The sequence below is a fragment of the Platalea leucorodia genome, assembly GCF_965183815.1.
Source record: "Platalea leucorodia genome assembly, chromosome: 1".
NCBI lineage: Eukaryota > Metazoa > Chordata > Aves > Pelecaniformes > Threskiornithidae > Platalea > Platalea leucorodia.
The window spans coordinates 56,390,609-56,534,787 of NC_138823.1; the positions used below are offsets into that span (position 1 = coordinate 56,390,609).

A 144,179-nucleotide genomic window follows, 5' to 3' on the forward strand; every position below is an offset into this window, starting at 1 on the left:
GAGCGTGGGACCTTGAACATACCACTAATACTATTTTTGGTGACTTATATTGTGATTAGATTGTACTTATATTGTGCCTCCATCTTCCCCTGCAATCAATGGTCCATCTTCTAAACATCCCTCTGATGTATGGAAATCAATCTTACTTGCTTACTTACTTCTTTTATGTCAGGATAACGCATTCCTGCTCATTGGCTTCTCCTTCTTCCAGGCCTTTACTTTTTGGTACTTAAACACTGATGGGCGAGACTTTGCATGTTCCTTAAAAATCATTGATTTCTCAATGGATCGTGGGGCCTTCTCAGATGAGTCTAAACTGCAGGAGGTAACTATGGGCTTGCCTCAAAGGTGCTGCATAATCGAGAGCTTGGCTGTCCCACAGTGATGCAATGACACGCCCCAGATTCGGATGGGAGAGTTGGAGAGGAAATTCCATGTGAAAGCACAGGCCGGGAAGCAGACTTCAGTAATCAGCTTTCCTGAGCCCTAAAAGAACAGCAGATGCACTGAGGACAAAGCAGGTCCTAAACCATCACAGTCAGAGGATTTGTAAGCAGCAATTGTTTGGGATTTTCAGAGGCAGAAAAAAAATTAGGGAGCAGCTGTCTTAAAAACCAGACTTAAATCAAAAAGAGGTACAGCTTTGAAGGGAACTGGCACTAACGCCAGAGGTCCTAAAGGTTTAGCATCAATTGGAGGTAGATTAATTGAAATTACTGAAAAGAGGCGAAATAAAGAATACAGCATGTCTGCCCACAGCATCTGAGGAGGAATTGAAGTGGGAATGAAAAAAAAATTGGGGATTTAGTTTCTGCTGGGAACAATCTCCTTAATCATGGTCAGAAGAGAAATAGTTGAAAAGGTGCTAGGGGTAGGAGGAAATAATACAGTGGGAATGAAGCACTGTGGAAAAATACTGACTTTTTAATTGCTAAATTTGGCACAGATATATCTAGGAAGTTAATCCTATTGAATGTTTGCTATATTGGGATATTGGTTAGTTATCAGAGGTATGTGTGTGTGCAGAATATGATATTTTCTGCAGCTTTCTTCAGTCAACTGTACCATTAGAAATAGATAATTTATAATGTTCTAAGACTGATGCTTTGCTCAGTGCAAGGTGACACTTTCCTTTGCAGAATATCCAAACTAATAACACTGCCAACCAAAAGTCATCTTATTAGACTGCCTCCTCAGCTTTTAAAATATGTTTCATATTGTGAAATATTTCTGGTGTTGTGTAACTTACATATATCCAGTAATACGTATCAGTTTCAACAACCAGAACCTGTGAAAAGCATCTCTCTTCAGTAAGTAACAAGTATACGACCTGTCTTTCTTTTTCCTCATTGAATGTCTGACAAATTAATGCTACCTTTCTGCAACAGCTCCCTACTGTCTATGAAGGAAGACCCAAAATGCACTGTTCCTCTCTTGGTGCCTCTGATCAGAGCCAGCCTTTGATTCTCAAGGATTCTTGACATACTTGGTCTCTCCCTTTTGAATGTCACCAAACATCCAGTTGTTCAAAACAAGCAAATGTTTCATGGCTTTGAAAGTCTTGATTTAGTACAGTCACCCCTTCAAAAAAAAAACCAACAAAACAAACAGTAATGGTCAACTGAGTTGAGCTGTAGCATGCAAGTGTTAACCAGAAACAGAAGAAGCTGTATCAATTCTGCTTTAAAAGAGACTTGTTGAAATGCAATAAATGTTCCCTTGAAAGTTAAGGAGCTGGAAAATGAGTGGTATGCAATGCTTTGTTACAGACAATACCAGATTCTAGGTACTTGTGCCTACAGTGGGGAGCAGATGATAAATTTTAAAGTGTGTGTGTGGGTGTTTATTGAGGTCACAGGTGGTTTGTGAGGAGGAAAAGTACAAATTCATTAATATTGAAAACTGCATGTTTGACTTGTTTAGTTCTGAAATAGGCAGTAACTCTAATAGCATGGTATGCGCTCCTTGGTGTTTGAGGTTCACAGATGCCCCTTGGTATGATAGCACGATATATTAATTTTGGAGTTTTTTTCCCGTTGGATGTTACAGCTGGCTGTACTATGCAGAGATGGGACAGTGGGTAACAGACAAAAAGTCAGGCCTCAGCATGAACTTTTGTGACTCTCAAGCAGACACCAGACTGGAAAAACCTGCCTTGTAATGCTGGACATGTAGGACTTTACATTCTGGCTCTTTGGCATTTCCTCGGACATTGAAAGAGGCATCGTGCACACTTGGGAACGCCTGCCTGTAACAGAGTTGCAGATTTCAGCCCAAGCACACACACATGCACACGCACACACACACACAAAGGCTCAGCACCAGCAGGAATGACTGATAGTAGTCAGCGAGCCTTACCAGCCCCTTCGTACTTGGGGGTTTGGTCTTTAATCTCTGCAGGCTGGGGAAGGCTTCAAAGCCCAACATCCCACTTGCTGCCCCACCACATGGCCACCAGGCCCTTTGCGAGAGGTGGGGTAGTGCTGTTTTCTCAGCAGAGCTGATTGCCGCTGTGTTTTGCCAGGACCCCAATCCCTACCAGAAAGCATTAGTGGTGACCGAGTGATGCCCAGGGGCTCCATTGCTGGCTCTGAGTGAGTAGGCGTGGACACATACAAGGGAACAGCTCTGGTCATCCTTGGAGCTTGATGGCCAAAATTAAGATGGCCAACAGAGCCAGGAGTCTGTGGGGTCGGGTGATGGGCTTTGGAGGATCATAGTTTTGGATGAAGATGCTTGAAGTCTCCCTAAGCCCTTCTTCAAGTACTGAAGTCCTTTAGGACTAGGAGCTAGTTCATGCAATTATTTCCATTCCCTGGTTGAATTATGGCAATTGGTAATATTGTTACTGTAGGACAGAGGCTCTGGTAAAAAACTGAGACCTTTAATAGCAGGGTTTTGTACAAATAAGGAGCAAGCAGTCACAATCTAGATATAACTCCTGGGACCAGGAATAAAGCTTTAAAAAAGGTCTTTGGGGCTTTGAATCCCCCAAGGACAGATAGCAGTTGAGGGAGAGATTGCAAAAAAAAAAGGATTTGTGAACTTGAAAATGTCGCACATTTTTCTGTTGAAGCTATGCCTCGTTACTGTTGTTAATGTGTTACTGTAACACGTGCTGGCCCTGATTAGGATTCCTCCGGGATGGTATAATCACAGAGTACAATGTGGCCCCAAAGAAATTACAACTCATGATCTGCAACATATAAAGGGGGAATAATGATAGACTCAACCAGATATATGCTGTTTTATCCATACGTATGGCCTGTATGGATGCATTTGTGTCTTCATTTACTATTTTGTTTTAGCTCCATAAACATCAGTGCACCTTTATAATTCCAATTCCAGACATTATAAGTTGGCTGGTCTTATGGTGTCATTGAAGTAGATCTCAAATAGGGATTTGAAATAGGAGAAAATAACAGCTTAGGCTTAGGCTACTGTAAGCTGGGCCAGTGGAGGGACAAATTTACATTTAGATTGAGCCTCTTCACATCTTCTCTAAGTAATTGTAAACTCTCTTGTGCCTCAGCCCTAGAAAAGAATTTAGGCAGCCCTGCACTGCCAAAAACTGCGCCTTATGCTTTGTAAGATGTGTGATAGCTAATCTAAGTAGTTAGGCTTAGCGTCTACTTCTCATAATTATTTGTGCAAGTACAACTCAGTTATCAAATGTCTGCATTAATCAGACAAAGGATATCAGTATTGCCAAAATAAATTTGTTGTAAAAGTGTTATGTCTGATTACTTGTATTATTCAACCAACACCCAGACGTCCTATTATGTTAAGAGCTACACAAGCGTATAAGAAACCGTTCCACCACCAGGGAGTGTATGACTAATTTACGGTAAGAGAAAACAATTGAACATTACAAGCAAATAAAAAGAAAGGGAGAGGAGAATTAGGGCAAGCATGATAGTCTGTGCCTGCATGTTCCTATGAGAACCATTAGCGAGTTTTAAGTAAAGGAAAAAATGGTTTGATATAAATAAGTAAGAAATATGATATCAGTAATCCTTACTGGGCATTTGCCTAGCCCAACGGAGATTTCTGTGGTATGTACTTAGCTTTCATATTAGGGTCTTATGCTCATTCACGCCATGCCTATTTACACCACTCTCGTAGGGATCTCCAAATGGCATCGCACAGACAGCAGAGGACAGAGGAACACAGCCAAAATGCTACAGCTGGCCCCATACCATACAAATCTGCCATCTGCACCCAGCCAGGCACGTGCCCAGCAAGGGTTACGGAGACTGCGTTTCTTTGTTATTAAACGCTTTATGTTGCCAGCACAACGTAAAGGGATCTTAGCGTGACTGAGCATTCGTCTCAGTCTAATGTGTTTTGCTGCTACATGATTTCAGTTCCACAGCTATTTTGCTTGAGCGTCAATGTAAATAAATCACTTTATTAAGATGCCTAGTTGAACCGGTACTGCCTCTGAACGCAAGGGATAACGAACCTTACTGTACGTTTCAAAGAGAGGAAGATGCACAGAATACAAGGATGCATGTTTCCAGAGCTATCTGCTCTCCGATCCCCTTTCTGATCTGAGGTCACCCTGCCACGTTGCGGGCCTTTAATTATTCTGAGGCTCTATTTATCAAGGGCACCTCCTCAGAAGTCAGGCTGCGTTTCGCTCCTCTTTGCCTCTAGGAGCTTGTGGTCAGTGATGCACAGCAATGTAACAGGACATCTTAAAAATAAAGCATTTAGCAGTTGAAACAAAGCATTTAGTGGGGAAAAAACAAAAACAAAACCAAAAAAACATAAAATAGCAAAAAATGTATTTATTCATGTATTTGCAATGTAAAATTTACAAGGTAACCACAGGAAACTGGACTGTGTCAGGCACTCAAGTGTCTCAGATTAATTCTCCCAGACAATTCCCAGCCTTTTGTGAATGTGCTCCTTTTGTCACCTCCCTAATTCTTTTCCCCTCCAGTGCAAAGAAGCCTGGCACTGTCTCTCAGCTATTGTTTGTAGAAAAGTGGCTTATCTTGAGCCATACTTTTTCCTTTCATTTTCCTTTTGAATTGAACTATTCTGTTCATGGGGCAAAGTCAAAACAGGGTACTCATAAATTATTACAGAGCAGTTCCCCTTTCATCACAGGAATAGAACACATTGCAAACCTAATAGGCGAAGCTGGAATTCCCATCTATTCTTGAAAGTTATAACCAAAACCAAGTGAGAGTGGCAATACAGTAGACGAAAACAACCTTTCTGATATCTCTCATCTAGGGCAACATCCATAATATGTAGTATTTCCATAATAATTACTATTTCTCAGGATGAAATACAGCAACTGCCATCTCTTTCACTCTCAAGCATTCTTGAAAAGGAGGATTGCTTGAACTGACCAGCAGCATATTGCCAAAAAACAAACAAACAAACAAAAAACCAACCAACTAAGAGCACAGCGGCTTGGTAGGAAACACTGATTATGTGTGATGGCCTGACAAATGCTGTGTCATTAAAATGTAATAATAGTTTATATTTCATAAGTCATTCTTCTAGATCAAACTCTACCTGAGCCATTTCGTATTGCTTCTATAGACTGGTTATCTCACCTAATCAAGTAAATTACTGATGTTATACTCAGAGGGAGGATGAAGGGGCTTACACCCACGAGCTGGTTTGCTGTGTTTTCCTTTCCTCAGAGTATTTTGTATACTTTTTAAAGGACTTGGCCCAGCGAAGTCTTCCCGGTAGCTCTGCTAGATGGACAGACAGGCACCAGCAAGTGCAATCTTTGCCACAAAAGGTACTTTGCTGTGTGACCTGAAAGCCACATCTGGATGCGGGAACGTAGCCGCCCGGCAGCGATGCCAACCGGGGGAAACTGTGAGCAGTAACTGAAGCTGGATTTGCCAAAAGATTGAAAAAAAACAAAACCAAACCATCCAACAACAGCAACAAACCGGCCGGTGGGTGCCCTGGAGCAGGGCTTTCATCTCCCGCCCACTGGCGGAAGGGCCGCACCGCCCTTTCTCCAGGCTGCCGGGGACGGGGACAGGGCGGACCCCGTCCGCCGCCCCCAACCCCGGCTTTCTCCAGGCTGCCGGGGACGGGGGGGGGGGGACGGGGGGGGAACCTCGGCCGCCGCCCCCGACCCCGGCTTTCTCCAGGCTGCCGGAGCCGCCGCCCCGCCCCGGCCGGCCCCGCCGGCTGCCCGCCCATCACCGCGCTCTCCCGGCTGCCGCTGCCCACGCCGGCTGCCCGGGGCGGTGCCGAGGAGCTGCTCCCAGATCCTGGAGACCTGTAAATACAGCTCTGATTTGAATATTATTTTTTTCACCTCTGCAGCCTTTGCGAAATAAAGACTACCTGTTGCATACTCATGCGGCAGCATCCGTGTGGCTAGTCAGCAGGATAAATCGGTTTTCCCCTCGTTCACCGGGACACGAGTCCCGGGATGCCAGCGCGGTCCCGGCTCTTCCCCAGGCAGGCCGGCCCGGCCGACGTCGCCTGGCCCCGGCCCCGGCCCCGGCGCCGGCCCGGGACTGCCAGAGCCGCCTGATCCTACCTTGGCCACCCTGACTGCTGCTGCGGTGGTGCCCGCTGCCCTCAGGCTCCAGCCGTCCCCGGGGCTTTGGCCTTTCGGGGTAATACCTTGCGCCCAGATGAGCGGAGCGGGGGACCCGGAGCGCCCCAGGCTGCTGGGGGCCCAGCCCCCCAAAACCCCCGGGACTGCCCTTCCCCGGGGCGCGCTGCAGTCACCGCCGTTCAGCCGTGGATGACTTGAGCCTCCCAAGGACTCCAGGAGCTAAGCCGGCATTTGCCCCCTCCCCTGACAGATACGGGAGCCTCCGCGGCTTTGTCCGAGGTCCCGCTGTGCCCGGGCGGGGCAGTCACATCCCGGCCGCCGCGGCGCTGCGCTGCCCGTCAGGCTGTGCCTCCTTCCCACGCCGGAGCCTCTCCGCCCTTTCATTTACTCTCCGGGTGCTTTGCAAATGTAAGGGCTGTAATTTCATATCCCCGTGCTCCGAAAGGCTGGGGCCGCGCTTTTTGTAGTTTAGCCACAGCCAGGAACTTGCTGATTCCCTCGGATACTCAGCCCTGCCTCTCGGTGAACCTGTGTCTGCCTTGAGCAAAGGGAGAATGCGGCGGCTGTTGTTTTGTTGCTGCCAGTCTCTGGAGAGAGGGTTTTCACGAAGCTCGGGAGAAAAAAAAAAAACAAACCAAAACACAACTAATATACGGGCAACGCTCTACAGCTCGTGGCTGGGAAATTAAAATTTCTCCCCAAATGCGGCTTCCTGGTAGGAAGCGGCTGGCAGAGGCGCCCCTGTAATAAAGCGTGCGAGGAAAGTAGTTTGGAGGGGGAGCGAGCAGCCTGGCTCGCTGACAGAGGGGGCGGATCCTGCGCACAGGCGGGCAGCGCCGCGCCGGAGCGGCCCCGGCAGCAGCGGGGCTATTTCAGGAGCCGGGCGGAGGCGGCGGCCGGAGCCGGGGGTAGCGGGGAGCCATGGGGCAGGCGGCGCCGGTGGGCTGAGCGGGGGCTCGCCAGCGGGGGCGAAGGCAGGCGGGAAACACGCCTTTGCCATAGATTGAGGGGAAAAGGAGGGCTGGGTTTTTTTCGGGCTGCATCACAACTTGAGCTGCATCAAGCTGAGCCAGGCGGAGAGGGGAGCGGGAGGGGAAGGAGAGGGAGGAGGAGGAGACGGCTGCCACCGGGGGATTTGGGCTCGTTTTATTGAAACAAATCAGTGCTCGGGAGAGAGCGGCGAGGAGGAGGAGAAGGAGGAGGAGGAGGTGGGGGTGGGGGGGCAGGAAGAGGGGGATCGAGAGAGAAAAGTGTGAGGGCTGTGGCTGGGAGAAGCAGAAGTGATGAGAGAGCGAGCGGGGAGGCTGGAGGAGGCTGCCCGTCCTGCTGCTGCGCCCCGCGGGGACCGCCGCTCCTGCCGCCGCCGCCGCCGGGCGCCCCCGCGGCCGCCGCTGCCGCCCCGCCGCCCCCGGCCCGCGCCATGGAGGCGCTGAACGGCCCCGGCCCCGGCCCGGGGCCCGGCGAGGCGCTGCGGCCGCCGCCGCCGCCGCCTTCGCCCGGCCACCACCACCCGCACGCCGAGAAGAAGAGGCTGCACCGCGCCCCGTCGCCCGCCAGACCCTTCCTCAAGGACCTCCACGCCCGCGCCGCCGCCGCCGCCAAGCCGCCGCCCGCCCCCCCCAAGTCCCCCGGCCTCCCCGCCCGGGCGCCCCCGTCGCCGCACCCGGGCGCCCACCCGCCGGCCGCGGGGCTCCTGGCGGCGCCGGGCCGCCTCTCCCGCCGCCCCGCCGCCCCGGGGGGCAAGGCCGCCGCCGTCGCCGCCGCCGCCGGCAGGGCGGGCGCCAAGGCCGCCCCCTGCGCCAAGCGGGCGGCCCGCGGTCCGGAGCCGGGCCCCGGCGGCCGGGGCGGGGGGCGGCAGCCCGGCGGCGAGGCGGCCCCGCCGCCCGGCAAGGGCAGGAAGGGGAAGCGGGCCGCCGCGGCGGGCAGCGGCCATGCGGCGGCGGCGGCGGCGCTGGCCCGCGTCGGCCACACGGACAGCAGCTCCGACCTCTCCGACTGCCCCTCCGAGCCGCTCTCCGACGAGCAGCGCCTGGCCCCGGCCGCCAGCAGCGACGCCGAGTCCGGCACCGGCTCCAGCGACCGCGAGCGGGAGCCGCCCGCCGCCCAGCCCGCCGCCGCCGAGCCGACCCGCACCGGCCCCGGCCCCGGCCCCGGGCGCGGAGCCCCGCCGCCCCCCGGCCCCCGCGGGGATCCGCTGCCCGCGCCGCCGGGCGGGGGGCGAGCCCCGAGCCGCGGGGAGCCGCCGCCGGCCGCCCCGGAGGAGCTGCAGCGGGAGGTGGAGGAGCTGCGCTCGGAGAACGAGTACCTCAAGGTGAGCATCGCCCGCCGCGCCCGGCCTCGGCGGGTCCCCGCCCGGGGAGGGGAAGGGGGAGGCAGCGGCAGAGGCGCAGCCCCCTCCTGCCCGGGAGTGCGGGGTCGGCGCCGGGGGTGGCGAGTGGATTCGCGCAGTCTGAAGTCACCTCCCGCGGGACCCCCCGCCCCCGCCGGACCAAATGCCCGGTTTCACCCGCGGGAGGGAAAGAGGGGCAGGGAGAGCCAGCCGGGCTCCCCGGCGAAGCGCGGCCCTGGCACGGCTTAAGGGCAGATAAGGGACTTAAGCGCAGATAAGGGACTTAAGCGTGTGATCACGGCTCCCTGCAAAAGCCCCATTTGTGGAGGCTGGATGAACTTAAGTCTGGTGCAACATGTACCGTGGCGATGTTACGTTTGGTTGGCGCGGTGGTAGCTCAGCAAACCCCAACTCTTTCTAAAGCACCGCAGACACTCTACTGGTTAGCGCGACCTTGCTTTCCAGGAACTGTTTTCCTCAGTATCACCCTTTAAGAAAAGCCAAAGAAACCGGTTCCCTCATTTGATGTGGAAAGGATGACAGCATTACGTTGTCTGTTTATTGTGTTGCTTTATCACTGGGAAGTGAAGCCACTCGTTGTGAAGTACTAATAGAATAACAAGAGCAGCAATAAAAAGTGTCATTGCATCCTTGTACAGGTAGAAAACTACATCGATGCGCATTCATCCTCGGAGAAACAGAAAGCTAAATTCAGGCGTGCTCTGAGCTGGGTTGACCTGCGGGAACCTTTAGTTGGACTTGCACTTACAATCTGATCTTTTGGCACAGCAAAGAGGCTACATCCATAAAGATCTATAAATAAGATAAACTGAGATAATCATGTAACCGCAGCTACTGTACCATTTGACTCTGCTGCTGCTGAGAACAATCTTTCTTCCCTGATTTTGGAAACACCCTGTTGTCGAGCAAAATGACCATGGAAATCCAAGGGAGTTTTGCTCTGGAGTTGGGTATAACCTTGGGAGAAAAGGGTGGTAAAGATATAGACTGGGCTTGTTAAGGGGTTTTGGCTAAGGGACAAGAAATAATGTTCAGCATAACAAAAGGTTAACAGCAGGGGTGCTGCAAGGTTCTTTGCTGGGTCTGGTGCTGCTTAATGAACTGGAAAAAGGAACGAGCAATGATACAGCAAAATTTTCAGATGACACTAAGTTTTGTTTGTTTTTTTTTTTTTTATCTTAAGTCAAGCCCGGCAAAGACCAGACAGAACTTAATCATAGACTTAACCCCCGAGGAATAAGTGAAAAATGAAGGCAGAGGATGGGAAATAAATCTCAATATTGAAAATTTGAAGCACTTGGAGAGAAGAAGGACTGAGTATGCACTTTCCTGGCTTATAAATGCGTTGTGTTAACTCAGGAACATTATGAGAGAGAGAGCAATGAAAATCTCTGCTGAGTGTGAAACTGCAGGCAAAAATGATGTTAGATTTCTGTGGGAACTGAACAGAGAATAACAAAGAAAATATTATAATGTTTTATAGATCTGTAGCTGTTACACAGATCAGTGGGTGTACCTGAAATACCATGGGCACTGCTGGTCATCTAGAAAAGGATAATGCAGAACTAGACCAATAAAAATTATTGGTGCATAGCAAAGCTTTTATAGCACTCATCGGATGGAAAACTCCGGTGTCTGTTAGGGAAATGTAATAGTCTGTAAAATGATGAGCAGCACAGAGAACCTTTATCAGAAGCTTCTGTTTTACTTGACAGCCCAGAAGCAAGAGGAGATGTAATGAGATCAGAATTGATAATAGGAATTGCTTTAGGAGTGGGTAAACTTGCACTGCCATTAAAAGTCACAGAGGCCAAAAGCCCAGGAGCATCTCTTTGCATTACAGGATTTGCACAATTATAGTACTTAAACTTTAACCTATTATGAAGAATGTGTTAAGCCTCTTGTGTCATAGTGAAAGTAATTTTTAACTACGGGAAACTGAAAAAAAAAAGAGTTTTTCTGAATTGTCTGGGACTGATCACTGTTAGGGTGTCCCACCTGAGGGACTTTCTCATCACGAGACCTAATTGACATTGGCAAGTCCTAGGTAGAGAACTTTATTCTACATCATTTCAAACTTCTCACCCTGTGCAACAGTGTCTTCAGGTCTTTCACCTTGATGACTTCATCATCTACAGCAATTGTGTCCCAACCCTTCTTTGATTTGGACTCTGACTTTTTCAGCCTACAAGTATTTCTGAGACCAGTAGGATAATACAGACTGGTTTCTTGGGGCTCTGTGTCTCAGCTGACTTCCAGTGGGCATGTCCTGGTGCCCGGAAAGCCGCGAGCTCACGCTGTCACCTCTTCTGCGGGGAATGAGTATATGGTCTGTCTGCTCTCCTTGGCCACCTGGGTGCATGAAGCCTTAGCAGTTGTGCTCCTCTCCCGAAATGGTTGGAGAAAACCCAGTGGTGCAGAAGTTATCAGGAGAATTCCCAAACTTCATTTTCCTTTCCTAGGGAAACCTACGAAAACCTTCTGCAAATTAAAACCACAGCATTGCCCGAGTTGTTTACTTGTGGGTTTGTTCCTTGCCTTTTTTGCAACGCGGTTCTCTTGGTTGATATTGGAGCGAGCTGTGTTGCTCCTTTAACTGGAGGGGGCTAAGGGATAACGGGGAAGCTGTCAGCTGTAAATAGACAAATGATTAGATAAATCCCAGAAGAAACTGTTAATTTCCTGAGCGTGGCCATATGCCGAATTTTGTAGTTTTCACTCCTCCTTATCCCTCCCTGCAGCTGGAGTGCAACAGTAAGTGTGCATAATTTTAAAGCCTGTTTCAGGGAAATTTATCATTCGTGCAGGAAGGTCTTTCATGTATCTTTCCTGTGTCTGGAACATAGGTTATGGAACATAGTGTGTGTGCATGTGTATATATATATATATACACATAGACATAGACTTAGCGCTGAAGATTACTGGAGATTAAAGGGCTACCACAAAAAACAAAGCAAACAATCATTTGTTTTTATTTCTACTCAAGAAGTGTTAGAAGTCTCTCAGAATGCTCCATGGAAGCCTTTGCAGAGCAAACTGTTGGTGCTGCAATCGTCTCAGAGTTCATATACTGTGAGCCAGATCTCAACCTGATACCAAGTTACCACCTTATATATGTCCAGGGACTGTGATTTTACCCTAGATGAAACTTCGGCTCCAGCAGTGGCCAGCTATCTGTAAAGTTAAGCCTGTAGATGAAGTGGCTGAGGAGAAGTGTTTGCATTGGGAAGTCTCTCTTCTACTACCTCTGTGAAATTTCATCATTGATTTCAGTTGTGTGTATTTCTTGCGTAACCTTATTTCAGCTGCCTATGGGGGAAGACTGTAATACTACAGCAGCATTTAAAAGGTATCATTTATTTGTTGATGTGTAAGAGAGAAATTATGTCGTGGTGCCTGACTCTGTGGAGCCAGGAGGTCATCGGTAAGTGCTAGCGGCAGGTAAAGTTTTAGTTATTGCTAGCCAGTCCTGTTAGTAATAGCAAAATACTGCCCACACAAGTGGTTGTTTTTCAGGATTACTTTAAAGTGTCCAGCACGTGGAGAAGCGTCATGTACTATGCAAGTCCTTGGGAAACTTTGACAGAAGTTCTTTGTGATGTGGAGCCCTCTAAAGGATGAGGGATCAAGAGGGCTCAAATATTAGCAATTAAAAATGTTCTTGCTTTATTCCTGCCAAAGTTTAACTCAGTCTGTTTTAATTAAATAAACGTGCTAGCAGAAACAGCAGTGGTATTTTAGTCGTGACACATGCCCCTTTTCTCTTTACATCCTTCATGGCCACAGTGTGAAAGCAGCCTCCTATGTGAGGCATAACACTTCGTACAGCCCTTAAAACGAAACTGGTGCTTGCTCTGCTTTGCTTTACCGGGCCTTCTCTTTGTGTGTGTGTTGGTGTAAGTTCAACATGCCAGAAATGCTGCTACAGTGTGGACTAGCACAAAAATATATTCTAAACTATTTTGGATTTATTAGATAATTGTCTCATTTACCTTGCTTTGTCTTTATTCTTTCTATATTAATTTTTATCTGAGACATATGCTGGATATAAATTGAATAAGGGGCCACTCCAAGCCCCTTATTCCACTCTGATACATCTAAAGGATGTCCATTTTTGTTTAAAATCACAGTGTGTGTCATATGAGGTTACATTGTATTCCTCAGCTCCCTCGAAACTGTAGATCTTCGAGTCCATAGGCTTGAGATGAACTCATGAGGAGTAACACCACTGTTGATTAACCTGTAGGGACTTGTGTATGTCAAAGGGTTTTGCAGAGCAAAAATGATGCGAAGCAATGGGACCAATTTTTTTCCATTTAGTGAGGGTTACCGGGGTTAGCAAAACAAAGCTCATCCCCCTTCTCTGCTTGACATGCTGCTTTTCCCACCTGGTGACTGGCGGTCCCAAAGAGAACGGAGGTGATAACCCTGCCTGGGGCACAAAACCTGCGTGGCCAGGCTCGGCCGGGGGAACGGTCAGCTGTCGGAGGGAGATGTCACTTTGGGGAAGAATAGCGAGGCCGTGTGCCTTGTTAGCCCCAGCTGTGTCCCCGTCAACCCCTGCACTGCCTGGAGGGGATTCGCTGCATGATGCAAGGCAATAGTTTCCCTTGGTGGCCCTCAATAGATGATATCAATGTTGTACCAGCCAGATGACTCCTCGAACGGCTTCAGCCACCCCAGTCGAGGAAGTGTGTTGAAACAATACCGGGGCTAATGCTTGAATGAAGCAGAAAAGCTGCCAGACGCTGCTCTCACTCTCAGATCCTGCAAACTTAAACCAGCCCTGAAGCCAACAGGTGCTCACGGTCCTATGATTTTTCAGTTCTCATCTTATTTTGTGCACAAGCTTCAAACAACGTCGGATCGGTGCACGCCTGGTAAAGTAGTTTGGTTTGAGATTTAAACAATAATATCAGGGGCCCAGGGACTTTAGGTTCATTAACATATTTTGCAAGAGGCAAAAATAATGGTTGTTGCTTTCTTCCAACCAAAGCCTTTTCGAGCATATTTATCCCTACTGCAGTTCTGCTGTAAAGTGATATGGGGGATGTGTTTATTCCTTAGCAGCAGCAGCAGCTCCTACATACAGACAGTTTGAGATATTTAAAATACAAAAACAGAGATTACGTAAAATCACAGTTCATGAATCTCAGATTTATCAAGGACTTTCTAGAAGTTCTGGATTCGCCAGTGCAATAGCAGCTACCCACTGTAATTTCCACCCCTCCTCCCTTCCTCACTCTCTCCTCATTTGATTTAATGTATATTAAATAACTTTCTATTTTTAAAATAATACTGGCATAATCTATAAATATGACTTTTGGCTAAATTAATAAATACTTACATTTTTTACATACACAATTTAATTTTATCCTTCATTTGCATTTTCTTAAATACTGTACAGTTTATTGGTTTTGTATGTTTTTGTCTTCCTAGTTTGCAGATGTTTCCAAGTTAGTATATAACTTCTGGACACTGATCCGTTCTAATTCACTGGAGCCTAAAGACTTACAGTTTGCTAATATACATAACTGTAAATGCATAGTAATTAATTCAGTATCTATACATCTTTTATGCTATTTTCTGCATGTAATTTCTCCCTAATTGTAATTTCCAAAATTCCTTTTTTTTTTTTTTTTTTTGACTTGTGGTTGGGTTCCAGTTTTTAGTCTCTACTCACGCTCTGAGTTAAGAGCTTTGTCTATATTAGCCAGTAATTCAGATCAGTGAGGGTAGATCAGCAGGGTGACCTAGGCGCAGCTGGTGCTGATGCCCCTACCTCTGTCTTTATATGCAGTTTAGGGGTATTACTTTGGGCTGTATTTAGCCTGGCCCCTTGAACAAAACATCATCTCCATCGTGCATGTGTTTTACAATTGTCCAGAGGACTCAAGAGTAATCGAGCACATTTGGTGCACCCTTGGAGCACTAGGTCTCTGTTTATTTTGGTTCACAAGGAATCCAGTTCTTGCGTGCTCTGTGGACCGAATGAGTGCTCAGTCATTGGGGAATGTGATCCCCAGATCAGTGGGGATGATTGGAAAATTTACTTTCAAACCTCATTATGGATCTCAACCAGACTGGCCAGGTAGACACAGCCCATCAGTTGTACAAGTATTCCTGGTCATTTCAGTGGGAATGACTCATATGAGTATGGGTTACTTAGTGTAATAGCTGCATGGCCTGACTCTTTCTCTCTCTCTCTCTCTCTCTCTCTCTCTCTCTTTTTTTTTTTTTTTAAGAATCCTAAACAAGGCATATTCCTATAATTTACCCTTAATTATACATCATTATAAATTAAATCAATAATAAACAAGCATGACATCAGTAAAGGTATTAATGAGATAATGGCTTCTCTTCTGACAGGCAAGTCTTCAATTTGCACAGTACAGATGTGAAATGACACCATCAGTATGTGGTTATTTGGGCTATGCAGCGATGTAAACTGCACACAGGCTTTCCCCTTTCAGCCAATTCACCTTGGCTTGGTAGACTGGTAGGGAAACAGTGAATCCTAATTCTCTTGCTTTTGCACTGAAGTCTAGGGGAATCCTGCAAATGGAGCAGCTATTTAAGTGTGGCCCTGTGTTCATACAGCCACCCCGGGAATCTCAGATGAGCGATCCCTGTTAGACCCCAAATAGCTGGCCTTTAGGAAGTTATTTGGACCAAGTACCTGAAACCATAAGTAGTCAGGCTCAGGAGCAGGAGCAGCTTGGATTTCTACTGCAAATTTGGAAAGAGCTGCCAGTTGGAAAGTTATGTTCTTTTCCACACTTGTATTTGTTCTTTCTGATGACCAGGGTGACATCTGGAAAGAAAAGCAGTTTAGCTTTTTCCTAAACAATGTTCTTTCTTCCAGGACTCTCTGCCTGGTGCTGTTCTTACTGAAACTAATAACCTAATTACCATTAAATTAAAGGGGTTCAAGAAGAGGCTCTCGTCCCCTACAGGGATGTACAGCAAAGTGAAGCTTCTTATGCCAGCACTTAACCTTCCAATTTCAATTGCCATTTTGGGATGCTGGAGCAGGTCCTCCCTGTTTAAGGAAGGGAGCAGGCTCTCCATTTTTTAGGTGCACAAAGAAGGATGGCCGCTTTCTTACTTGTTTGTTTTAATTACTTTTAAGTGCCTATTCTGATCTTTCTTCAGTTTTACAATATTAAAGTCCACAGTATGAAGCTCAATTCCTCCTGAGAGAAAGAGCTTTAATTCTCACTCACAATAATAATAGTAATAAGAACAATACATTTTAACGAAGTCAGGGATTGGGTTTATATAGTATTACCAGCTGCCTCGCAGCCAAAGCATCTTTTTTGTGAGCTACTGAGTTTGGGATTTTTAAGGTTCTGGCTTTGCTGCATTTACCATTGATTTCACTAATGGTTGACACGTTTTCCTTCAAAGCGGTAGGTTTGCCGATTTAGTAAGTAGGACCATCATAGTTTCAGTTGTAATTTCCACTTCCCTGGGTCTTTAACTTAGCTTCCTCTGTTTGGTGTGCACACATCACTTCAGCAGAGGAGTTTAAGCTGTCCTGGTTTTGTAGGTGTAATCGTAACAGCTCTGACTTAGGAGATGCTGACACAAGGTCTCAGTGTCTATGGCAGAATCACAAGTACCTACCAAGGCGAATAAGCTGTTATGAACTGGAAGCATCTACACCCTTGCCATTGGTTTTGTGGCCTGTATCAAGAGCAAGATTATGTCTTTACTGTAAGTACTAAAAGATTATCCCAGCATCCATAATTGTGTGCTGTCATACAAAATCTGAACCACATATCATTTTCCTATATTTTGACGTTTCAGAAGTGACATGCTCCTGTATATATATTTTTAATATATAAAAATAGGACTTCACCTTGCTACTCAAAAAGATTTAACCTGTCCCATTTGAGTTTTTCCTCCCTGATCTGGACAGACTACGTAGGTTGAAGCCCCAGGCACTGCAGTAATACAGCAGAAAGCAGGCTGGCGCTGCGTGCGGCCCGTATGGCGAGGTTTCCGTTCCTTATACGGTCAAAATTTGTTGTGCCTTTGTGTTTGCATGTATGTTGCTGTGTTTTAAAGCTCATCCAAAGGATGCTGTATTCCTAAATACAAGGGGTTGGGAAACAGTCTGATTTCTATATGAAAGTTTTGGGAGTAGAAAAAAAATTAAGTGTGGAAAAGAAGCTCAAATCAGTCAAAAAAAATCTGAGAGGAGAACTGTGCAAGGTTTTGAAGTACAGCTTTCTTGAGTTTATCCTAAATTCGAGTTTATCTGCAAAATTACATGAGCGAAAAGCAAACTGTGTATTTGTAACCAAAACCAGAGGCAAGCATAACAAAAAAAATCAAAGACTTGGAAAGTCAGAGTTGTACATTAAGGGAGGTTGAGAAAACTTCAGTTTTGAGGTCAAAGACAGGCCTATCTCCTGAAGTATAGCTCATGCCAACGCTTGCAGCTCTTCGGGGAACTTCTTTGGTGGGAGGAAAGACATTGGATTCAAGTCTCCAACGGAGACAGAGTGACTCGTAAGGCTGGGAGAGCTCCCATGCCCACTGAGAGGATTTGAGAATATTCGGTTTCAATGGGATGACTGTTTCAGGGATTAGGTTGTTTAAAATGATGTGAGTTTCACTTTCCAAATTTGGTTGTAATAAATACGTTGAAGTCAAATATCGTGGATTATTTGTCTTTAGAAACCAACCGGATTTACTAATTCCAAAACCTGATATAGAGAAGAAGGAAGTTTAAGAGATGAGCAATAACATTATAATTGCTCTTTGCAGGCCACAATACATGAAAGCCATTGCTTAGTTCTTAAATATAAACATCAGATTATAAACCAGATCCCATTAATTTGGTAATGACAGATGTTTTCCTTTATTGTGGATTTGTGTTTCAAAATTCTCAATTTACAACCAAATTATTAATCTAACATTAGCATTCTGAAGATGATATTAAAAAGTTAATTGAACTTAAGTCTAGCTGAGGTAGATTCAACTCCTGAGTCTGCAGACAGCCCTAAGCAATAACTCTGGTCGTGTTCATCCCAGAGGGCTGTATTAGCTGTACTTTTGGTATGAGTACCTTAGCCAAAATATCTAGTTAATAAACTGGTAATGCAAAAGTGTACTTCTTGTCCTAGGTTCAGAAGCCACTGCTACTCTCTAACCAGTTTCTAAAACCTTGACATTTTCTTCTGCATCTCTGTCTTTACTGGGTAAACTTTTACTTTACCTCCTGAAAGCGTCTGTAAATGTGAAGCACAGTGAAACAGGTGTACATTGAAAAGAAAAAGAGGTCTCCCCCTCAATTCACTGAAGCATACATTGCTATATTTTTCTTTTTAAAAGTATCAGTCACTTACTAAAACTTCACCAGTGTGTTGGCTGTAAACTGGCCAGAGTATTTGGCTGTAGCCTGAGGAGGAGTAGACAGGGCCCGGACCATAAATTTTTTTGAAAGAGTCCTGCTGGATTTGGTCTGCAGAGCTCATTTGTTTCCTCGCAGTCAGCTGTTTGTGGTTAATTAATGTATTTGCAACTTCTGAGGATGTCATTGCTGCAAGGGTAACTTCTGCTACTGTGCTTACACTATTATTCCTTTTCAGACAGTGTATGGCACGAGCATGATCCAGCTCACTGGGGAGTAACCCTTGAGCTTCTCCATCCATGCAAATATCCTACTCCTGCAGCTGTCCCAGGGAGACTGTGGGACAGGATGTCCCTACAGCAGAAATCTGAATATATTGAGAATGTATAGCGATATAGTGGGCTTGTGAGAAAACCTGTCTGTCCTTTCTGAGCATCTAGGGAGAACTGTATAGAGCCCTGGGAGGGCTGTACTGGTGGAGCAAAGCCTCGCTGCTGAGCTCAAAGTGGTCCTTTTGGAAGTAACAAGCCTTGTGCTTACCCCAAATTTGACTTATGCTGGCTCAACTAACCGAAGTTAAAACATAGCTGTGTAAATACTGGAGTTTTTAATACATGGATGGGATTTTGGTAGGAGTAACACTATAATTCTAACATAACTAAGAAGGCTAAAGAAGTTCGACACGTCTTCCTTTGGTCAGGACTGTGCTCAGAGACAAGATCTGTCCCTCATTTATTACTAAAGCTCCAGTGGAGTAAGATGAATACAGGGAAAAACATGACCATCCATCCAGTTAGGCCATGGGAAGGGGGAATGGTTGAGAGGACTACAAGGGGGCTGTAGGCAGACATGTTCATGGAGGGATGGGGCAGGGATGGTCCAGCCTGGCGGGGGACTTTGTCAAGGGAGGTAACTCCATAGCAGTGTCTTCTCCACCTGAGACAAGTGTGAAATACTCTCCAGCCATCCTTGGTATTTCAAGTGTTATTTACAGATCTGAAGTGAGATGACAGTACAGCTAGCACTGATACATGTTCTCCTTGAATCTTTTTTAAGCTATGTTTTCCACAGAAAATTTGGCCTTTATAGTATCAAATGCAATTTAAAAAAAAAAATATAAAAATTAATAGTTCATTTCAAATATCTTTCTCCTGGCTCTTTTTCTTGACTTTTTCCCCCAACTTTTTTCAAAGTTAGTAGAGTCATAGTTTTCCTGTCACGCAGTAGTTTAATGGCTTTTACCCCTGTGCTTGGAAGACTGAGTTTTAGCTCTGGAGCTTCAGCCATGCACAGATTAAACAAATGGGAATGATAGAGCTTATCCTGTTCAGCCGTAAATCTTTAAATCTGACTTTAGAGAGCATGTGCCACTCATGGTATAATGTGGAACTGGGACAGTTCATGATGCCCAGAAAAGAATGACCAGGTTGTTCGCATGGGTACAGGTTTTATTTTGTCCCTGTGGTCCTGTTATTGAAATGTGTGTGCACACAACAGAAACCCACTTTCTTCTGCACCCAACCCATCTGTCATTAAGCAAGTGCATGGTGCTAGGCTCAGATGGGACAGCATTTTCATATGGAACAATTTGGTATTTGGTGTAAAGATTCATTAAAGTTTTAAAGAGACAATTTCATTTTTAGGAAGTGCTGGTTGTTAAAAAGGCACATCACACAGTGATGCTGAGGTACTCTAGTTAAGTATGTTTACTGTAGTCTAAATAAAGCAAGGAATCAGTTCAGATAGTCGCAGAGTATTATGCACTTTTTATTTTAATTAGAGATGGTAAAATGAAGGTGTTACCAGTTTCAGGAGCCAGATAAGCATCTGGTCTGGTTTTAATTATTAAAGCAATTGTAAGAAATATAGTAAGTATTCATTAATTTAGTTCAGCATAATTAGTCTATGTTGGGATAAAACTTCTGTTCCTATGACTTCTGGAGCTGCGTGTTGCAATCTGTATCACTTCATTACTATGGTATCCTAGTGAGTGTGTTTCCTATTTTGCTCCCATGGGTGAGATTTAGAGGTATGATGGAGCACTGTTTTGACTTCTCACAGGATGAGCTGGATGAACTTCGGGCTGAAATGGAAGAAATGCGTGACAGCTATTTGGAGGAAGATGTTTACCAGCTGCAGGAGCTCCGGCGAGAGCTGGACCGGGCAAACAAAAATTGCCGCATTCTGCAATATCGTCTCAGGAAAGCAGAACAGAAAAGCTTGAAAGTTGCACAAACAGGCCATGTGGATGGAGAGCTCATTAGGAGCCTGGAGCAAGATTTAAAGGTGGGTGAGAGATTCACATTCACAGCGCAAGAGAGCAGACCGGGATTTGGCTCCCTGCAGTGGAAGGGAGGGTGACACATGAAACAGGCAGTAGTTCTCCAAACGTCAGGACCAATTTCCTTCTTCTGCGGTGGAGAACAAATATGCAGCTTATCATCATAAAAAGATGTGTTAGTGAGTAAAAAACCATGTGCTTAGATTCAAAATGAAAGAAATGCAGTCAAGTTACGTTTGTGCATGTGAAAGATTTAAAGGGTTTTGTTTTACTGGTTTTACTGAAAACCTTAGCTTTGCAAAACTGCATAAACAAAACCTGATATGCTTTTCCCAATTCATGCCATTTCCTTCCTTTTCTCTTCTTGCTTATGCCAAATAACTGAAAAAAACCTAGTCAAAGTTGCATTTCTTAGTGCCTAATGAGTTACTCATAACAGGAACAGACTGTTATGATATTTTAGCAAGGCAGATAGAGAAGCAAAATGCTATTCCCATAAAACCACAAATTCCTGTAAAAATTATGTTCATACTGAAACAGTTTTTATATTTTTCAGAAATGTTTCCGTCAAGGCTAAGGTTTGTATAGGTATGATGCTTATCTAGTTTTACTCATCTGTCTTAATATTGCTATCTTGTAGCTGTTTTGAAAATATCTTCTGTGGAGAAGGACTGCTTACCACTAGAATTATTAAGCATTTTGTACTTAAAAATGTGAAACGTAAAACCTTCTGAAACTGGAATGATTGGTTCCCAGTAGTGGAAATGAGAGCGACATATCAAGTCATCAGACTTTTCAAAATGTCAGACCTAATTTTCTCTTTTATGATAGAAAACAAATTATAACCGTATCATAATAGAAATGATACATTACTCAGTAAAAATCTTTTATATAGATTCAAATTAAAGAGATATTGAGGTTTTTTAGTTGTTTGCTTTGGTTTTGCTGACTTGTTGTAATTCAGTAATTCATCATTTTGCGTGATGAATCACCTTTCCAAATGTTTTTGGAATAAATATTTATTCTCATTAGGCTGGACTCAGAAGACCTAAGCTAGCATATATTTCTGTGCTCTCATATCACTCTTGCCTAGTTGTGATTGCTGCTAGAGCAGCAAATTTGGGTGGATGAGACTGCTGCATGGATGCGGCTTTGATCGATGACCTGTTAACTTTACAGCACAATTCCTCATCTTTTGTTTTATCGATGTGATATGCTGGGACTTTGATGTGCAGGTTTGGTATCTGCTTATTTCCTCCTGCTGTTCACGGCATTGCCTTAGCATAATGTGGAGAGGGAGCTGGAGACGGGTAATCAAATATATTTTCATCTTGGATTTCTTTATTAGAAATGAATGTTCATTTTGGTACTTGGAAGGCTTGGAGTCCTTCATCAACAGTCTCATAATTGAATTAAAAATCTCTCGACTGTCTAGGGTTGTAATATGCTTCCTACTGTAGGAGACTGTTGCTCCTCATGGATCCTCTTCATGTGTTTGTGCTCTTCTGACCAGGTAGCCAAAGATGTTTCTGTCAGACTGCACCATGAGCTGGAGAGTGTGGAGGAGAAACGTGTTAAAGCAGAAGATGAAAATGAAATCCTTCGGCAGCAAATTATTGAGGTGGAAGTATCCAAGCAGACACTGCAAAATGAGCTGGACAAGTTAAAAGAGGTAAGCAATAGTCAGGAAAGCCATGCAGAATGGTGTGGCTGGGTTAGATGGGAAATTTGACACGCAAGTATCTTAGACTAACTCTTACATGAAATGCCACTGATATTGCTTGTGCAATTGCCTAAAAGGTCTCCTCGCCTTTGTTGTATGTCCCAAATATGTCGGTAATTTAGAAACAATGGAGAGGTAGAGGAGTGATGCTGGGGCTTTTGTCCGGGGCTTCTCACAGTGCTTCTGTCCCATTTTAAACTGGCTCCTCAAAGCCTCTCTTCCTACTGGAGCAAAACTATCTTTGATTTGACTCCAGCTAGCTCTGACTGTATTTTACGCAGACTGGGACTTCCACCTATTTGAGAGTCAAATGAGGTGTGCGTGACTTGTCTCTGAGAGGATACTTCAGATAGGCAAGCCACCGCTTTGACTGGTGCTCTTCAGTGGTGACAGTGGGAGCCACCAGCATAAGCTAGGCAGCAGGAATGTGGTCTGTAATGTATAAATAACATTGCACTTCAAGCGCAGAAACACTGTCTGTTGAGAAAAGGGATCATTTCAATTGGAGCTGACACGTAGTCATACTGGGTGAAGTGACGATCCTTGGAAGCAAGTGAGCTGAGGAGCAGGGGACAGTAAAGGAAAGCTAAATACTAAGCGTGGCTCTTTGCCGGAGCCCACATGCCAGTCTGTAGCGGTATTTCTGTTCTCTTAACAGTACAGCAGATTGGCAGCTCACAGCCTCTGCTCTGTTTTAAACCAGATTGAGATAGAGCATTTAAACATAATGAGGTAAGGCATTTATCCTCTGAGCCCTGGTCAGATTTAGAGAGCTGGTGTAATTATGTGTTATTTTAATCTTTCAAACAATGCTTGCAAGTCAACTAGCACAAAGCCTGACTCAGTTTTATAAGGACAACCCCTATTTAATTTCTCTGTGCATTTGCATTATGGGGAGTCCAGTGCAAGAGTTTTGGAGTATTTTGTACCTAACAGGACAGATCATTAACAGGTGTAAATAACAGTGTTGCTTAGATTACTTAGGAGCCTGACACAAAAGATAAAGTCTGCATGATGTTTTAGCTATTCTTCTTCTTTCTCAATGTTATTTGTGAATGCTGTGCTTAATGGACATGATACCATGTTACAGGGTCTGCATTCTATACTCCATACAAAATTACCCTGTCATCCACAGTACCAAATGTATTGCTTGTTGTTGATTAACACACAGGTCCAGTAGATACCACTTGATGGTCTTTAGGAATAAGCGGTTTGAGAAACTAAATTGTGGGTGAGCACTGGGAAAGAAACTGGTCCAGCAGTGCTGGAGTCTCAAGCTATCTCTAACCAGGCTAAATTTACCCTGCTTCTTAGATTGCTGCAGCCTAGCAGGGCAGGGAAGCCCAACTCACTCAACTGTCTCTGCTGCATTGCAAGTCAAAGTGAATGTACCCTTACTTCGGAGGCAGACTTTGCCCCGTAAGAGGCAACGGCTGAAGGGGAGATAGGGAAAGGGGGAGATGGCAGGTAGAATGATGGGATGCATTCATGCTGATCCGGAGGCACAGCAGGGCATAAGATGTAGCATAAGATATAGTAGTAGTAGTAGAGATAGTCTGGTTTTTCGTACCATGAGTGGTGGTTTCTCTGGAAGTCAGAATTTCACAAGGTCACAGTAGGCGAGAAGACAGGGGTGGGGGTCCTCAGCAGGTCACACAAGGACAAATGAGCCAAAAGCTGGAGAAACACAGTGATACGTGTGCCAGATAAGTATGTGTTTGCAACATTGTTGACATTGCTGAAAAATAAAAAAAAAAAAAATTCTTGCCTCAAGATGTGTTCAAGTAACTATCAGAAGCAATGCTTCTTTAGGAACATTTAATGCGTACAAAGCTCTAAAGGAATGTATTCTAGACATGCTGGTGGGAAAACTAGTGCTTTATATATCAGGAGAAAAGTCACCCAAAGGCCATGTAGCTTCTTCCCAGTCCACCCTGACTATGCATCTTGTCTATCCAAAGGCTGACACTTAGAAGGAGCATCTTTCCGGTCCTGGAGCATTGCCTGAGACCCAGTTAGACAGTATTCGCTCTCTGATATAGCTCACTCTCACCATATGCTCATTTTCTGTAATATCCTTGACTATTCTCAGTCCTTTTCCTCTATCATCCTCTGATCAACAAAAAGGTTTTCTCACATCTGCGTTCACGTTTATTGCTTAATTCAGTGCTAACTTCTGCTTTGTCCTGCCGTACAATTCCCTCAGGTCCAGTTTCTCACTGCAGTGGATGGCGTATACGTTGATTACCTTTAATGTATTTTGTATGCTGAAATATCTTTAGGGATTGTACACATCTCTGAAAGCACTCTTTCTTTAAAGCCACCTTCATTTTTTATGATAATCTTTTGAAGAATTCCTAACATTTATGTTGTTTAGTGCTGTTATGGATTCTTTCACCCCAGTACCTGTTTCGATCTCCTGTTTCAACAGGATTTTTTTGGTGTGAAATATATAAGGGCTTGCTCTGTCTAAATAAGATTCTTATTTCCTTCAAAAAAGCCTTGCAGTTTTAACTGGGAAATTAATTTTTGCCTCCTCCTGACCGTGTAATTTCAAGTTGTTGTATTAAGTAGATATGAGACAGGCTTTCCTCTTTTGTCACTAACATTTCTCAACGTGTCTCAGCTTTGCAAATAATAGAAGCAAAGTTACAACAAAAAGGAAGGGTGACAAGGACTCACCTGCCATGTCCTTCACAGCGCTCTTATCTCTTCTCCTACTGCTGTGTCATAGCTAATGCACTTCTGGATTCCCATTTCATTACATGTTTTCAGAAGCTTGTGCATAATCTATCAAAACCACATCTAGACTCTTGTTTTGTTCTGGTATCTGCCAGGTACTCCTCATCATCAAAATATTCTGTTTTTCACTGATTGTTCCAATAAGGAGCTCTCAGATCATCAGTGAGTCACTTACAGGTCTTTAGGATAATGCCACCTCTTTCCCTTCTTTTTTTTCTTCTTCCGTAAGTATGCTCCATCCCTCCAGCCTTTTGCAGCATTTCCTATAGATGTATTTTGAGCTAAGATCTGGATAGATAAAGATTTTTAACCAACACCTGTGAATTTTTTCAACTTTTGATGTCTTCCAGTTAGAAACCATTCTTCTCTGAATGTCTTCATCAGCACCCTGGCATTCACTTTGCTTAATCATGCCACTCTATTTGCTTTTTTTCAGTCCTCTTAGCCAAGAGGTATTATGGTGCTTTCCTTTTCCATAATGCTTCCTAATTTTTTTTCAGATTTTGTTTTTTTATCGCAGTGTAGGTTTCTCACTCTGCTACTCTTGCCTGAAACACTTCTACTGATTCTTTTGAAGCTACTTCTTTCACCAGGTAATAATGTTTTCTTTCTGAATATTTTTTAACTTTACTGACTGTACCGAGTTCTTTTGCCTCAGTATTCTCTAACTGCTGCAATACTGTGGTTCATTGAATTTCTTTCCACGATTACATTCACCTACTTTTTCAATTTCCCTTTATCAACTCTTCCCTTTTTTTTTTTTTTTTTTTTTTTACTGTGAACTTTTCAGCTGGTTTTGGGCCTTCCTCTGATGCCTTTTTTGTGGCATTCTCCATCAGAGCTTCAGAGTTTTCCTACCGCTGTGAACACTTCTTTGTAGCATATCCTTGCAAAACTGGGATGTCTCTAAGAACGGTCCCTTCTAGGAATTTGCTAGGACTTTCTGTGACTTACCAAAGCTGCTTCTTTCTTATAACTTTAGAAGCAAAGGCAGTGTACCCTCACAGATTTGATAAGTACATGTATCACTGCCAAGGCTTGCTTGCTTTTTTCTCTTGTTGTCTAGGTTATTAACATCACCATTTGAGTCAATAGACTGCCAGGAGAGAAAAAAATTACTCCGTCACTAACAGATTACTTCAGCAACATGCCTGCAACTGTCATTTTCCCCTTCCTGATATCCTAATTCAGCTCATCAGAAATACTGATGTATATTAAAAATTTAACTTGGTCAACAGCAAGAATGCAGAAAACTGTTTCCAAAGTTTCCTTTCTTTGAACCAATGCAAAACCCTTACCAATTCTCTCCTGAGCATCTAGAAACCAGGTCTTTTCTCAAAGGCTTGACAACAGCAAGTGGATTTTCTCTGAGACCTGAACATCTTCCACTCAACATCTAATGCATCCCAAACATAATTTCCTTGGAGCCACCAGGGCATCTTTAGGGAATGCGTTCCTTATATTTTCTCAGCAAAGATATTTCACAACTAGATGGTCTTTAGTGTAAGTTTAAGCAACCATGAAATCATGCTTGGCAAGTGTTGGGTGCCTTTATGTACAGTGATCATTAAATCTGGGGTTGTTCAGCCTGGAGAAGAGAAGGCTCCGGGGAGACCTTATTGCAGCCTTTCAATACTTAAAGGGGGCTTATAAGAAAGATGGGGACAAACTTTTTAGCAGGGCCAATAACGATAGGATAAGGGGTAATAGTTTTAAACTAAAAGAGGGTAGATTCAGACTAGATATAAGGAACAAATTTTTTACAATGAGGGTAGTGAAACACTGGAACGGGTTGCCCAGAGAGGTGGTAGATGCCCCATCCTTGGAAACATTCAAGGCCAGGCTGGATGGGGCTCTGAGCAACCTGATCCAGTTGTAGATGTCCCTGCCAATTGCAGGGGGGTTGGACTAGATGATCTTTAAAGGTCCCTTCCATCCCAAAGCATTCTATGATTCTATGAATTCCCCTGCAAGTAATACGTCTCAGAGTAATCCTCTCTCTAAAAACTCCATACCTGGGGAAGAATAAACCATTTTTGCTACTTATTGTAGAAATGCACTGAGATGGCACAGGACTCACTCCTGTTCCCCATGGGGAGAACGAGTCAGTCGCTTGTTCACAGCTGCTAAATGTGTATTTTCTCACGTTCTTTGTCTGGGTTTGGCGTTGCGAGCCAGGGAAGAGAAAGAGGAATGGCCATGGCAGTGTCGACGCTGCTGGGGAAGGGTAGCCCTGCTGGACTGGACAAAGAGAGGGGAGGATTAGGGACGGAGGTAGCAGCTGCTGAAAGATTTGACGTGAATGCTATGAAATGGTTTAGCAAGAAATGAAAGAGAATTGTGTAACTGGGAAGAAAGGGGCATTTATTGCTTGTGGGACGGCCGTACCGAGCAGGTGACAGTCTCTCTTTATTGACGCTGAAAGCAGAAGGACGGGAGGGGGAGCAACCAGAGGCGTTGCTTTCTCTTTTGCAAGGACCTCTGGTGTAGCAGCAATCTCCCCCATGAAACTGAGGTTTTCTTGGCCAGCTCCTAACTTCAGTTGAAATCATTTGTGCTTCAAGCCCTCCAGGTTGTTGGGACTGTTAGAGGCACGAGTGCTGTTCTCCGGGCATGTTCACTCGGGAAATCACTTCCAGTTGATGGAGGACCATGGCTGCAGCTTGCATTCACTGATGTTTTTAGAAAGAAAGGCAGAGACAAAATGGGAAGGCAAGAAATACTGTTTCCATTCATTTCTGCATGAGAGGAGAGAAGTGCAAGTCTGCTGGCTGTTAGTAATGTCTCCAACACATCTCTCTAGGACACAGACTGAGATGAAAACTGTAAATGGGCTTTCCCCGGTTACCTGTGGGCTTTTTAGGGCAGTGGCTTCTCTCAAGGCTCTTCCATCCAAGGCTTACTTGCTAATGGGGATGCTGTCATGCCTGAGCTTACCCTCTCCTCCCCTGCAGCACCTGGTTGTTGAGGCACACTTCAAGAACTGGTGCTTGTAACAGTCAAAGTATTTTTTCTGTTAAAATAGCTGTTCCTTTTAACAGAGTGAAAAACTGCATTCAGATGCTTATGAAAATGATAGAAATATACAAGATGAGATGAAATATCTTTCAGGCATATTATTTAGAGACAAATTTTGCTCCAAAGTGCATGTGCACTACTCTGTTTAACATGACTAGAGGGAGAGAATTTTGCTGATAGAAGAATTTAGCTCAATAAACATAATATAGCAAAATGCAATCTGATGGCTACTTCTTAGAGCTGAGCATGACAGTCTGATTTTCATTGCCTTGAACCTTTTAAGTAGGCCATAATACACGCAGCATGTGTGTAAAGCATGATTATTGCAATCTGAAATCACTTTTCCCTCTTTTCTCTCTGATGTAAATACATAGGTACAGTGTGAAGTAATACACAAATGGTCACGAAATTATTCTTGGTGAAAACACACTTGTTTGTAGAAAATATTGCCCATGTTTTCATTAGCTGGGACTTCATACATGTTTATTAAGGTAGCACATAATGTTCTTCAGCATTTCTCAAATGAAGTTTACTCACTGGGGTGAAGCAGGGCTATACTGTGAAAAAATCTTTGATTTTTGTAATATATGACTTTTCTTAGTTATCAGTGAGTTTAATTGATGGGAATTCGCTGAGAAACAGGGCAAAGAGAAGACCTGTAAGCTATAGATTCAAATAGCATTAAAAGGGCTAAGCAAGATCACCGTGTTGACTCAGTAACCCTGCTTAGAAGTTACTGCTTGTGACAGTTATAAGTAATGAAGTCTTGTGCAATAATCATAACTAAAACTATTAACTGTATGAAAGTTTTACCACATCACCATTTTGTCTCCAGTATCTTTTTTTCACTGTGATAAATAATGAATTTGTACCTAAACCACACTGAATGATTTATACTCGTTATGGCATTTCAGGAGCTGTACAGATAGTGAAAGGGTCTGTTCAGTGTTGGTACCAGCAAACAGGTTGGAGGGAAGGCATGGGAATGGATCTGGCTTCACTCAAAATGTATAGCAGTTAAGAAGCAAACTCAGTAACATAATTATTTTTTTTCCCAAGGAATTATATTATACATCTTCTAATGCACTGTCCATATTTCTTTTTAGAAATTTTAAAAATAGATTTAAACAAAAAAAAAAACTTGACATTTTTAAAATGTTTTGTTCCAGTCTCATATACTTATAAATGCCCTCCTCCCCAAACAGTACCTGCATCTGAACTTTTGATTTACCAAGTAAATTGCCACCAAGCTCCAGCTAGTCTTTATTTTCTAGGTATTTGCTATTTGTCTACACTTGCCAGCAATCATCTGACACTGCTTCCAAATCCTATTATAAAGTTTCAGGTGAGGGCTTTTGAGAGAAAGTAATAGTGACTGCTGATCAGATCCAGAGTTTTATATCATGCAAAAACCCCTGCTCTTCTGTTACTCAGCCTGAGCAGAGCCTCTCATCCTCTAACTCACCCCCTTCATGACCTTGCTCCTAAATATGTTGGTGGACCTCAACTGGGCTTTGCATATGGAGAAATTATGTTTAAGTGGTGGCATTTACAGCAGGACCAATGACCTACCATAGCTGCATGATTGTCCAGGTACTGGTTAGTTATAAGGAAACCTTCTTTATATAGTGACTGAAATTCCTCTATGCCCTCTTTGTCGTATATTTTTCTTACTATATAGCAGAAGTCTTTTTAGTAACTAAAAGACTGTTACTCTTTCAATAACAGAGACTGGCATGGAGATAACCTCCACGAAGCTCAAATTGTGTGTCGGTCTCCCCATCCTCCACCCAGTTACCAAAAATAATCCTGCTGTCTGTCACGTGGGCTTCAGCAGTGACAGTGCAAACAAACTGTAGCCTCTATGACATCTATATAAAACTTTCATGGGAAAAAATATGGGCTTATTTTTCTTTCCTTCCCTTATTCTGTCCACAGCATAATTAAAGTTTTTCTTCAGCAAGCCGTAGTGAAAAACTGGCAGCAAATCCTTCAAGTGCTGTTCTGGGGGGAAAAATCAGGGCATGCTTTCCATATTCTAAATCACATTTCAATTAGGGCATAAGTCCTCGATGAAGACAGTACCCTTTTCCTTCCTTGCCAAGGTGTGGGCAAGACTTTGTTCCAGGGCAAGCAAATTTTCTCAGTATGCTGCTGTTCTGTGAGCAGAAGCTGGGATTTAAAGCTGGAATATCCATAGCCGAGTGTACACTGACGTTAATTAGGAATATCCCTCATCTTTCGGCTCTCTGGTAAAATTCAGATCAGCCACCGTCTGGCAACTGTTCACATGGGAAGTGTCATACAGTGTTTGGGGTGGAGACGGGTACCCAGTACATCGCGGTTTCAGAGATGTCTCATGCCCTGCCCTCCCCGCTTTCCACCCAGGGCTCGGAGGAGCCAGCACAGATCCTAAGTGAATCTGGTCTCGAGCATATCAGGGAGCTCCAGCTGAAGGAGAAAGGTTATATAAACCTGTAAAAAAGCACCCTTCGTTTGGCACTTGGTGCAAGCTGGCATCGCCAACAAACTCTGTGCCGCCGCTCCTGCGAGGCGCAGCTTTCCTGCCGTGCTTTGGCTGGCTTACGGTGAGCGGGAGCCAACTGTTTTCATCTCACGTCACCGGTAATTTCATCCCAGCATCTGGAGCTCTGGGTAGTGGGATGGAAAAGAGGGAGAGACAGTCTGTCAGGGTGAGAAGAGGAGCTTTGTGAGATGCATAGTTTCTTACCAAATTTCCCAGCTTGCCTGTGGTTTTTGTTGTGGTGATTCTGCATGTAGGAATCCGTGTCACATCAGAGTACTGGCAGCCACCGGGATGGCACTGTCCGGAAATGCTTAGGCAGGTGAAAAAAAGTCAGAGCTATTGATTTTTGTCCTTCTTTGAAAGGGTTAATTGATTATTTCTCTTCTCAAATTAATTATTTACATTTGCTTCTCTAGCTCTATTTTTAAAAGGCGAACGTAACTTATTGCACAGATAACTTATGAATTATTAACATCGCACTACTCAAGCTGTCAGAGGATGACCGAGGGGGAAAGATCTGACCATCTTGGCAGGTTTTGCCCTGCCACATGCTACAGCACTGGGCTTTCCCCCTTCCCTACGCCTGGCACCGTGCTGGTAAGCCTGGCTCTGCCGCCCAAAGCCTTGCTGGCTGTCAGGCAGCCCAGCTTGGCGGTGCGTCACGCGTTGTCTGGATCCATCAGGAAGTTCTCTGTTCCCCTGGAATGGAAAAATGGAGTCGCTCGGTGCAAGTAAGTCACAAAAAGGGATTAAGAAGCAGAGAGGTGGAATTTGGCAGTTGGGAGTCTTCAAGCAACCTCTAATCAGCACATTTTGCTGCTTTCTGTAAATAACCTGTTTCCTTTATGCCACAGATGAGGATACTTTCACCCATCTTGCTCTTTTCACAAACCTGATTCATGCCAAAGCGGTGGCATGTGCAGTACTTCAGCCCCTTTCTCCTCCCCATAGGAGTGATCCCCACACCCCACAGATCCCCATGGGTTTTGACGGCAGTTATATCACCAGGGAGCTCGCTGCAAAGCTGGCATGTTTTTTCACCCTGTTCCTACACTCAGCCTGCTGAGAAATGCCTGGGAAGGAGACAGTTTCTGTTCTGTGGGAGGAGGCACGGCGAAGCCTTCGCTTGATTTGGGTTTGGGTTTGTGCCTTGATGTGCGAAAGCCTGAAATTTCTTTTAGTACCCGTAACGGTGGTTCATTCAATCTAGAAAAATGACACTATCTGCCCCAATGGGTACATCATCTCTGATTTCTGTGTTTCCTTTTCTTTTTACTTCATATTTTGTTGCAAGAGGAAAGCTCGATCCCAAATGAATATAAGCATTGCAAGATATTCTTACCCTAATATGAAAATTTCAGGTCTTGCTCCAGTGATAGTAACTGGAGCTGGGGAGGGTAAATTGTGTTGATATTTAGCGACGTCAACATGTCTACGTGGGCAGAAGGAGCACAATGATCCATCTGAGATTGCCAGATGTACGTATTGGTCTATTTAAGGCCTCTTTCTCAGGGATCACTCCAAAATAGTTACAGTCCAATCTCTTCAGTGTGCTCTTGCTGCAGTCAGCTGCGCCAAGAGAAACTGGGTCTTGTGCGAAGATTGGTGAAGGCAGCTCTCCTCACCGTCGCTGCATGTAGAGTTCAGGATAAATTCCCATCCCTGAGTGCAGTAGTGTCAAAACAGCAGATTTAGAACAGCAGTTCTAAAGCAGATTTAAATCTGAAAGCCTTTAAGTTGCTTTTCTCTTTAATGTTTTTTCATCATATATAATATATTTCTCTATCAAAAATAATTGAGGATTGTTTGTTCACCTCCACTTTCAGTTTTCAAGAGTCTGGTCCTTCATGAAAAATGGTTTGGGTTGGACGGGACCTTTAAAGGTCATCTAGTCCAACCCCCCCTGCAATGAGCAAGGACATCTTCAACTAGATCAGGTTGCTCAGAGCCCCATGCAACCCGACCTTGAATGTTTCCAGGGATGGGGCATCTACAGCCTCTCTGGGAAACCTGTTGCAGTGTTTCACCACCCTCATCGCAAAAAATTTCTTCCTTATGTCCAATCTAAATCTACCCTCTTCTGGTTTAAAACCATTGCCCCTTGTCCTGTCACAACAGGCTGTGGTAAAAAGTCTGTCCCCGTCTTTCTTATAAGCCCCCTTTAAGTATTGAAAGGACACCATAAGGTCTCCTCAGAGCCTTCTCTTCTCCAGGCTGAACAACCCCAGCTCTCTTAGCCTTTCCTCATGAGAGGTGCTCCATCCCTCTGATCATTTTGGTGACCCTCTTCTGGACCCACTCCAACAGGTCCATGTCTTTCCTGTACTGAGGACCCCAGAGCTGGATGCAGCACTCCAGGTGGGGTCTCACCAGAGCAGAGTAGAAGGGCAGAATCACCTCCCTCAACCTGCTGGCCACACTTCTTTTGATGCAGCCCAGTATATGGTTGGCTTTCTGGGCCACGAGCACACGTTGCCGGCTCATGTCTAGCTTTTCCTCTGCGAGTACCCTCAAGCTCCTCTCTGCAGGGCTGCTCTCAATCCCCTTATGCCCCAGTCTGTATTGATACCAGGGGTTGCCCTGACCCAGGTGCAGGACATTGCACTTGGCCTTGTTGAACCTTATGAGGTTCACATGGGCCTGCTTCTCGAACTTGTCCAGGTCCCTCTGAATGGTATCCCATCCCTCAGGCATGTCAACTGCAGCTTGGTGTCATCTGCAGACTTGCTGAGGGTGCACTCAGTTCCACTGTCCATGTCATTGATGAAGATATGAAACAGTACTGGTCCCAATACGGACCCTTGAGGGTCACCACTCGTCGCTGATCTTCATCTGGACATTAAGCCATTGACCAGTACTCTCTGGATGCGACCATCCAACAATTCCTTATCCACCAAACAGTCCACCTATCAACTCCATATCTCTCCAATTTAGAGAGAAGGATATCGTGGGGGACCGTGCCGAAGGCCTTACAGAAGTCCAGATAGATGACATCCGTAGCTCTTCCCTTGCCCACTGATGTAGTCACTCCATCATAGAAGGCCACTAGGTTGGTCAGGCAGGACTTGCCCTTGGTGAAGCCATGCTGGCTGTCTTGAATCACCTCCATGTCCTCCATGTGCCTTAGCATAGTTTCTAGGAGGATCCGTTCCATGACCTTCCCAGGCACAGAGGTGAGGCTGACAGGTCAGTATTTCCCAGGGTCCTCCTTTCTCAAGGAGTCCTTCTGGTTTTCCATTGCCATGCTCATGTGTCTTTTATGATGACTTTATTAATCTGTTGATTATTCCCAAACCAGAAGATGTAGTGCATATTGCCACAGGTATCACGAACTGTGCGCGGTTATAGGGGAAGGTTCCCATATTAGTCTGGGGAGGCAGTGAAATGTAGGTCCTACATTACTCATCAGGATGTGAAGTGGTGGAAATCACTTGTGGGAAGGAGGTTACTGTTGTACCTTGACCATTATGCATCAAAATTATAGAAGGATAGCTCTTAAGTTCTCCACTGTTGTGGTCAGCTGTCAGGGCATGTGACTATAGTTTCTGGATTACCTTCACAAGGGAAAGGAGAAAGAAATTAAGGTGTTTCCTAAAAAAAAAAAGAAAAAAAGAGTTGGAATGCATCTTTGAAATGCCCAGCACACCAGTCCTCCCTTTTGGTGTCCTCCATCTCCTCAGATGGCCAAACGTATCAGCTTTCCTCCCTCCCCTTCTACTGGCCCCTCCTTGGTGGGATTTTCACATCTTTTGTTCCCTCCCTCTCTTCTTCACCTTAGGCTTTTCCTCTGCATATTACAGATGCAGATGCTAAGTCGAACCCACAATTCTCCAGTCTATGCAAACCAGCCCTTGAGGTTAGGGGCAGCTGCGATGGGCAGGACTTCAGGCACACCTTGGGACAGCAGTCTCTAGTGCTGGGAGCTGAGCTATACTGTTTGAAAAGTTACTTTACAGCTGCTCCAGAAGTTTTTGCTCCCCTAGGTCAGGGCTTCAGGCAAGCACAAAAATCTTTAAACAGGAATTTTTTTTCTGTGCTATTTCTGGTTCCACCTGCTCTCAGTTTCCCTGGAAATACTGTGAGAACGTTCCCTTGTTGGGATCATTTGTCACTTCCATTCTGGTCCTGACTGTAATAAGTGCAAAGACCAAACAAAATGAAAAACAATATGTCAGTGAATATTAAAGTCGGGATGTTTTTGATCCTGCAGTGTTGATTTCACTCTTGGATAAAGTTTTGTGTCTGTTCAGTTTTGTTTGAGTGGATAGTCCACCAGTCCACACAGCCATACAGGAGACAGTAATTCAGGTAGTACAAATGCAGAGATGTCCCTTGCTTCTCTTGGCCACAACTGTTGTAAGAGTAACCGTATGTAACAATTTGTGTATTCTTTGGGGGAAAAACGTAGAAAATAGAAGGAGTTTCTGCAGTTCTGCACAGGAAGATGAGGCATTGGCTTTCCTGCCAATTTCATTGAACATTTCCTGCCTTTCATTGAACATGATTTTGTGCTACCTATTGGAAGAAACAGGTACATGGCATGAACTGCTGTCCTTCTGAGTCGGTATGAATAAGCACTGTGAAGAACTTCAGCATTGTTGTTTCTTTGCTACAAGATGATCAGGAGAAAATTTGGCAGTAATTTTCTTAGTCAAAGGGAAGGAAGAGGAGCCTTGTGGGGATGAGCATTGCTGGCATGGACATTCCACACGTGCTTCATGTCTTCATGGCTGCAAGAGCAATAGAAAGGCTATGGATGTGATACCCCACAAGTATCCACAAGTGATACTCCACAAACATCCACAATGTAATGCTCCACAAGAAGTACAATACTTCTTCGAAGAATTTGGTGTTAATGCAAAGATCTCTAACATTACTACATGATTTTTCATAGTGAACACAAACCAAGAGAGAGGGAAAAAGAAGGCCCTTCCGTACATTATCTTCAGTTTCCAAAACCAATCAGCATGTAATTCTCAATGTATAAAGACTGACAGTGCTTTCCAGGATTCACTGAGACTAGTTACTAATAAAGGCGTTTTCACAACTGAACCTGACAGTCTGTTAACTGGTTTTAAATGTGGGTGTTGATTGGATCCTGGCACCTTTATTCCAGGTCATCAGCCGACATAATTGAAGGGGACAGGAGCACTAATTGGAATGCAAAGGTTGTCATTCTAATCATATTACAATCTAGTCTTTAAAACTGAAGCTGTCTTTTCATCCCTTTCCTGGACTGCAACTGATTTGATTCCTCACTTGGTCACTCTAGCTCTTGCTCTGAGGTCCTGGAGTTGAGTTTTACTCGGCAGCTCAGGGATGAGAAGAGGGAGAATATGAGATTTCCTCCTGGGCAATCAGGAGAGGAAATAGTTCAGATAAATCGCCCACCACCAAAGGCTCATTTTACTCCTGTCTCAGAAGTGGGAACCGCTGGGCGAGGAGGACGTGGCAGTCACTGCTTGGAGACTTGTGATGGGGGATGACGAGCAGTAAGCCTTGGAATACTTCTGATTTAGCTATAATTTTCTTTTCAGGGGCTTCTTGTTTTGCAACGGCTCATAGCTGATTATCCATAATCAAGACATTTCAAACAAAGCCATTAACAGTAATATTTCTACTCTTCCTCTGAAATTCTTCATAAAGGTTTAAAACCTTAAACCAGATTGGCAGGTTGACATTTGCAAGAAGAATTGTTTTTACCATGTGAAACTGCTAGCATAAAGAGACTAGGCATCATTAAGGATTTATCGAGTTTCTATTTTCTCCATTTAGGTACCGACTATTATTTTCAAATGAAAGATTTACCATAATGAAATCATTAGTGACTGTGCATTTAGGGGTTTTTTTGACAGCACTCCTAGCTATTATAGCCAGGCAGTCAGACTCTGCCTCTATAGCACGCATAGCAGTAACAACTTATCTTTTCCTCTTTGATAGGAGATGGAGAATTTGACCACAAGTGAGCAGATGTCAGAATGATCATAGCTACCTGCAGTTCTTTTTTTTTAAGCTCATGGTGTAATAGCTCTTTGGCTTTTTACTTTCTTATCTTTCTCTAATTGCAGACCTATTTTTTTTTCATGACTGAGCTTGCGTTACAAAGGCAGCCTTGGGGAGCAATGCGATGAAGAAATGCAAAGTGAAATATCACATTACTGTCCAAGGAGGGAAAAATCAGTCCATGTTAAGCTTTTTAGGACTTCAGCATTCAGTTCATGGGAATTTTGAAATATGGGAGAAAGTGATGACAGTACTTATATTTACAGGGGATTGAAGGTAGGGGAATTGGATCCCTGGAGGTGTCAAAGAGCTGATTGCTGTTTGTCTGCAGTTTTTAAAGAGAAGCTGGCTATGCGGCAAGGGCAAGTCAAGCCTTCCCAAGTAACAGTGACAATCTCTGGAGGCAGACTGCCCAACAAAAAGATTTTTTTCTGTCTCAAACCATTGATTATTCTTTGAGACCTAATGAATCCTCCAGACTAATATATATGCATTAAAGCACCCATTATTTTCGTTTGACATTCAACAGCAAACAAGTGCGTGAGGTTTGATAAAGTAATTTGATTACAGCCAAATAAAATATCAAGGTTTCAGTATCTTGCAATTGTGGATACTCTCAATGGTTGGCTTTAAAAACCTCCAATTAACATCTTCTAGTGGAGTACCTATTCCTACCCACACGATGTGGGATCCAGCAACCACACAGTCCATTTTCCCCATCTGTGGTACCGTTTTGTCAACTCCAGACTGTCAATTCAGCATTGCAGCAACAGATAACGAACTAAAATCTGGACTAGGTGAGGTTGAGCATGCTACTTTAAAAAGGTATTTCTGTTCTTGAAAATGGTACATGAAGCAGCGTCTGAGGCTCGCCGTTTGATCAAGCAGACCTTCAAAGTAAATCTGTTTAGTGTACTTTTTGACTACCAGTCCTGAAATCTCAGCATGGGATGAGGTTTGTTCATAAACAAGAGTAAAAAAATGTCCTGCTGAACAGACTGTATTCCTTGGCACGGATCGACTGTTCTCTGCTATGATCAGTGGAGGTAGCCTCTTCTTACAATAACACATCTGAGGGCACTGGCCAACCCACCAGCTTCTGCCTTCGGTAGCGGATGCTAATTCATTTGTCTGCCAGGAGAAATGGAAGAGAATATGTTCCCTTTCCTTTCTTTGCCAAGCATCAGGGGAAACTACAGGTACAAATGTTCCCCTCCCAGGACAGGCAGTCGCACGGCGCTTACCTACTTACAGATATATCAGCTGCAGGTTGCTGCCTCTCTTCTGCTGCCTGCTTCTGCTCTTTGGTGGGTTTGGAGCATTTGCTAAATGAGGGACACTGGAGCCAAAAGCTCAAAGTGAAAATTCACCTGTGACAGTGAAAGTATGTCTTAATTCTCAGAAGATTTGATAGTTATCTGGGATTGTGCATGTCCTCTGTATTTTCTCTCACAATTGTCTGCAGAGTTTTCATGAAAGGGAAGCACGAGGGGGAAGAAGATTATAATGCCCAGATTTTTAGAGAGTGATGGTACAAAGGGTGGGATTGTGGAAACAGAACAGCTCTTTCAGATATAAAACATGATAAATTGCATCAGCATAATGATGCTCAGCAGAAGCAAGTGAGTAGCAGAAAAGGAATGTAATTTCAGTTATGCCATAAATTCACTTTTGGCTGGCACGGACAGCTGTCAGAGGGCAGACAGAATTTCCTTCCTAACCCTAATGAAATACAAGCATTCTGGTTTTAATTTGCAATTGGCATTTCTTTGGTGCAGCAGAGGTTGGAAGACACCTTCCCCCTTTTTTTGGTATGAAGTTTCCAGTTTGCCTGGAAGCATTCATCTGTTTGTATTACTCATTCCCTGCTTTTTTATGACGTGAATTTCCTGTAATGATCTCGTGATGTTTACACCATTCCTTGCAATGGCATAAACAGAGATTGATGCCTTGTTTTCATATTTGGGTGTGGTAGGGAATAGCCACATGCAAACTGCTGCTGAGCCACATCCAGGGAGTCCTATCTAATATCAGCTTGAGACTCGTTTCAGGTGCAAGGTTGATCCTCTGCTAATGCTGTCAAGCTTGAGGACTGTCTGCACTGAGTTCCAGGGGGATTTAAACAGTAGAGGGAAAAAATAAATTAATAAAGAAGAAAGAGTGTGCTGAAAATAAATTTAAACTACTAATGATTAGTATTACAGCTACTACGAAGAAAACAGTCATTGAGAAAAAAATCAGGAATGCGCAGGGCTGTGGTGTATGCAAGAGTTTCTAGTAATCTTAAAAAGATTTTTAGCCAATATAGCTACTTAAAGTATGAGTAGCTCTTTCATACTCACAAAAATGAAAATAAGGTATTTCAGAGTGTTTACTGACATTTAGTAATGTATTTGGGGCTATCAAAATATTTTCAGTCAGAGACCCTAACTGTAATTCTTGAAAGTTAGTAAATTACATCATGGAGTTCTCTGTGTGATTTATCCCAGGCTTACTGATGGGGAAAAGTGAGGCACAGGGTTATTTAAAACATATACTACTTTTTTGTTGTTGTTGTTCCTGATCTCTTGACTGGGGATAGCCATTGGGCTTTGAGGCCCAACTACCATGCAATGAATTCTTATCCTTGAAGTGCAACAGGGGTATGTTTGAAAGTAGCTTTACGTTTTCTTTTATTTTTCAGATTAGAATTGTAATATATGTGTGTGGCTAAAGAGTTGCTGCCCAGCTTGGGTATCCTTTCATTGATAACATTCCAAATCACAACTTTTAACAGCAATCTTTAAACCCCCATCATTTCTCCTTGGTGTTTACTGCAGAAAAATGTTTCTGCTGCTGCTTACTTTGCTCCCCCAGTCCAAGACAAAGTGACTTTTACACTGGCACAGAGGGTTGCCGGAGGCAGAAGCTATTACAGAATAACTTGTTGGGTAGACGGCATAAACAAGTCACCAGTCTGTGAAACTCACTGCTACATGATTATCACCGAAGAGCAAGGATTTAGGGAGACTCAAAGGAGACTAGGCATGCATCTGTATGAAGTGAGCAACCAGACCTGTCATACGAGTGCAAATATTACCACAAGTTTTAGAAATGAAGGCAACACTGGATTTAGGATTTAAGTGCACATCAAATTTTGAGATTTACCTGGGGTCCCTTTAGCTTGAAGGGATTTCCTGCAGAAGCTTCTTCTTTCGAGCACCGTCGGTGATCATCCCCAGCTTGCTTCCCAAAGGGAACGTGCAGGTGTCTCTCAGTCTGATATGCATAACCTTGCTAAAAACATACGCATTGAAGCCAGGAAGCTTCACAGCCCCAAATCGCTAACAGAAGGGATTACATCTGAATCGGCCCAAGATTGAAACTCCAGTTTCATATTCTTCCTTCATCTGAGCTATTAGAAATCCTCATTCAAATGTGAAAAGTCCCTTTCTGTAATGTGTTTTGGCATCTCATTTTTTTTATTCTCAATACAGATTCCAGACATGGCTGGCTTTTCTTACTTGATGCTTATCTTCTCCTCAGGAACTTTAATTAAAAATAGTACATCCTAATAATGTAGTTGCTTGTGTAATTTTTCTCTGGCAAAATAAATTAAATTTAAGTAGGCTGTATCATCTTGCTGCTTACTGATGGAATTTTCTTTTTAAGTGGAAACTGCTAGATGAGCATCTAATCAGTAATTCAACTGAACCAAGGTCTTTGTTTTTAATATTTTCTCCCAATGACGAATGAAGGAAAGATAATGTTACAGAATTTCTAGGAAGTCTGAGAGTCCAGTTTTTAGCTGGTGCATGGCTTTTAATGCTTTTTAGCAAGGTTTAGCTATCATCATGGATGTATAAGCTTAATCCTGACTGTAGTAAAATAGGATTTAGTGCTGCTCTGTACCTTCCCAGCAGAGCTGGAGTAAACAGGATTTGTGTGGGTAGGTATCTGACAGGAACAGCTGCATAACAGATCTACAGTCACTTGTGGAGCCTGTGGGCTGCAGCATCATGGGGGAATTTGGGCTCTGGGTTCATGCAGGGGAAGAGCTGCTGCTCAGTACCAGGCTCAGGCCAGCCTCCTCCAGGACAGGAAGAGATGGACACCATGAGGCAGAGCTGAGCACAGCCTGGTGGGCACCACTTTTTGTGCTGGGATTGAAGAAGCTGAATCTAGCGAGGGGTCAAGCTCCACACAGAGATGTGTAGTCCTTTTCCTTAATCGCTGAAACGTGTTGAGCATCCTCCAGGTTTTTATATCCTTTGGACAGGGGTTATATAAATTCTATTGGTCCCCTCTTTACATTTATCAGATCTAATGTAGGAAAAACAGGAGTAGTAAGTATGACCAAGGCATAGGAGTTGTTCTCACACAGGTGGGAAGTGGAAGGAAGGAATTACACAGCCCAAGTGCTGGGTGCAGAGGTTGGTGGCACTGCTGAGGAAGTGGGAAGAGGACGAGAGCTAATCCCATGCCACCTCAGCACTGCTTGGAAAATTTGACCCAGAGGATTTGGGGATTTTATTACACCTTTATTAATTATTATGCTGAATTTCATAGTGTTTTGAGTCACGTGGGGAAGGGACCAGTAGTGGTTTTCCATATCTTCTGTAGGCTAGAACTGATGGGCAGGTAGGACTAAAAGATTTTTGTCTGAGTTCAGTAAATAAAGCAGTGCTTAACTGCTTCCCACAAACTGCTGATCTCCAGGCAGACCTTCACAGCAAACTCACCTTGCCTGACTTATTCCTCTCCTCACCCCAGAAATAGGTAACTTCATCGGTTGGTCCCTTGGATCACCTGTCATTTTAATGGCCGTGGTTAATTTAAATAATTTAATAATTTAATTTTAATAATTTAAATGTATTTTACTACAGTTTTAAAGAGTGCTGCATCGTCAAAGAAGCTGTGCCTTTGAAACGTGGGCTCCCTTTATGGTCACTTCATTTGTGGGTGTACACTTATATCATCCTGCTAGCATGCAGGAGAGGCGAGTGACCTACTTGCCCACCTCTCCGTGCGTGGACACACACTCCTGCTCCCACTGGGTGCTGGAGTGGCTCTCCCATGCTCACTGGGATGGTGCCTGTGTGAGACCACAGGCCTGGTGAGTTGGTGCTGGCAGGGCCGGGGCTGCAGTGTGATAGATCCCTGGGAACAGGGAGTCACCTTGTGGCTCAAAGCCACCCCTGGAGCTGGAGCCAAACCCAACCCGTGCAGCAGCCCTGGGAAGCAGCCATGCACCCATCCCTGCAAAGGTGGCATCCAACGTGTCCTTCTCCTAATGCTGCCCTCCCTGAAGGATTGCTCCATTAGGAGAAGGCTGCTCAATGGCAGCACCGGGTTCCTTCCCTCGCCCCGCATCTGTCACACAGGAAAATGGAGCAGCGTTGCTGTTTGCATCCAAAATGGCCCCAGGCCCAGGCAGGAACCACTTTTCTCCACACTAGCTGGGAGCTTGGAAACAAGGACAGTCTTGAAATGAGTCTTACAGCCCTCTTTGTAGGTAGGATTGATTTAGAAGTCCTTGCACATGTGAAAGAGTAGGCGATGGCATGGAGGATCTGGGAATTGAAGGCTACCTGAGAAGGAAGTATCACACCCTTCTCTTTGAATCAAGTCAGACAAAGGGGGATTAATCACTGACTTGCAAAGAACGTTATTCATTAGGTTAGCAGTGAGATGTGATTTTGTTCTTCTTCAGGAATTTGGTATGCTTCATATGTCTACTCCTGACTCATGCTCTTTGTGTTCAACAGGAATTCAAGTGGTAGATGGAAAAGGTGATATGGGGAGGTCTGTACCGAAAAGCTGAAAAAGGCAGAAAAACTGAAAGTTTGAACTTCCTTGGAGGCTATTCCTTTGAGCCAGTATTCAAGGACATGGAATAGCAGGGAATTACTGATACCAACCCCAAGGCTCTTTTGACCCACTGCACAGGTTTTAGCTCTGCAGAGAAATTACGTGTGGTCTTCTCTAGGTGAATATCGACATGTGTATTACAGGCACACAAAAACTCCAGTGAGAACTGTCTGGAGCTGTTAACAAACTTTGCTTTCTGGCATGCCCATCCCTTAGACCTTTGCAAACACACAGAGTATTCATCTGACGATGCAGAGATGTGTATTCCAGCAAATCTGTTATAGTATGCAGTGGATGCTAAACAAGATATTCTTGAACAACTGGAGGTGGGAGGTCTTCAACATTTTCCATCGTAAATGTTAATGTATGTAGCAGACAGAAGGAGTATTATATAAAAAGTTAACGCTTTCAGATTTTTCTGGTGCTGACCTATAGCAAGGAGGACAGTATTTGCATTATTTCCATGGTGGTTTTTTTTGTAAGGGAAGGGTGAAAGCAAAGAATAAAGAGAATTCAACTTGAAGCCATTTGTTCCTGTGAAAGTATGATTTAAAGTGAAAACCTGTTTAAAAGTAGAAAGGGATGAAATCAAGATCTGGCAAGGTAGAAATACTTTTTGATTATAAATAAAACTTCCAGTTAGAGATAGGTATGCCCAAATTTTTCTGGAACACTTTTTCTATCAGAGAGACCATTATAAAATGCTAGGTTTCGCTACCTTGATTGTGAGGGTATGATTGTCGCTTTATGTGGCCCCAAAATATCCCACAGATATTATCACAGAATTATCACAGAAAAGGCAGAAGACAGGTCCTCTGTCATAAAGACTCTAGAGTTTAAAAGTGAGGCTTACATTAACTGTTTTAACAGCTAACAAATAATTTTCTAAACCACTGGCTGTAGTATATCTGAAATTTTAGCAATGATAAACCCTCTAATATTTTCCTGAGACATGCAGTGGAACATAAATATAATGTAAAAGAAGATTTATTCCAAGAAGACAAACTTGTTTATGGGTACACACTGAAAGAGATTGTAATAAAGTCTTACTCAAAGCTCCTGCATAGACTAAGACTGTGGGCAGGTCTCCTACATATGCGTAAGTCAAGGGAATACATTGCCAACTGTGAAAAGGCGAGCAAGATTTGCAGTCTCTCTCTTCCAATTTTCTCCTGTAACGTGGCTGCAGCATTGTTCTCCCCAAGAGACTCTCTTTCTTAATTTAGCAATGATGAAGTACCTCTGTAAACCAAGAAGTTTCATGCTGACCTCCTGCACAGTGGCAATGAGATCTAAAAAAACCCTGTTTTCTGTCTTTGATTCAGTTACTTTTTACGTTCTGGTAGGGGTTGTTCCAGCTGTTTTCCAGAAAGTTGTGCGTATATCAAATACGTTAAGATCGGCAGCTGCAGTTTAGATAACTTGTTGTGCTGTTTCCAAAATTCGCGGCTAACTCAGGGAGGCCCTTGTCCCAGAAGAGCAGAAACAAACAAATCCAAGTCGGAAGCATGTACAGCGTTTGTGAAAGCAGAAGGTGTGATTTGCTTCCTCCAGCTGAGTAACATGGTGTGAGGGTCACGGTGCCGCCCTTCCTTACATGCCATGAGACATCACACTCACTTGGATGGAAAGACCTACTATATGCTCCTGATTGGCATAGACTCTCACTTGCCTCCAGAAGTCTCTCAGCTACTTGAGACAGGGGTTCACCAAGGTGTGATCATATCTTGGTACGTCAGCTCTGTTATTTTAAATCTACTTCTCTTGATCATTGATGCTTTGTATTTCTTATGTGGATACCGTGCTTAAAAACGAGGGTGGTCTGAAATTGGAACTGAGTGGTCTGAAGTTGTAGCTGCAGTTCTGCATATGGCCAGTGAATTGTACTCCTGCCATGTTGCTGTTGAGGGGCGTCTGTGCTGCTAATGGCCAGTCTTAGGGCACCTTTTGATAGCAGGGATGCCTCTGAGGAGTAATCGGGGTAACTCACCGTTACTTAGTCGCTGTACAGAGAAGTAGAGAAAGCTCCTTAGGTTATGTCTTCATTCACACTGGTGCTCTGTATTGAAAGCTTAAATTTGGGCCAGAATGGGTAAAGTCCTTGTGATTCCTCATGTTCTGACCATATTGGTGAATTATGTGAAGAGGGATTCAATTAGTCCTTTGAAGTTGCATATCTTCTCAACCCACTGGAACAATTACCGATTCACAGTCCCTCCGTAAGCCGGCGTTCATAACTTGAGGTAATTTTAGGGGATTGTGCTGGGTTCCTGTCCAGAACAACAGAAACTTCAGATTGGGATTTCCAGTTTTGGAAACAGGCATGTGATTCCCATTCGTCGTATGCAGTAGTGGCCTCAGTCCTTTTTCTTTGAGTGAATTTTCATTCCTGGAAACATATGATGAGGTCTTTTGCTCAGTGTGAGCACAGAACAGGTGAGCCTGACTGCAGCCCATTAATGTCAAAATTAGATGCTTAAGTGAAATTGAACACAGCTATTAAAGATTGTAATGGATAAGTAAAAGTATCTATGCTGTCTTATTCAGCCCTATGAATAAAATATGCAGATGTTGGGCATGTAGAACATACAGCCATAGTGCACTTTATGACTTTGTGGGTACACCCATGGAGACACATAACCAATGCCAAGTAGAAAAAGAAAATAAATGTACGGGTTGTCTAGTGGCACCATCTCTCTCCTTAAACTTATTTTTCTGCCCACTTTAAGCAGGTGGATCTGCAATATATGGTATTTCATCTTCTCTAAAGTGATGAACTGCCAACTGGATAAGTTTTACACCATCCCCAAATTTGCTCCCCCCTGCATCCCACAATGAGCCCTATGTCCCTTTAGGCAGTAACCCCCATATTTTGCATGGCAGTCCAGGAAGAAAGTTTCTTCCCCTCAGCTCTTCGTGGGTTTCACTCCAGGGACAACAGCTTAATCTATCTTCTCCATTGATGGAGCACTCGTCGTGCTCTGATTTCACTGATTAGGTTACTTGGCTCCCTCCACCTATCGTCATTCCTCTGATCCTCTCCAGGTCTTTATGCTTATTGTGATAAAGCCTTTAGTCAGATAACCTTACACCCTCATTTTTTGTTCTTTAATTTTTTCCATTTTTTGAGGTGTAGCTTTTTTATAACAATAGCCTTGGTATTCCTGGGTCAGTCACTCTCAGACCAAATAAAATTAGCAATCTGGTGGTGGATGCCAGTGGGTAACTAGGCTATCCTGAGTCCTTCTCCCTCCCAGGTCACATTGCCATCAATACTGCTTGGGCTCATCATTTAATGAAAAAAAATTAAATTGTCACACTGTTTAGTGTTCCCAGAAGGAACAACTTAGAATAGAGCTGCTGAGACATCCTCTGGGTTATTGTGGAGGTTTTAGGCCTTTATTCTCTTCACTAGATTGTAAAACCAGAAACATATGTCCTGTCGTTTGATGAACACATGCCCCTGAGTACTCACTTTTCTTAGAGGAACAGGAAAATCTGCTCTATCAGTTCGCTCTTGAAACTCCTCCGTTTGGAAAAAGTGTAGCACCATGCTCTGGTTATTCCAGCATCGCTACTGCATAAGTAACGTATTTGTAGCTTCCAGTATTGCAGCTGGTCACGCCTTCAGCTGTGTTTTCAGTACTTAGACAGACAATAATGAGGAAAAAATGTCTGTGTAGGAAGTACATTTTTCCAGATCTGTTCAGACTTAGTATTCGGTTGGAGTAATGAGGAACAGATGAATGCTAATGTTTTTTGAGGTCCCCTTTTAGTGAAGCAGCTTTGCTTGGAGCAGTTGTCCACAGTTTCTTTAGAGACACGTGGACATACTCAAGGTGCTTTAGATAAACCACCAGATGAGCAAGAGTCACTTAAGCTTTATTCACCTTCGGAAGAGAAGTTTGTGCCAGTTTGGTTGCTCTTAGCAGTTCCTGTTTGGGTGTCTTCTGTTGCTTAATCAAAGAAAAATTTTGGTTACTGTTGACTTTATGCAGTGCTTTAGCACACTGTTTAGCACACTAGGTAGCACACTATACAAACCAGGGCTGACCAGCTTCTTCCTCTTAATACAGGGATCTGATCCAGCTTTCTGGTATGTGGGACTGTGTTCATTAAACATAGGTTATTAAAGGAGATGTAGCTCTTGTACCACCTTGATTTGTACATTTTGATGCTATTTAGTGCTGCTGTTGATCCCTGACAGCTTGTTTGCATGCCAAATATGTTAGGTTAGTACTAGATCAAGGCTCATTACGCCTCTTTTTGTTGCATGTCACAGACATCTCAAAGGCTGATGGGGAAGGCATCAGGCTGAACAAAGAGGGGCCACATGTAGTTATGAGCTGTATGTTCTTGTGAGACCTTCATGGCAGCAGGATGTCAGCCCTTTCTCCATAAATCTCTCCTTTCACTCCATAAGTCTGGCAGACTGAACATCAGTTTAAGCATCAGAAAATGTCGCTGCTGACAAAGCTCCTTAGCAATGTGTTCATTTGGAGTAAATGCTTGCCTCACCAAAGTCCAAATGTGAGTCCAAATGCAGTGTTCTTCATTTACTACCTGGCATAAAACCATGCACAAAGAAATACAGGCTCAGCTGAGATTAAAATGAATATCAGAAGGTGGTTGGAGAAATACTATCAAGTTCTACCTTCCCATCCAAAGAAACAGCCTTCCCTGACTTCACTTCTTAGGTCTGAGTTGGCCCATGGTTGCTGATGTGAGACAACAAATCAAAGGGAGCGTGGATCCAAAAATAACCACTCACGTGTACTCAGACTTCATCTGTAGTCTTTCAATTCTGTATCCTCTGTTTTTTTACATTTTAGAATATTCTTGCTAGAAGTGCATAGGCATTGCCTAGCTGCTCAGATTTAGGATTGTAATGGCACTGCTTGAAAATAGGCAAAAAAAATTCTGAAGGAAAGTCCTGAAAGGGCCACAAAACTTCATATTTGTGGTCTGAAACTAGTCTATAGCTGGTAAGAATAAGGAGGAAGCTTCTTGGCTGGGCAGACTATCCCTGTTAACTTACCGTCAGGCTTCTTCCGCCTTTCTCTGAAGCAGCTGGTGGTGTCTGCAGCAGATACGTGATACTGGAAGATGGATGAACAACTTGATTAGTCTCTGTACCCTCTTCTTACATTTCTGCTAAAATGGTGTTCGCATTTACAGGCATTCAAGGACAGTCTGCTGTCCTGAAATGGACCCGTTCCTTTGAGAGATGTAAATTGGGTAAGGCAGACCAGGGAGAGTCCATCCCAGTTTATGTGTTTATGATAAGCTTTTGCCGACAGTGAGACTTTCCTTTGTTTTTTCTAATTTGTATTCAGTGTCTTTTTTCATTTGTGATGGAAGAATGATCCCATATGAAGAATTCAGTATTGGTCACTCATTTCACAGCTGTGGCCATGGTTTTCTTTCTTAATAATGAGTGTAATTATCACCAGCTAGGCTTGTTTGTGGTGGGACTTCAGAGCTTGGATAGCTTGCACCTTTTCTATCTCATGGGCATGGTACATTTTTATTTTTCCATTTGCTAAGAAAGCTACAGTTATCTTTATTGCTTTTTAAAAAAAGTTTGACAAGTACTAGCATTAAAATTAGATTACATTACTTTAAAATAATAAGGTCATCAGCAGAAAAACTGTTTGGGGAAAAGGAAATGTCAGAATAAATAGCCAGTTTTCACAAAGAAGACAGACAGATGGTTTGCTCATTAGCGATAGACTCCTGAAATGCCCTCTCCTGCTTTTCCTTTATTCTGTATCTGAGCACCCTACTGTTCGGTAGATCAGTGTCTGAGGAGCCAATTGCTGGTCTTTAGGAACTTTAAATTGAATCCTGTGATTGCACAGTATTCAGGGGAGCACAGAGTGCGCTGGCGTCCTTCTGTTAGATGGGTGGGGATTAATCAGTCATCTCTCGGGCGGAAAACCCCTGGGAATCCAGTGAGAGCTTCCAGGGCCCGGGCTAGCGTGAGACTGATGTCAGACTTTGGTCCACAGATAAGAGGGAAGAGCGTTTTGCTATTCTTGTGATGTGGAGATGTTACAGGCGTTTGCAGAGAGCAGGGACTGAGCATTTCCCTACCAAATGATGTGATTGAATAACATGCTCTCTCACTTTTTCAGAAGTGGCTTGGAAAAACTGGTTGGACATGGAAGAGCAGGTTTAGTTATGGACTAAATCAGCAGCAGCTGGGGCGGACTTTAGAGTAGCCTCATTAATTTTTGGTCAGAGTGTTACTTCCAAGTATAAATCTGATTTAAGTGTTTATTGTCTCTTACTGCCAGATAGCTCTCACTGCTGTCATGCCACTCTTGCTACTTCCACAAGTCTCTGGTTGCTGTTGCTTTTATCACTAGGTTGACCTTACAACTAGTCTCTTCTTGGGATCTTCCCTAATGTAGGTTTCCACACCACAGTCCTTTTCTTTCCTGAGCTAGACCTTCCCTGTGTATCCATTTGCAGATGAAGGGAAGGACCATTTTGGGGGGGGGTGTCCTTACCCTTGCAGCCTGTTCCACTGGGATTCAGGCCCTGCAAGCTCTTGTGAAGCCACTGGTAGCAACTGATAGAAGCAACTTGAAAAAAATTCCTCCCCCAAAACAGCCGTTGTGGTCTCATGTCCAGAAGTGGAGGTCACCAGGGATGCACAGGGTTCCTGAGGGTAACATGCTCCTGTCCCCCCGATGGCATGCCTGTTTCCCTGCATCAGTCTTCATACCAGCAGCAGCCTCTTCTACTGAACTCAACGCATTTCTCTTTTGAAGGTCCTTGTCTTTTGTCAGAGCTTACAACAGGGAGATCTGAACAGCTCTGACTGCAGGACCGCAGCTGAGAAGTAGCTCCTCAGAGCTCTAAACCTGGCCATTGTGTTTTGTGGGGAACTTCTTATCTATACTGCAGTTTTTACTTTTTCTCTTCTTTTTGATTTAATGCTTCATGTTTAAGAAGACAGCAGTATAGAATTACATAGGGGAGCAAAACTGCGCACACTGGCCATAAAGGTATAAAATTGGCACATTCATGGTTTGACAGAGCTTTGAACCAACTTCATCTCTGTTGGCAGCAGCTGTATCGTGGCTGGCTTATACCAGGCTGCACCTATTAACACCAATGCTGAATTTGGCTCATTTCCAGGATAGCTGCCATAATGTGAAATGACATATGTGTTTTCAATGTGGGGGAACATCAAAGGGAATCGAAGAATAAATTATGACTGCTATTTGTGTAACTGTGAAATCATCTGAGGTGTATCTATTTGCAATACCTGTCTGCTTTTTAAGTTATGCCAAATTATGCACAGATTTTATCCCAGGATAATAGAGAGAGTTTTTCTAAATGCAATGTAAGATAATTACACAATAGCTATCAGCTGATCTTTTAATTTCTATTGCCTGGAGAGTAATCAAGTGACCTTAACTATAGCTGTTATTCTACATGTAATATGGAGATCTTTTCAAAACCCAGATTTAAAGATTAATCCTTGCAGAGATTTAATCCTTGCAACAATCCTGTGAGGTACATACGTGAGCAAACTGAAGTCCAGAAATTAGGTGATACAAAAATTGGTATTAAGCTAGAACTCAGCATTCTTCTTTACCACATCCTTGCTTGCATCTGCTGCTTCAGTTGTCTGTGTAGGGTAGAAATAGAGCTGCAGAGAAATCAAAATCGTGACTTCTCTTGCAGAATAATCTGCTTGTTCTGCTCTGAAGTGGGAGTAGTCTCAGGACATTTTTCTTCCTTTTTCTATGTGTCTGCCTGACCTTTGCAGCTGAACTTTCGGACTCTGCTGACTGTGCAGCCTCTTCAAAGCTCTGCAAGAAAGTCTACATATTTTAGGAGTTGTTTGCATCATAAATATCCAATCGTAGGAAAGAAGAGAAAAATCAATATTTCTTTTCTTCATTTAGTAACTTTTTACAACTACGTGCAAAGATCCAGGCACGTATGCACAAACATCCAAGAATAATGAGGTTTAAAACTGATGGTTTGGAGAAATTTGCATCAGCCGTGTGGGCGCAGGGCCACTTTGTTGCCAGTTAACCTTTTTGTTTGGGGTACTGCAATGTGCAGCTAATGCATCATGTGGGAGAGGACAAAGAGAGTCTGAAATTTCAGCTAATCTCTCTGTGGTGACACACTGACAGATAGGGAAGCAACAGTAGGATCATAACGAAACAAAATAGCAAAATTTAAAAATTGCCAGAAGAGCTGAAAATACCAACCTATCTCTAATCTGGGAGCAGCCATCTGACAGCATACTACCAAGCTAGTATCCTAAGAAACACTTCAAAACTGCAGGATTTTCTACATTGAGGTTATTGTGTTTTCATTTTAAAAAGACTGAAATAGCCAAGTAAAAATGTAAGAGCTAGCGATGATGTTAAAAACTGTAACGCCTTAGGTGACATTATTGCACCATTGTACCCAGAATATTGATTCAGAAAAGGACTGGTTGGTTTTTACGTTCTATTTTCATGATCAGTGGTTGAGAAAAAAAGGCTTTTGAATCAAAAGATTTGAATAGAAACATTCAGACTATAAAAGCCTATATGCATTTGCATTCATTGTTAAAATCCAGCCAAAAGGAAAATACTGCTTCTGCAGATTATTACCACATTAGACCCCGTGTAGTTTCTTTCTGTGAAATATATCCAGAAGTGCCGTTCTGCACTGGGAATGTGTTAATGCAACGGCAGCGGTGGGGACATCGCTCCCTCCACGCAGCAGGCAGGGACACCTGGCATTGCTTCAATCTCCAACGCTTTTGGTATTAAAGCATTATTATTCTTAGGAAAATCAGAATTCCCTGGCTTCTATGAAGAATACTATTTCCAGAAAATTTTGTGAAGAAGAGCAGTTGGTTGAGAGGAAATCTTGTCAAAGCTTCTTTTTAAAACATCTAGTAGAAGTACAATCAGCTGGTAGCCTGGAGTATTTTCAGCAGACTATTTGCAGACAGTAATTGCAAAGTTTTAAAAGTCTCTTCCATGTCCTCAGCCCTTACCCTGGGCTCAGCTCTTGAGCGTTGGCCAGCGAGCCTCCGTCCATTGCAAGTTTATTGTGTGACTGAATATTTCAGCCCCGGGTCTTAATGAACATGTCTAGCATTCCTTGTGAGAACTGTACAATCCTACATGTGAGTTTGCAGAGAGGCTTGCTGGTTAAGTTCACATTTATTATGAAAAGCCACATAGAAGTTAGAGGGCAGAGGAGAGAAAGAAGTGCCTAAAGAGAAGAAAAGCAGGGCCAGAGGAGAGCATGTCATTCAGAGGAGCCGTGTGAAATCTTGACAAGTGTGCATAAATATTGGGCCTGCCCATAATAGGGCTGTGATTCTGCAGTTCGTACTGAAGTGAGGTCAGTGGGATGCCTTGCATGACTAATAATGAACCACTCCCATCAGTACGTGCGGCGCAACTTTGGAGCCTAAATAGCTGCGAATACTATAGAGCCACTTTGCTCTGTAGAAATAAAAATGGTTATTGAATTTTGGTTGTGGCTTGGGGGTCTTTTACTTTTTTATTATTATTTTTGTCTTATTTGGGAGTAGAGAATTTTTTTATTTTATGTTTCAGTAGAGCTGAATGGTGTTCAAAAAATCTTATTTGTAAAGAGAATCCCTGCTGAATCATTTGGAAGGAACGTAGAGCCATTTATTTCATCTTGCAGTATCTGCAAGTCACTGCTGGAATCATAGCAACAAGTGATACAGAGCATACATAATGCTGTACAGGAGCCCAGTGGCTTAAAGCAAGGTTAAAAAAAAAGAAGTATCTCTTTAAGCACCAGTCAGAATCAATGATTTGCTGTTCCCAAAGTGTGAGTAGTTTTATTATCTGAAAGTGGGAGGAGATTTCAGATAAGTATATGCCTTCTAATAAAATTGATAATTTATCCCTCTTAGAATTTAAGGTTGCAAGAAGCTTTCAGTTTAGTTTTTGTTATAAGGGTAGACTATTTGGCTAAAACCTGCCATTTTTATGTTGACAGTTAGGGAAATGAATAGGCAAAGTCTGAAGAGGAGTCATCCAAATGAGTTTCGGTTCCAAGTCGTTAAAAATAATTACCTCAATTAGAGTTTTATTTTGCTTAACTCTAGATCTACTTTTGCTTCAAGTTTCTTTGTCTCCTTCTGGGGCACAAACAGCTTTCTCCAGTTTTCCCATGTAAATGAAAACACGTTGGAAATTCATATTTCAGTTATATGCAAAATAAAGAGAAAATAACAAAGCCAGATTAGGAAACTGGGTGTCGTTCGGGGCATTTGGGGTGGCCAGGAAGAGCTTTTCTGGCATTGGCACTGGTGAGCCAAGTAGCACGGGGACACGTGTGTACATGGGAGAGGGATAGCGCTGGCGTGCCTGGCTGCGACGGTGCTGGCTGATGGAGAAATAGTATGCAAAGGTGCGTGCTCGTGTGTATGTGCACATCTGTGTGAGAGAGCACATGAGCACATGGGGTGAAGGTTTCTAAGTTTCACCAAACTCCTTTTTCATTTTAGAGTTTTTATAACTTTATGTCCCTTTAGTGAATTAGCAGATATGCAAGTGTTGAACAGTCAATATGTTTCAGGGTACTTGTGTACGCTGCAAATTTTTTTTGTTCTTTTTTAAAGAGATGCTGGGCATCTCTGAGGGCTTTCACTCCTTGCTCGCCCATCCCAGCATGTGGGGTCCGACCTCCCCGTCATGCGCTGTGTGTAGTAACTTGTGCCAAATGCACACCACAAGGCTCTCTCTCAAAAATACCCTTCAATATACACGTGTGTAAAGGCTCCTTCGGTTGTAAGGACAATTGCAGTGCATCTCCTGCTTTGCATTTAGAGGCAAAACACTGCAAAAGGTGAGGGGGAAACAGTGTCTGGAGAGGGAGACTGGGGCTTTGCCACGCTTTAGAGATTTATTGAGAGAAAAAGCGAGTGCTTCTCTGTTTCTGTTTATCCAGAGCCTGCTTCAGAGCTCCCTTCAGGGCTCCTGGGAGCCTGGCAAGGTAAAGCAGCGAGGAAAGGAAAAGCAAGGGTTGGAAGTGATGTCTTGGTTGAGACCGGCTGCTAATTGCCTGTGGTTTTATTCACTACCTCCCAATGTTTTAGGTGTCAAGACTGCCAGGATCTTAGAAAATAGCTGCCAAAAGGGTCTGGGGACTTCAGGCTTCTCAGACAAACAGAAAAAAAAAACACACTGAGATTTCTAAGAGCAGAGCAGAAATGCATATTTTGTCAAGATCCTCCATAAAACCTGTGATCACATGAATTTTTCATTGCTAATCAGCAGCAGCATTGGAAGATCAGTCCCATAAGCAGTTTGATTCCCCTTCTTTATCGGTCAATGGGCAGAGCGTGTACCCGGGTAGCAACCACAGCACGCCTGCTTTAGGACGACTGGGAATTCGAATTCTGCAGTTATTTTGCTGTGGGAATCCTTAAGGCAGCTATTCATGCCCTTACTTTAAGCATTGACACCGCAGCACCCTTTGAGATAGGGTGGGACCTCAGCTAAGAAGCAGTTTACCTGTGAGGAGCTGCTTTTTGCAGGTGGCTGAGGAGGCAGAAAGAAAGAGCGAGCAATGAATTAAGCGGTAGAGAGAAACAGTTTTCGTGTTTTAATTAGAAAAATGAAAAGTGCATGAATTTCCTCATTGTAATAGTTTCTGTCATCTGAGAAATAATGATCTTAAAAAATTGCGGGTCTCTGGCAGCCCTTCCACTGGGCTGTCATTATTCACTCTAATGCATACGTATTACTCATAGTCATTAATCTTCTGCACCCAGGCTGGAATAAAGCCTATTCTGCTGTTAGTTGCCCTGTTTCAGGTCAAAAGCTCATCCACCAATGTGGCTCAGACATTTCCATTTTGTTATTGCCAGGAGAGTAACAGCCTTTTGGGAACTCTTGTCCTGACCAGTGGTAAAGAAAGAATATTTAGCTAGATAGTTTGAGGTTCTTTCCTTTTCCTTTCCCCTTTTTGTTTTGCTTTGCTAGTCAGAGAGAAGAGGCAAGGCTTTACCAAGTCCCCTAACAAATCTGCACTGGCTGTTTCTTCAGGCTTCGCAAAATAATCCTAGATTTGTATTCTCGCCTGTCAGACTCAGTATGGCTTCAGGATGTGACCTGATCATCCCTGCTGCCTTACTTTTAATCACAGCAGAACAGTAGTCGTGGATTAGTGACCATTAAACACCTCTCTGCACCAATCCCTGTATGCTGTCCAGTCTCCTACGAACTTGCATTTCAGAGAAGACAAAGAAAGCCTTACACTGCCTGAGGCCCTAGTCCAGGCCTCACTGAAGTTAATGAAAATGTGAGGAGATTTTTTTGAAAAAATCATTAAAAAGTGGAGATTGGTGTGATTTTGGCACAGAATTATACTCCACAGTGGTATCTGGTATTTAGCCATTTGTATATGCTTAAATCCCTGTACTTCATACGCTGATTTATAGTAAAAAAAGTACCTCCTTTTCTTTTTGGTCAAGAAGTATAATAAAAAGGTACTTCCCCAGAATATTTTCCCAGCCTGCAGTCCCCAGCAGGAGCATGCTATTGCTGCTTTGCTCTTCCCGAGTGCTTTGCAAAGCTTTCCACATATGAAGAGGTTCTTTGGAGTAGGCAAATCAAATACAAAACATATGAGGATGTTCCTGCTCTGATGTACTTCAGCATGAGAAGTACCCAGAGATTAGAAAGACTTTGGAGTTACTCTCTAAAAATGATTTTTCAGAAGCTGATTCTCAAATCATCTTCAGACACCTCTTTTACTAGGCAGCAACATCAACAATCTGTGCAAATGGGATCAGTAAGATCTTCCCTGTAATTTATGTGTTTTAGTGCTTGGTGACAACCGAGGACACAACAACTGGCATCAGCTTTCAGAGACTTGTCAAGTCGACAGTGCTGCTCGCCTTTTTCGTATTTCATTCTGTATTTGAGATTGAATCTGTGCAGCAGTGCAAGCCAGATAGTCAGAGAGGGATTTTTCCACTTCATTGATGAACAGTATATATTCTCTAGATATATGTTTTACAGCAAGTGTGTAAAAGTACGGAGAAAAAGGGCATCATTTTATAGCCTTTGAGAGAAAGCTGTCAAACCCACGTGCTGTCAGTCTTCATTTGTTATCATAATAACTATCATAATAAAAATACTATGTACAACATGTCTAGGGTTACAAATTCAGTCACTCAGAAGGTCAGGAAATGGTAGAAGAGAAGTTTCCCAAGCAGCCTAATGCAGTGCAGACACAGCCCCTTCCTGCTTGCCTCAGCTCAAGCCTGGTCATGGCTGCAGTGACTGGAGGGTACAAGGTTTCTTATGCAGAAGCAGCTCCTGAAAACCAGCCCCAGCTGTGTGCCTGCAGCTCATCCCACACAGGGGAATGGAAGCAAGGGGTGTTATTGAGCATAATGATTGTATTTTTTTCTAAATATGATCCGTATTGCCATTTTAGGCTTCTACAACTACCTACAACTCCCTGAAAGGAGGTTGTAGCGAGGTGGGTGTTGGTCTCCTTTCCGAAGTACCAAGCGATAGGACAAGAGGAAATGGCCTCAAGTTGCACCAGGAGAGGTTTAGATTGGATATTAGGAAAAACTTCACCGAAAGGGTAGTCAGGCATTGGAAGAGGCTGCCCAGGGAAGTGGTTGGGTCCGCACCCCTGGAGGTATTTAAAAGACGGGTAGACCTGGTGCTTAGGGACATGGTTTATTGGTGGGCTTGGCAGTGTTAGGTTAACGGTTGGACTTGATGATCTTAAAGGTCTTTTCCAATCTAAATGATTCTATGGTTCTATGATTCTTGTGCTTGGTTAGGTATTAGCAAGAGAGGCAGAGAGGAGGACAGCAGGATAAGTTCTCAGATATGAGAGATCCTTCCCTATCAGGAGTACTTAAGCATAGTCTAAATTGTCAAGAGGAGTTGGAAGTTATGAATTAGACTGAACAAAAATGCAGGAATAATATACAGTGAGGAAAAAAGAGTGTGTGTCCAAGCAAAGATGTCCTAATCCATTATTGTAATGTTTAATTCATATAACAACTTAATGTAGGCGGTGATGATCCACGTACCTTAGTCTTGTATCCTAAAATCAATACATTGCTTGAATAAAGATTTTTGCCTTGGGTTATTGCTATTGGAGTGGTCTGGATTGGTGGAACTCATCCTTTTGCTGTTTTAAGGGAATATAAATGTGTCATCCTCTTTCTCTCTTCTATTCTGTTTTGGAAAAACAAATAAAACATTGTGTTTCATAAGCAAATCTGTATCCAAGCGAAGTGCAGCAGTTAGGCCCCGAATAGGATGTGTATAGAGAGGGGTGAATACCAACAAAGTTGAAGCCACAAATTCCTCCTTTGGGCAGGTGCTGAGCACTGTCGGCTCCCAAGAAATCAGCACCCTGAAGCACTGAGCCACTGTAGCGGGGAAGCTCGGGGTGGTCAGCTCCTGTGGTGAGGGATGGAAAAGCCATCTGTCCTTCCCAGGAGCTATAGAGCAGACCAAGATGCGTTATCTCACCCCATGCTTTCACCCATCTCCCTAGGAGCTGCTCTCAGAGGTCTAAGAGCATGAAGACCCTCTTCCAGGTCTCTCTTTCCCACGTAAGACCCAGTAATGCACAATATGCCTTTCATTTTGTGCTTTGGTCTTCGGGGCTGGAGCATCTCTCTGTATCCAGAGGCAGGGACCACAAAACCAGCAAGGATCTGAGGCAGCTCCTTTAGGCTTCAAAGCAATGACAGCACAGGAGAGCGCAGCCCCTGCACACCTACAGAGTCACCCCAGCTCCCCACAAGCAATGGGAACGGGTTCCCAGGCAATCACAGCCCAGCCCCATAAGCAGACAAAATGGCTAAGGATAACCCAAATACCCACCCAGATCAAGGTATTCTCAGAAATATGCTTCACACCAGAATAATTTGCTGTTGATGTCCTTGGCTGCCTTTATAATTTTTCTGTCCATTTTGAATTTTAGTGTTTAAAGCACTGTGTTCCCACTTGGGCTTGTCTTACTCCTTTCCAAGTGCATCTTTGCGGAGCTATATCCATCACGTAGTTTTTCATTTGGTATTTACAGGGTTGCTGCTGACACATCTTTATAGACTGGTTTTACTACGGAAATGTGGCTTTTGCAATTCTACTCTCTCCTAACAATTTCTTTCCCTCCTAGCCATTTCCAGCCGCAATTGGGCTTGTAGGTAGCCTGGCACATTTCTCCCATGAGGGTTACTATTGCCCCACAGATTGTGTTGGGAGAGTGGGTGGACATCACACCGCTGCTCGCGGAGCATCATGTGCTACAGCTCACCAGCGGGCTGGTGTATTCGCAAGAGCTGCGTCCCCTTCTCGTCACCTGTGCCTGACCTGGCCCAGGCTCCACCGTTTCTTAATTACAAGTGCTATGCTCTGGCTTGAATTTCATTCCTATAATTGATGGCCTTGTTCGTTGTAGCAGGACTAACTTCATTTGTGTTTGAACTGTGACTCCCATGGCTTGCTGAATATGGATGTCTTGGGGGTGACCCATTACCTGTTGGTAAATGGTTGTGTGCATTGAATGATGTATGGGAAAGTGTGTCACAGGTAGCAGCTGTATGAGGTTCAAAAATGTCACCAGCTACAGAAGTGTGAATTTGCCATCCTTTTGCTCTTATTTTCATAAACCCCTTTGTCAGAGTGCAGTGTCCTTAAAATTGTGAAATAATAGATGTGCAACTGAGGATTACACAGACTATCTGGGACATGTTTGCTGGGGATCATCGCAGTTGGCCTTTAATCTCTCTGCTTCTTTAGAATTTCATTTAATACTTTATGGAAACAGCAAGTTGCTCTAATCCAGAGGAGATTGAATATGCTTGTACTTGTACTTGTCTGCTCAAGGAAAATTTTTCTTTCCATCCCCAATGCGAAAAACAATTCTGTAGCTGTTGATCTATTAGTGTGGAAAGTGCAGATGTTGTGCAGCTCTGAATATCTTTCTCTGCAAAAAGACTTCCAAAATATATATATATATGTATATATATGTATATAATTTTTTTTACCTTCTATGAGATTTGCGCTTTACACCTATGCCTTGAACACTGCAGAGGTTTCAGAGCCATGTGTTTTTTCCCTTTCCCAGTGCAGTAAGTTGCTGCAGTAGCCTCCTGACCTACTGGGAGCTTGGGGCTTCACCCAGCTCCCCTCCTCTCCTTTAGCAGCGCTGTCCGAATCACGGCTCTCTGCTTCGCCACATCACTGTCGAACTCTCCAGTTTGCTTCTCCAGTGCGCTGAAGGGTGTCCTGATACTGGGACCACCAGCTATGTAGCATTGCTTTCTAAATGCTCTTGGTGGCAGAGAATGAGCAGGCTCTACCTCTGCAATTGGAGAGCAGGTATCTATCCCTCTGCATATACTGCCTGCTTTGTCTTCTTGTGAAAAAAAAACAACAAAAACGTTTCTGTCGATAATAGATCTCCTGTGCTACAGGAAATGCCAGGGTGCATGTGCATTGATCAGCAGTAAATGCTCTCATATTGTCTTCCTTCGGCAACGTAAACTCGTAATCCCCTCTCTGAGCACTACCTGGCCTACGGTCCAATTTTGTAAAGCCAGCGCCGTCAGCAGCCCCCAGATGAAAGGCCTGTGACATGGCAGCTGCAGTCCCTCAGAAAAGATCTGGGGTTTAAAGCACTTTTTTCAGGGAGAAGAGGAGGGGAGGGCCGTTCACCTCCGTTTTCAGGCAGTCCGCATTCAGTGTTGGGTGATGTGGCAATGCCGAGCAGCGCGGCGTGGGTGGCGGATGGGCAAACAGGTATGTCAGGGGCTGTTTCCAAGTGTTTGCTTTCTCTAGCAGTTGTCTAGTTTGCCCAGACTGATGCAGTAAGAGTTGTCACAAGAGCAAAAAAAAGGCTTAAAAAAGTCATACAAGTTATTTCGTCTTCTCTGGGAGTTTTGCCACCCCTTTTTGGTCGAGAGAGGCAGAGAAGAGAGTCCCGGCTGGCACCGTTGGCCGCAGGGCCGGACACCATTTCTCCCTTGGCATGCCTGAAGCGTGTCCTGGGCTACAGGCACCAGACGTATATCATTACGTAGGGTTTTGTGGCCAAGGACAAGTACTACTCCTGCTGGCAAGCCGTTTCAGGACAGGTCTGTTTCTGTGTGTATATAGTGCCCGGCGCATTTTTCACGGGCTGTCTGCTAGGATATAACACTAACGAGGTAATTACAGGACTCAGGCAGTGTCAGAGCAGCACCTACCACTTGGATTAGGCCCGGCTCTTGAACGAGCTCTTTCCAAAAAGGGTGCAAGCTGATGTGGCTCACGGACCATTGTGGGGACCAGGAGCGGGCTGGTGCTCGATGACTGCGGCTCAGCTGGTGTAGGGGAATTTGGGGTGCTGCTCCTGCCTCCTGCGCCAGCGGGGAGGGGAGGGCGGTCGGTCCCAGCTTTACCATTACCATGGGCATTATGGGTTGGGTGTAATATGGTGGGAGATGGAGAAGCAGAGGCCTGGCAGCAACCCCCTGCTGCCGGTCGGTGCTGCTGCCGCTCCTGCGAGGGATGTGGGGCTGTGGTTTCCTCCTCTGGCGCAGGGGCTGGGAGCGAGGTGGTGGCACGGCGGAGGGTCAGCGAGTGTCCCTGCGATGGGGGGGTTAAGGGACGGGCACAGCGTGGGGAACTCGCCCTGCACAAACGGAGGGGTGACAAGGGTTGGAGGGACGTGTGTGCTCCCGGCACGTCAGCATCGCAGCACTGGTGTAGCAGGAGGGGGAGAAGCAGCGCTGTCTGCAGCGATCTGCCTGGCTTCTTCCTGGTTTTCTTCACCTGAAATAGGACAAAAAAAAAAAAAAAAGAAGAAAGTCTGGTCTCGCCATGTTATAATTTTCTTTATATATTGTGACACGTGATGTAATTTGGATATTTTATGTCTTAACAAAATAGGACAGACAGGGACTTTTAAAATACATTTTAATTAATTTAAAAAGTTATTAAGAAAAGTGTTTGGGCAGAAGCACTGCATAAGACAGTGATACACCAGTTAGACCTCAGCTGTCTGTTGCAGGATTTCGTTTATTATATTAATAACAATTATTACATCACTGGGCTATATAGTTATTACTATAATGATTATTAACTAATTATCATATTAGTAAACATGATTATATTGGTTTCAGGTCCTCTTGTCAGCCTCCACTGACCAAATATTAAGTGAAATGGTGTGTTGTGAGCTGAACGCAGAGCTGGCCCAGCTGTCTCCCATCCGCCTGAGAGCTGCCATCTCACCTTCCAGGGCTTCAGGCAGCGGGTGCAACCCTGCTGCTTCCCTCCCCGCAGCACGCTCCCAGACCTATCACACCAAATTATTTGTGAACACCGAGCCAGCTCATATCACGGTAGTATCAGTCTACACACAAAGGGCACTGGGAAGCTGTGAGAGACAACGTGTGTTAGCAGTAAGAGGAGAAAGAAAGAGGCTCCTCCAAAGCCCCTATTCATAAGCTTAGCACAATAGAGTAATGCAGCGTTAGGAAAATTTAAGCCGGTGCTGAAAGCTATTGTGCTTTGCTGCTTTTTTACTCAAGGGATGGCTTTTATCCTGAACTGTAATGCTTATGATATTTCAGACATGGCTTGCTTTGCTAGGTCATGTGAATGATGAATATCGCAGTATTTAGAGGTTTCTAGTAAATGAAACACACATGGGAATGAATGCAGATATAGATCACTTGCGTCAAACCCAGCTTTATCAGGGCTTGGTGAGATATCTTTTTCAAGGGCCTACAGCAATTGAAAAGCAATTAGAATTTCATTGTATTTTCCAGTTGCATTAACCATCCTATAGATAAGTACAAGAGTCCACATGCAAAAAGCTGCCCCTGTACTTTCACTGTGCAGCTGTTGTAATACAGAAGCATGGAACAGCAGCAAAGCAAAACTTCAGTTGGATACTTGGAATTTAAAGACACTTCAGGCCTTAAGAAAGAATGGAAAGCCATCCTGTCCTACCATTAAAAAAAGGGATGTTGCTACAGAAATGGGAAATGCTTCCTTTTCACCAAATGGGCAGGTAACAGTACCGGGAGGGAGATTTCAGAAAGCTGCAGTGTGATAGCTGAAAGCTGCCCCTCCTAAAGAAACAGGTCCTGGTCATGTTCTTTCAGTGCTGCATTTGTTAGAAGAGTTTATTCATTAGTGGTTTGAGAGTGACAGAGCTCTGCACAAAGGGGTTTTTTTTATCTACGAGACTGGGCAAGCGGGGGTAGCTCTGAAGCAGTGAGATGAAGGGGAATCACGCACCCCCTCAATGTCAGGGTCTGGCAAAGCCAAAGCTGCAAAAAGTTGAGAGGGAAACTGCCTGCAGTGACCAGTGGAGCTGGATTTGTGTGGAGGGGGCTTGCCGGAGAAGGACCACGGAGATCCTCTGCTTTTTTCATCCTCTGCTATAATCTTGCCATGCGGTCCTGCACAGTGCCTGGAAAATGCTTGCAGTGAGGCATTCCTGAGCCATGATTAGCAATGCAGTTAACGAATGCTCATTTACATCACTTGGGGATAAATCTACCTTCTAACCATCTGTTACAAGTGGATCTGGTTTTCTTCTGATGCACATTCATGCCAAGCAGAATTACCTTCATTTAAGTCACTGGTGTTTCTTGGAGAGTAACTGCTATGAAAGAGTGGGTCCATTGGCAAGATCTCCCAATGAGTCACGTACTGTGGGGCAGAGATTATGTCTCCCTGGATGTTTTGTTCATTCTTGAACATGAGGGGTCTCAACAGCTAGCAAGAAGTTAGCTGTTATTATGAAATGCCAATGTGCAACTCTGAAACTATTAGACTTCTAGATACCAGTAATCTGAAAGCAGTCTGCTTCACCTAGTGCTGTATTTAGTGCAAGTGGATTTGGTCACTCATGCATATTTTTTTTTTAAAAGTACTGTCAGATCTTTCACAGGCAGTATTTTCTAATGAATGCAAATGAAAATTGTGATTATCCATTTCAAAGCAATCGGAAGGAAGCCATTGTTGTGCACGAAACATTATTTATACAGCTCATAAGCCCCAGTGATGCTTGTGCATAATTCTTCACACATCACAGTGATAGAAATTGCCTTTGGGGCCGGACTTTCCAAGCCAGCCTCTCTGTTTTTAGGTTGCAGACGTTATCACTTCAATGGCTGACTACTTGATTTTGCAGGTTCAGTTTGATGCGCATATGATAGCAAGCCCACGCTTGCCTGCAGATGCCAGACTGCACCCAAAATGACTTGCTCCTCTTAATAGCAGTGAATAAAGTGACAGGCTGGCAGCTCTTCAGGACTCTTGGTTCTCCCTTCTTATTTTCCAAGTCCTTCTCTACTGCCTCCTGTTTGCAGATCTGTTCTCATCCTACTCAGCACTTGCCTCAGTATGAAAACTTGGGACATACTATGTGTTTACATGTATGATTGCTCTTAACTCAAATTTTATTTGCATGTCTTGCTCAGCCTTTAATTCCAGTGCATTGACTGCTGCTTGCTGTTCCCCACGTGGGTAGTCTCACTCTCACTGCTCAGTTTGCAGGACTCTTCTCGGACCTGTTAAAAATGGAATTCACCAAAAGACAAAATTATCTCTTCCTGTCCATGCTAGGCTCCTAGCGAAAATGAAAATAATTGTGTCTCTTCCTGCTGTTAATACTGTAGTCACTACATCCAATAATTTTTGGGGAAGTTTAACTTTTAAAACACTGCGCAATTTATTACCCCCATATATTAGCTCTCCTTGGTAGCCTAGAGGTATGGTGGCAAACTGCAGTGAAGCTGTGAAGGTAGAAAATGTCCAGCAAGTAACCTCTTTCCTAAGAGACTATATTAACCAAAGGACTAATAAAATCTTGTTTAACCACCATTGAAAGACTTCTTGGTAGATGGCCAACCCTGGTTGGTCTCTTGAGTATAAAAAGTAGTATAGAAATGTTCCTTCTAGCATTAATTCATACCAGCTTCTGATACCAATCTCCTGTACATCAAAGAGAAATGCTCCTTTATTGCACCATTTTACATTTTAAAACATTTAAGCTTGTAGCGCCTTCCACCTACTTCTTTTTGCAGCGGCACTCTCTGCCCTTAGTCCTACTGAAATATCAGCTATCTTGGTTGGTGTTTTGTACACATGTGCAGCCTGGTCCCACAGTGGTGAAATGGAGATCTTCCCTTGATCTCCTGTAGGGCTTAGGGGATTTTGGCCAGGCAGTCCCTTGTTGCCATGCCTGTGTTTCTCGTCCTCCACTGACACGTGGGAGGGAGGTTTCTCCCTGTAATCCACTGGTAGCCCCCAGAGGTAAATAACCCATTCTTTTTCTTACACCGAGGACAGACTCAGCCTAAGGTTGAGTCTCAGTGTTATGGAAATACCAAGCACTCTCCCAGCCAAGCACTGATCAGAAGCTTGTTCTTACACAAATCCAAACAGGACAGTGTGAAAGTGCTTGAAGAGAGGCCCCGTCTAGGGCAATACCTTACAAACTTGTTAGTCTGGATCTGTGAAATCCGTTTTTTCAGTGAGGAGTGGAGCTTACAGGTTCCAAAGCCAGATCGCTACCTGTCTGTTTCTCAGTGTGTTATCCGTGTCTCCTACCTAAATTTTAATTTCCTTCCCCTTACTTTCCAAGTATTATCCTGTACAACAGAGCAAAGGCTTTATTACTTTCTCTTGCACAGTGTAGCCCATGTGTTTATATGCCCTAGCTTCTCAAGTTGGATGTGTCTAAGTGTAACCTTTTGCTTAAAGGTAAGACCAAGAGGTTTTATAGGATTTGACACGTTTTGCATTTCTAGCATGCTTGGTAGCTGTTTGCTACAGTCATGCATTGAGGCCTCTACAGAAATTGGTGGATTCATCCCTGACTCTAAGAATTTATGAATTAAATGCAGTAGCCAGAGAACCTCCTCTTGCTCAAGCTACTCTTGCTTGAAGTCACATGGAAAAGCAGTGAGTGTGAGGGCCAGGGCTATGCCCCATATCTCTTCAACCATAGTGACCCATCTTGCATGCTGCAGCATGATGCTGCTGACTGGTGACTGCTTTCAGTTCCATATCTGTTTCCAGAATAACACCACATTTGAAAAAAAAAAAAAAAGAGAAAACAGTAACTGTTTATCCTGGCTAAGCTTGTGTAACAGGTTTTCATATGATGTTTTTAGTGTTTAAAATCTTTTTTCATTAAACTGTTTCAGTATCCAAAAAAAAACTCCATTTCTCTTACTCAGCTTCATTAGTTATAGGAAATCACTGGATTAAAGTAGAGAGCAGATTAGCAAAAAATAAACTGTAGTATGTCTTGGGCATATGGTGCCGCGTATGAATGGGTTTTAACTACTTAACTGTATAACAAAGAGCAGAAGGAGAGATTTGTCTTAGCGTGCAATAATTATAATTTGCAGTAGCTGCATAGCTTAACAGTCAGAAACCACAAAGCCACAGAAAGCTTTTGGTTAGGATGGGGTGTGTGCGCCTGTCCCCAAGCTCACATCGCGTTTTCTGCCAGCTGACGGCTGGGCACGAGACTGGACTTAGCTAATTAACAGGATGCCTCTCCCTCCTTTCCCTTCCTCTTCACTGGGCTCATGGTTTGCAGCGCTGGGTTAGTCTGGATTACAGAGACCAGGATTTAGCGCGTCGGACGTGGGAGCTGGTGCTGGTCCTGGTCCAGGCACACTGCTCCATTGCACAGGCCGGGGCTTTGCCCCATCTGGAAATTGTCCCCTGCAGAGCAAATCTAAACAGAAATAATAAATAAAAGAGGCCACAATGTCAGGATGATTGCTGGGGAGTATTGGCCTTCAGGCTCTGGGCACAGACAAATACGTCCTGCTTTGAATTCAAATGACTCTGCAGTTTCTAGTTCCTGCTTTTTTTGCCTAATATCTATCGTTCCCCTCTGGTACTTCAACCTACAAAAGTCAAATTTATGCCCTTTCTAAATAGACCCAGCTCACACTGGTTTGAACTTGGTCCTGAGACACAAGTCAGTGCAAACACTGGTAACGTCCTGACGGTGTTCCACCCCCTGCTTCTCAGGAAAACTGTCTTTTTCCATTTGGGTGCTAAGAGGCTTCTGAAAACCAAGTGGTGGTGGTGACATCATTTCCATGTCTTGAAAAAACTGCTTATAAAGGGATATAAAGATTTGCAAACCCAATCAAATGTGATTTATAAAGTAAATTCAGAAATACCTGGAGAATACCTGGTCTTTATCTGGGCTCCTCAGTACATTTGCTAGCATAGATTAACTAATAGTGTTACACCATATAACTTAAACATGCATGCCCTTCCCTTTTTTTGGGGGGTTGCTTTCCTCTGAGATTTCCACAATGTGTTTCACATCCACTGTGAGTAACATTCTTGGACTTCTGCCGTGGATTAATCAAACATAAATCATTGCCCCATGCAAAAAGAAAGTTTTGCCAAAAATTGTGGTGGTCCAAAGAAGAAAAGAGGGTGGTTTTTTTCCCTCTGTGAACTTTTAACTAATTTTATTCCCTTTTTTTTTTGGTGGGAAATTTTGTGCATTGAAAAATTCACTGACAAGGCCCTGATCATCTTGGTTTTTTAGTGATTAATATGAAAAATTAAATCCCTATCTGCTCAGGAGAATATACTTGCGTTCTCCTCAATTACTTTTATGGTGCTGAGCCCTGTCAAACTTGCAGGCTTTGTGTTTAGCTTATCAATAACTCAGCATTGCTTCTATTGCAGAGTTCCCTGAAGAGAAGAGGCAGCAGAGAAATGCACAAAGAAAAAAAGGCATTTACCCAGGTATGGTTTTCAAGAACATGCAAATTTGAGCAAAAGCACATGATAAAACTCCACATTTCTTTTTATGGATGTTGACAGGGCCATAAGCCACATTAACTAGAGTGCAATTAGGCCTTAATCTACTGAGACCTCCTGGAGATAATGTAGAAGCAATTTAGGACACAAGTTTGGTCTCTAAACCGTGCAGCTTCTCAGGCTCGTTGTGCTTGTATCCATAGATTCAGGCTGCAGGTTTTCTACAAGAAGAGAAAATCACCTTGCTTCACAAAGTAATTGGATCGCAGCTTAGGGACTAACTAAATTTATACACCGTGCCAAAGATTTTGTGCTAATGAGCAACTTGGCAGGGAATGCGGTTGACACACTGCAACGACACTTCGCGAGCTCTTGTGTCGCAGCCCTGGGTTTGATCTCTCTCTGGTGTCGGGGGGGACAGCGTGTGAACTTGTGCTTCCCCGGGCTGAGATACAACACAGAGCCTAAGCTACCCACTAAGTTTCCCTTTGGACACCAGTTTTATTGAAATCCCATAGGCCGATCCTTCTCAGGGAAGCAGTCTGCCTGGTTTCCTCTGCTTTTTGTGCTAACTCTAGGACTTAAAGCTTTTCCCAGCACCTGTATGGTTACTGTTTATAGCCAGAGAGATGGGGATAGTGTTTCACCTCACTGCGAAAGGAGCCAAGAGTGACATCGTGCCTTCATTAGAGAAAGGTTGCGCCTCCCCTGCTGCCCTCTCGACAGGCTCAGTGTACGCAGCCGAGACCCTAGAGGTCTTCTCTGAGTCCATGGAGTCTTAAAATCCATTGATTTGTAATAATAACGGTAATAATTCATTACAACATGTTGGACTTGAGTGGGTAGGGCAGGCAGCTGAGTGGGTAGGGCAGGCAGCTGAGTGGGTAGGGTGGGCAGACTCGGGGCTCGTGGTGGCTGGGGGCTGCAGCCTGCTTTTCTGGGACACAGCAGACCAAGCGTCCCCGCCGAGCCCATACAAGCACGGCTTAATCAGACCTTAAAATGGGGCACTGGGCTTTCTGCCTGCAGCGCCTGCTACAGAGAATTATTTAAGTCGTCAGGTCAGAGAGTTTGTTTTTCTGCAAGTCTGTAAAATACATGGATGAAATATATATATATATGCCTGCACATATGCAGATTACAGATGAAGCTACATGAAAGCAGGGTTGTGTCCACCGGGGTTTGTGGGCAGCACTGTCCTTTATTTCCTCATTCCTGGAAATACAGAGAGGTGCAGAGGGAATGGATTCCTTGTGCTTGCTTCCTCTACCCAAATCCAGGCATTAATGACAGCTTTAGTTTGCCTTGGAAAGCCTTAAAAAGGACTTCACAAAATTATCTGAGTAACCCTGGGTCAGCTCTTCTCCACTCACAATGTGAGGAGGTGATCCCAGAAACCACCCAGGAGGAAAAAAAAAACCTTTACACTGCACACACACATTGTAATTCATGCAAGGAAAGGATTTGGGCTTGAAAATGAAAACCATTGCAACAGCACTGTGCAAGGTGGCCATTCAGTTTTCTTCAGCAATTCTTTAGGGTAGGAAAGACTGAGAAACAATCTTATATATTGACATGTCCTGGCCTATAGGTGCATGTCCTAGCTATCTCCCAACTCTGCGGTGCTACCCAGAGCTGTCTCCAAACCCAGGCATCCCTTCAGAGGTATGCGCTGGTTGAGACCAGAGCGCACCACAGCAAGTGCCCGACCTGGTCAAACAGCCGCCGGGTCCTGTGGCATAGCCCAAAAGGGTTAGTACAGACAGAGCCCAGGAAGTTCAAAACACTGCTCTTCAGGGACAGCCGCCCTAAATACCTAAAATAAGTTCAAATACCCATTACATGTTTTGTGAAAAGCAACCACAAACTTAGATTCAGTGCATCCTCATGCTTACAGATATCTATAGCATATGGCAAGACCAATGTTTTTACTTACTGGGAGCTCATCATGAAAATTAGCTGGAACACTGCACCCACCGCAGGGCACACCGAGTAAATAATACCTGTGAAATTGATTGTCTTGAAGTCGTGTAAAAGCAGAATTCATAGTAGTGCTTACCCGCCTCCAGCAGTATTGAAGAAAAAAAGTTTTTATTCAGCAGAATTGCAAAACGGAGCTTCTTGGAAAATACCAGGCACCAGGCAAAACACAAAGAAAAGTGGTTCTCCAGCGCAAGGTAGGAGTGCTGGCACTCAGCCAGATGCTTGGGTGCTGGTCGTACTGCCCTGTCGTCAGACTTGCAACCCCAAAACCGCTTACCCATCTTCTGCCTGGCAGTTCCCTTGAGCCGGTGGTGGTGGTAGAGGAGATGGCGTTGGTCTCTATCTATCTTTGTGTCTTCTTGCCCAAAAAGAAATATCGTATTTGGGAATTTTTGATCAGCTCTTCATTCTCATCACATCATTTACATTGCATAATGAATTTAAGTTCATTTCTTTCCTTTAAGTTTTGTTTCTTTATCTCCACGTTCTACATTTGCCTAAATTAGACTGCAGACTCTGTAGGGAGGGATCTGGGTTTTTTCTTTCTGCTTTTTTTTCCATTAACATCCCTCTGAAGTGCCATGCAGAGCTGTGATGCTATTGCATGCAAATAATCACTGTCAGTAATCATTAATTCCCATTTATCCTTAATGATCTCTTAAAGTCCATGACTAGCACCATGGCTGACGGAACATTTTTGCACTGTTGTTCCTTCTTTTCTTTCTATACAGTCTGCCCTACGTACACCTTTTAGGAAAGCATCCACATACTGGATGTCAAATACAGTCAGGCTGTGTCATAGCCCAGCTTTCAGCCCCTGGGATTCAAGCCTCTTGTTCCTCCAAAATGGTGGAAAGACTGTATTCTCCTTCCCCTCCGCCGCCCTCTCCCCCCCCTTTTCATTCATGATTTAACTAATAATCAACTATTCTTAATTTCGGTGATTTGGCCTCTCTGTAGTTTGCCTTATATGTCAAAACTCTACTTGCCTGTGTGGGTGTCTCGCCCTCTTGCTGTTTGTATTTGGTTTCAACTGATCAAGAAATCGCTGATATTTCTGTACACAAAGTTTCTAGAGGGACAGATGCATGAAGGTTGGAGTCCTACCCTTCTGGCATGCTTAGATCTGGCTGATAAATCTCTCCTGACCATTCTTTTCCTTTGGAAAAAAGCTGTCAGGGGAATGGGATTTTCAGTAGTCACATTCCCTGGCAGAGAAGCAGGGAAGATCTAGAGCTTTCTCACCTTTCCAGATGGGATCCATATTTAGTAGGCGAGATTAACATCCATCAGCTCTGTTGTTTTGTATGAGGCTTGTGTTTGTTTCAGCTCTTGCAAAAAACAAAACTTACCAATGTGATCCTTTTTTTTCATAGACAAAACCTAGCAATAAAGTAATGCCATTATAAGAGGTTAATGGTGGGTTTGCCCTGCTATAACAACGCGCTAACTCTGCAGATGCATTGAGTCATGCAGTGATGCCGAGCAAAAACATTGGGGCCCTGACCCCAAACACGGTGAAGCCTTTCCCTTTTCTTCAAAAGCATCAAAATGCTGAGTGCGTTGTCCCGAGTGTGACTTGGTGACTGTTATTTATATTGCTTGAAATGCAATGTCAGTGGGTGTCAGGCTGGAGCCCCCTCTGACCCCCGGGGAGGAGCTGGCCCCTAGTGCTCCCAGCCGGGGGAGAGGGCTGCGGGCAGGCTGGCACTTCCCCACCCGCATCGGTCCAGGTGCCCACAGCCAGGGAGGCGCGAGGCGCCAGCTAGTGCCACTGATGGCTGGGCTTTTGCAGCCAAAGGTAGACAAGAAGCATGGGGGGAAAATGCTGGATTACAAAGACAGAATAAGGAAAATGTCAGATGCGATTATTTCCAAGCTATTAATAGATAAATAAATAAACTGGAGTAATCACCCCACCCAGGAGCTCTGAAGTGCAGCACTGGTCTGGATGTAACCTTCCTTGTGATCTTTGTATTTCCCTAAAAGCAAAGCCTACAGCTGCAGGGATAAACTGATTCTCGATGAGAGGAAAAACAGAGGTAATGTATTGTGCAGCCCTGACCAAAGATGATGCTTTAATCATACAGCCTTATCCAGCCAGAGCTACCAGAATTCAGAGTGACTTCAGTGGAGGCTGCGTGGAGTTTTGCCAGGTTTAAATCTGATACTTAATTTGCAGTCCTGAGTTATAAAGAGAAAAGCAATTTGCAAATATATGTGTGAAAAAGAGGTGTGTGTATGTGAGGAGATGATAGAGAGGAAAGACGACCGATCTTCTAGAGGCTCTGCTTCTAATCAATTATATGCACCTCGATTGTCTTCATAGAAAACTCACATTGCTGGTGCCAGAAACACAACGACCAGAGTTTTAGTCAGTCAGCTGACTGCAGTTGTTTTTGACTCCTGGTTATCACTGAAAACCACATATTAACAGAAACTTTGGCTGTTGTTTGCCTCTATCGTGTTATTAACATTTAAGATAACTTTTTAACTATTTAGTATTTTAAAATTCCAACCTGCACCAAGCACTATCAGTAAGAAAGCTGACTGAGTTCAGAAGTATACAACCAATTACTTTTGTGGTTGTTTAGGTATTAATAGCTGAAATTAAGACATAATTAGTATATATCTAAATAGCATGGGGTGAAATTAATCTAGGTAGCACAAAAGACACCATTACCAATATGCAAGGATGTGTGCTTTAGAAATTAAATCATCTCCTCAGATTGCTGAGCCATAATTAGTTTTGTAAATCTTTTTATTTTTTTAATAGCCTGATCTGGGTGAACAATTAAAGTCAGTCATGTTTTCTTCTGGATTTGGTTGCCATTGTTAGGAATTATAACAAAATGGTGCTTGTGAAAGATAACAGTGCTCCGGAGACTGAAATGAAGTTTCCATAGATAATTGCACATATGTCCACATGGCCTACCAACAATGATGAAATCTGCTGTCTCAAGAGATCATCTTTCAAAGCCTGCCTTCCATTATACTGCTAATGCTGATAAATGTGTCTCTTACAAGGCCAAGTGCCTGTATCTCCATGACAATTCATGAAAGTGATTCATGCAAAGAAATTGTTCACAGGCTTAGAATTTACTTAACCTTGTCTCTTATTTCAGCACAATACACACTGGAGTTTTCATTTGAGTTGAGATGCGGTGCTTTAAAATGCCTAACACACACAAAAAAATCAAACTCTCATTTAATACCCTGGTGCTTCCTGAAAAAAATGCAGGTTTTCACATGGGATGGATTTGGATGTAACTATGGTTTAATGAATTTTTCTTTCCTTTTTCACATGTTTTCACCAATCTCCCTTGTGAACAGTTGTCCATACCAGAAACAGGGATCACAATCTGGACCATCCTAATAATACCAGCAGCAGAGACAACAGTAGTGCTTCCTATCTGGAAAGCCATTAGGCACTCTGGCTGGTTCACAGCATTGTGAGATCCAGTAAATGCAGTCTTCACTTTGCAAAGCAACCACGCATCTTAGCACACTTTTTCTGTGCTTTCTAGCTGAAGAAGCCTGAGATTTGGGATTACAATGAGCAAATTCATCTGCGTAGTCTTTATTTCATGATGCTAAAAGGGAGCAAATGTATCATTAAACATAAATGGAACAGAAAGTGCCAGCAAATCATGGCACCTTTTCATTTGAGTCATTCTTATTTTCCACAAAATTTGCTCAGTATTTGAGAAAAACTAAGCATTGTGCTGGCATTCTTGCATCACTGAACACTTGCACTAGCACACTGATTTTTTTTTTCCCCCTCTTTAACTCTGGTCAAGCTGCTTTGCCAATTTAACCAGGACCAAGCCGTGAAATGTGTCAGCTGTGTGGTTTGCGCAGCTCTGTCTGTGTATTGTTTGCATACCTAACAGATACAGCTCAGAGGGTGGGGAGGTGGAGATTTTGGAAGGTGAGCAACTTATTGTGCTTCTAATATAATCTTTGGGGGGGTGATTATTCTTGGCAGGAGGACAGTGCTGATTTGAAGTGCCAGCTCCAGTTTGCCAAAGAGGAGGCAGCGCTGATGCGTAAGAAGATGGCCAAACTGGGGAGGGAGAAGGATGAACTGGAGCAGGAGCTCCAGAAGTACAAGTCCATCTATGGAGACGTGGACAGTCCCCTGCCTACCGGGGAGGCAGGAGGCCCGCCCAGCACCAGGGAGGCTGAGCTGAAGCTTCGTCTGAAACTGGTGGAGGAGGAAGCCAACATACTGGGTAGAAAAATAGTGGAACTGGAGGTGGAGAATAGGGGGATTAAAGCTGAGATGGAGGATATGAGGTGCCAGTACGAAAAAGAGTGTCTCAGCAGGGACCACATTTCAAGCATTCCTACCTCGCCCTATGGCGACTCCGTGGAGTCGGCCACGGAGCTGCGCCGGCACCTGCAGTTTGTGGAAGAGGAAGCAGAACTGCTGAGGCGGTCGATCTCTGAAATCGAGGATCACAACAAGCAGCTAACAAACGAGCTGAACAAATTCAAGTTTGAGCCAGGCCAGGAGCCGGGCTGGTTGGATGATGCCGCATCCAAGTGTGGTGGCACTTTGCAAGAGGAGCTGAAGTCAGCCAGGTTGCAAATCAACGAGCTGAGCGGGAAAGTGATGAAGCTCCAGTATGAGAACAGGGTCCTGATGTCCAATGTCCAGCGTTACGATCTTGCCTCTCACCTGGGCCTGCGCACATCCAGCCCCAGGGACAGTGACGCGGACAGCGATGCTGGGAAGAAGGAGAGTGACAGCGAAGAGGGTCGCCCACCCCAGCCAAAGAGAGAGGGGCCCATTGGGGGTGAGAGCGACTCTGAAGAAGTTTATGAGAAGACATCAGGTTTTGGGAGCGGGAAGCCATCGGAAGTCAGCGACCTGTGCTCCACCGAGCTCATGAGAGTGAAAGAGGACACTGAGTCTTTAATTAACATCAAACGTGAGGCTGAGCGGCTTGAAAGGACCGTGGACCGCCTTATCACCGATACGGACAGCTTGATTTATGACGCAAAGGTGCACGTAACCAGCAGCCCATCCACCGAGCAGGATTTCAAAAGTGGTGAGGAAAGGGGAGAAGATAGGCACGAACCGGAGCTTCTGGACACCATCAACTCCAGGATGAAAGCTTTCCGGAAGGAGTTGCAGACCTTCCTGGAGAAGGTTGATCACATTGGGGAGGGCCTTAAGGAGCAGATGGAGGACCTCTCCCCTCTTCCCCATCTCACAGAGTCTTCCAGTTTTCTATCCACAATGACGTCCATGTCTCGAGACTCTCCCATTGGTAACCTGGGGAAGGAGTTAATCACCGACTTCCAGGTAGGTCGGCCCCTTGTTTGCCTTCTTTCTGTTTATTGTTTCTCTTTCTTGCTGGCATCGCTACCCTAGAGCTAATTTTCCTCACAGCTGCTTTGTTATGATTTCAGACCCACGATGTATTAAAGTGTGTAATGTTAAACAAACACTTCTTAGGTTTTTTTCTTTTGTTTGTTTGCACAACTCCTTTGATTCAGAGGCGGTTCCTCGTGGCAAAAAGGCTAATCCACTGGTGCTATAGAGATCTGTCTTCTTTTTGTCTGTAACAGCAGTGTTGCCCTGTGAAAGAGGAGATTAATTAAAAAAAATAAAATTCTGATGAATGTAAATTAGCAGCCTTGCTAAGAAATGTGAGGAGGTCTTTATTATGCTCTCTTGTAAAAGGGTCAGGCGTGTTCTCAAAAGCCTTGCCAAAAGAACCCAACCAAACGCAGTTTTCTAAGTGATGTGTTTTGAAAAGCCTGCTTACAGCTCACTCCCCTAACCGAGCAGCGAGTGAGAAGCTCTGTAGCCAGCGAAGGACTGCCTTGCCTAAAGCGTTGCCCATGGGCGCATGTCTAAACTGCCACAACTGCCACACTGGATATGGCTTTTCTGCACAGCACAAGTAAGGAAGGAAGAGCCTTGTGTCCCGTATCCTTCATGACTTGTATGCTTGCTGTTGGTTTGACTCATGCATCCTCATTGCATGCGCCTCATAACCAGTGTTTGCATTCTTTTTTCCTCTCTTTCTCTTTTTTGCTTTTCAGATGTTTCAGCCCATCATTTTGCTCATCCTCATTTTGGTTTTATTCTCTTCACTTTCTTATGCCACTGTATTTAAGTTGTTTTTTCTGTTCACGCTTTTCTTTGTCTTGTAGTTTTTCAGTCGTCTACCTTACCCATTTTTGTTTTCTTTATTCCCTCCTGTCCTTTTGTTTTTTTGTTATAAACCGCCCATGCACCTAACAGTCCAAACTGAGGGATCAGATGGAGTGGCAGCTCAAACAAGATCGTGGAGAGGAGCGAGAGATTCACCACCAGCGAGCCACCACCGACCCACACCGCAGAGCTGATGGAGACATTAAACTCTACAGGCCAGGAGACAAGGGCTGTTTCAGTCTAGAGGTCAGCAAAGCAGCCCGTCTTACTCACTGCCTCCTGCTGCCTTAGCCAGGAGATGAGTAACAGAAGCCAGGGGTTGGGAGAGTAAATTGGACCAAACACAGCATCCCTTTTGTGAAATTTGTGGTTGCCCGCTTTTCCCCCTTGCAGTTTCAGAGAAGCAAATTGGTCCTGACTTTGGACTCTATTCCCAGTAGCTTTGCTAAATGGGAAAATATGGCTCAGGACCCACTACAATTGAGTATAGTAATGAAGGATCTCCGGAAGAGGTTGTAATCCCTGACATGAGATCATGCTTCCTGGTTTCACCATGGTGGATATTTTAAATCTGGAAAGTCTACAGATAGAGACTGCTTTGCATTTTGCCTGGCAGTAGTCTGCGCAGGAGAGGGTTTGATGCTGGTGTGCATGGTGATTCTCAACAGGGAACACAGCACCCTGCAGCTTCCAAAAAAACTTCTTTAAAACAGAATTCTCCATTGTTTGGGTTGTTGAGTACTCTTCCATTCGTCAAAAACATTGATCAGTTTTTATTTAAATCTTCATCCATGCAGAGGCCATATCAGCCTCAGTAAACATCTCCTTACCTGCTTTCTCATGAACATAGATTGTCCAGACACTACAACTGGTCCTGAGGAAAAAAATTTCTAATCTGTCTCTGCAAAGGCAAGCTGGAGCATTGAAAAACTTTTCTGCTGGCCACTGGGAAGCCAAATCTACCTTGAAACTTTGGTGGTTAGAGTAGCTTCTAGTGAGGGACGAGTTTTAATATGTTTTTAATTCTAAAGACACGTGCAGAGGCTTTAGTATATCTGAAACCCCTAAATGATTCTGGGGAAAGGAGAATGCTGGCTGGGACAGCTGGTTTTGTGAGTAAGTGATAACAAGCGCTAGAAAGCCGGGGTAGGAAGAAAAAGCTTCAGGGCAGCCGGTAGCCAAGCTGTACTGAATACCAAAGGGAGAGTGACCCTTCATCTTAACACAGGTAATTCTTTGCTGGTTTTGTTTTGTTTGTTTTAAACTATCCTGACAGTGCAGAGTTTTGGTAGTATTAGAATAATTAATTTGTTCAGCAGCTTCTCTTCCAACTTTTCACTTTTACCAGTGATAACAAACCTCAGGTAGGATATCTGATAAACCCAGGACACCATAAGTCTCTCACTGAAAGGTAAAGTCTTTCTTCTTCAGCTGTGAAATGGGACAATGAGGTAGAGAAACCTTGCTGTACAGCATGGATTCTTTTGCAATTGCATTGGTCAATAGTTATGGTAGATTAAGTCAGAAAACCACCACAGCAAATGTTTACAATATTTCAGTTTAAATTCTGTCATCTTTGTTAATTCCCTCTTACCTTAGATCAGCCTCATTATTATATCAACTCCTGTATATGTGAGCCCTCTATTAAGATTAGGGATTTGGGTAATTTTGGCACATCTTTTTTTCCTCTCCCAGGATGGGATGATGTGTAAACTGTGTACAACAAACTGTGTTTAAACAGAGGATGGATAGTTTTCACACCATAGCCTGACAAGGAACAACCTGTAATTATAATCAAAGGTAGAGAATATCCAGCTGAGGACCTGATATGCTCAAAAGGTGAGCAAGGCTGGGGCTCAAATGGCCCAACCTGAGAAAATGTTGAAGACTAAGGTGTTTGTTTCAGTCAGGTTTAATTAAGCAACAAAGAATATTACACTGCTTTACACTGAAACTTTTCAGTGGGTGGACAGCCAATTGAAATCTTATAATCTGTAATAGTCAAACCCAAGTGAAGCAGAAGATTCCTTCAGATAATTTTGTATGGTATCATTTTTAGTCTTTTTTAGTCTCATACACTGCACTAGCAAAAGCTACCTTTTTTTTGTGTGTGTGTGAGATGAATGAGCAGGAAAAAATATTATTCAAATACCAAAGTTTTTTTTTTTATTACCACAGAAATTTCAGATGGAGACTCAAACTTTTCAATGCCCACAGCCGAGATGGCTACATGTAAGCCGTTATCTGTTTTAACATATAAAGTGAAAATATATGGACTGGCCAGTGGATAACATTGATTGATGATCTTACTGTGTATGGACTTTCAGCATGAGAAGAACACATTTCATTTCAGTGAGGCAAATGTTTTCCTTTTAAGCAAGCAAACCCATTTTTCTAAATTCATTTTTTCCAAGCTGAATTTTAAATGAAAATTTTCTTAAGCAATGCTGAGCACCTTCCATTTAGCCGTTTCTCCTATTTTTAAAAATAAGCATCGTGGGAGCCTAATTGTTTGATTAAATACAATAAATGCAGACTGACTTGTGCTTGAAACTACCCCATAGCCTAACTGTAAACATCTGCCTTTGTTTGGGCTTTGCACTGCCGTTGTTAGTGCAACAGTATTATTAGAATGTATTTGCATGTTAAAGAAGTGGGTTAGAGTCACAGTCCAAGAGAAATTATATCTTGAAATTGCCTTAAGAGCAGGGCTTTGTTTTCTTGCTGAAACAAGCCATTCAGCTGCTGTTGCAGGAGGTTGGAGCCCATTGGGGTGGATGTTTGATCCATTATTCATGATTTTAGCAGAGCCAGGTTATGGTGGGAGGGGGAAATCATTCTTTACCATCCAAAGAAAAAGCAAGTGAACAAGTGAGAATTGCCATGACTAAAAGCCACAGAGGAACTAAAAAAGGTAACGAAATGCTTCATGGAGCAAATGCCCGGCACGAATCAAAGGATTACTATGGCAACAAATGGGAACCAGTGGGAAAAATGGTAAATAATTTTTCAACTGGTGAATTTTACCCTTTTTACCAATGGAATATCCATAAACAAAAGGCAGCTTCCTTAAGCAGTCTCCTCCTGTTTGTTCAGAAACAAGAAGACATTCTAGAGAAGAAAAATTTCACTCTTTGAAATGACCAAATGTAGTTTGTTGCAGTATTTGATACCTGATGCTCTAAAATGGAGCTGTATCTCCTAGCTGTGATTGTTCCTTCAGAGGGTGTCAGTTCTGCCCTTACCTGAGTAAGTATATATCACCAAAGGCAAAAGCAGTCATCTTTGCATTTCAGATTTGGACTATTTTCATACATAGCTTTTAAAGACTTAAACATTTGTTTCTGTGTAGAAAAAATGCCACGAAATCTCTGACACTCCCAGGTTATGGAAAAAGAACCACTGAAGTGAATTCACTTAAAAGGAACAAGTTGTAACCAGAGAATTAAAATAAAAACAGATAGGCTAGATAATGTGAGAGCATGTCTTAAAAGCAAGTCTTCCACAAGCTCTAGTAATAAAGTAGGAAGAGCTCACACTGAAGAATAATTTCTTCTAGGCCGTTCTTAATCTGTTCATCCATTTTCCTTACTTATCATGCCCGTAAGAAATATAAAACATGTCTATTACTCTAATACCTGGGTTAAGTGTGGACCAACCAGATACAGTGATGTGCAAATTAGGTAAGTCACTTTACCACCTGCTTTGAATCAAAATTTCTGTATGGATCCATTTTGGACATACAAGGAGAATTTCGGTCTATATTTTGAATGTTCTATTTTTAGCTGGTTTTGGAGTGTCTGTGCTCCTTCTGTGCAATTTTCATAATTCCATGTGAGAGCTTTTCAGCTGGATGGCTTTTGCAGCAGCTCCCAGCCATATGCTAAAAATTTACACATCCTTTTCTCTTGCCCTGATTTAAGATTTTGTTTTCACAGAAACAGTGAGTGTTTTATACATTGTGACTTTTCTTTCTTCTGAGAAAAAACAAAAAACAAAAAACAAAAAAAAACACAAACCAAACCAAAACAAAACCAAAACAACAAATGAGGACCACATAGAAAGTTGTATATCTCTCAGTGTCCGCTATTCCTCCAATGCAAAGTTGTGGGAAGCAGACAAACAAACTGGTGCTGACAGTATTGCTTCCCACCAAGATTAGGGGCAGCAAGAATAATTTACTTTGATTAATTGTATTCTTTCTTGCTATGCAAGATTCCATAAAGGCTGACAATATAATGGCTTAAAAGATCCTTTATGATGTAAATCTGGGTATCCCAGTCCTAGCTGAACTCAGTGAGACTTTGTGTACTATCCGTACAATGAGATGGATTTTTAAAGACTTGGAGCAGTGTGTTCTGTGTTTTCCCAAAATCAGAGACTCTCCATATAAGCACAGACGTATAACCACACAACTGCTGCCTATTGTACACTAGCAAATGGAATATATGTCATTTATTTTTAAGGGGCGAGGAGAAGAGTACATCTTCAGAAGCAGCCTCTGAGAATTCAGTTAGATGTGTATTGCATGTAAAAAGTAATACAAAAAGGCACTGGAAGTTCCTGTCTGGTCTGGTTGATTGTACGCATGCAATGGTCAACTGTCACGTGTGAAAAAGTAGCAGTTTTTAGACTGCATGATCAAAAGTAAGGGCCAAATATCAAAGCGTTATAGTGTTAGGTGAACAGCATAAAACGTTCATCTTTTGGCTTCCTAGAATTGCACAAAAATGCTGGAGAGCATCTTTCTACCCTGCCTCCTAAGGCCTTATTTTGCTCCATCCCTTCTGGCAAAAAAAAAAAGGCTAAAAAGAAAGATTCCATGAAATTTGATGTTCACAGTTGTTGCATATAAACAGATTAAGTTTGCAGACAAATTGAGATTCCAATTGGCTATGGTAAAATGGAGAAAACAGACAAGTAAAACCCAGCTGTACCTCATGGTGCATGGCAATACTGTAAGAACAAGTCACGGCAGAACTGTGGGATTGTGCAAGCGGAGAAGCCTGCTGAGAGGAGCAGAAAGGGGTCAGTGCAATGAGGGTGTGGTGGTGAAGCCCCCAAAGCGTGGATGACTTTTCTCTGAACGTCCTCTTGAGGTAAAGACATCAGCATGGATTAGCTTGTTCTGGAGTGATAACAGGTGAGAGAAAAGGAGTCGGCAGAAGGGTTTGGCACTGCCTGTCTGAGAGGATGGGAGTGGAAGTGGATCTGGAAATGGAATAATTGGGATTCATGGGAAATTGTCAGTTGATGTCGAGCTGTGGATGAAGTGCAGCTGCTTCTGTGGCGCTGTGATGGAGTAGCACTAGCTTGTAGTTCCCAGTATAGTGTGTTTGTATGTCTTGTAGTGAGATTGTGTCTGTTTCTGTGGTGTCGGTACGTTGCCGTTCCTCGTGTAGCTCATTCATCAATGAGAACAAAGGAGACAAAGAATGGAAGTTAACAGATTATCAACCTTTGTGTCCATTTTGTAGCAGTGTTGTTTTCCAAAACAAAACAAAACCACAGTTGTGCCACAGACTACACCCTGCTAATTATGATGGGACCTGATATCCATATATAAACATATAGACATCCATCAACGCAATGCCAGGTACCTGGACTGCGTGTACAAATATCACGATACATTTCTACACCTTCTTTGTTCACGATCCAGATGTCTAGCAGCAATCTATTAGGCGCTTAAACAGCCTTATCTCCCTTGATTTGAGCAGTACTAATCCCAATGCTTCTGGTAGAAATGACATTGTATGAAATTATAGACTATGAAGGGTCCCCAGGTTGCACCGGAAGGGAAAAGGTGTGCAGCTCTGCATTCATGCATTAACTGCTTTTCAACACATTTACTTTGCTGCTTATAAAAATCTATCATCCTTAAAGAGGCAAAGCAATTGTAAAAAGATTTGCACTGCCCAGTGTGCATGTAACAGTCTATCTGCCTTTATGATGTATTTAATCTCTTCTTAGTAATTCCAACAGTTATCACATAATCCCAGAGCCCAAGTTTCCTGAAACTTGGCTTTGCATGGGCTACATGTTTGTTGAAAAATTGCATGGGTTAGTTAATCATTTTCTTGCCCTAATTTTGCAGACATAAGGTGTTGTCAGTATATACATAACTATGTGATTCCAATTAATAGTAGTCAGAAGTAGAACAAATGATCTTTTAGCAAATCATTGTTCATTGGAAAACGTAAGTGTGAAGTGAATAGTGAAAAATTCAAACCTTACCTTCTTGGTAACTTTTGCTGCTCTGATTCAGCTTCCAGTTTCATGAATCCCAAGACCAACGATATTTCTATCTAAATGTGTAATCGTATGACTGTAAGGAGAGGCATATTAAGATCAGTGATTATTGCAAACAGAAGAGTGTTGCCATGTTGTGTCTGTTTTCACCAGATCAACTTTGCATGATTTTGGCTGATTTTGAATTCATAAAAAGAAGAAGCACACATTTTTTTTTAAATTACACTTGAATTAACTAGGTACATTGGTTCTTGTTTGCCATATTCCTAAAGAAGCCTGATCAGATAAAAGAATGCAGAAATTCCTGATGAAAGTAATTTTTCCTTTATTGGATGAGAAAACTAAACCGATGATTTACAAATGATTGTGTAAAACTGGCAAATCCCATTGCAAGCAGTTTTTTCCAAATTATTTGTGAAACTGAATTTTGGCCTTGTGCAACACAAGATGTCTACAGACACGTTAAGGCATAAGATGACATCGGTAAGGCAGATAATGTTCTCTTGGTCACTTTATGTGTACCTTTAAGAAGGCTGGAAATGTCTTTTCCTCAGGTACAAAACAGATGTGCACAAGTCAATAAGTGAATCAAGTAAAGACGGAATGGATGGGGCCCAGAAAGTATATGTAGGGTGACTTTTATTTTTCAGCAGAGTATGGTCCTGCAGGTGGTCTGTGGGATACTTCCATCTGCCTTATCTTCTTTTTCCCTAGAGGAGGAGAGGAGCATCTGTTCCAGTGACAAATACTTTTTGAATAACCAAAAGTGTCCCAGCAAAGGCTGCCGCAGCCGAACAGCAACAGCAGCTGGTTTCGCTCTCGGGAAGCGGGAGGAGTGCTCGGGGAGAGGAGATGGGTGCCGGGGCTGATGCTGGAGGGGAAATGGCAACGCAGCGTGCAAGAGCGGTCCCACGACCTGCGTTACGTCCTTGCAGCTGCTGAGGTTGGAGCACGCTGGACGTCAGCCAGCAGAGAATTTGGGATTACGCTTTGAAGCCTGAAGCGATCCCTTCTTTAAGTGCATCTTTACTCTGGGAAGTAGGAGTTTGGTGCCGTAGTGTTTTCTGTGGCCATACATATGAAGAGGATGGTGTCTGGCCGAGCATCACCTTTGTACAGACAAATCAATTTTAGCTCCAATGTGAGAGGCACAAAATGAAGGGTATAGAAAGTTCTGATCAGGAATATAAGAAGTGCCACAAGATTAATTAACATAGTATAAATAATGAGGTCTGACACTGCCTTCTTGGGTCTTTATTTTTGAATTAAGTAGCTTTCAGAAGTAAAGTGGATGGGATGCCCAACTTAATGAGAACACGAAATTGAAATTATTAAGATTAAAATAGTGTTGGACTTGAAAAGGGAGATAGTTAAGCATTTTGGTCAGATCTCAGGCTCACACAGCTTATCACTGTGACATTAGTGAAGTAATTATTTTGAGTAGAAATCACAGAAAGAAGTCGACTTGTGCAGAGAGCTGTCCTGTATCTGAAGAAAGGGACCTTATATGCTTAGGTGGTTTAAAAAATGCTATCCCATTAACTGCCTAATCAGAAGTGTTGCAAATAATAAATAATTAGGTTCAATATATGTGCATTAGATGCATCTTCTGCAGAGATATTAAAATTTCATAGCTTTGATTATCATAAAGAAATACACCACCAAGTATGTAACGCTGTAAACAGGAGCTCATCTGGCAAACATCATTGATGGTGCACTGTCTCAGCTACTCGAGTGCAAACCCAGAGCAGAGGCCTGAAGGGAATATCCAACATGTAACATCAGCATCCCAGCTTTAGTTTTCAGATGGAGCCACACAGGAAATTCCCACACATATTTAGGGCATTGCTATTTATTTGCACACTGTGCTTTGGCTTTAACTATTGATAACCGTGAGTTGTGCAGATGTCTGTCCTGCAGTTCTTTTCTTTTTTCCTTTTTTATACACCACGGAGACACGTTTTCTGCTAAACCTATCCCTTTGTCCTGCTGATCAGCTCAGGGATTCCCATGTTTTACCTGTACAGAATGTATCGATACAGGAGCTTCAGGCTCAGCTTGAGCAGGAGACGAGACTTCACCGAGAGGAGCAAGAAAAGTTTACAGAAAGGATCATCCAGGTAAATACAAAACCTGCCTGCTGGGAGAGACGCGTGACCATGACGTGTGGCGTGGACCTTGTTTGTCAGGACCATGGGAACTTGTGTCCTGATGGCTGTGCCTGTTTGAGCTCATCTGAGTAAATGAAGAGTCTGGAAGTTGGGGAAATGTAAACTCAAGCCTGTTTTGCCACTTTGAATCTGGCTTCTCTGCTTGGTGGAGAGAAGTTGTGTCGTCCCCTGTGCAGGGGAAGTCAAGGTAGAGACGTGAAATACTGCATGGGGAATTATTTCAGCCCCTTCAGCTCTCTGTGAGCTGGGGAAGGGTGCGTTTGATCTCTGGGAGCACAGTTTGGCTCTATGCCTTATTCTGACCCCTCCTATCCCAAAGAAAAACCAACAGTCTGAAGTCAGAGGAGTTGTTACGTGCTCATAACTGAGACACAAATCAGGACTTTTTTATATTTCTGAGTACCCCATGTTTCCAACCCTCTTATTCATAACTGGTGAATAAATCATATTTTGTTACATGGACTCCCCCTGCTCTTTTGAAGGCTGGAACAGATTAGTCAATCGTTTTGCGATCTCTAGCTCCTAGAGCGAAAAAAATCTGTTGCTAATATTTGCAGGCTGTTTGGCTCTTAACTGAAGTTTTCTTTTTAAATTTACTTCATAGACTAAATTCAGCATAATTGTTGCATAGTGTAAAGCATTTTTCCTTGTTCCAGCTAATCTCATTATGCCCAAGTGGTATCTCCGTTTTTTTCGTAAGTAGCTTTAATTTCCAGTTGATCTCCATAGGAGCTTTCTCATGGAGGCTTTTGAAGGCAACCAGTAAATTGATTTCCTTCCTAGTTGCCTTGGCCATGAAAGCTTTTTGGAAGCTATGCCTGCCTCTTAAAGTTCTTTTCTTTTGCAATAGCTATCCATTGAAAAAGCATAATACTCTATGAAGCTACCTCCACCAGGGTCTTCTGCAAGAATTTGTGACCATGGGGACTTAGATCATAACAGATTGTAAAAACAATGAAAAATGCAGCAAAATCAAAGCTAGCTATTCATGTTGACAGCCAGTAGAAATAGAAGAATAAAAGCATCGTTTGGATTCTTCATTTTTTCCAGACTATGCCCATCCTGTTGATATTGTTCCTTTTTTATCATCTTCCAGGATTTCTGGTGGAAATGACTCAGATCTTTGCTGTATTTAACCATAACTTCATTTGGTGGAAGAACCTGCATCAACACAAAGTCTATTTGTTTCTTCCTGTAAAAATTAAATTTAAAATAAGCCCCTTTTTCACTACTTAATTTTTAGCAATGTTTAATGACAACAAATTGATGTGTGCTAGCAGTGTACAATCTCCATGAGTGTTATTAGGAGTTGCATGTATGTTTTTTGGGCCATTACAGCTAATTTTGTTCCAGACTACTTTTAAGCTGCATTTTAAACCCATTAAAGCTAGCAACTACAGTAAATCATTTTAATTTAATCAGGAACTTTTTAAGCATAGTAGCATAGATGCTGAAAATTTGCATTATGCCAAAATACATCATTTAAAGGGCAGGGAAGTCCATAGTAGACCATCTAGTATGGACCAGTAGCCTGTATCAGAAGCATCTGAATGTTGCCATAAAAATTAAGCATATATTTCTTAGCAGTATTAATTGCTAGGGGGTCCATGCTCCTGAAGAAGAATCTCTGAAGTATTCTTCATTCCTGTGTGAATGTTGTTTGTTGCAGGGTATGTTCTTCTGGTTTAAATTGTTGTGGTCATTGGTGTACTGTGGCTTTCAGAGATTTCATCTATGGAGCTGGTCAGCAAAGGGAGAGGCCGTTGTTCCACAGAATGGAAAATAGTAGAAACTGGCATCTGTAACCAGTAGCTCTGTACTCATTTTCCATCTGCCTTTTCTTGATCAATGTGAACCACAGCTTGGTTGAAGTGGAAACACTCTCTCATCCATGCAGAAAATGAGATGTTGTACAACTAACTTGTACAAGTGCTATTGGGCGCAGGTCATGCTGTGGTTTGATTTTGACGTATTGAGGGAGAAGTCACGTTTAAAGAATAATGTTTCAGGTGGCCTTGTGTTGAAACAGATGTAATTATACATGTGCTCCAAAGAATGAGCTTTTCTTGGTGCTTCTAGTACTGGAACTGAGACATGTTGAATGCTGAGTTGCAGCCTATTCCTGTGTCTTCAGTTCCTGCATGTGTCCCTGATCTAGTCATATCAGAACGAGAAACTGTTTACTGTGAGTTGTACAGATGCCTCCAAGTATGAACTGTGAGAGGTGAGGGACCAGTAGTTGCATCTGAGATAGTGGCTGTGGTTCCTTCAGAAGCCTTGCCTTCCAGAAGCAGAGGGAGACGTAGCCACAGAGGAAAGGATGAGCCTGTGGCTGGGGAGGGAAGAGGGAAGGATAATATTCCAGGTTGTCTGAAGGGCAGCTGTGGTACCACCAGGCAGGAATGGCTGCAAATGTGTTTAGCGGGTGTGGTATGTGCAGCAGTGTGGGGTGGTGGCTGTGCTGGGAACATACTGTAGGGATACAATCAAGAGAGCAAGGAAAATATGAGTGGTATAAAATGTTTAAGCAGCAGCAGAGGTCTTGTGCGTCTTTAAAGTAAATGTCCACTTCCACAGCAGGTTACTTGGATATGGTTATCTAAGCAAAGCTTATTGACTGCTGTCCTCTAATTTCCTCAACAGTCATAACTGCTGAGGAACTTACTGAGCCAAACTCAATAGCTCCTCACTACTGATGAAAATTAGAGATTTCAGGTTGTCTCACTCCACAAAGCACGAGTCCTGGAAACTGTCCCAGGACACCACCCCATTGACATGGTGTCTGTCGTTCCATTAAAGCTGGAGGAGGAGCATATGCAGACCCTGCGGAGGAAAGACTTGGAAGTGCAGAGCTTGACTTTGCAGAACAAACTGGAAGAGAAGACCTGGAGCCAGGAGAAAAGTCTGCTGCAGCAAGAACTCAGGCATTTCAAGCAGGACACCTTTCTCCTGTATGTCAAACTGAAGTGGCTGCTGAAACATTGGCGGCAAGGCAAGCGGATGGAGGAGGAAGGGGAGGACATGTTAGAGGTAACGCTCCCACCTTATTAAGCCAGTGAAGTTGCAAGTGGTGGGGTACTGGGATGTCCCTTCTTTAAGCGTAGACTTTAAATATAATGTGGCATCAGCAACTTTATAATTACGCATAGATTTAAAGGGGATTCAAATTAAACATGAAGCCTTTTCTTAAGTTGGCTTGTGCTAAAGTATATTCTGCATGATATGTTACAGATCCCCCATCTTTAAATCTAAACCCTTAACTAGTACAAACATCTGGTCCTGAAAAACTCTGTCATAGTAAATGAAAATTTAATTAGGTCTCAAAGAGATGACTCCTGAATAATTTTTGGAAAGAAAAAAAATGTTAGTGAGCTGATGGAGTCAAGTCTGTTTAGATGGGTTGAGTGCTGTCATTTTTCTCATCATGTGCACAGTGTGTTCCTTACAAAACCTTCAGCAATACAGATGGAGGGAAGCTCTGTTTTCATGTTGGCAGGAGACTTATACAGCTTCTTGTGGGAACTTACAGTGAATCATTCTTGTTTGTTCCTCGTCTCCATACACACGTCTATCACCGTCAGCAGCAGTACGCCAGGAGTCATCATGGTGATTTTCCAAGTAGCGACTAAATTAAGATCAGGAATTTCAGAAGTACATAACAACCTGGAATCCCCAAGCTGACACATCTCAGCAGGGATGTGATTGCCAGCCAACATGCACTGTGAAGAAAGGTGCTGCTAAATTGTGTTGAGTTGCACATCCAGAGTTATCATTTGCTTTGGAAATCTTACCTAAAGAAAAAATAAGTTTAAAAAAAAGTGTTTGCCCATTCTGACATTTTATACAAAATTCTTGAGAATAATAGATTTATTTTGCAGGTTCATGCAATTCTGAAACCATTTGCTAAGGCAACTAAGTAATTTTTCTCAGTATTTCTGATACTTATGTGCCCGGTGTTTTCCAGTTTGCTGCATTTGGCAGTACAAGTAACCTTTCAGGTCTGGTAGGAGTATGCTTAAGTTGAATACTCCAGTGTTTTGTATTCTTAGATAAAAGGGTGGATGAACATCTTTACCTTCATCTGCAGTGGTAATATGAGTCAGAAACAAGAGATGAGTAGCTATTTAGAAATAATTTGCTTCTACTTTACTTCAACAGTACTAATTTGCTTCTATGTAAACTAGCTCATCTTCTAATATCAAAATAGCTTTCATTTTTTCACTGTTTGGATTTTTTGACTGGTTAATTTATAATCAATCCACCTCCAGTCATTACTGGAGTCATATGTTTTGCTAACAGGTAATAAAGTGCTAGATTTGGATACTTCCTGATCTCCATATCTTCATCAGACAAGACACCAGTGTCTTGTACAGCTTTTCATTAATGCAGGATGGATTATATCCATCGTGCTCCATTACACCCATCTTCTCAGCTGCATAGATCTCCTATATTGCAGGCCTGCATAGTGTTGTATACACGTATGCAACATATCATATATCACCCAAAGACCATTTCCTGTAGCCTACAGAACAGAAGTCAATATATCCCACCACAGAGATGCAGGGGAAGATAGATGCTTGCCTTAGCCTTTTGATAGCTTTCTGTCACCCGTGGTAAATGGCAAAAGAGTCTTGATGTGTCCTATCTATCTCCTGCATTTTAGATCGAGCACCCTGAGGCCCTCCCAGACTTTGGCATTCAGTCTGAGCAGAAGGCGGAGGACGCAGAGCGAGAAGAGGAGGAAGAGGATGTTGTGTTTGCACTGACAGATTTCTCCCAGTGTCCCACCACAGAAAGCACTGATCGTGGACCACAGCTGCAGACTGCAGAATTACTGCAGCAGCAGAAGCAGGTACTATACTATTTGTATAGCATGCTTATACTATTTGTATATCATGCCTATACTATTTGTATATCATGCCTTGGAAGTGGAAACTGTGGATTTTCCAAGGGAGTTCATTTTCTTCTGCTGCTGTGTTAAATCACCTAGAATCATACTTGTGAAAATACTTATAGCTACACAGCAATTACAGTGGATTTCATCCATTATATTTATATTTAATCAGGAGCCACGTGATTACTGTTCTCCTGTTGGCAGATGCTATCAGTGAAAAATCCTATTTCCTCTTGTGGCTGTTTGCCCAGAAATATCTATCAGTATGTGATGGTTTGCAGAATTTACATGCTCCTCTTGCCTGAGCACATCTATTGTATTCTACTGTCAAGCTTTTAGCAAGAGGTGATTTTATTTCCTTTAAATAATTTAAGAAACTAGCACATGTATTTAATGTTTCCCTTAGAGATGATGGGAAAACAATGCAACAATTCCTTCCTGTCAGTGGGTTTGTTTTTAAATGCCTAAAAGCAAATCATGCTGACTTTTCCCTGACATCTCCTGTGCCCTGCCTGTGTGTCAGAGCACTGCCATATATCCTAGCTTTTTCCTTTGTGCATTTAATATACCAGCAGTCCTAACAATAATAATAGCAAACATTCAAAGGGGACAGACTTAAGGCTTCCAACAGTCCTTCAGGAGCATCTTCTTACATTTTTAACATGGGAAACGTTCAGATGAGAGCATCCTGTTACATGGAATTATTTGCAATCGTAAGTAGAATGGAGCAAGAATTCTGTGTAAAACACAAATTCAGTGAAAAAGGTCTTGAAGATTTATGCCTTATGCCCCATCTCTAACCGGGCCCTTGACTGGGGAGCCCGCACCACAGCACGAGCTCTCAGACAAGTATGTGCTCTCTATGACCGCGTTACTTTGCTGGACTCGCTGCAGGATCTGGGGGTTGTGTGTGTCTTTGCATTTCAGTTCTTCGCCTTGAATTCCCCAGACTCTCACAACTGTGTACAACCTGTTTGCTTATTATCTATATGTTCTAATAGATACGCAGCGGGCAACGATAAGTCTCTATCCTATAATAAGGTTAGGCTGGTGCTGGGAGATGCACAGGCTGTCTTGCAACCTACCTCTCTAGTACAAGATGTAACTTCAGTTAGAATTTCTGTTTGGATAAAAATAGTAGAGGTCTGTGATCTCTATGCTACTTCATATTCTGCTTTAAGTTTATATACTCTTTTGCTTTCCTCTTTCATAGTGCTAGCTGACAACTCCATTCTCTAGTTATTATTTTCTGTGAAGTGTGCTACCAAGGTAGTATTTATTTGATCAGTTTGGCATTTGGAAATGTGCTACCTTGCCAGTCACCCCCAGACCCATCACTGTCATCCTCTCAGCAAGCTCTTCTCTGGTAGAGGCTGAAGGCGGCCATGGAAGAGATGCTCCTGAGCACGTCATTTAACTGCATTCCATCTGTAGACTGATTTAATCTAGAATGAGTAAAATAAATATTCACTACAAACTCTGTCATGTACTAACTTTCCATATAGATCTCTTAAAATGACCAAGAACACTCAAATAAATTATGTCCTCTTTGATATAACCATTGCTTAGGCATTAATCTCAATTAAGGTGGCAGAAATGGGAAGTAGGATTGCTTACAATTCATTTTTATATACATTGCATGATGTTCTAATGCAGCGGTTCCAGGTAATTTTGCTTAAAGAAATGATCCATAGGAACAGACCCCATCTCAGTACCCCTCTTGATAGTGAATAGTGCATGATATCCAAATGGACTTGTGAAGGTAAAATAGGTTTCTTGCCTTCCAACCAGGAAAAAAGTGTTATTTCAACACTGCAAGAATGAGTGAGTTTGCTAAATAGTTCTCATTTTAAGCACTATGACTTGTTTTGCCTGCTCACACTAGTGAATCTTGTAACAAGCACTGTGTTTATTGACACGCATGTAAAAGGGGTTTTCAGTGCTATGGGGCTTGTATTTGTCAGTGGCAAGAAAGGATTATGATTTTTCTCTGGCACAGAAATAGGAAGCCCAAGTGTAGGTTAATTCTGATGCTGTCGTAGATTTGGGGCATTAGAAGTGTCTTTTGGAGGACTGTGACAGAGGAGTAGCTGCCTGCACACCTCCTGCACCCTTGAGGCTCTGCCAGAGCCTTGCTCTGCCCTCACACACCTTCGTGTCAGTTGGGCCTGAATTGTCCAACTCATGATGGTGGATGGCTTGGCCCTGCGAACCTCCTGAGTGCAGGACCTTTACTGTGCTCACCAACCTCACAGACCCCTGGTCTCATAAACATCACCTCCACTTAATTCATGTATGATCCCAAAACACATTAACTAAGTAAAAATAGAGCAACAAAACACTTCGCCTGCGTTGTCTCAGCTCTAAAAGCTCTGAGAGAATCAGTAGACCCAGAGCACATCCTTCTGAAGGGCTGAGTCTCAGCAGTGCTCACCTCCCAGTATACCACTGACTAGTCAGGCTGCGCTGAAAAACACCCAGGGTTTGGGGGTCTTCTCCAGGTTCCTTAAGCCTGCAGCTGGAAAAAGCACTGTTTATATGGGGAATTCTGGGTGAGCGGTGAAGCTGGAAGTCTCCGAGGTTTGCAGCTGCCCAGGGGAGCCCTAAGTTACTGGTTCTGCCTGGCAAGCTCCAAGATGAAATGCATCAGCACTTGTTTCACATTAGGAAGGGAATTTTGCAATAGTCTAGGAGTGGCTGAGATAACTAGGTCAGAAAAAAGAAAGTACTTACAGTAACTTGAAGTAACCCATATTTATTTTTAACATTTAATGTTAATATTTAATGGCTTGTATCTTCAGCCTGCGCTCTTGCTGCTGACTTTCTCACCCTGCCTGGAAAGTGGAATTGTTTTGAGACAAATGATAAACCCTGAGACCTTAATTTCAACAAGCAGCCTTTAATTTTATATTGTTATGATTTGAGATACTCGACTTGGTGGAAAGTACACGTCTCGCTTGTCTGGGATTTTTATGTGGCCAGTGTGTGGAGTAGGATGAAGGCACAGCAGAGGGGCAAGGGGAGAAAAAAGGTTAGTTGATGAGAGGCAGAGTAGATGGAGAGTCTGAAAAGTCTGAAAAAAATTCATCTTTCTGTCCATGGCGTTGTCCCTTGGCTGGTAGCTGGGGCACACTGCAGAAAGGGTCGGGCAAGGAACTGGCAAGGTTCAAGAACCAAGCAGAAAGTCTGGTCACGGGCAGGAGACAAGCAGGCAAGTTGGGCTGGTGGCACAGTAGCAGAGGACTTGCTGTAAGTCAGCATTTCTATGTGTGTGGTAAGAGATCAGGGAGAACAGCCTGTGGAAAAAGGAAGAGCTTTGGTTCAGTTGAGTAGAATGGCTGAGATCCCTTTCGGGTGGTGTAAGATCAGGAGAGTAAGAAGAAAAGAGTTTACATACCTGTGGTCCAATGGAAAAAGCATTAAAAACCAATACGCTGGTGGTGGTGCTGGGGGTGTGTGTCAAGAAAATCCCCAATTAGATCTTTTTTTTTTGCTCATACAACATTTGTTTTCAAAGCTTAGTCAAGAGAAAAGCCCAAAGGAGTAGTAATTAAGACCTAAATATACTAAAATGATTTGTACCAAGATCCAGCTGCACTTTTGCCTAGATCTGTGATTAAACAGAGAAAATGCACAGTTCTCATTCTCTGTTTAGGCTGCTGACCTTGTGTTTTTAATTGACCGCTCTACTAAACTGCTTGTAATACCAGACTGTGGCTAAATTCTTAAGTGAAATTCTCAGAGAAAAAAGAATTGTGATTAAAAGCAGAACCAAGCTTCAAACAACTGCTCTGGTCCCAAACTTTTCTAGAGCTGGATGCTCCCATCTCTGGGGTTGACTCAACTTAGTAAAGACTCCAAAGTCCTGGAATTTAATTGAGGATTACTATATTAAGTTTTTACTTACTGTCAGCTGTTGTTTCCTTTACCTATAAATCCTGAGCTGTGGATACAAGAAGACTTTAAACTGCTTCTATAATTCTCTTGCCTTAGATCAGTTGTCAATCAGTCAGATTCCTCCAGGCACGAAATTTTGGTAATGGGTAAGGTACTAAAGAGCCATCTCCTTGCACGGGAGACTGTCCAGGGAATCACAGCCATGCCATGTTTCGTCTGCCTGTACAACATCCCTGGGAGGAAGGGCAAGACCATAACAATCCTTGTTATGTTTCTATGGGACTTACTCTTATGCAGAAGCTGTTTGGCAGTTTTACCAACAGAAATCTAAAGCATGTCTAGATGTAAATGTTGTATTTCAGAGCACATTGTCTCAAAAGTACTTTGTTCTCCAAAAACACTCCAGTTTGGCGAAACAGAAAAAATAATCTCACAGACCTCTCCAACTTCAGACTGTAAATACAAAGTCACACAAAAGAGACTTCTCTGCAGGAATTAGAAGTATGTGACCAAAATTGGATTTATATTGGCAAGTTAATTAAAATCCCAGCAAGCCCAGGGGGCACCTGGGGTACTTGTCTCATAACAGCGACATTGATGTAATGCCTCTAGAAATAAGACATGCCCTCATCCCAGTAGGCTAAAAACCTGCAATGAGGCTCTTTTGGCTCCTCTCTGTACTAGTCCATCACTCCTTTCTTTGCAAACCTAATTTTACAGGACTCTAAAGCTATCAAACGTATGCACAGGAATGAGGGATGTAGCTTGCTTTAGTGTTATTTGGTTTTATTTTTCTTCTGCCACATTTCCCTCATGGAGCCTTTAGACTACTTTGCCAGAGAAAGGTTTATGCAGCATACTAGAAAACACAGGACGTGGCTCTTGAATGAAAGCACTTCATAGACATTTGGGGTCAGGGTTTTCAAAGAGGATGAGGCCGGTTGCGCTCGATACCCAGCAGCTCCTGTTGTCACACTAAGGACAAATCTTCAAAAGAACTCTTACTCTGATTACTACACAAGGGGTTTGAGATGTTTGGAGAATTTAGCCTTAATTGGGTATCAGAACGAAAATTCATGGTGGAAACATAAAATCTCATTACATATTGAAAAGTAGGTGATCGTATATGCATGATGGAGACTGCTGCTGTATAGTAGGAAACTGCTAATTGGCATTAAATGTTAATGGAATTAATTCTGCTTCTGTGGGTGCATTTCTTATAAAACCCCATGTTGTACACCATCACATTTCATTAGCCCAAACAGATGATAGGTCAGTCAGTGAGCACCTGCAGTCATTTCCCTGCATCTAGCATATTTTTGCTGATGAACCAAATGGCTTGGAAAAAGTAGACCACATTTGTTTGTTTTTTAAAGAAAAAAGGCACTGTGGTATGTCTGATTAGTGATTACAAAAGTGGGTGAGGTGGGTTCATTGGTGCCGAAAATCTGATGAGCATATGAAATCAGCTCTAGTCATTGAAAAAAGCACATGAAAATAATTTAGATTTTTGCGTACACTTGTTTACTTGACTTGTCTACAAAGAAGTCTCCATGTAAGTACTTCACGAAACACCAGATAAGAGGAATTGCAGGAAGCCTCCACTTGGGAAAATAAGTAAAAAATAAAATTAATTAGACTCTCATGTAAGAATCAAGACAGCTAATCTGAGTTAAGCCTTCCCAAGGAAGCTAACGCATTCATGAAAACCAGGTGATTAAATGCTGAATTTGTTGAGTAAGCTTTCCCATTTTTCTACTCATGCTGTGTCTGCTAATCAAGTATAATTTCCTTTAAAGTCTTTTCTATTCAAAATAACTTATCAGATACAATCTCTGGTTACTCCGTGGTCTTTGAGCGGCTCATTGGGAATATTTGATTTAAATTTTGGATAAATAAATCATGTTGCACGTTTCTGTTTCCTAATTCAATGACTGCAGAAAAACGCTGGGATACCTTTTGTTTCACTGATCCAGAATGAATCTTTAAAAAATGTTCTTCAATATTTAACATAAAAATGACCAGTTTTGCAAGTCTCCAGAGAATTTGCAGAAAGTAAATGCCAAAACTAAGAAAAAAAAATTTAAAGAATTGAATAAATATACATGCTATCTTTCAGTACTTGCCAAGATCAGATATCTGCTCTGGGCTAGACTTTTAATTTGACTCCATTCATGGCTCCTGGCTAGCACAACAGCACAGACAACATTTTCAGTATGGCCCTGACATTCTCAACAAGGTGTCGGTGGGGGTTTGCTCTTTGATCCCATCTGCGAGAGGGAAAATGGCCTACCTGGCATTCATGCCTTTGGTACCAAGCAGGGTGCTGCTGCAAAGCTAACCTGTGTGCAGCTGCCTGGGACTGAGGAGAAATGTGAAGTACAGACTAGTGAAACACCTTAGCAGAGATACTCGGCTCAAAACCTGACATTTTTTTACAAAGTAATTTTTTCTGATAATACAAAAGTATTGAAAATGAATGCCTTTTCTTATATATGTAGTTTACAAATATTTGAGGTTTGATGCTGAGCAATGGCTGTATGTATGAGACGCCCAGCTACCCAACAAACCTCAGGAATGATACTCTAGCTTTGGCTTACAGTATTAAAAAAGAAGTTATTACAGATGTCCTCAATCCAGAAAGATGCTTAGTGCCTTTTTCAGTGTGACTTAGGTATCTTTGGTTTTCATGGGTGCTTCAGGACTAGGGCTAACGAGAAGTAGAATCATAGAACCATAGAATCATTTAGGTTGGAAAAGACCCTTAAGATCATCGAGCCCAACTGTAAACCTAACACTGCCAACTCCACCACTAAACCATGTCCCTAAGCACCGCATCTACACATCTTTTAAATACCTCCAGGGATGGGGACTCAACCACTTCCCTGGGCAGCCTGTAGACAGAGCAGGCATTGCCATTCTTAGTTTTCTCATGCAAAAGTTAGCCCAGGCACTTTCTCTTCCATGCAGTGGATGTGCAGGTATTTTTCCCCCTAAAAATGAAACTGGAGGCTAAAGCCATCCAGTGACAGCATTTCTTTTGCTTTGTTGTGGCAGGCAAGTGAAAATCGGAAGCTCCTCAACGCTCTGAAGGGTTTGCTGGATGACTTCCGCTCGGAGCTGCGGGATGAGGAGCGTGAGCGCCAGGGGCTCCAGCAGCAGTATGCCCTGCACAAGGCAGCCTGGGAGGTGGAAATGACTGAACTGAAGTGCCACCTCGAACAGGTAACGTCCCCCGCATCCAACACCAGTAAAGAATGGCTGAGGTGCTTAATGAAACGGGAAATCTATGACAGCTGGGGAAGGTACTACATTTATTCATTTTACCCTGGTGCCTGAAAGCCCCCCTGAAGCCTGAGCAAAGCTTTGCCTCTTGAGTTGCCTCTTGGATTCCAGTTGTCCCAGTACGAGTGTTCATGTAGTAGGTACTGTGTAACGTAGGTGAGGACAAAGGAAGTGAACCTCTTCTTGCTGTATTTTCTCAGAAGAGTTGGCTGGTCTCATGGTAATGAGACATGCGGGTGTCTGTATTTATTGGCATTTATAGAAGAGAAAATATCTTGATGTTGGCGTGCTCACAATTAGCTCATCACTGTGCCTTGGCACATAACAACTGCAGTATTTGATGCATAGGAGAGAAAAGAGTGATTTAATAATACTGAAGTGTTAGATCAATATGTTAATATTAAACCAGCTATTCAAAGCTACTGGTTAGTGACGGATGGTACCCCACTGAAGAGAGAGCTTTAGCTACCCACCATGGGATACTGTCAGAAGTATTTATATAAAATCTGGTGCCAGGTGCTTCAGTGTCATGTACGGCTGTTTACAGAAGATGTACTCTTTCTGAAGTGATATGAAAACAAATCAGCAAAAAACCCACAAGGATTAATTTCCAATGCCAATAGCATGAAAGCTCTAATTTTCCTCATTGAAGAGGGGAGGGGTGGGAGAATTAGTACGTTCAGGTCCTGAGAAGAAGATTTGCAATTGTAGAATGTCTGCAGAAGACAAATATAATAAAAATATTCACTGCTGAGAGGGTGGTACATTTAGGAGGATTTACTGAATGTCGGAGACTCACTGTGACGCACAGACCTGAGATGTGAGCGCTGCTTTTCCTGCCCAGGTACCGTAGGCTGCTTTCCCAGAATGAAGGAAGAAGCTTTCATTTTAGCAGAGTTTTCTCACAGCAGATTCAGATTCTCAGTTCAGCTGCTTCTTAGCACACACGCATTTCCAGACAACAGATCACTTGAGAAAGGAAACAAAATCAATCTCTATTTTCACTCCTCCCAAAATAAAACCTCGATGACAGATTTACCTTAAACTCGAGATGGCAACAAAGAACAAAACTTAGAGAAAGTTAGTCTGACAACGAACTGCCAGTTTAGAGCTTGCAGGCTTTGCCTTTGCGTGGGCGATAAACTCCAAGGCTGCCACTTTGGCCGGTTTTTGGCACCAGGATGGTGCTGCCATTCCTGCCCAGGGAGAAGATAGATTTGCATCCTTCCTTCTGGTGGCTTTATCAGGCTCTTTGCTACCTCCACTGCTCCACTGGTAATAATATCTAACATATGGTAATTATCGAGCCGTGGGTGTTACTTTTCACATTTTTTCCAGCAAATGAAAAGAATGAAACTCGTCAATATTTAAGACATAATACTATCTTCCTTAGCCAATTCCCCAAACTACATTTCTATTTCACAGTAAAAACAGGTCCCTAATGCAGTAGCAAAAACATAGCACATAAATCGTTAGAATATCAATATGAGTGAATATCAATGTGAGCAAACAATGTGAGTGTCCCACTGAGGTCTGGTGTATGTGCTCACAATTACATGGAGGCAATTAAAAAAGTACATATGAAAATAACAAGCCTGAAATAGAAATATAAATTTAACTCAAACTAATGTTAAGGATTCAAAGTATGGGGTGTTTTTATTATAGGTTCAATTTCAGCATCAAAATGGGAGGAGCTAATAAACAACATGTAAAATATCAGCATTACATATAGTCACATTAACATCTTTTGCTCTTCTGTACCAACATGTGGCATAACAACAGCTTTAACTAAATAGCCAAGTCTGTCATGTCAAAGTGGGTCGGAGAACCTCTCATGATGTCATTTTGTTGTTTTGATTGGTAGTGATGAAGCAGCGGGCTGTACAGCACTCGCACCCTAGGGGGGGTATACAGCTGCCAAACCCTTGACAACCCCATAGAGAATCAAGGCCTCTCTAGTCTCCACTGTTGTCTTCACTGCTGCTGTTTTCCACTTTTTTTGTGAAGATTTTCCTCAAGAGAGTCAACTCCTAATTAATAGTCACTGGCAATCGTTTTGCATTTTGATGCTTCAACTCTCTGTATAGGAGAGGAAAAAAAGGAAGGAAAACTCTTTTGATACAAAAGCACTGCATATCAGAGGTGACAAGGTACTGTTGCTTGCTGCTTTGGAGCTTTAGCACTGCATATATCATTAAAAATAAAAGTCTGGGCTGTCAGAAATGCATGTACATCTTATTTGGCAGAAGGATCCTTAGGCATTGTTTTTAAGATAAGAAATAATGAGATTGCTCCCAAGTATGGGATTGCAATAACTCTGAGCCAATAAGGAGTCCCAGTAATTCTCAGCTTCCAGCTGGGCAAATGGAAAATCTCAGTATTCTGGGAACTGAGAAAGGTTTGGAAGAAGGAGGGAGTTAGTATGTGGGGCCAAACCCTGCGTATGCATTGAGAACTTGCACATAAGGACACAGACCCTCACTAGGACTCCAACCATGGTCCAGCTTCAGGATGCCTGGGGGAATATAAGCTGTGGTGCACATGGAGAGGCATCTGGCCACGCTTAGCACTTAGCAGGTTTAGGAAAGTTACATCTAGACTTTCATGATAAGGAGACACCAATGGACCTTTCCCCCATGATTTGAGTCGTTTCATCAAAACAGAGGCAGAAGGACTCTCTCCTTGCCAGGAGCATTGTTCTGCCTTCCACAGGCACCAAAACTGTCTTCTGAGTCTAAAGACACCACCTCTGACTGGAGAAGGTTTTAGATCCCAAACCACTGAACACCAGAAAATTATTCTGAAGGTGTATCACTGTATCGTTGCCTTGGTTTTGAACTTATCATTGTACTTATAGGCTTCCTGTATTCTTCTCAAATGGGGCAAGAGCCAGGGCTCTGGTCTGGGTGAGCCCATGGTCCAGCACAGGATGACTTACTGTATTTTGGCAGCTTGGGCAAGGCATTCTAACGGCAGCCATGCGTTCTTATCATATAATCATAGAATCATTTAGGTTGGAAAAGACCTTTAAGATCAAGTCAAACCATTAACCTTGCACCACCAACTCCACCAATAAACCATGTCCCTAAGCACCACATCTACACGTCTTTTAAATACCTCCAGGGATGGAGACTCAACCACTTCCCTGGGCAGCCTCTTCCAATGCCTGACTGCCCTTTCGGTGTAGAAGTTTTTCCTAAGGTCCAATCTAAACCTCCGCTGGTGTTACTTGAGGCCGTTTCCTCTTGTCCTATTGCTTCTTACTTGGGAAAAGAGACCAACCCCCACCTCGCTACAGCCTCCTTTCAGGTAGCTGTAGAGAGCAATAAGGTCTCTCCTCAGCCTCCTTTTCTCCAGGTTAAACAACCCCAGTTCCTTTAGCCGCTCCTCATAAGACTTGTGCTCTAGGCCCTTCACCAGCTTTGTTGCCCTTCTCTGGACATGCTCCAGCACCTCAATGTCCTTCTTTTAGTGAGGGGCCCAAAACCGAACACAGTACTCGAGGTGCGGCCTCACCAGTACCGAGTACAGGGGCACTATCACCTCCCTGGTCCTGCTGGCCACACTATTCCTGATACAAGCCAGGATGCCATTGGCCTTCTTGGCCACCTGAGCACACTGCTGGCTCATATTCAGCTGGCTTTCAACCAACACCCCCAGGTCCTTTTTTCCACCGGGCAGCTCTCCAGCCACTCTTCCCCAAGCCTGTAGCGTTGCATGGGGTTTTTGTGACCCAAGTGCAGGACCCAGCACTTAACCTTGTTGAACCTCATACAGCTGGCCTCAGTCCATCGATCCAGCCTGTCCAGCTGCCTCTGTAGGGCCTTCCTACCCTCCAGCAGATCAACACTCCCACCCAGCTTGGTGTCGTCTGCAAACTTACTGAGTGTGTAAGGAAACTGTATAGAGTTTACTTCATTAGTCCCTTACTATTTTGGCTAGTCTCAGCTCTGCAGTGACACTTCTGAAATACATGATTGTTTAGTGTCACAGCTACTTAGTAAACCCAGAAGGAACTTGCGAGGGCAAGCCAGGGGGTGCAGGCCACAGAATAGTAAAATTACAGAATCACAGAATACCAGGTTGGAAGGGACCTCAAGGATCATCTGGTCCAACCTTTCTTGGCAAAAGCACAGTCTAGACAAGATGGCCCAGCACCCTGTCCAGCTGAATCTTAAAAAGTGTCCAGTGCTGGGGAACCTGCCACTTCCCTGGGAGATTATTCCACTGGCTGATTGTTCTCATTGTGAAAAATTTTCCTTTTGTGTCCAATCGGAATCTCCCCAGGAGTAACTTGTACCCATTACCCCTCATCTTTTCCATGTGACTCCTTGTAAAAAGGGAGTCTCCATCTTCTTTGTAGCCACCCTTTAAATACTGGAACAAAATCTAAGCAAACAAACCTTAAGAATGGGTGCCAACATGGCTGACCCTGGCTGCAACAGCAATTTTGACTCCCGCAGCACCATGAAATGGAGCTGAGGACTTGTGGATGGACAGAGGAAAGATGTAGCAAGGGGCAAAAGACCATTACCTGAAGTTAGCGGTGAGTTTGGAAACTGGCAGTGATATTTTTAAATATTGCTGAATTAACACGTGACAGTCAATGTGCTGGGTAGTGGGTAGAAAGGCAGCAAAGCTTTCCAGCTTCTTGAGGAGCTGCGCTGCCCAGGATGGTGTCTTCCATCATGGATCTGCAGCACAGAGGTGTCTCTCCTGGGATGTTCTGCATTTGTGCCCCACGGCACCTCCGGTCCGCCACCGAGCCGTGCAGTTGTGTGCAGGACAGCCTCTTGCACATTGCTGCTGGTCCCATAAATTTACACTGCACAAACAGGGTAAGTGTGAGAAAGATATTTCATGTCAGCTTTGTTAAAATAGAATGCTGCTTTTTTATAATTGATTTTTTTGGTTGGTTGGTTGGTTGGTCGTTTGAAAACAACTAGACTTTGGAAATTAATGGTAGAGGATGCAGGTGTTTTAAGATCTCCCTGTCAATGCAGGTGGCTGTAACAGGATGTTCTCTGAAGCTCAGTACAATTTTAAATGCCTCAAGCAATGACACCTCTGCCATTTGCTTGGGCAGGCTGTTGCAGAGACAGTAAGCTTCACTCCTGAATCCAGTCTGAACTTCCCTTTGCTCAGAAAGTTTGGGCTTCTTTTCCACATAAGGCAATATGAAGGTGTTGTCCTTCTCTCTTGCTAAAGGAGCATGTTTCCCAGCAGACCTGCTGCCTCTCCTTTTTGAGGACAGCTTTAACTTCAGAGACAGAAATGAGTTTTCACTGCTTTTCACTCCAGTTCACCTGCAGAGCCAGGGGACAGAGATGTATCCCATTCTGAGTCACTCACATGTCTACTGAGTTGTCAACAGAAGGTCAGGCTTCAGGGATAAATTCTTCACTTGCTTGAACTTACACAAAACCATTGAGCACTTTTTTCACTCTGACAACAGTCCAGCAGTGGCCCAGGCTGGCCAGAGAGGTTGTGCAATCTCTGTCCTTGTAGGTTTGTCAGGATCCGACTGAACAAAGCCCTGCGCAACCTGGTCTGATCTCAGAGCCAACCCTGCTGGAAGCAGGGGGTTGGACTAGAGACCTCCTGACACCCCATCAAGCCTGCATTTTCCTATAAATCTATTACCTTGGGCCAGCTCTTCTGATCTGATCAAGTTGATCCCTGAACATGAAGTGAAGGAGAAGGAAGGGAAGGTAGCATCAGCTAACAACTGCCCTAGAAATCAATTCAGACACCAGAACCTACAGAGATGGGGAGGATGATCTTGGTACATCTTGTGCTGCTAACACCCTCTTATGTTGGAAGGTGTGAGGAACATACAATAAGAAGACCATTGCTCAGGGTTGTTCTGGGAAAAGTCTCTTCAGAAGATGAATGCACTGTCGGCGGCACTGAGTGAGAGCACAGAGGCAGAGCAGTGGCTGAGGACGTTGTCCTGGTGATTGTCTCAGAGAGGATGATGAGGGTGGAGTTCATCTCCATGTTTTCTTCATTGCTGGTACCCACACTCCCAGCAGAAAGATCACAACTGATGTCTTAATAACATGAGCTGGTAGAGCCCAAGAAATTATTCCCTATGGTTTTCACTGTCTTGATTTTAAAACGTTTTTCAAGTTGAATATCTTTGATCATTTATTGAGATCCTAAGAGCTAAGAATTGCCATAATTTTGCCATTACCTTTGTGGAGTTAGGTCTTTAACTCAAATTCATTGTCAGACACAGGCTTTTACCACAGAAAGTTTAATATCCCAGTAATGTTTTATTTTAATGCCAGATGGAAGGGAAGAGTGAAAACACCTCAGGAGAAACAGGCCTCACTTCTGATGCAAAGGGAGCTTTTAAAAGGGAAAGAGAGGAGCATAAGAAGCTTCTGGCTGAGAGTCATGGTGTGGTGATGGACCTCCGCTGGCAAATCCAGCACAGTGAGAAGAACTGGAACCGGGAAAAGGTGGAGCTCCTAGACAGGCTTGATAGAGACCGGCAAGAATGGGAGCGTCAGAAGAAGGAGCTGCTCAGGCGGATAGAGCAGGTAAGGAGTCATCTTGGGGTGAGCAACGGCTGGCTGCAAGCATGAAGCGTTGCACCATTACTACACTCAGGCCGAGGTCAAGAGACTGTATTAAGCAGCAGCACAGGAACAATTTTGGTTCCTTGGCTACATCAGTGTTTCTCATGCTACAAAACAATTTATACACACAAGGGAGTAAAAGGAAAATGCTCATAATCCCTATAAAAGACCACTTATGAGAAATCAGCTCCAGGTTAAAGGCCATTTCCTGCCTCGTTTCAGTTACCCCGGACAGGCACGGTCACATCGATTCGTTCTGTTTGAAAGCTTTTGTGCATCTCTTCATGCTAAAGCACTCAATCCCACATGCAGGGTTATTCAAGGGTTGACATACAGCTTCCTGCCAAAAAAGTCTGTTCATCTGTGAATTAGCCACCAAAGATGCAGCTGCTGCAACTATTCAGGCTCAACTGAATTCTTTTTCTCTAGCAAAGGGGCCCGGGGGTTAGCATGAAGAGCCCTGACTGATAACAAATAGACAGCTATCAATACTAAATATTCAGAAGACACTTCTGGCCTTGGTCACATGAATTTTTACACATCTCTGCTATCATTTGCAAATCTGATAATTGCATACCTGTCCCCTTGTTTTTCGTGCCCATACGCACTTCTAGCTACTTAGTATTAGAGCCAAATTATACCTAATGGATTTATTATCTGGCTGGAAGCCACAGAAAAAATAAAAAGTTTAATGAGGGAGAGTTAATATACCATTTTTGACTGAACATTGTTCAGCTCTGAGTCATGCATTCCAGGAAAAGTAAGAAAAACAACTGAAATTGTGGGTCCTCAATTAACTGAATACTTTCTGTCCTTAGGACATCAGAAATGGAACTGCGCCAGATTTGTGCATGCTCTCTAGGGAGCACTAGGCTTGAATGAAGTACAAAGTAGCTTCACAGGTTAAGTTGATGAAAGCCCAGTCTAACTTCATGACCAGTTTTTGAAAAGTGTCTCATGTTCCCATGCCTGGACTGCAACAAGAAGCTAAATAAAAGACACCAGGCTGTAAATATTATGAGTGCAAGATTAAACCTCAGTTTAAACTATGGCTGTTAAATCCACAGAGAAGCACTTAGGAAAACGCTGTACTCTACGGCTATTTCTAAAATCAATACTAAAAGCATAGGTCTGAGTGGGCAGTGAGCAATAGGAAGGTTTTACAGACCAAGAAAGGTGATTTTTGAGCTTCTTAATTTAAAAATATCAATAAACTATATTCTGGATTTTTTTAATCTCCCATTTATCTGAGGGGGTTTGCGTATAATTCATGCAGCTTGTTGAGCTAGCCCTTATGATGCCTTATAATGCAGACCAATAGTACATCTCCTAAGATAAAACAACCAACGCTTATGAGCTAGGAAGGCTTGTAGCGGAGCTCTCCATCCAACTCACCTGGTTCCCAGGGTTCAGTGGCAGAAGATGCCGAGTTCTCCATGGTTTCACTGGGCTGGTTTACTAACTGCTGAGTTTCAGTGACCAAATTGCCTCCGGTGGATCCTTCATGCAAAACGGGAATTAAATAACCCTTGGAAAGTTTCCCAATATACTAAGGATGTGGACACAAACTTTTCTTTGGAGAGTCACTGATACCTCTTTGGATGTTTATGCTGCTGTCCCTGTGAACTGTGTTTTTCAATATTATCTCGTCAGTGTATCCTCAATAGCTTGAGGGACATAACCTGGTTAAAGACTGCTTTTTCTGTTCCCTGAGAATGGGGCACATTGAAGCAAGCAACAGAGAAATCCCTATTAATGTTACCTAGCCTTTAATTCTCTTTAAACTTGATATAACCTCTCAGTGTCATCTTGGGAGAGCCTACAAAATAGCTCTTAACTAGTCCTGGAGCTGATTTCTTTTGTTACTATTCTGAAACCTCTAGGCTTCAACTATATATTTACTGTACAACAAAGCTGTACACAGAATTAGCAATAGATAGGAGAAATAAAAAATATTATATCAAGCTAATTTCAGAGGACTAGATGATCAGAAATAACATTTGAAATCTTGGCTACCTGCCTGCAAAACTTCATAACTCCATCTTTGCTTATAATTAAACATTTCCCTGTGTGACAGGAAGCTTCCAAATATTTGCAGGCTTTTAGCTGAATATCCTCTCAGATTGCAGTCATGCCCTGCTTTATATGGAAACAATTAGTATATCTCTGAAGTCCTTCTCCCCAGGGTTTTTCTGTGTGTATTCCATGTATGGCAATACGTAGAGGATGAGGAGACTACACCAGTGTGTGTGTTTGAAAAACAGAGTCTAAGAGATAGCAGAAGTGTGTGCGCCAAATTTCATACTAATGCTTTGTGCCTGTCTGCTTTCACACAGCTCCTGAATAATACATGTATGATAAGGGGGAAGCTCACACCAATGTATAAAATATATAAAATACCTTACTCTGGATGGTTATGGGAATACTGCTCGCATATAAAAAACATGATGGCCTACTTTCTTTCAGAGCTCCAAGTTGTTGTTTTTTTCTTTTCAAGTACACTGTCACTTTGTTTTTCCTTAGAGAATCCCCCTGCACTGTGCTCCTCAAGCTAATTGTGCACAGAGCACACTGACAAATATTTAAACACACAAAATCACCTGTATGAAACATCGTGTGTTTAAAGGTATAAAAAACACGGGGACTCAAAATCCTTAGTCACTCTTGAAAAGTTAGGCCAGTATTTCTCACTTTAATTCTCCTGTCAGCTGTCTGAGATTCAGAGAGCGAGCCAGTAAACTGTACTGTTTTCTCATAAAGGTTACCAGACCATTATCCTTATAGGACCTCTGAAAATCTGGAAGGGCTTGCAATTGGAACTGTTTATACAGCAAATATGCAATTACCATTTCTCCTTGCTTTGGGTCTTGCCCCATATGCTGGAGAACGGACTCCAGGATCTCTTGAGATATGCCTTCTGGCCCCCCTACCTTTGTAGTATACCTTAAATTAACTCCTTCCAATAAAACTGTTTCAGATTTTATGTATCGTAAGCAAAACACTGAAGATGCATTCACCTTTTTGTCGACCCAAATCAAGCAAAAATCTCAGTGACTTCAGCCCAAGTGCAAATGTAGTCATCTGAGACCTAAAATGTTTTGATCTACATTAGGCCATACGATGTCTGTTTATTTTTCCAAACACATACAACAAGATTAAAATAATATGTTTTGTAGGTCCTCCGTCTCCAGGGTCCTAGGGAATGGCTTGCATTTGCAGGTTATTGTCACTAACCTTAGCAGGCTGCTCTAGCAAAACATCAGAGTTACTTACCAGATTCCTGCTGTCATTCATCATGTTTGAAAATATCACTTCATCTATCCTGTTGTATTTAAAATTAAAGGAAAAGTTGATCACAAAATCTAATTTTAAGATTGGAAGTAGTTTCAATTTCGCTAGTGGTTCACCCTCTCTTCACCCAGCTTTTGCAAAGTGTAGAGTTAATAGCTTTGATGGCCCTTCTATAAATATGCATTTTCTTCAAACATGCTTTGCATGCCTAATTCATCCCTTTGACAATGCTCTTCTGTACAAATAGTCAACTTTCTATCCATGCATTAGGGCTAGACAGTCTTTAAAACAAAGTTTTTCTCTTTTGTTAAGTGGAATTTTCCACCTGGGGAAACAAGTGATGTACATAAAAGCTCAACATTTGCATTGCTGACCAAAAGAAAAACGTGTTTGTTTTGATGAGACTCCAAGTCACTCACCCTTCCTTGAGCTTCAACTTCTATTGCTTTAGGATCTCATATCAAGATTGCTTTTAAATAACAGTTGGTGCTGATTTGTTTCTTTAAAAATCAGATTACAGGCAGATGCATTATTTTGTGTATATATACATGCAGTGTGTTTATATGTATACGTGTATATATAAACAAGCAAAACTATACATAAACACATACACATTTAATCACTCAAAATCCCATGAGTAATAGCATCAAAGTCCTAGAGACATCTCCCTTTGTGGAAGGACCAGTGCAGCAATGCCGGCATCGCTGGAGCCAGGCAGTGATCTCAGCCTCCCCAAGCTTGGCATGGGTGCCTCACTCCTGGGGAAGGATGAGTTCTGCAGAATGCCATACACTGCGTAAGTAATTGCTGTTCATTTTAATTTGCCTTGTTTCCAGCTTCAGAAAGAAGTGAGCCCCCAAAGAGGAAGTGGTTTTCTGTGTGACCAGAAGGAGAGTAACCTTCGTCCATTTATGACCCAGGGGAACCTTCACGTGCCTCGTTCGATGGGGTCAAGATCCTACTCTGATTCAGATGCCATTCAGTTTGATGATCGGTCACTGTCTAAGTTGAAGGAGAGCGATCGGTGCAGCGCCACGGAAAACCTCTTTCTGGAGTCGCTGTCTCTTGATTCCCCCGACGAGTCTGATGAGCACCGGTCTCGGCAGCTGGAGCGGGAGAAATTCTTGACCGGATTAACGGAAGTATGCGCTCTTCTACCTTTCATCAAGCTGGCGCGTTGTCTCTTATGTCAGAATTGGTACAGCATCCATGCTATGGGAAGTGAGATATTGTGTCATGGGCACTGCTTACAGTTACCTAGTAGTGAATTTGGTATGGACGAGATTTCGTTCCTTGTTATGAGCTGATTAGACCAGTTTCGATCACCCAAGAAACTGGGAGCCAGCCTAAAGGTCCCAAAGGTTACCTCACCTTGTGGCCATTTGTATTATGTATAATAACTATATTTGACACAATATATTGGTTTAGAAGGTCTTAAATCTCTTTCAGTTGTAAGTAGATACATGTATATGAAGAAACATGGGCTATATTTTGTTAGTAAAGCAGTAAGTGCTGTAGAAAGGCACTTCTGGTTGTTCGTTGTGGTTGCCTTCTAAATAGATTAGCATGAGTGAGATGAGATATTGAAAAAAATAAAGTTGTTATTCATCAGCAAAGTACCTACCCTCAGACTACACCATAAAGCTATAAAGATGTAAAATGCAGTGCTAAAAGATGCCATTGGGCCATAGTGAATGTAGTCTGTGTCCTGCTAAATTCTGCACCACCACAGGCTTACTTTCACTGGTTCCAGGTCTTCACAGTTCTGTTTATATTGTTGCTGAATGAAAGCTGGGGTCCCCGTCCCCATATGCTGGTACAAAGTAGCCTGTGAAGTGGCATATTATATTAGTGGCACTGAGAATGTTCATACTAACCACAACTATATACATTAATGGTTCCTGTGCAGTTAAAAACACATTACAACATCAAAACACTAATATCTCCTTTATTTTCTGTTGTTCCTTGAATGTTAGAGGCTGTTACAGAACAAGAAGCATTTGGAGACTGCCAGAAGTTAAAATTATCAAGCATGCAGCACGTTGCTTGATGCAAGTTTTGAGTACTTTCTTGTTGCCTGAAAATTCAGATTTGTGCACATGGGTTAGACATTTGGCTTGTGCTCTGAGTACGTAAATACCAGTTGGGTGTACATATTATAGTGAATAGGGAAGCAGAAGCTTCCCAGTCAAAGATGTATCTGTGTACTCTGGCTTGAAAATTTGACAGCTCTGGAAAAGTTTGTCAACAGGTCAGATCTCAAGCTCCCTGCAGGACCAGGTTCACTGGTGTGCCTTGAACATGTGAGCCTGTGAAAATTTGACCCAAGCATTTCTTTGAGAGGTATAACATTGTTACTTAGCTAAAGGATTGGGAAATCAAGTTCTTTGAGAGAAAGAAGAAAAAAAAAGATTGAGAGAGGCAAGAAATGTGACCACCCTTCTTACATTTTAAGTAGCTCTAGGTACCTGTTTGTTCCAGTTAGATTTTCCTCCCTCAGTGCCATAAATGTACAACTGGTGATGTGGGAGTCCATATTTATTATTTCTTAGCTTTTATTTCATACGTGTCCAAGTGTTCAGTGAAGAATGTTGGTACCAGTGTCAGGGATCTATGTTTTGTGTTTCATTTGGATTGCTTTCTTTCCTTCAAATTCAGTCTGATATTTTAGAAGAGAAATATCTCTTCCCTTTTCTGTTTTTCAGCCTTTACCACCATTAACAAAAGGGTTGGCAGCAAAATTTGATCCTCGGTGATATTTGCATAGTTTCTTTGCTTCAAAGCATGTTTTAGTGAAACCTGGGCAAAGTCATTTCCCCTCAGAGGGCTGGCTCAGGCGAGACTGCTTGGAGTTTAATGAATGGCTTCACTGAGGATGCAGAGAGGGAACTGCAGCCTGCTGACTGTTCCTCTCCTTTGCATTTTCTTTGTGGTACTAACTGCAGTAGAAGTCAATCCAGTCTTCAGCCTGATTCTCCATTTAGTTAGGTCAGATCTACTCTGTAGTAATTCCACTGAAGCCACCAACATTGTTCCAGACTTACACCAGAGTAACTGAAAGGAGGATCAGTTTATTCCTGTTTTTTCCCCTGACTCTGGATAAATACCAGAAAGGTATCTATCTGCTGAGTTAAGCAGTGCTCTTTTTGAATAGGCATAACTTGAAAAACACTTCTGTGTTGGTAATGGTCTTGATTTCATGAGGTCGAATAAAAATAATAGGTACTAACGCTCTTTTTTTCCTGATCATATTTTGTATTCCCTGTATGTTATTAGAAATATAATCAAACAGTTAAAATAACAACTGTAGAGCAATTGCTTCAGAAGTATCTATTAAAAAAAACCAACTCATTATGGGAATTGTCACAGGGAAATAATTGCCATAAAAACATCTTAATGCTGTTAGCAAGCTGTAGGTATTCCCCCTATGAAACAAGTAATAGTCTTCCCATGCATTTAATATAGGGTTGAAACTTAATGAGTTTCAACTGGTGCCGTTTGTTGGTTCCTAAAGAACATAAAATGAAGTCTTATGTCAAAGGACCCCAGTTTATCTCTTATTTCAGCACAGCTAGGTCTCTGGCATAAAGCAGATTAACTCCACAGAACACATTCACTCACAGATATATGGTCCCAAACAATATATTGTAGATGTGGAAAAAAAGCCATTTGCAGTTTACTTCCATTTGTGATTGCACAGGACTATAAAAGTTCAAGGCTGTTGCAGATTTGGTGTACAGGCTTTCCCTGGGCAGTCTGTTGTCCTGATGGGATTCCCCATTCTGCTACCCATGTACAAAGGGAAGGATATTCCCACTGGCAATTTAAGATTCTTTATCAGAGGGAAAATCAGCCACTTTTTAGAGACAAACATACCTGGTGAAACTAACTGGAAGTGAGTGACAAAACACCCACAAGCTAATGCCACCAATGGGTCCAGCAATAACTTACGCTGTTTGTTTCTGTTTTCTTCAGGAGGAAGAAACACATAAAGGAAATCTTCAAAGGTGAGTAAAACTTACAGGGAAAAAAACAGCAAATATTCAGCTGCCAGAGCTATAGCTCTCTGGCACCCAGACCACAGAGCTGAGGCATAGCCATGCCACCTCCTAAGCAGCCTGCGAGCCAGATTAATGGATTTACCCAGGGATTAATTTGTCTCAATATGCTTCTGTTATACTCTCATTAACTTGGGCCACATTCAGCTGTGGTACACAAAGATCAAACTGTATGAACATGGACGAAGCTGCAGCTTACGCTGAAGGCTACAGCTACCCATAGCAGGTAATGCAGACCTGTAGACATCGATATATAGAGGAAAACAGTTGGTGCTGAGGACCTGACATGCCCCTACATGTCAGGGATATTTTGCTTTGGACTAGTTCTGGTCTGATCCCATGGGCTGAATAACACCTAACCCTAGAGTGCACTAGTTGTGCTTCTGGAGCACACCTTCCAGCTCACTTTCATCCCAAAGGAACCCAGCCCATGCTCTCCAAGATCGTCCCCTGATGCAAACCAGAGCATCTGAATAGGAGATCCACTTCAAAACCGCACTCCTGATCTCACCTAACTCTCTAACGTAGATGCACCCTAATGGCAGCTGGTGCTCTTGATTAAAAACTCACAGTGTGATTTTACTGTATTCTCCAGATCACTGATACATAAAACCCACTGCTTGCTGAATCCTCACCCAGCTTGCGTTACCTCATTGAGCTGACTCTGATAACTACATTCATTTGCATTTTTAAGTAGTCCCATTCAGAAAGCTTCTTTTGTTGTTTGATTTTTCTTAAAGCGAAGCAGTAGGACAACTCAGCTGAATGCTTGTGATATGTACAAACTAGCAAAGTGTGGGAAAGCCAGGAATCCAGCATTATCACACAGCGATGCCCTTTGGCTGAATTATGGCACAAGCTCAACTCACCAAGCCAGTTCAATGTAACAGCATCTAGGCTGGATGCCCCACATTGCTATGCACCAGCTGTGCAGCCTGGGCACTCTCAGGAGTGGAGGTGGACTTGCTGACTTCCCAGCAAGTCAGAAATACTCCACATTTGCTTTGAAAAGTGTGCCTCGTATTGTCGCAAAGACTCATTTTCTGTGAATGGTATATTTCTGAAATGCATCCTACTGCTCTATATTTCAGACTTTTGCCAAGCAGTAATCCATGAGAAAGCAGTAAATTAAGAGCCATTAATAAACCATTTGGTACTTTTAATGACACATCAGGAATGCTTGCATTTCACAGCTATTTTAAAAATAATAAAAGGGAACTTTAGTGAAAGGGAGGGCTAAAGTGGTTTCATACATAAGCAGATAGTGAAAGTCATGTTTCCTGAGTTAGTGTGCTGCTCAAAGTAAGTTGTTCTGTGAGAGTTTCCAAGCCTATGAGTGACACTCTCGTGTTCCCCTCTCCAGGGCGATGTCCGTTTCTTCCATGTCAGAATTTCAGCGCCTGATGGATATTTCTCCATTTCTACCAGAAAAAAACTTGCCTTCGTCCAGCAGCAAAGATGACATAACCCCTCCCCTGTCTCCTGATGATCTGAAATACATTGAGGAGTTCAACAAAAATTGGGATTACAGTAACACTAGGAACCACGGTGGGGCCACTGAGAAGCCTGCTGAAGGCTGGGCAGAAAGGACAGAAATCGGGAAAGCCGGGAATGATCCTGCTTCAGATCCCTTCCAGGCATCATCGTGGTACCTCACAACCAGTGTCACTATGACAACTAACACCATGACCAGCCCGGAGCACTGCCAGAAGCAGCCAACGAGGAGTCACGGTGTAACCGAAAAAATGGGAGTTCGGGTCTTTCACAGCCCACCGGTTGTCCGCAGGTTTGATAACTCGGTGATAGCTGGCAGCGAAGGAAAAAACCAGGTTGAGCCAGACTTCCTGTTTTCTGTGACCAAAGCTATGGGGAATGTCGCTGAGACAAAAGGTGCTTCCTCGGATATGTTTGGAAGATGGTCTTGTGACCTGGCCAAACATCATAAGGATTTTCTGGAGAGTGGTCTTCATCCCATTGAACGTCCTATTTGCACTACTGTGGGCTTTGCCTCACCCTTGCACAGCTTGGAGATGTCCAAAAACATGAGTGATGATATGAAGGAGGTCGCTTTCTCTGTCCGAAACGCAATACGTTCTAACTCTAATTCAACAGAGCCTCAGTTTAAGGACACCGCGTGTCAAACCAATGGTATGAGAACGACAGGGACGCAGACCACCCAGACGATCAGTGTTGGCTTGCAGACGGAAACCCTGCGCAGTATCACCAGCAGTCCACACAAGTGTCTGACACCAAAGGGGGGGTCCACGCCTGTCTCTTCACCATCCAGAAGCCTAAGAAGCAGGCAAGTGACCCCCGTCATTGAAAAGGTCCAGGCTAAGTTTGAACGCACATGCTGCTCCCCCAAATATGGCTCTCCAAAGCTGCAAAGAAAAATCCTTCCCAAATCAGACCAGCCAAATAACCGGACTTTGCCTGGCACACCTCAGAAAGGATTCAGTGAGTCTGCTTGGGCTAGATCAACTACTACAAGGGAGAGTCCTGTCCACACCACCATCAACGATGGCCTCTCCAGTTTGTTCAACATTATTGACCATAGCCCCATCTTTCATGAGACCTTCCAAAAATGCCCCAGGTCTAGCAGCCGGTCCAGGTCAGCAGAACCCAGACCAGAACTGGGCCCAGTGCAGGAGCCATGTACAAATGCCCGTGGCAGATCACCCAGTCCTCTCCGGTTGGGGACAGAGACGCAAAAGGAAGAAGGGAGTGAGGTGACAAGTATCAGGCAGGACTTATCTGCTCCTCCAGGTTATACACTTACAGAAAATGCTGCCAGGATCTTGAATAAGAAACTTTTGGAGCATGCCTTAAAGGAAGAGAGAAGGCTACCTTCACACAGCCCACCAAATCTTAGCAATGACAACAGCACAGGAGAAATTGTCAAAGTAGATCCAGGGTCCATAGAGGTAATGAGTTTGTTTGTTTTTCCTCCTATAGCTAAATGCACTCTTCTTTGAACAAATGCATTATGAGATCTCTTGCAGTCCTAGTGAGTATTTACAATGAGTATCCTAGTCCTGTCATGGTACCACCAGCGAGTCCCAGTCATGAAACTATTGGATTAGTCACTGAAGAACTCGTTAAAGAATTGAGTTTCTATCCTGACAGCTTATCAGGCTTGAAAGCATCAGAAGAGCTTTATCCTTTACATGATAAAGATGCCTTTACAGGATAAAAACGGTTCTCCCCTGAATGACTGGGGTAAGGGTTTTCTGTCACAAAACACACAACACATTACAGGTGCTCTAGAGCCTCTAGGTTTGAGTAAATTTCTCTTTTATGCTGTGTGGAAAGGTAGACTCTTTCTCCTACACAAGAATGGGTCTTAACAAGTTTGTGTGAAAAATAGCCTCTACGATACCCTGAACCAAAACTTCAGGGCCTTCAGCATACCTTTTCTGGGCGCATCTGATTAAGTTTGACATGGGTCTGTGAATGTGATTAAATGGCGTGACGTTTGGTACTGACTGTTGCGGCCTCACAAAAAAGAGAAAAAGAAAAAAAAAGATAATCAACTAGTCTAAGGACATACATACTTAGTGTTTTAGAACTCTCTATTGATATTTTGCTATCTGTCTCAGCAGGTATGCCCAAATATTGGGGGTCAGATTCTCAGGTACAGTAATGTGCTACAGCAATCAACAAAAAAGAGGGTGTAATGATGGGCAAAAGCTTTCAGTTATCAGTGTCTAAGCCTCCTGTTTCTGGTGAAACTTTATGCACGTAAGAGTGTTGCCCTGAGGAGGCCTGGAGAAGCTGAATTATGCCCAGCACATGTTGTCTTTCTGGTAGAGCACTGAAATGGCACGTGCCCTGCTGGTGGGCGATACTCCCCAGGGCAGGAGCCCCTCGTCCTCTCTGCCCCTGTAGCATCCTGATGTTTGCGTGGGCCCCGGCTACAGGGCAGCTACTCCTCCTTGGCCCCTACACACCCCACACATCCCACCTTGGCCTCTCTAGGCTCACTCCTACCACTCCTGCCTCAGATAGTCTCAAGGGAAGGTTCAAACCCCATTTTCTAAGTCAACATTTGGCTTGAAGGATTTGTGGGAACCTGAGCGCTGAGACTTTTGATCTGCAGTTTGCCTTGCACAAGCAGGTGGTTCTCAATGGACAATCGGTTCCTCTTTTGTAGGTACTGCTCAGAGGACATGATCTTTTTAGCCTAACAGAGGATGCAAAGCTGAGGATATATTCCCTGTATGCAGTTTAAACAGATATAAATAGGGAAGTTTGTACATTTGAAAAAGAAACCACATGCACATTATAAATAACAGTGAATGAAAGTGGGCTTTGTGCACAAGCCTCAGAGTGAATAAAAGTGGAAAGCAGCCTCATTTATTTGACTCTTTCTAGCTATCTCTGTATTTTGTCCTTAGTTCGAAATACTGGGAATGCACTACCAGTCCTTACTAGAAAGTATGTTGCACTCTTACAGGTTTAACTCAGCTTTGCCTTCAAGGCATCCCTGGAAACTCTTGATTTTCCTCCTGCAGATTTCAAGTATAAGTAAATGAATGTCATCCCACATCATCACAAATTGCTGTTGGCAAAATACAACTAGTGTCAGTACCTGAGTTTGATGCACAGAGAGATTTGTGTCAATGTTGTTTAGCAAAAACCCATTGACCATCAACCTGGCAGAAAATTGCTCTTCTTTGTGAATTCTCAGTATCTTTTGCCTAATTTTTTGAGTTCCGAGCCTCAGAGCTAAGACTTGTTTTTCCTTGCAACTCTTCCTCAGTTGTTATGACTGTTGTCTAGATGGACAGGTTACGATCTTTGGGTGGTCCTGTCTTTTCTCAGGAATATGCATTAAAAAGGAAGGTGGTGGGCGTTCACACGATGAGCTTAGCTTTTCCTAGGTGAGGTGGCGCTCTACAAGATGTACTTAATGGAGCACAGGTTCGCTGCTGAAAACAAAACCGCAAATAAGTGTAGACTCTGCAGATGCCTTGGGTTATTTACGGATTACACTGACCACACAAATTATACTTTGTACAAATTCTGCTTAGCATATATTGTACAAAGCCAGACGCAGCAGCAGGCTGTGCTTGGGGCAGCGTCATGTCAGCACTGCCCCTACCACCCTCCTGTAGATCCCTGCTCTGCTTCCCCCTCACCTGTTGGTTTCTGGCCAAGACAAGTGACCTTCTTACCATCAAACGCCTTCTTGTTTCTGCAGTCATGGCATGGTGTATTAATGACTTTTAGACTTGCATGGAGCACCTGTTGGTGGCTTTTCTTTAATTTGAACTTCTGAGTGGTTTAGTTACATGATTTTATTTTATATTCCTGCTGCAAATATGAAATCTAGTTCATATATATATTTATATATTTCCATACATACATATGTGTGCATGTGAGTGTATATGCATACACAGTAGTAATAATTCTGTATTTTCTGACTTGCTCAGAGCTGCTTACAAGCAAATTCATATCCACCCAGTGCAGCCCAGTAGTGTCTTATCCTGCTAATTTGCTAAACCACTATCTTACTTGCATATCATGGGATTTATAAATATTACTATTAAAAATGCAGATTAGCATTACCTAACTAACAATGTAAGAGCAGTATGAACATTTTTCTTCTATGACTAGCAAGGTTGTAAGTCATAGAGGTTACACAACAGCCCTGGACTGGGGGTCAGACCCATTTCTGGAGATAGCACTGGGAAAGGACCGTCCACACGGACCCATGGAGGCGAGGGCAGCTGCTGCGTCCTCTGCTCGCTGGGGCAGAGCAATTGCCACACACTTGCTGCTGAACCATTCGGCACTGGAGGGGGGATGTTAAAAAGAAGGGAAGATGTTGTCAGAATTAAAGTGCTTTTGCTTTAGTTTGAGTCTCCCATCCAGTGTCGCTGTTAAATAGGAACAAGGAAGAAGGGTGAGGCAAAGGGCTTTCACGAAACCTGAGCAACATAAGCATAAGCAACATGAGAAACATAAACATCAGAAAATATCAGTCACTTTTTCGTTTGTTGAAGATTTCCTAAACAGAAATTCTCTCTTGAAATCCAACAAAGGAAAAAAAATACAGCTTTATTCCTCTTTCACAGTAATGTGGTTTTTCCCTAGTCTTAATCAAGGTTGGCAAAGGATAACGGATGTCTTTCTCTGCTGAGTAGAAATGTTTGGTTTGTTTAATGCTATGTCCACTTCTGAGACTGTGCTAGGATTGTAAAGGGTTGGTTTGTTTGCTTCCTTGCTTTCTAAATCTTTTTCTGCCAGTGGCTTATCCTTTTTTTTGATTATTAGTTTCCCTGTGATAACAGCGGTAACATGATCTGAATGGATAGTAACATCTGGAGACTTCTTCCTTGCTGACATGAAATCTTCACTTTAAAAAAATAATTGATTAAAACAGTTCTTTCCAACCTACTTGCTTTCTTTTTCTTTTCTGTCTGTTCTGTCCAGAACCAAACTGTCTTATTAACTGCCCCCTGGGGACTCTAACCCTGCCTGCCTCACTGCTGTAAGTCCTTTCTACCTTGTTTCCAGAGCTTTCCGAAAGCGGTCATTTTTGAACATGTGGGTTAACGGAGGGAAATAAATGACCACAGCTCCAGAGGTATCGGCACGCACCCGACATCCCTGTGGGGTCCTTCGTATGCGACGGTCAGAAAGCGCTCAGGATAGGAGCCCATCTGCTGTCTCCTGCAGCAGCACGGGCTAGGAAGAGGTCACACTTAAGTCAAAATCTGTGCTGTTGGGGCTTTTTGTTAAACTTTAAAACATTGGCAAAATGTAAGACCAACATAAAGGTATGCAAAAGTGTTGGGGAGGGATTCAGACTTATAAGAAGCATCTCTTTTTTTGACAAATACACAGCACTGCGCAGAGCTTCTGGCTGCCCTGGGTTGCATTCCCTCCGGCCATGGCTACAGCAGCAGGAGGAGAGGGCTGCAGAGGGGGGTCCAGCACCAGCCCGTGGCTGAGGGTCACCTTTGGTCATTAAGCTGTTCCCAACCCAGTTTTGGCCAGTGGCTGGGGTTGCCACAGCAGAGGGCGTGAAGAAGCTGTGCAGACGTGAGCTATGACTGTCCACTCTGCCTCAGAGCCAGAAAACTGTTTTATTTATATATTAATATAGGCATAGCCATGGTGGCTGACAGCCTGGCTTAGGAAATAGCTAGAAACTAAAGCTGAAATCATCTTTCCCATTTTCAGCGTCCAGGCCAAGAAATGCTGCCTGTCCACCCACACCCCCAAGCAACCACCACACTAAATTGCCCACAGGATATTTATTTTTTTTTAACATTTCTAGCTATGATAGCTACATGCGGCAAGTGAGGAGGGGGTTTCACAAACCATTCCAGACAGTTTGCTTGTCATGGCTGGATTTCCTTAGCGCAGGCCGAGGAAGCCAAGCTGCAGGTGGGGGTGACTGACTCAGCAGCCAGCACGTTATACGATTACGCTGCCAGTCACTTCTTGGCCTTGGAGCAACATCCATCGCGAACCCAGCCTTGCGTTGTGCTGGGCATGTGTACATCACAGATAAGACGAGCTTAACCCTGCCGTTCGGTAAAAGCTGACCAACATCTGCTGGTGTGCTGGAGAGAGGCTTTTGAACAGGGAGGCAGCAGTGGAAATAAATTTTGTTATCACCATGCTGACTCTCATTTGCTGCTATGAAACTAGGATAAAGCAGCCAGAAGCAAGCAGTGCTATAGAGATATCATTTTAAGCCGCTGTTTAGAAAGAGGCGAAGACAAAACCCACAGATCTCATAGCCTCAGTTCATTGTGTTGCGCTGCCTGTGAGTATTGCTGCGCATATGGATTTCTCTTAACAAATCTGAGTCTAGTGGCAGCTTTCACAGACCATATGTTGCCCCAGGCGCAATGGGATAAGGTGAAGTAAGGACACGGAGTCAATCTTCTTGTTAGCACCGATTTATAGTTCAGCCTTACTGTTGTTTTAGCAAGGGTTGTTGTGAAGTTTACGGCGCAGAGATGGGGCGGGGGTGAGGATGCAGAGAGGCAGCGGCGCGGGCCTAGGCTCCGTAGTCCCCCGAGCAGCTTCTGCGGCGGCTCCCGAGTCTTCCTCATAGTGCGGAGGGCAGATGAGCACGGCGCTGCCTCGAGCGGTGATGTGCATCTGCTGAGCACCCTGTTGGCTGCGTATTGCCCAAAGGCACCGAGGTTCACCCTTCAGAGAGGCTTCCCCAAGTCTGATGATGTATTCTCTCTGAAACACACGCCTGCACAAGCTCCATTTCCCATACCTCAGCTCTGTGTCTTCAAAATTGATCTTTCCGTCATGTAACATTCGTGTTTTGTCCTCTCACTGCAACAGAGAGGTTCAATGGCATATCACCTTGTTTGTTCACTGCCAATCACATCATGTTACCTACTCCAATATTCTCCATCCCTAGTCACGTTTCTCCTTTGCTTCCTTCTGCATCGTTCTACTGCTGCCTCAGTTTCCTCGTGCCTTACCGTGCCAGAGCTTTTCCTTTGCATTTTGTCGCTTCTGGTCTCTCTCTTCGTTTATCACCAGTTTTCATGCTGATTTTGAGACTGGTTTTTATTGAACTCTCCTGTCCTCTCCAGTGACTGCTCCTCAGTGTACACATTTCTATAGGTTGACAAACTCGTCTGATTTGCTTTTCTAAATTACAAAGTATGCAGTGAAATTTCGACACTTGGCTTCGGCACTGCAAGACAGACTTGCTCCCACAGTCGCTCATCTGGATGTGAGGAGCATTCAGAGCGAGGCAGGAGGCCTAGCTGTGCTATAAGCAAAGTACAGAAATATTAGAAGCAATTACCAACTTACTGCCAGGGTGAAAAATCACAACTGCAGATTGTTTCTAATCACAAAGGCAGGCTAACCAAACCTGAACAGTGGAAAGTTGGTAGAGGAATAAAATTTCAGGTTTTTTCCATTTCTGTGAATGACGTCTTTAACATACAGTACCACTGAATCCTGTAATTCAGGCTTCGGCAGCTGGCAGTAAGGAGTGACGTTGCAGAAGATGAAATCTGTAGGTAAGCCTCATCTTTAATCCAGTTGGAGATCATAACTAGTCCTGTAGTCATTATTCTGCTGCTAAGAAGTCTTTCCTGCACGTCAGGCTGAACTCTGAAGCAGACAAAAGGAGTCGGTGGTGGATTTTCACCCCACTTGCAAATGCTGAACCTGGCCCTTTTATGCCAGGTCAGCACATAGAGCAACGTGATGAATAGTGGATTTTCTTGAATTGTCATGCAAATGTGCTTTACAGCTCTTTTCTTTCTAGCACAAGGAGAATTAGCAAATGGAAGTTTGTCAGCTACTCCAGCTCATCCCAGACCTCTTTCTTTCATTCTTTCCTTACCTGCTCCATAAATCACGGACATACATGCAGATACCTGGAGCCCACGCACTGCTTGCTTTTGTCCAGCGACATGACAGATGCTTAGCTTTAGTTTGAATTTTTTGTTTCTTAATTCTTTGCGCATCCAAACGGCCGCTAATGCGAGTCACTAACCGCTGTTTTGCTTTCTTGGCTGCCAAGGAACTACCTTGTTCTGCACTAGCCCCGTCCCTCCAACCCTGCTTCTCCCGGCCAGAGAGACCAGCGAACCGTCGCCCACCGTCGCGATGGGCTTCACATTCCCCTACTGCCTCACAGTCGCAGTCCACCGGAGACCTGACTTCCTCGGAGGAGAGCGGAAGCAAGGAGCCGCCGGCAGAGACCCCCAGCCAGGGAGGCGAGCCGGCCTGACTCCGCACGGGAACAGGGGGGCTGCGACTCGCCTCCGCCAGGTCGCCCGCCAGCCGGCTCTGCCACGAAGGAGAGAGGTCCGCTTGGAGAGGTCAAAGAATGTTCTCAAAAGCAGCTGCTGAATGTCCGACCTGGGAAACAGAGGTGTTTCTAGAATGAAACAGTTAATGTGCCTGTAATAATAACTTAATTTTTTTCATAGCTGAGAAAACTATTTTTGTCTCCATCTTTTCTACATACAGAATATTAACAAAAAAAAAAAAAAAAAAGGGTAAAAATGATATAAAGTAAGATTTAAAATAAAATGTAAATTAAGTTTTAAGGGAATTTGAATACGTGCTCGCGCTCTCTCCAAATACTGACTGCCTTTTGGTTATATTTGCACTGTTATGTTTTCAATTTTGGTTTTGGGTTTTTTGGGTTGTTTTTTTTTTTTTTATTTCATGTAAAACTAAGGTCTTAAGTTAATTTTATTCTATTTTAATGTCAGTGTTACCGGTTTTTAAAAGTAAGGTTTTAAAGATGCTTCAACTGTCTGAAGCGATACCTTTTAAGTAGTGAAGAAAGCCATTAAGCTAGTTCACTAGACTTGTATTAATTGAGATGGAGGGGAATACAGGTAAACACAAGAAAAAGTGTAAAAAAAAGAATGCCTCAGAAAGTCTTATGGAGTTAGCTGTAAAATACACCTACAATACTTGACTTGCATGCCTCTGGGTCCTCGCACTTTAGTGCATGTACATACTGCTACTGTACTTCTACCATCACATAAATGTGAGTCAACCTGTTCCACTGTAATATTGTTGTGAATTTACCTGTACTGTACTTTTATTGTTGGTATTCTTGCATTGACTATACAAAAAAGAGTTTTTAAATTATTGTTAGCAGTTCAGCTGGCTATGTACAGTGTTTACTGAGAACTTCCTTCGTTTTGGGAAAACCATGGAGATCTCTGGGCATACTAAATTGTAACTGGTCTTGTTTAAGAGTCTGTTGGAGACCATGTGAAGTGGAAATAAAACCCTCAGTATTTACAAGCTGCTCGTGTTTCGTGATTTTTTTTTTCTGATGGTACTTCCCAGGTTCATTTAACTGGGGTGGGGGAGAAGCCCCCAAACTCCTTTATTCATAAGGGAAGAAGAATGCTTCTTTATATGCAATAAATCATGGCAAAGCCACATATTATGCTGTGCTCCACAGACTCCTGTGAGCACTGGATCAGGCCATGGGAGGGTTTCTAAATTCCCTCACTAAACTCTGCGAAACAGCTGCTCATGCAGATAGCAGGACCCATCTTCTGAGCTCCTCTGAGGCCGTATGGCTTGTTGCTTTCAGTCGTTCATGGGAGTGAAAATTAGCCAGCTAAACATCATACCAAAAATATTACATGTCCCGTGTTAATCCAAGCTTATGTCTCATCTGCATTACACACAGAGACCAGTAAAACCAGGGCTTTTGTAAAACTGGTGGCTAACACTGAGAAGTAAATGCAGCTGAGAATCCGCCTGCTTCCAAGAGGTGGAAGCCTCTCGAGCTGTTTTGCCTGGGACCATCTGTTTGGCCACATGCTTTCTCTGGGAGCCCCAGAACTGCTCTGACTAGTTATCCCATTGCTGAACCGGCTCATTCTTGTTCAGTTTCCTTTGCCGAGGCTTTCGGAGGCTCGTTTGTTGAAGAGCACCATCTGGGATCCCTAGAAGCCTTCCTGGTTAGCTCTGCCGAGCGATAAGCCCCTTGCATCCCATCCTGCTGCATCACGGCCGGCTTTCTAGGAAGTTTAATTCAGCTGTTGGATGAGAACAAAATCCCTAGCTGTTGGGTCAGCTCCTAAATACCAGCCGGTTGAGGTCTGATTTCTCCTGCATCTGTTAGGACCGCAGCTATTAACCCAGTGTCAAAATGTCTACCTGTGGGTCATCATCATAAAAATTGCCACTTAACCAAGATAAGCAGTGACTGAAAAGTACTATTGTACCAGCCAAAGCAAGTGGTATCCAGTGCCGCTCTTGAACAGCAATAATCATATTATGTGCTAATTGCCTTCCCAGTTGTCTCAAAGCCTCACTGCTAGCATTTTTTGTAAGCGCTAAGTTATCCCTCCCCAAGTCTGAATGTTTAAGATTGTCCATGATGGCCACCCTACTTGCTTGAAAAATCTTGCTGCAACACTTTGCTGAATTGTTGCAATGATTCCAGTTTGGGAGTGGAAAGAGGAGCATGTGCAAGAAGTGTTTAGAAGGTCAAAAAAGAGCTGCAATGGTTATTGAAGAAGACTTAAGCCATAAGGGAAAGATCCTTGTTTGTTCTCAAAATCTTAATTACCAAGAGCAGCTTTGCAGGGAGAGGGGGAGGGGTTGCTGCTTCCTTAAAAGCTCTTTCTCCTAAATGAAGTAAAAGTTGCAAATGAATGAGCAATGTTGACTACCAGCAAGTAAAAATGCTGTTCTGTTTCTTGTGACAGCTGTAATTTTTTTTTAATGATGCAGAAGAAAATTCAAGTGACTGACTGATTCGTAGCTTTGATACCAGGAAACGGTATTTGCCTTTCAAATCAAGAATACACCAGCCTGCAGAATTAGCTGCTGGCCATCCTGAAATAGGAAGGTCTGTGAGGATAAGCAGCTGCCTGTGGCTTGACAGGTAAAGTGCTTATGAAACAGCAGGAATCGCTGAAACAAAAGCAAGACAGCAAGCAATAGCAAGAAGCAGAAGGTTAAGCACAAATAGAAATTCTGTGGATAATCTTAACAAGAATCACGTTAATTAAACATAAGCTCCTTTCTAGTCTAATTAGCAAAAACAACGACGACGAGAAATATCACATTTCTACTGGCTCTTTGGAAACACCAGGGCTTTTATCTTCCAATCTTGCTGCTGGTGGGGCTGGGGGATTCCCCCCCCACCGCCACATTATTCCAGCGTGCTCCATAATTACTTAAATAAATTATAAAATAAATGACAGGTCTGTAGTCCATCTAAGGTTATTTTAAAAGCTTCCGAGAGAAAATGAAAAGCCTTTTTAGAAGGTCTGCAGCTCACTCAGTGTCTGTGGGGTATCTGAATTATTGCCTCATGAATAATCAGGGCAGGAGAAGCCTCACAGATTGCCACACAAATTAGTGTAAGGGAATATGAATACGTCTGTCACAGCTTCGCCTGACAAGGCTGAAATAGCTGGATTTCACCCAGGGGTTTGTGGTGCCTGAGACGATGGCCTTGGGATATCGCCTGGTCCTGCAACGCAGCGGGATCAGGATCAGGACTGCGATCTGTGGCATTCTTCCCAGTCCAGCCAGCTTTCAGGAGGGGGCTGCAGCACCCCAGGGTGTTGGGATGTCCCTCCTGCCACAACACTGCAGTGTCCATGTAGGACCATGAGGGGGAAAAGTCACCCATTTCTCCTGCTTTACTTCATGCCTCTCCACAGCCAGCCGCCCCCCCCCCCACGCTGCCCTCCCCTTTACACACCAGGCAGACATGGATACATACCACTGGTAATGGAGTACGACCTCTTAACTTGCCTACCCAAGTCCACAAGGAAAGACCCAAAACAGGACAACATGGCAACACCACATCTGTGTTGTGCCTCAGTGCCTGGACAAGGACCGGGCTTGGACCATCCTCCCCCAACACCTCCTTCCCCTCACACCCCTCTCTGCGCAGAAGAAAACTCCATGCACGCAGGGTACCCCAAGGCATGTATCACCCCCCACACACATCCTTCCCCGAGTACCTGGAGCTATCAAGCTCCCTCATGCTCTCTTTGGAGGTACCACATTTCTTGCTTGCTCCCTGTTCCCCTGTTTTGACTTCCTTTTATGTAAATCACTGCAACCTGCTACGGTATTATTAAGCTGCTGAGTACATATAATTTTCATATGAAATGACAGCTAATGTCTTCGGTCTCCACATAGCCCAGCCTGCTTTCTGGAGTGGCTTAATGGCTTTAAGCAAAGTCTGCTTCCCTTCCCTGTTTATCATCTTCTTATCCATCTTGCAAGAGTATGAGCCATTCTGCCTTCAGGTTTGGGTGAGAGAGATTACTGCCGTGCTACAGAAGTGTCTAAAATAAAAAAAAAAAAATATCTGTTGCTCAAAAAAAACACCTTTTTTTTTCTAGCAGAGCAGATTTAGGACTTTTTCTCTCATTATTCATTCTTCACTGGTATACAAACACCTTCTGGAGGGCAATCTGGGCATTCTCTGAAAAAAATGTGAGCGAATTCCTGAGAGCACTTGGTGATCCAGGCAGGATCTTGCAGGTGAGGGAGGGCTCAACAGGCTGCTCAGCAAAGTCAGTGCAGCCGCTTGTCCTGGAGTTGGCCTGAAGAAAGGCGGTGCTCCCTATGGAGTAACTGTTTGGAGGCAAAGGCGGGGCTGGGGCTGCACAGACCCGAAGTAGCTCCTAAGAAGTCCCTGGTTTGGCAGCAAAGTCCCTGGTTTGGCAGCCATCATTTGCAGGTTAGAGCTGCACGAGGTCGAGAGGTGGGTGGCAGAAACGCTCCCCTGCTGGGGACAGGGCACCCACGCACCTGGGTTAGTCTTGCCTGGGTTAGTCTTGTGATGGACTGAGATCTGAGGAGAGAAGGTCATAGAAAAAAAAAAACTGAAAAACAGCATACTTGGCAGCTGCAAGTAGATGGATATCTGAATGAGAAGAAGAAAGAAGGTAGTCTGGATATTGAGTTTTATATGTCCCTTGATGGCAACAAGCCTGGCTGAGCAATGTAAGCGGATACTGCACTAAAAGGGAAGAGTGCTGCTAGGCTATGCAATGTGAATCCTATTAAATGCCAACAATAGCAAATTTTGCTTTGTCCTGTTAAATCCCTAGATTTTTTTTTTTATACCTTAATTGGATTTTTTAATCCCTACAGTAAGACTTTAGAATAGGTTTACACGGAAAAATGTCATGGACCCAGGTACTCTCCTCATCCTCCTGCTTCTCTCCCCCACTGTGATCCCTCTGGGTTAGGCTGCAGAAGAGAGAGCTGAGTGCAAGTGGGCAGGCTCATCCCAAAGGCCTTGCTCAGCAGGCACCTCTTTCTCACTGAGTCGGCTGGAACCAAATTGGCTCCAAAATACTAAGCCCTGCAGTAACAAGCAACGGGGCACAATTTTGGGGTGTTGAAAAAGTTGCCACTTTACATAGGAGAGGAGTGGTCCGTGTATTTTAGCTACTAAGAACTGCAATGTTAAGTGCTTAGGCAATTAAGAACATAAATCTCATTGATTTTCTGTCCAGGGAAGAGACCTAAGTAACTTAGACGCTTTGAGAACTTTTATCATGAGTCTCTGACTACAGCTTCAGCATGTTTGTCTTTAAAATATGGCCTTGATTCCTGATGTTGTCTGAGAGAAGACGTGTATTGTGTAGTTCCTCGCTTGATTTTCAGCACGCTGCATTCGCAGGACAGAAAAAAAAAATCCACTTTGCATATATGAATGAGAGAAAGAACAATAAAGGCCATGATTTTGTCACAGCTATTTCCATGACAAAACCAAAGACTTCTGAGAGGGTATTTTCTTAGTACAATGTCACTGTGGCTTGTCATGGAAATCACATCTTAGACAAAAACCAAAGCCCTGGCTTCACAAATTATCTGTGTTCCCCTCAGTCTGTGATGCCTCTGACAACACCACAGCTTCACCATGTGCACATAAAATGCGAGTTAAACATGTTGTACAGGCACCTTAAATGTTTTACAAATAGGAATTTATGTGTAGTCATATTAAAAAAAGCATATTAAATGTATTTTTTTATAAAGTAGTAGGACCATAAAATAGTTGGGAGAAAAACAGCAATAAGAAGTCAGAAAGACAGAATTAGCCCCTGGAAACCAGCACCCTGAACGATGTTTGGTAAATAATGGGCCTGATTCTGATTTCCCAGGGAGCAGCCCTGGACCTGTGGCTTGGCTGTAGCAAACCTTGAGTTGTGCTACTGCATGGGAGGTCACACAAGGTTACAGACCTTGCCTGTCTATAACACTGACAGCGTCGCTCAAAATCAGTCTGTGTTTGACTGACAGGGAAACCCAGAGCTGAGGGAACTGTTCTGTGCCGCGTTTGTCCAACAAGCCCTGGAGATTTCAGCAGGACAGACTGACCTGCCAAGAGGTGATGTCCTGAAGAACGCAGTGACACCCAATGGAGGAGAAATGGTGGGACGCTATTCCCCAAATTATACAACCCCTTTCACATCAAGAACAGAAGCAAAATTATTTATTCAGAAACCTCAGCACTATGACGTAACATCTCCTCATGTACGTGGGTTACGTTTACTCAGCAAATAATTAGCGCATCTTCCTAGCACAGAGCTAAATAATTTAGTAGAAATATTTCCCTGCTTAGAAGAATCTGCCTGAGCTCCTGGCCAGCAGGTCTGGGTTAGGTGACCAGCAGCCCTCCTGATTCACGTCGATCCTCCCCGAAGAACCGGGAGAACCTTTATTTGCTGCAGACCCTGTCCCACAATCACGGCTCAGCCACCACCGGGTCCCAGATCCAGAACTGCTTTATTCAGCCAGTCCCACTACCGGGGTTTCTCTTTTCTCCCACTGGAGGGAGTTACCCTGAAATCACCCCAATGCCAGCGCAGGAGATCCCTCCAGTGCTGGTTCTTCAGGTTAGGCAGAGGCAACTCTGAAACCCAAATGGAGCCAAGATGGGGAACGGAGTAAGGAACTAGCCCACTGTTACCTGAGGCCACTCCTGACCTGAATGGAAAAAAAACCCACCACCCTACACCAAAATTTAATTATCATTTGAGCTACTTAGCAAGTTAACTAAATTTACTATGACCTACATACCAGAAAGCATTGGATATGTGGAAATACTTCTTTCTGTGCGAGTCAGGTCACTCCGTAAAATCTAGTTTAAAAATACACACACACTTTTCTGAAGCCTCCATCGGTCTTACGGCAGAGAATGGCCAATCTGAAGAAGCAGTGAGACATTTTTAACCTTGACATCTATTAGGTCAGGCCTGCAATGATTTTAGTCTCTTGTCAGGGTAGCAGACAATGCTGACAGATGAACTGATTAGGCTTGGTGCACATTGCAGTGCAGACACAGTAATTACAGCCTAGAAACAATCATTTAAACAGAAAATAATGCATTACATGCAGAAAGTTCATTGCCAGCTGCCTAGAGGCAGCACCTCCACGGCTGCTGCTCAGAAATAAAACACATCAGGCAACACATTGGGCACTAAATCTTTCTAAAAGTACATCAGCTAATGAGCAACCACTTATAAACAGCTGATATAGTCACAGAAGATAACACAATTAAATGTATATGTCGAAAACCATCTCCTAAAGACAGACAGATAAAGATGTATCCATCTATCTATCTACCTATCTATCTATCTATCTATCTACCTACCTACCTACCTGCCTGCTTACCTACCTACTTACCTATCTATCTTTAAAAGAGAAAGTCTATTTTATCTTTTTACATTTAGTTATGTATATGCATATATACAGGGGTAAAAACAGGTGCCTAATAACAGATACCATGTATGGTCTCTAAAATGGCCTTTTCCCCAAGCAGGGCGGAGGAGATGTCCTTCAGACCAGCACTGAAGCTGACCAGACGGACTTTTCCACACACCTTAGTATCATTTTCTATCCCATATCAGCATCACTCAACTTTTAACTGCAGACTGCTGCAAAGCCGCTCTTTGGAATAAAAGAGCTGAGTCACCACATCGTATTTGCTCTGCTGTTTTTAAACAGTATTTGTGTATAAAAGCTCACCACAGATTAAGAAGATAAATGCAACACAGAGCTTTAAAGATAAGTTAAATGGACAGTGAAAATTGGCCTTTAATCTACTTAGGAAGTCTTTGTGATTAAAGTCTAGCATTTTTTTTCTGTGCTAATGAAGGACTAGGCAAGATGGTGACTGAAGAACTGTCTGGGGAATAGCGTATAAGCCGTGGAAGGTTTTGTTGTTGTTGCTTTTCTTTCTAAAACATTTACAGAGATAAATTTTGATTTCTTTTCCATATCCATGTGATGAGATGAAGCATACAGACACTATCAAAAGATGAGTACATTGGCTTTCAACCTCCATCACAGCGAGTTTCTTTTTTCCAGCAGGCATCTGAGTGTGCTACCACGTACGTAAACCTCCTTTTAATGCATGTTTTATGCAAATAAGCCTTCGCTTTAGGGAGCAGCAGGCCACGGGCTGGCACATACATCAAACAGCATGCAAATCCTTCCCCACTGAAGACGTGGTTTATAGCGTGCCACCGGACTGTAAAAATGTAAAACATCTGTCAAATACTGTAGAGCTATGGCACAATGGCTGTTACAGACAGCCATGCATTGCATTAACAGAGCATATGTTTTTCAAAACCTTCTCTGAGACACCTATACCCGCAGCAGTATATTCAGAAGCCATAAGAAACAGCAATTAGTCCTCCCGATGCTTTACACTGGATTAGAAAGCAGAGGAAACGGGCGCAGATCTCAGTTTAAACCACGTTAACCCGAGTTCAGCTTATTGACTGGATTTGCTGGCAATTGGTTTTAGCAGCAAGATAAAAATAATATTAAAAAGGCACTAGTGTTCACTGGGAGATTTTGGAAAGCCCAAGGGCAACCTGATGGGAACAACCGCATTGCACAGGGAGGTATCACTTCAGGTAGGGCTGCCCTCAGTTAACCCAGTATTTACCCAATGAGAAATGGAAACGAAACCTTATGTCCTAAATGAAATCAAAGAGGCTTTGCGTGCTCACCCCCTGTGAAAACGTGGTTATAAGAACCAGACACCTAAAAATAATTTTCTCTCTTCTATTCAGTCCTGCCACGCTTACCACTTCAGTACTTGAACACTACCATCCCATGGTTTAATAAGCAGCATGACTAACATCTGTCCCATAATTTATTTGCTTGTCCTCTCCCTTGGGAAAGACCCGTGTGCACTGGAGACTGTTTTTATTAGGTATACATGCAAAAAAACCCAACTAATTACACAAGCACACACACGTCAATATAAGTTTGTCAGAGAGGGCGAGATGAAAGCAAAGGTGCCAAAAGGAGTGCTGAGGTTTGCGCTGTGGGAACAGGGGGGCCAGGGCTAGAAGGGCCTCCAGAAGGTGCTGCCCAGGCACACCTCACCCTTCTCCTGGATAAAGCATGGTTGCGCTGGGAAGGTGTTTGCTCTTGCCGTAGCACCGCTGCGGCACGTCGTCTCCAGCAGCATAAATGACCAGACACTCCTGCTGACCAGTGGGACCGAGTGGTTACGGAGATGTTGGAGTCTTTTACGTAGGTTTTAGCTGTAGCTGCTACATACAGTGCCTGGTAACGTAGAGCCAAAGAACTTGACCAGTAATGATATACCAGGATTTCTTCAGACAGGTTTAAAAAGTTTTCTCTAAGTTACAGCATTATATTTTTACCGGGAACTTGTTTTTATATTAGTGGCAGAATCTCTGTGCAATACTGCTGTGCTGGAGTGACTTGCAGAAGAAGCAGCTATTTCCTTAGCACAGGAAGAAATTGTGGTACTAATTAAATTTGAGCAAGCAGAGGCAGGAGAAAGGAATTTCATTGTCTCTCTGTTTCTGGCAGTGAGAGAAACAGATTTACAAGGAGTTTTTTTGGAACTTGGCCTCTTTGAATAGGGAAAATCCATAGCCATTCAGGAAATACATTAATGCAGTAGCAGTGCTATGCGAGAAAAGATCCACTTCTCGTTATTTTCATAATACAGGCTGGATGCCCTTTAGTTGGCTGTGTCCTGTGACTGAGGACAGGAGCGCTCTTGCCCGTTTTTCTAGAGGTGTGTGCTCTCTGTGAAGATGTATTTGTATTTTTTTAACTTGGATGGGAAATGAACGGTGGAAAAGTTCCTAATGCAGACAGTTTTGTAGGTTTAAGCAGGAGGGGTCAGGCAGCATCACAGCAAAAATAAGTGACAGCTGCCATGAGGAACTACAACTGCCCAGCCCATTTCCAGGAGCCAAGATGAAGGACGCAAGCTGCCAGCACCCGGCAGGACTCTGTCTGACTTTTAGCCTCTTTTCTAAGTACCTGTCTGAATTTTGATACTGTTTTCCCTGTTCAGATCCTATATGAGCCCAGACAATGCTTACGCAGCCGTTTGCTTCTTGGCAACATATGGCAGTTTGCTTTCTCTCCCGTGATGGTTGCTGCTTTGCCAGCTGGGAAACTGAGGCATTTAGAAGTTAAATGATTTATTTAATGAGGTGCAGCAGGGCTTGGAAAACACCCCATTCCTGCTCCTTCCTAGGCTGTGTTGAGTTCACTAGGCTGCCTTTGCACTTACAGCAGATCAATGGCAAGGTTTAACAAAAGCTTCCAGACCTTATGCATTTTTCCATGAAACAAGAAGGGGCCATCAGGCTACAGAAGGCGAGCCTGCAGGAGGAGAGCATCCCTCTGGTGTTAAGGAGCAGTTCTCTTAGTATTGCCAGGCATTTTAGTTGGTCAGTGCCTTAAGAAAGTTACTCAGCCACACCTTATATTGCCTAAAGCTTCACCAGTGAGAGAAGACAAGGCATTATGGCCATGGGCATGATCTCCAGCCTCTGTAAGGAGACTGTAGCCCTGGACTGGATTGCTCTGGGCTGCACCACCCTGGTCAAGGCGAAACTGCCCAAAGAGAGACCAGCTCTGGGTGCTGTTGGGCACCCTCCACAAAGAGAGCAGCTCTGGCTGCAAGGATCCTGGCCATGGGCTTTCCGCTGCTGCCTTGCTCATAGCTCCCCGGGAGCCCAGAGCAGGACCTGCTTCCCACCAGGCTGCTGTGCTGCATGGCTGGCATGCAAGGGAGACCAGAGCAAGAGGAGCAGGGCAACTGGAGTGGGGGTATTCACGGATCTGCCTGCATTTGTTTCCTGCTTTTTCCAAGAATGACAGCATAAAACAATGGTATCATAAATGCCATGTTTCTGTTGATTTCCAACCTGGGAGTATGAAGTGTGCACATGCCTTAACCGCTATCGTGGAAAACACCTTTCAGTTTAAGCCAGCATCTTTGAGGATTTCCTGGGAGTTGCAGGTGGCACTCTGCCATATTTAGGGATTTAAACACAAATAAGAACTGATCTCGGTGGTGAATGAGGAGCATGGATCCTTAAGAAAATATGTTGCTTGTGGGCATGTCACAGACTGGCAGTGACATCAGTCTCAAAGGCGGTGCTGGCCTCCTGCCATTGCCCAGCACAATTAAAGGCCAATTTGGCAAGCAGCGGGAACATTGTGTGGAGCTGTTTGTACAGCAAGTATGGTGCTGCAGATTGGGAAAATGCAATCTAGTACCACCTCAATCCATTTCCTTATGCTTCCTGCACTGAGGGTGGGACGAGGCCCGGGTTTAAAACAAAAACGAGGAAGAAAAGAAAAAGGTCAGCTGTGTTTAATGTCACATTTGGCTCTGTGGATGGCACCAAGTTTTGGTCTGTGCCTGCTTGTCTGTGCCCAGAAGCTGTGCATATATTCTTTTGTGATGGGAACCAGTATAGCAAAGCAGCTGGGACAGGGTTTTATTGTGGTGCTGAAAGAGACCTCAGCACCTGCAGAGCACTCCTTCTTCTCAGTCCCAGCCTTACTCAGCTCACCGGGGCCTGGCATGGAAAAGGAGGATTCATGTAGTGCCTGTTCTCTGCTGAACACTGTGAAACCACTCCAGCGTCGACTGTCTGGGCACTGGATTCCTCTAGAGGGAAACGGTGGCAAAACCGTTCTTGGAAATCTAGTGCTGTTCTAGGAAATGAGGAAAGTTTCCTGTAGCAATATCAAAGCATCAAATGATTCTTTCACACATTCTCAAAAAGGTCAGGTTTCAAAGCTAGGGCACAACTTTAATTTTAAAAGACAAAGCTTTCTAAATAATCCTGATATGGTTATGACCAAGACACTATGACATTGCAACCATATTCTCCTTTAGCATCAACAACAGGAGCCTGCACTCTGCCTTGAAGGATGAGGAGGGCAGAAAGGTCACAGGTTTAGAGCACTGTTTATTACTATATCTAATTTTGCTTACTTTATTAATATTTTATTTTTCCTCAGTCCTCTCAAATGTCACTCTTGTGTTTCTTCATAATTCTTCACTGAAGTTTTAAAAATTCAAATTATAGATAGAAACAAAGGCAGATATGGAGTATTACAGATTGCCTCTTCCTTTCCTCATGTGATTCAGCAACTTTTTGGCCAATTACACTGCTTGGGCTCTAGAAGTACTGGTAATTCTGTAATATCTTCACAGAAGTAGGTGTCCCTTTCTTCCCTGGTCTCGGGCCCCGATTGTCCATTCTGCATGTACCTAAAGCACCTGAGGGATTTAGCAAGGAAGAGAATACAGGATCAGGCCCTGGCTGTTTGCAGGGGATAAAGAAATCTGCTCCCGCTGGGCCCCCAGCTGGCAGCATTTACGGCAGCTCTCTGGCTCTCGCAGCAAATCAATGGCTGTGCCAGAGCCCAGAAATAGAACCCACTCCCTGCTCCCGACAAGCCGCAGTGCAAGGGCAGGACACAAAGCTGCTTGGGCATGAAGGACGGCACTTCAGGATGTCTTTGAGATTTCCGTCCGGACTACTCATCAAAGGTGTCGTACTCCATTTCACATTGCATTTGGAAAGAGGAAAGACTATATAAGCCCTGCTGAGTATCCAGATAAAAAAGAAACTTAACCATCCTATGCGTGGGTGCATCTGAAGCCTGTAGCTTAACTGGCATTACGTGGTAAGGATGAGTAGCATAGGGAATACAGTGCTGGAGGATTAACTTTGCCGTCAGAGGCTGTGCAGACAGCTGATGAAGCTAAGAGCCTAGCAGATACCTTTATCTGCAACCGTTCTTCCTCCCCAGTGCCGTCCTCTGTCCACCCATGGGTGAATCCATCTCTCACATGCTGGCAAAAGATCCATGACTTTCATCTTAAGCAGTTTCTTATTTCCAGCCAAAGTTTCAGCTGTTGCTCTAGTTCCAGGAGAACCTTCATCAGTGCCCTGAATCCTGGGTCCTACCCTTTATGCTAACCTAGGGCAAGAAGGTATCCAGTATTAACTGCCATCGTACCTGCTCACCAGTAATGCAAAGCCCCAGCATGAGGGTCAGCACTGTCATTTTCAGAGTCCACACTTAGCATTAGGACTACATTTAAACTTAGCCTTAACTCTGTTGTAAGCCCAGGCCAGAAACTCAGGTTTACACATAGTCAAAATCAAATGCTCATCTACACCCCATTTTTTTACCAGAACACAAACGTTTCAGATACAGACCAAGATTCTGGCTCATACCAGACATTTTTACTGATTTTAAAACTTTGGCAAACAAATATATTGCAAGGCTTGATCCTCCTGGTGACTTCTGAAGCCGCTTACATCTATGTAAAAAGCCTGTGGGTGAATTTCTTTACAGAAATTACTCTGCTAGTTCCACTGAGAATCACCGAAGAGACTCAGGCAGAGAGTCCAGCCCAGACACTGACTCGCTACCATTTCTGTGCTCCCCACGCATGGGGGAAACGAAGGCGCAGAGACTGGGGTGCTGCCAGCCACGACTGCAGGAACCCCCTTACAGATGGAGAGCAGGAGTTGTCCAAGGGTCTCTTCCCTTCCACTCCATTTCAAAACATACCCAGAGATACAATTCTTCCCCTTGTTTTCATCATATTTAAAATGTTAGATTTTGGTGAGAGGTATTTTAAAGTCAGAGATAAATTTTATCTGACTTGTAAGGCTTTTTGTTCCAGGAACTGTCTCCTAGGCTGCTCAGTGTCTAGCACCCTTGCATTATTTCAGCCATGTTATACTAAAGATAACGATAAAAATAAAGGTAATGATAAAGATATATGATAATACAGCGTGACAACAACTGTTTTTCTATGATTGGGCCATTTGCCCAATAAGTATTTGGTGCCTTGGGGAAGGAAGGTATTCTGTCAGGGATGATACAATTTTCCTTTTTTTGTAGTAAAAAGGTTAATGAATTTTAACTTCCACTGCAAAAAAAAAAAATTGGTTCGAACTGTTCCTTGCAGTCAAGGAAAGTCAAGAAAATGCTTTGAAGAGCAATATAGGTTCTAAACCTTTTAAACAGTGGTGAAGAGCAATCCTGGTTTTGCAATCAGCTTTTCCAAGTAAGGGTTTTCATGGGCACCCACTCATACTGATCCTGTTACGGCACTGTGGTTTCAAAGCAAGAGAAATAGGGCAGAATTACAGGGGGAAATACCGTTAAAACCAAAAATGCTTTGATTTTTATTAACACTTGCTAAAAGTCAATACACTATCAGTTTCCTGCTGCAAACAGAAGGGATTTCTTGCATATTAAGATGTCACAGAGGCTCTATGCGCTGAGAATATCAAACGCATAAATTAGCATCATATCAAAAATAATACATCTAACTATCATAGGAGCTTTCCCCTGTGAACCCGAGAGAGGAGAGTGCTTCATCCCATGGAGGTTAACATCTGGGAAAGCATTCAACTTAGAGAATCCACAAATGACTGGCAGCCCACATTAAATTTGTTGTCTTGAATCAATTAAGAGTGGTGTGGGGGATTCCACAAGGGATATTATCCTGTTTGGCCTTAAGCCACTCACTGGAAAATATGCATATTGGAGGTGAAATTGAATTGCATAGATTTGTCTGCTAAATATTCACCATATGCTTTCATAAAAGTAAGTTCCAACCCCATCTATAAAATGAATTCTTTATTGTGTAGCTGTTTTCTTTAAGCTTTGCTTCAAATCCTTAGCACACAACATGAGATCTGTAAACATTTGGGTCATATACAAGATGTTAAATGAGTTTATTCCAAATTTTTAGAAAGGAAGCCTTGACAGCCTGAATGTTTATTTACACGTCGATTGCTCTGCTTTAAGTAATTACAATCATGCTCCAGTCCCTCAGCAGTTTCAGCTTATCTCTTCCAATCCTAAAACAATTTGTGCTCTCTCAACTGTTGTGGAAAAGGTAGGTACCATCCTAGAAGGGAACTCATCTCAGTCATCATTCATTAATAAACTTGTAACACAGGAAAGTAACACAACCCATTCTCTACTTAATAACATCTTGTGTGGTCTATAGAAAGCTGGAAAAAAAAACCCAGCTGAGAATTAGAGCTGTACAGAATATATGTACAACTGTTATCTAGTAAAATAATAGGGGTGTTTTAGTAGCTCCAGCTGGACTGAGCAGCAACACAAGAAAACAACTGTAAAGGCCTTGACACCTTGGCTATACAAACCTAAAAGATGCCGTAGGGCTTCTGGGTGAGACACATCAAAGCAGGTAGGAGGAATTTCTATTGTGAATAGGCTTGGATTATGTCTAACACCGATTTTTGTAACCTGGTCTCTGGGTCTTGTTAAATGAGGTTTGGTTTTGTTTGTGCAGGAAGTCTGGTGTGAGGGAAGAGATGAATGAGAAAGAAACTCAATGGACTGACTTACAGAGCAGTGCCTTCCCGAAGCAGCCACCCGGAGCGCTGCAAGATGTCCAGGCAGAAGTGAGGAACTGGCGTCTCAGGACATGCACAAGGATGACAGAGGCTGGACAGAAAAGGAGCTGGGGGGGGTGTGTGTGTGTGCTGCCAGGTAAGAGGTATTCATGTGAACAAGCAGGTACAGCCATTCTCACAAACAACAGCTGATAGAGATACTTTACAGCTCTGTACAAAATCCCAGAATGCCAAAGCTTTCCCTTCTGAAGCACTGCTAAAAGTCATCTATGAAGACTGGTGAGACACTGAATCCAAAATATTGGCTCCGGTGAAAATGAAAGGCAAGTTTGTCCATTAGATGCCAAACCACTGGGTATGACCCCGGTGATCTCTGAGCCTTTTTAATGCAAAGTGGCTTGGCACTCTCTGAAGATATCCCTCACTGGACCCTGAGGATGGCTTCTTGCAAGGTTTAAGACAAGCCTTAGGTAAAGCATGGGCAAGAGCCATGGCTGGGGGAAAGAAACACTGTTCCTTCCCTACCACCTCCCGCCTTAAGTATAAGTAACCAAGACTGAGACTAAGACCTCACAAGTCCCTCTGCATGAGCTCAGTGTAGGGATGCTTCCATACTTTGTGGGGAACCTTTTGTTTATAGGACCTGTAGCCAACCTCTCAGCCAAGTTTACTTCTCACATCAAACACCTGATAGCAGTGTGTTGCATCTTGAGCTTGGAAATTTTTGTTGTTATGATGCTGGACTTCTATTGCATGACTTCAGGTACTGTTCTTGGGATGCATTTCTCCTCCAAGACCAAATAAGAGTTCACAAGTGGAAGAAAGGTGTTTTTAAATAAAGGAGAGGTTTTACCCCTTAGAGGGACATTTTGTCTTCTTGCGTGGTTGCTCACTCTGCAACCTGTTTGTTGATTTTTTTCTTCTCTTGTTCACAACATCATTGCTGCAAAAATTCACAGAAAAACAACATGAGGCTCACTAAAAATGATGGCTTGTTGGGAACATTATCTCAAGAAGCAAATACTTGCCTACGTTTCCACTGCTTTTTTTAGCAGAGCTCAAGAGTTTTGGGGCATCACAAATTCCTATTTGTTCTTTCCTGTACTGTATTTCTAGATTCCCATGATGAATGCACACAACTCCACCAGGGCTCACACTCTTCCTCCTTCCCATAATGTGTTTGTCATATAAACTCTGAGTGGCCTGAGGCCACACAGCTTGCAAGCAATGAAGGTGAATTTCCTTCTTCCAGCTCTCAAAAAGAATCACAATCTTTTTTGGTGTTTGATTGAAGGATAAATGTTGTTATAGTACCCACCTTAAATATAGTTTCATTCTTTCTCTGACATAAAAGATATTGTTGATCTCATTTTATATGGATAGGATCCACATATCAGCTTTTGGCATATTGTTGCTAGAATATGTTTTACTCAGTAACCTCCTAAGAAAGTAGCCCCCCAGAGCTTACATCTTTATAATAATTTAAAAAAAAACCCCACACCTTTGATTGCAGGGTAATATTTTCAGTAGAGATGAGATTATTTACTTTGGCACAACTTAAATCTAGCATTATATTTGCCATTTTCTAGGGAAAATGTGTCTTAATAGTGCAGACATGAGATCTCTTCATTGGTGTCTACATGATATAGGGAATTCATAACTTACCAAAGACCTAAAAGCAAAGATCTGAAGTGAAAATAGCTATATTCATATAGCCTATATCCATTTCAAATTACACAATTCAAGGCTTTTTAAGAATAAGAGGAAGAGTTCCCAGCTCACGAGGCAGACATCAACTCTGTGCAGCTGTTAATTAACCATCTCTGGACCCGTGCCTTGCAGTTCAGGATTTCAGAGTTGCTCAGGAGCATTTTTGTTTTGATTACTTGATTACACCTGCATTGTCCACTGAGATTTTCCTGCAAAGTCTTTCCCAGAATATTTTTTTAATGGCTTCCTCCTTGCAGCTAGAACAAAAGAAGCTTGTCCTTTTCATGGAGTTTAGTAGGACCTTCCTAAGGTCCTTTTTTTCAACAGACAGGCAGCTAGAACCAAAGAAAATGATGCCATACTTCCAGAAGAGATAAGCATGTGGTATATATGTAGAAGATCATTATAGAGTATGTTTGTAAATCCTACTTCTGAAGAAGTCTATCATGCTCCCTCTGCCATGCTCTCTTCAGGTCCAAGAACCGGCATGAGGAAACCTGCCACTGCCTGATCGTCTCTTCAGGTCTCTGTCTTCTGATTCTCTTTTCAAGATTCATCACAAAGAGTAAGATGCAGCATTCCCTATGGTGCAATTATCAAAGGCTCTGATATAGTAAGTACTTACTGATCATCTGAGATCCTTTTTCTTTTTGTTGTATGGCTATGAGAATGAGTGGAGAAAACAATAAAAATACAAGAGTCACATGAATACCATAGTGCCCTGTGAAAACGACTAAGAAAACAAATTCTCCAGAGTGAAGGCTCATTTAGCAAAAAGAAATACCACAATCTTGGGCAGAAAGCCAAGAAGCAACAGTCAAGTAACTTTATGAAGCTGCTGCATGGACTTCAAGGCATGCTTTTTTCAAGCCTTAGCCTGTTTGTTAAGCAGAAGTTTGTCTCCAAAAGGTGCTATGTCGGGTCACTTGTTTTCCCAAGTTAGTCATCACTGTCAAGCCCCCAAATGATGTTAAATCAGTCAGATTAAATGGTATTTGCAGAGATGTTGAGACCCGGTGACAGCCACAAAGGACAAACTGGTCTTCTGGAAATCACCTCAGCTTACCACCTCCATCATCAGCTGCTTATCAAAACTGAGCTGAATATCCGACATATTATTGAAAAAACAAATGGATCCTGTAAGCTGTCTCAAAGACCGTGTGATAAAAATAGCTCTTAAATATTTGCAATAATAAAAGCCATCCTCAGATGGGTAAGCCATTCATTTTCTAGCCCTGGAAACAGTTGTGAAGCTGTTTCTATTTTGGATACAGGTTAGGAAGCTAGGATCTTCTGGAGCTGCAAGGGGAAAAAGACATTATTCACTGTTCAAAATGGGGTTAGGAGAGCTTATGGCAATCACGTCAGATAGAGCTCGTCTCCTGAGGAAAGTGTTGTTAACTGGATGATGAGAAGTCCTGAGAATTTCAAGTGCCTGACTTGGGAAACTGAAGGAAAGAAATGGAGGAAGGATAAATCCAACCCTGGAAGGAGGTACCTTGATGAGTTGTGAAGAGCTGAAAAAAATGTTTACTTGATCTTCTTATTTCCTGCAGAATGAGGACAGGCAGTCTTCATGATTTGACCAGGAATGCAAGAATCATTCAATGTGCCGAATTTCTCTCATGCAAGATTGAAAGCGAAATCTGTGGAACAGGGAGAAGGAAAGATGAGAAAAGAACGGTAGACTGGCACACAGAGCAAAGACATCACCTCAAAAGACTAGCAAATTTGTGTGCAGCTATATTTATTTTCAACTAAACCTCATTTTGGGTTCCCTCTGTTTTACTTTGTTGAAAGAGCAAGAAAAAAATCCCCAGCTCTGTAAGAGACCAGGGGAACCTGCTCGTTTCTGGAAATATCCCAGGAGGTGAACATTATGTGGTGAAATGATCTCGGCAGCACTGTAACAGAAGGTGCATAGGGACTGCTCTAGCAAATCATTAATGGACAATAAATAACATACAATGTGTCTCAAAGGCTAGGGAAGTGCACCTCTCTGCAATGCACACAACATTTCTATTCCAGAAGGCATTTTTATTTTTGTTTGGGTTAGTTTTTTCTCAACATTAGCTCTGTGGGTAAGCATGACCTTGCATAAGCCCGTTTTTTTTCACACATCATCTGATCATTCTCCCATCTAATACACGAGCTAAAAGAAAATTAATTTTCTTCTTGATCTAGTTTTTATTAGGATTTATTATTAAGTTCATATATAACCAGGCTAATTTGTTAGCTCTATATCTACATACGTTTTCCTGGGGGTAATATCGTCTCTGAACCATATTCTGTTGGGTTTAGTCGTAGTAACAGTGTTTACAATGTCAGTTTTAGAGCAGGTTCTGTAGCAGTAAGTACTGCATGAGCCTCCTGTAAAATATGCTCTTCGTCCTTGGGAGCTCATAAACTAGGTTATGATAAGTTGCAGCTGGCTGATGAGGTAACAAGCGAGCAAGATATCATGTCCTAATTAAAGGAGTTGGCTTGCTTTCCACTTGGCTACTGTAGTAAAGGGAGTTACTTGGAAAGCTGCTTGTCCTCCTACCTCATGTCTGAATAATGTTTGTTAATCATCACTGATTTCTCAGTGTACTTCTCCCCTGTGAGAAACAGGGGAGGATCTTTCTCTTTCCCTTTTACTATGTGGTTTGCAGCCTGGGTGACTCAGGGTAAGCTGTGCTATTTCTTCTCCTTTCATTTCAGGTGATGTGTTTACCACACTTTGGACTGGTTTGCAGTACAGCCTAACCTTCCCCATTAACTATTTAGAAACAAGCTAGACTAAACTAATGAGTACTTTTGCCTAAGATTCCCAAGAGCTATTTCACTCTTATGATCTCATGGGCAAAAACAGTTGGGAAATGCGGTAATGTAGTTCATACACTCTTTCAGAGGGACAAGCAAACTTACTTTGAAGACATAACTGTCCTTTAAAGATTTATTTCCAGGAGAAAGTCTCTGGGGTAGCTCCAATCCAGTTTCCCATTTCTTTTAGGCTCTTCTCAAATACATCCTTTTCAAAGTCAGGGTTTATTTTCCTTTTCTTTTTATTTAGTACATCTAGGTAAAGAAGTGGGAGGGGAAAAGTTATACTTTTTTTTTTTTACTTAACTTTTTGAGCATCTTCTCTTGTACAAGAATCTTGGTATCTTGTAAGTCTTAGCACAAATACTTGAACAGTGTCTGACTACTCTCTGGAATTAAAATGGTAACCATTAACAGAGCAGATTTATAATTACGAGTTCTAAACTACACTTAATCCAAAATTCATAGATGCCAGTGATTCAACTAGTGGAGACGTAGCCACAATAATATATGATCAACAGAACAGAAAAACCACAATACATATTTTCAGTTTGAGAATTAATCATTTGAATGATCCCATTTAAGCATTAGGTAGGGAGAATTTACAGATAATCCAAGAAATCTTCAATGTAAACACACTGAAAAGGAAAATTTCTCTAGCAAAAAGACAAAGTGACTTGGTTTGATTAAATCATGAACTATTTGCTAATATTGAGTAATCAGACTGCAGCTGTACACATCTGGGGTGTTTTCAAGTTTTGAGATTTGTTTATTTTGAGTGCTTTAAAAATCTCATCTCTTGCTGAAGGGCACACATGCAATTAATGAGACTATCATATTCTCATGCTATCATTACAAACTGTTTTCCAAACTACTCAAATTGACCTACTTTACTCTTCAAACCAATTCCTTAGGAAAGGACAGAAGTAATTGGCATGACTGGCAAGTACCAAATTTAGTTGAAGATAAGAGCACAGGAAACACTGAAAAGAAAGGTGCTCCTTGCATTAGAACAATAAACTGCTACGAGTACTTTAGTGGAACTATGCTAGAAGAGAATGTTCTCTGGGACAGCTAGAAGGAAAAACAATGAATAGATCATTATACCTAAAAACTATCCACTGGAAATCAGATGGTGACCAGTAAAGATATGTTACTTCATGCTTCTCCTGGGTTAACAAGATCTACTCCTCTCCAAATCCATGTAGAAGTATATAGGTCCTCCTTTGTTAGTTCTCTCTGGTAGGTTAGCAGGTGGCAAAACTACATTTAGTCTTCAGAAACAGCTCCATCTAAGACTGCATTACAGCAATCTACCCCGAAGATGGCCAATTAGTCAAGCACAGATATCACTAAGGACAATTTAGTTTCCACCTCATGTCTAAGCATTCACCAAGGACAGACATTCCAGCAAGCCTTCTAAACTGCAAAAGACAGCGAGCAAGTTTATTTAGTGAAAGGAGCTGAGAACATTTCCTTTCTTCCCTGCATCCTACCCTTAGCCAAGTCTCTTTCATGTTAGCCCTTGTCTCAGTTGGGCCCAGGTTCATTCCTGTTCTCCTGACTGGATAAAAAGAAGACCAAAAGGTAAATGCTGCCTCAGTAGCTTATCAAACTGTTGGTTCACTGAACAGAAATAGTGAAAAGGCTAAAGGTGAGGGCACTCCACACATAAATGTTAAGACTAGACAGTTCTTGGCTTCGTTCTATCTTCCCACTCTCTGCGTAGAAGAAAGCCCTTGGCATAGCAGAAATGAAACCTCCCACCTCATGTTCTCCCAATTAGACTTTTCTCTCCTCTTGGACTCATTGTTGTGGTTTTAAATTCTTGCTGTACCTTCAGGCTCTAGCATCACACCTACTCATTAAAAAGAGCAGTCATCTTAAAATCATCTTCTGCAGATGTAAAGACCGTAAGTAAATAACCTCTCATTTAGTTTAGCATTCCCATCTTTTGAGTGACTTGGCAGTGCTATAAGGAACTGCTGCTGTAAGCCCTTGATCAAACACTCTAAAAATACTCATACGCCTCAGTATTGTTTATTTTGTCCTTCCTGGTTTCTTCCATAGAGAGCTGTCATAACACCACCGCTATACCAAACTCACCTGGAAGATTTAACACACTGCATGACAAACAAGCAGCAACCAGCAAAAAATGTGAAACTGGGAAGCCTTTTCTCACAATGGCGAGCAGCTATTCAACAGCTGAAATCACTGGGATGATTCATGCGAGTCAGTCACTGCTCAGCAACACCAGTAAAGATCTCACAATTTCATCAGATCCCATGGAGGCCACTGCCTTACAGAAGACTTCCAACCCCTGATGCATGAGGTCTGGGATGCTGTTAGAGAGCTGACGTATGCACTACAGAGAGAATGGCTGTTCACAAACAGATAAACTGTCGTATCTGATGTGACAAAATCCATGTTCCCAAGTACTCTTCAGCAACTGCCGTATGTTGTCAGTTCTCTCTTCAGAAGATGAAAAGGCTAGGAAGACATGCAAATTGTAGACAATAAGAGGATGTGACTAGGAAGCTTGGGCCTGACAGCTGAGATTAGGCTGTTCCTGTGCCTTTGCTATCTATCTCCAGTACATTGCTCTCCACAGGGCCTAATGACACATCCTTTTAGTTTTCACAATCACATAGCAAATTCAACTTGGCATGCAATTTATACAGAAGTAACATACTAGTACAAGAAAGAGCTTGTACCTGAAGGACATCAGGATTTTAAACCAAATAATACATTTTTTTCAAATGCCATTGAGTTTTGCAGCAGTTAGGAGTATGGACCGTTGAACATCAGGGGGAGTAGAACACTAGCAGGACATGGCCTCCCATCATAGGTTTCATCATATGCTCAGCCAGGTTAATGACATAGAAACAAATCATTCCCCTTATGGGAGAGAGGGAACATGCAAAAACTGTGATTAAGTCTTGACTGATAGACGTTTCTTTGTTCTTACACTATTTGCACGTGCACAATCAACTCTGCAAATCTATTTCATCTCCACGTATGGGATCAAGCATAATATACGGTAGCAGAAAAACAAGCCATGAGTTTCCTGGAGTTCTTCCTGTTGCACAGTTGCACAGTTGTTGATCTGAAACTTGAATCATTAGGTTCATGAATCTAAACTATTTGAATGCTGATTGTCCTCAAGGATAGGCAGTTGGGAATATACAAGGGTCTGTTTCCTCCTAAAATGTGATGGCTAAAGAATGGCTGCATTTCTCATTCTTGTAACTATGTCGGTCCTCTACTTTGTACTTTGTAAAATATATTAAATAAGATGCATCTGAATTTCACTGAAAGTACTTCTTGTTCTGTTTGGCATAAAGAGGTGGGGCCATCAGACCATGGTAAGCATGCTGCACTGCCCTTGAGGATTCTCAGCAGGGCAAGAGTAAGCACCTCATCTGCCTGCCCCTGACTAAGATTTACGTGTTTTTACGAAGTAATTAACACTTCCACCACATGCCCTACCTAAAAGTTTAGCATGTACTACTAACAGCAGTTAATATCTCTATAATTCAAGAAATAATAATTGTTGGTTTATTGGAGATTAAGATTCTAAATTCATACTGAAATCACTTTTGTGCACTTTACATATTGGCCATAGGCAAGGGTATTTGTAGGAAATATGTATTTATATATAGATATAGCATTTCATTCTAAAAGATGAAGTCTATTTCTCCTGGAAGGTTTGACACAATAGTGGAAATCCTGGATATCATTTTAAACCCTGCAGCAAACTGCGATCGAAGAAGTGTTCTTCCTGAACATTTCCTTGCTCCTTTCCATCCCGTTTAATCTGTCCTTGTAATTCCTTAGAAAAAAATGACCCTAAAACTAAAACCCCATCATTTCATTTCTAAAATGAAATGCATCAACATAATGATACTACTGTGGTTCCACCGTCCAGTGCTTCTCATTGCCTGAGTGCTAGATGATCTTATTTGCTATTTGTGAGCCAGTCAACCCACTTAGGCAGCTATGATATATGCAAATCCCTTTAGTATACAGCATTCTTTTTTTTAACTTTTTAAATCTCTGTTTTACAAAGGAAATCAGTATGTTATGTATGGAAAACTTCTCTATACGCCACTCCCTTTCTACAAAGGGACAAACTGGAATTTCAAGAGAACTTGACTACATTTGCATTCTAAAACAAACTTTGGATTTAACTTACTGAGTTTCCTTTTTTCTTTTGCGTACCAGACATCTGAAGCATGCTGGCCTCCCATCACAGTTACAATGCTGTCACCAAACAGTTCAGCTATGGTCTGTGAATTTTAAATATACCTTTCCTGGCTACTCAGAGGTAGGGTTCTTCTAATATGTTTGCAAACCAAAACTCTTAACTCAGCAACTCTTAACTTAGTCCTCAAATGTTTGGCACAAACAAAGTTTCTCTGCAAAACTAAAGAGAGGTGGGAGGATTCTCTTCAGTTCCTCCCCTCAGCAAGAGTTGTGTCAGGAGCATAGTGAGAACACCAGACTCGATCTAAAACAGAGCATCTCAAGGATACAGGAGTTGCTGTGCTTCATTTTCCAAGCACAGAGCGAGGGTGACAAGGACAGTACCTAACCCAGCTCCCAAGGGGGTATGATGGGAGGCTGGACTCTGCCCTTCATTTGTAGTTCCTGCTGTAACATGGGGGGTAACGCCACGTCTTATGGTGTGAGTGACTGAGATGCATCAGTCTGTTGAATATGCTCATACCTGAGGATGTGAATGAGACTTGGTGGAATTACAGGCTATGCAACGCTGACATGAGGTCAAAAATAATCCATCTGGCACTCAGGGTGTCCAGGGTGCCAAGCTGCTGCCTCTGAACCAACAGACTAGCCCCAAATCGAGTCTCTCTAATTCCTGCATATATCAGTTATTTTTGTTCTGTAAAACAGAGATACATTTTGCAAATGAGACAAGAAAACAAGCATTCCTCGTGCAGCAAAATCTTTTCTCTCCAGGATAAAATGAACAAGGAATCTATTTCATGCCAGGGAAACAGGAATCGGTATGGCTCAAATGTGGACAAAGCCACCTTAGTTCCCTGAAATCTGAAACAAAGACAAGAAAGAAATCAGTCAAAGGGATAAAAGCTGCACTTCAACAATCTTTAGCGTGTACTCTGTGTGTCATGCTGAGCTCAGAGAAGTAGCATATACTTATCCCTGAGATGACAAATGAAGATTACATGAGAGTATTCACTTGGCAATTCCGCTTGGGTTCTGAGCACACGAAACGGTGCTCTGAAATGTGCACTGACCATTTTGGAACCTGGATTAACATTCCTGGCCCACAGAAAACAAAGCCTGCAACTTCTGAGGTCTAGAGAACATACAGAGGCTGCTGAAACCTGGCCCCGGGCAGTCTTTCCATGGCGGTGTCAAGGAGCAAAAATGCTAAGCCTGAAACATCCTCATTTTCAAATGTGTGCTTCAAGCCTGGCTATGGTCTTGTCCCTGTGCTGACTTCTGTGCCAGCCCTGGAGAACGGCACGCACAATGCTCTGGTTTTTAGCATGGGAAGTGAGTGAGCTACAATCTCCCAGCGGCTTCTGAGACTCTTGAACTTCCTGGCACTTTTGGAGCACATTGAGCTATGCCAATTTTCACAAGCAGGAAACCACTGCTTTAAAAAAAAATATTGCTGATAT

The 144,179-nt window shown here is 43.2% G+C and overlaps 1 protein-coding gene across 2 annotated transcripts; it reads left to right on the top strand.

Moving 5' to 3' along the window:
- Window positions 1-8,744: 8,744 nt before the first annotated feature.
- MTCL1 (microtubule crosslinking factor 1) lies at window positions 8,745-119,555 on the top strand. 2 transcript variants are annotated; one of them, XM_082325154.1, is made up of 15 exons: window positions 8,745-8,864; window positions 20,329-20,553; window positions 22,062-22,220; window positions 66,144-66,203; window positions 72,190-73,515; window positions 74,464-74,619; window positions 82,650-82,742; window positions 85,593-85,823; window positions 87,457-87,645; window positions 94,642-94,809; window positions 101,163-101,417; window positions 105,584-105,889; window positions 108,723-108,754; window positions 110,169-111,729; window positions 118,332-119,555. In XM_082325154.1, the coding sequence occupies exons 2-15, from the start codon at window positions 20,356-20,358 to the stop codon at window positions 118,539-118,541; spliced, it is 4,944 nt and encodes a 1,647-aa protein (XP_082181280.1). In that variant the 5' UTR covers window positions 8,745-8,864; window positions 20,329-20,355; the 3' UTR covers window positions 118,542-119,555. The 2 variants fall into 2 exon arrangements, with proteins under 2 accessions (XP_082181280.1, XP_082181281.1); XM_082325155.1 differs by having other exon boundaries at window positions 8,769-8,864; window positions 82,620-82,742.
- The last annotated feature ends 24,624 nt before the right edge of the window (window positions 119,556-144,179 follow it).

Excerpts from the sequence above, each read along its gene's own strand:
- MTCL1 (XM_082325155.1), top strand. The coding sequence starts at position 20,356 with ATGGAAGAAATGCGTGACAGCTATTTGGAGGAAGATGTTTACCAGCTG. Across the intron at positions 20,554-22,061 it reads GCCTGGAGCAAGATTTAAAG|GTAGCCAAAGATGTTTCTGT; the intron begins GTGGGTGAGAGA and ends TCTTCTGACCAG. Across the intron at positions 108,755-110,168 it reads CATAAAGGAAATCTTCAAAG|GGCGATGTCCGTTTCTTCCA; the intron begins GTGAGTAAAACT and ends TCCCCTCTCCAG.